This window comes from Ovis aries, chromosome 6 (assembly GCF_016772045.2).
Source record: "Ovis aries strain OAR_USU_Benz2616 breed Rambouillet chromosome 6, ARS-UI_Ramb_v3.0, whole genome shotgun sequence".
In the NCBI taxonomy this organism is placed as follows: domain Eukaryota; kingdom Metazoa; phylum Chordata; class Mammalia; order Artiodactyla; family Bovidae; genus Ovis; species Ovis aries.
This window is the reverse complement of record NC_056059.1, coordinates 20,073,734-20,209,197: the sequence shown is the minus strand read 5'-3', so window position 1 is coordinate 20,209,197 and position 135,464 is coordinate 20,073,734. Positions and strand designations below refer to the sequence as shown.

The 135,464-nt window shown below is 39.1% G+C and overlaps 1 protein-coding gene, 1 long non-coding RNA gene, 1 other non-coding gene and 1 pseudogene across 14 annotated transcripts in view; 1 reads left to right on the top strand and 3 right to left on the bottom strand.

The window, feature by feature from the left end:
* The window catches only part of LOC132660000 (uncharacterized), a 25,506-nt gene extending 9,869 nt beyond the window's left edge, over positions 1-15,637 (bottom strand). The window contains exons 1-2 of the long non-coding RNA XR_009601136.1: positions 2,425-15,637; positions 1-1,935 (exon numbers count right to left, since the gene is read on the bottom strand). The exon at positions 1-1,935 is cut by the window's left edge and continues 9,869 nt beyond it. This is a non-coding gene — a long non-coding RNA (uncharacterized LOC132660000). The remainder of the gene's footprint in view (positions 1,936-2,424) is intronic.
* A 4,593-nt stretch (positions 15,638-20,230) lies between these two features.
* PPA2 (inorganic pyrophosphatase 2) lies at positions 20,231-116,953 on the bottom strand. Of its 12 annotated transcripts, none has more exons than XM_004009654.6 (12): positions 116,761-116,953; positions 100,149-100,213; positions 96,224-96,268; positions 90,887-90,940; positions 89,381-89,500; positions 80,528-80,614; positions 70,855-70,981; positions 50,534-50,661; positions 48,120-48,205; positions 37,500-37,569; positions 21,707-21,743; positions 20,231-20,440 (listed from the first exon to the last, which is right to left on the bottom strand). In XM_004009654.6, exons 1-12 carry the CDS (start codon positions 116,939-116,941, stop codon positions 20,412-20,414), a joined length of 1,029 nt encoding a protein of 342 aa, XP_004009703.2. In that variant the 5' UTR covers positions 116,942-116,953; the 3' UTR covers positions 20,231-20,411. The 12 variants fall into 12 exon arrangements, with proteins under 12 accessions (XP_004009703.2, XP_012034964.2, XP_060273534.1 ...); XM_042251171.2 differs by lacking the exons at positions 20,231-20,440; positions 21,707-21,743 and adding exons at positions 25,874-26,034; positions 112,049-112,136; XM_012179574.5 differs by lacking the exon at positions 21,707-21,743.
* LOC121819794 (small ubiquitin-related modifier 2-like) lies at positions 51,580-58,601 on the top strand (annotated as a pseudogene).
* Positions 116,954-135,079: 18,126 nt separating the features above from the next.
* On the bottom strand, positions 135,080-135,186 carry LOC114115477 (U6 spliceosomal RNA). The gene has a single exon (XR_003589814.1). It is a non-coding gene; the product is annotated as a U6 spliceosomal RNA (small nuclear RNA).
* Positions 135,187-135,464: the final 278 nt, after the last annotated feature.

Here is a 135,464-nt window from a genome sequence, read left to right as displayed (position 1 = left end):
AAACTTCCAGTGCTTCCAGTTACTTCTTTAAACAATTCTCAATCTGGTAACTACTTAGCTTTTTAGGTGACAAGCTCATGGTCACATCCTGAGCACGAGTGCTGACAAGCATAGGCCATATGCAATCAAAAACCCAAATGATAACAGGAGGGCCAATGCCAGGACAGTATCAGCTTTTCATCTGCCTGGAAGTGGGTAAATACACACCCATTACTTCTTTGGCGGAAGATTTTGGGAGTTTTCTTTATACCTAATCTAGGGACCCAAAGCAAGAGATAAAGAAGCTGGGGACCAAGGCAACGAGGTCTTTTATCCTGAGTGATGCCAGTCAGGAGGAGACATGCAGTTCCTACAGTAACTCGTATTTTTCATGAGCACTTAAACGCTGTGTGCCTCTGTCTTCTGTGCAAATAGGTCCCAGATGTGTGACAGGGAAATCCAAGATTGCATTTTCTCTCTTCTGACCAGGGCTAAGACTCAAAGGCACCTGAGATACCTCTGGAACTATTAGTGGAGATCTTTGAATTTTTTTTTTTTTTCCTCTAGACCATCACTCAGTGATTCTAGAAGGCTTGTGTGTGCCTTTTTTTGGCTAGTGGAAAAGGCAGTGATTGAGGCCTGTAGGAATGTAAATGTGGGCAAGCAAAAACCTACTAATGATCCTAATACACACACTTCAAAACACATCAATTAATTTCCTTGTCAAACACAAAGACGTGGAACCACACAGTAACACAAAAAGCAAAAGGAGTTAAAAGAGAGATATTGTATGTTTCTCAGTGTGCTTATGCAGATCATCGCTCAGCCTTCCCTTTATAAGGGGATTCACTCTTCTTTCTAAGTCAAGTTTCAATGTTTAAAAGGTAGACTCTCTTGCTGCTATGTTTCTCAGGTGCCAAAAGCTCCGATATACTCAATGGGCCTATTCTGGGTCTTTCTTGATTCCCAGAGAAGCCTGTCTCTGATCACCATCATTCTTCCAGATCACAAGGACTTCTGATCAGGAGCTGCTCTGTTTTGTGAGGGTCTCTATTCTATTCCTCCTGAAACAGCCTGAAATACCCTGTCTTCCCCTGCCTGTTATAGTGGTCACAATGATGTCACTCTCAGTAAGACTAAGACTAAGTAACTCAGCCATAATCAGTCACCTTGCCATTAAAGATCAGATCATTTTAAACCATAACCAACCTAGATATAATGCAGTCAACCCATTTTCCCAACAATTCTAAATTAAATATGTACATATTCAACACGTGTGCTAGGGAAACTTTTAAAGAAGGAAATACTTATGCTGAGCCTCAAAATAGGTTTTAACCTAGAGGTTTCATTACAGGTAATCTGTTGAGAGGGCTTCCCTGGGGGCTCAGTGGTGAAGAACCTGCTGCCAATGCAGGAGACTCAGGTTCAATCCCTGGGTTGGGAACATCCCCTGGAGAAGGAATGGCAACCCACTCCAGTATTCTTGCCTGGGAAATCCCATGGACAGAGGGGCCTGGCGGGCCACAGTCCACGGGGTCACAAAAGAGTCAGACGTGTCCATGGGGTCACAAAAGAGTCAGACGTGACTTGGAGACAAAACAACAACAATAATCTGTCGAGCATGACAGACAGCTTTAAAGTTACCCACTCGTGGTAACTTGAAAAACTTGAATTTTAATTAAAAACCTTAGTTAAAATGAAAAACTAAGGTGAACGGACTTTCCTCCTCTCTTATTCGCCTCGACCGCCCTGGCGTTTGGCGTTTTTGTCCACCTGCCCCTCCAGCCCTGCCCTGGCTCCGGGCACCCACAACTACGTTAGCTTTGCTCTTGCCGCTGCGCCTTTACCGCTCTCTTCGTGGTTTCTTCCTGTTTCTTCAGGGGGTTCATTCACTCCAAATGCCTGCGATTATCATCTGCATGTGGCTTCTTAGGAGTATCATCTGCACGTGGCTTTCTGCAAGTAACAGAAACCAAAACTGAATCAGTATAAAAGTGTAAAAGATACTGAAGGATCCCGGGCAAGAATGAAGCTGTGCCTTAGGAAGCCCTGAGAATAGGGACTCAAAAGATGTGAGCTTTTCTTCTTTTGCCTATTTTGTTTTCTTTTTGTGTCCATTTCATTTTCCTTTGTGCAGACTGAATTTACATCTCTTTCATCACAGAGACCACGGAGACAAGGCTCTAGCATCTGGGTTTCAATTCCAAGTTTCTAAGAAAGGAGCTTGATTGGCTCAGCTTAGCCTTGGGTCTTGAATGAACCAATTTTGACTGTGGGTCCAGTCAAGGGAAAGAGTAAGCTGCTCACCTAGGACTGACCAACTATGACTAAGTGGTCATTAGAACACAGTAGCTCTGGTCACCTCCAGACTTAATCTTTTACCTGGGAACAGAAAAATGAGTTCAATATTGTCACATGCTGCCACCTCAAATTCAACAAACTTACCCCTGACAGAGCTTCCCTGATGGCTCAGTTGGTAAAGAATCTGCCTGCAATGCAGGAGACCGCGGTTTAATTCCTGGGTCATGAAGATCCGCTGAAAATGGGATAGGCTAATCCCAGGGACGTGGAGCCTGGTAGGCTGCTGTCTATGGGGTCGCACAGAGTCGGACACGACTGAAGTGACTTAGCAGCAGCAGCAGCACCCACTCCAGTATTCTTGAGCTTCCCTTGCGGCTCAGCTGGTAAAGAATCCACCTGCAACGTGGGAGACCTGGGTTTGATCCCTGGGTTGGGAAGATCCCCTGGAGAAGAGAACAGCTACCCACTCCAGTATTCCGGCCTGGAGAATTTCACGCCTGAGAAACCCAAACCATCGGCACTTCCAGGATTATGTTCCTCGACAGTTGCAGGTTAAAATCTTTACGGTTCTCCAAAGTTGGTATTTTTTAGGCAGTTAAGTATATTAGTTTATTTTCCCTTTAAATCATGCATTCCTTTGTATCTCCTATGTTTTTCATAGGACTCCAATATAAACTAAAAATTGAAAAAGTCAAATACTAGAACTGAAAAAATTAATAAATAAATTTCAAAATGTAAAAACATAACATATTAGTTCATAAGATTAATGAGAATAGTAGGGGAAAGCCTCTTTATGATCTGAAATTAACTAATTAATCCCAAGTGAAATGCAAAGCAGGTTGCCAGATGGTCTATTAATTATCAATTGTAATAAAGTAATTACATCTTCTTATGATGCTGTCACAACTTTGGTGTTAATGACCATACTCTCGGTGACAGTAAAAAGCCAAAGTGACACCCCAAAATGCATCTGATGATAACCTTATTTCTTTGTATGTGAAGTTGTTGTACTCCTATTTTCACAAATTACAGAAAGAGAATTGTTTTTGTGAACTATCTTCTTGGGAACATAATTTTTAGACTGATCCTGTCATCACAGATTTATGTCCTATGTAAAGTATTTGCCATATTTCAGTTTGTGAAGAAAATAAACAAAGACTCATTGTTTCACCCATTTTTCAAGAGGCATCACCTTAACCATACTCACAGGTGCATAGTTAAGTGTAATCATGTTTGCCAGTTAGATCACCCCTCCTAGGGGAGAAACAAAGGTAGAAAGCCAAATGCCATCCGAGTATAAAATGTACCTCCTTTTCCAAAGAAATAAGCACTAATCTAACTCAAAATTACATTATAAAGTGGATAACTTTTCATGTACATGTACCTATCAGCAAATAATCCTTTCTCACAGTCCTCCCAAAGTGTCCAACCATGAGGTCAACTCTCAACACTCATCATACATCATGTTCCTTGTAATCAGTTCCAAAAAGCTTTCATGGGACAGACAGTTGCTTCGAGAGAGTGAATCTGTGCCACAGAGGATCTGGCCAACATCAAGTCCAGCTCTCACGCCACCTGTTTTCTTTGGAATTCCATCTCTGTTTTAAATCTTTCATTCAATGCACTTTGGAAAAAAGCACTAAGGAGTGGCAACCCTAATTTGTTGCACTTTTTGTTTCATACCATGGGAAACCATCTATGCAAACAGATGCGAGCCAAAAGATGTATTTTTAACAGCATGGTTGGTTTGTGTTCCTCCCACTTGTTCAACATAGTAACACATCATTAAAAACTTAAGAGGGATCCACACTTTCACTGTCTAATGGGAGCATTAAGGGGAGAACAGCCACAGATTTTCATTCATCTTTCTCCTGTTCCCAGCACAGGATGTTGGGAGTCACAGGAGAAAAACACATCAAAGATGAACAAAAAGCATATTGTCAGATGTGCATACAAAAATTAGACATAATTTTGCCCCCCACCCATGCAAAGTTGCTATAAGTCAATCAGAAGTACTATTTTTCAATTTAAAATGTTAAGCCACGTTACAAGAAATATTATCAGACTGGGCAGTGGAAAAAAAAATCAAACTATGGTTTGAGAGCCTACCCCAAAGTTCAATTACAAAAAAGAAATCTCCATATAAAGAATACTGTTTTGTATTATAAGCATAAACATTTTAAAGAGCTATTAATTGGGAAAAAATTGACACTAAAGAAGTGCAAATTGATGTATATTGCCGATTACAAATTGCACTTGCCATCGACCTCTATAAGGATTAAATCGTGAGCCGCTGCAGCTGCTGACCTTCAACACCCCATGAAAGGAGTTCAGGATGGAGGTCAAGAATGAGGCGTTTGGAAACAAGGCCATTTGCCACAACATGGATGGACCTAGAGTGTCATACTGAGTGAAGCAAGGCAGACAAAGAAGGAGAAATATCATATGCCATCCCTTACATGTGGAATCTAAAAAGAAATGATACAAATGAATGTACGTACAAAACAGAGACTCACAGACTTAGAAAACAAACTCATGTTTGCTGGAGTGAAGGGATAGTTCAGGACTTTGGGAAGGTCATGTACACACTGCTATATTTAAAATGGATGACCAACAAGGACCTATTGTACAGCACATGGAACTCTGCTCAATGTTCTGTGCCAGCCTGGATGGGAGAGGGGTTTGGGGGAGAATGGAAACATGTATATATATGGCTGAGTTCCTTCACTGTTCACCTGAAACTATCATTGTTAAATGGCTATACCCCAATACAAAATGATTTTGATATTAAAAATAATAAAAATAAATTTAAAAAAAAAAAGAATGAGAACTTCTGTGCTCTGGGGGAAAAAAATGACAGAATAGGTCTTCAGATAGCTATTTTCAGGAGATGATTTCTTTTTTCTTTTAGCTTTCAACTCACACAGCAATCAGCTTTTATTTTTCATATTTTTTGAACTTTTTATTTTGTGTTGGTGTATAGCCAATTAACAATGTCGGGATAGTTTCAGGTGAATAGCGAAGGGACTCAGCCAGACACATACACGTATCCATTCTCTCCCCAACCCCCCTCCCATCCAGGCTGGCACATAACACTGAGCAGAGTTCCGTGTGCTGTACAATAGGTCTCTGTTGGTTATCCGTTTTAAATCTAGCAGTAGGTACATGTTCACCCCAAACTTCCTAATTCCCCCTTCTCACCCTGCCTCCTCCCCCAACTCTGGCAACCATAAGTTCATTTACAAGTTCTAACTGTAAGTTCTAACTCTGTTGAGTCCAGGAGATTTCTTGAGCTGAACCCGTGTATCCCCTCATACCAGAAAAACACTGAAAGCATCAGTTGTGACATTTGCTCCTTGTGATTACCAGCAAGGCTCTACTGTGTGCCTGACTGCACGTACCCTCCTTCACTAAGATCATATATAATGCTGACCTTGCCCGTTCCTCTCTGGAGGAGTTTCTCAGAGCTATTTGAGATGCTGTCTCCTGGGATACAGTCCTCATTTTGCCTCCAGTAAAACTTTACTCACAACTCTCGCATTGTGCTTTTCTTTTTCAGTTGACAATATTTCCATTTCCATAGTCACACATTATTTTTCAGTGCATACCACAGGAAAAGGTCAAAGATTACGTTTCAACTCTAAAGTCTGCAAAGTACACAGAAAAGCATGACAAAAACCAGAAGCGAAACCACAACAGGCGCGGCTTCAGAAGATCTAGGTTCAGGCCTGTCTTCCACTCTCCATGGCTGGGTGGCTTTAGCAAGTAACCTCTCTGGGTCCACCTTGTCTCAACTCACAGGCAAGACTTGTTTCAGTTCAAAATATTCTGTATTCCAAATCCTTCATCAGATTTATAAAAGCAACCTAGTCTATACCTATTGTGCTTTTGGCACATTTCTGAATTACAGAAAATCTGTTCATAAGCAGTTAGGTATATTCTACAGATAATATTAACACTACTGTAAATTGCATTTATAAGACTTGTTTTGAGGGGAAGAAGAATTAAGGCTGGGATGGATGTTGGTAAAAAATCAAATTATGGTTTGAAAGCCTACCAAGAACTTCTGAAGTATTCATGAATAAATTGAATTTTAAATTGTTTTCAAAAATGAAAGAAAAGGAGAAATCAGAGGAGGGAAATCTGATATTATGGGAAGAGTAGGAACAGCTAACTTTTCTGTGAGAAAATATTCCCTGAAATACAGTAGTTTAGAGTTAAGTGGAGTTTTATGTTTGTTTTATTTTTTTTTAATAAGAAGTTATCCACTGAAATATTTATATTAGATTCACTGAACTATTTATATTAGATCCGCATTCCTTTTTCTCATTTCTCACTGCATATTAATCTTATTTGTTTTACCACTCTTTTGAGATTATTCAGGTTTTCCATCACGGTGCTTCTTACGGTATTCTTACAGTATTCCTAATCTGAAAATAAAAATATATTACGTCTGCTTTTAAGCTCGGAAAGTCAAGTTTCCAATATGAAAATTATTATCAATAAGTAAACCAAAACTCATGTAAGAAGCCACTCTGGGACAAGAATTTTGGCCTTTGAGCCCTGAGCCTATTTTTATTTTGATGTATTCCATGTTTATTTTTGCCTCATACTCCACTAAAAAAAAAAAGCAGCAGTAAACATGTGATGATCAGCCTTTGTATTTTCACAATTAAGGTACTGTTTTTATGTTAAGTTGAACTTTTTTCCCTGGGGCATTAGAGAAATCTCATGTAAGAACTCTCAAGATGCTTCAAATACTAATAATAGATAAGATCCTGCCCAGAAAATCTTACTTTCTCAATATCATTTAGATTCACTTGGGAACATGAAGATGAATAATGCTAATTATTGTTTCAGAAAGCACAAAATATTCTAGGCTGTGGTAAAAAGTATATGGAATGCATAAAAAGTGAAATTTTTTTTTTAAACACTGAGAAATGTTTACTGTTTTCACTTGAGGGCTCTATAGCAAGCAAACAAAAAACTCCCAATAAAATAGAAAGATTTTTGAGAAAAATATCACTGATGAAAAAATTTTAGGAAGCAAGAATTATTCTGCTTGAAGAAAAAAAAAATTTAATACTTAAGTTTATGCCTTAAGATTTATGAGGAGTTTTCTGAATACAGTTGATCAGGTTCATACACATTAAAAATAAAGTTAAATTAAAAGCACTGGTATGTAGAGGGGGCGAGCAGGAGGGATTAAACTGGGAGACTGGGATTGACATATATACGTTACTATATATAAAATAGATAATTAATAAGGACCTACTGTATACCACAAGCAACTTGACTTAAGACTCTGTAATGGTTTATGTGGGAAAATCTAAAAACAAGTGGATATATGGATAGTGGATTCATTACATTGTACCAAAGAAACTAACACAACATTGTAAATCAACTATATTCCAATATAAAGTAACAACAACAACAAAAGCACTGGTATGTAGGCTGCTGCTGCTGCTGCTGCTGCTAAGTCACTGCAGTCGTGTCCGACTCTGTGCGACCCCATAAACGGCAGCCCACCAGGCTCCCCCGTCCCTGGGATTCTCCAGGCAAGAACACTGGAGTGGGTTGCCATTTCCTTCTCCAGTGCATGAAGTGAAAAGTGAAAGTGAAGTCACTCAGTCATGTCCGACTCCTAGGAACCCCATGGACTGCAGCCTACCAGGCTCCTCTGCCCATGGGGTTTTCCAGGCAAGAGTACTGGAGTGGGTTGCCATTTCCTTCTCCAGGTATGTAGGCTAGATATGTTAAATCTCCTCTTTCAGAGATACCTAAAAGGAACAGATTCTTATATTTCAAAAATCTGGCTTTGGAATAGAGCAGAGAGACACCCTCAAAATGCTTTCTATGCAATAATAGGACACTAAGTTCAGATGATTTCCACGAACCTCTAAACTTCAGTTAATGTAATAAGCAAAAGAGAAAAAAAAGAGAGAGAGAGAGAGAAAGAGTATCTGTCTTCCTCACAGGATGCTTATCAGTTTAATACAACCGACATGAATTGTTAATGTATGAAAAAAAATGCTAAAATTGTCACGACACAGTCTCCACTCTTGGTGAGTATAATCCAGCAATAGAGGCAGTACGCACGACTCTAATATTAATGTAAGCCAGACTGACTGAAATCCTGTAATGGAGGAATAAATCAATAGTGCTATACTCTTCTTCCTGAGGAGAAAATGATCAGTCGCAACGGCAAGGGTAGGAAAGGTTTCACAGGAAAAGCAACATCTGAGCTAAACTTGGAGGATAAGAAAGAGCTCAGAAGAAAAGAGATACAGGGGAAAGGGCATCAGTCTTGGAGTTAACATCCGGGTTCTGCTCCACATTTGCCCGCACCATTCACCCGCCTAGAGGCATTTCCGGCACAGGAAGGGCCCTGAACACGGGGCTTTGTCCGCCTTGCTGTTGGCTTAGACAGGGAAGAACAGCAAAGCCTACTTACAGTTTTATGTGGGCTGAGTTGCTTTTGCCTACTTGTGCACAGCAATGAGACCAACCCATGAGATTCTGGCCTGAATCCTGGTCTTCATGTTCTACTCCCCAAGTGGGGAGAACCCATGCTTTAGGATAGTAAGCCCCGATCTTGCCAACTGCCACATTCTTTTAGTTGAGGGCCACAGATAGATACCTGCCATCCAATTTTAGCTGCTTTAATTGGATAAACTCATTGTTTGTCATTCTTCCCACATATCTTTTAAAACTGTACTGGTTGTACTATTCTATCCGTTTTTCATTTAAGGTATTAACTTTAAAAAATTTAACTTTCCATTTTTACTCTCCATTCCTCCCCTCATTTTTTACTTTTAACAGAGAACAAAAAGCAGCAATAAGGGAGCATAATAAGGATAGTCCTACAGCTAGTCCTGCCTCAATCCAGGAAAATTAGTACAGCTAACCCATGCATTCCACATTAGCTCAGCATAAATATTTTCAGGGCTCAGGTTTAGATTTCTGAATGGGAGCAAACCTATTTACACACGAATCCAGCCTTCAGGATCCAAATTTTGCATCTGAAAATATGGATATTATACAAATTGTTAAAAACATTAAGATCCAGTAAATAAACAGGCAAAGTAAAAAAAGAACATTCACAAAAGACACTATAGTAAAAATGTAGGGAAAAAATGATTAACTACTACATATATATATATATGACTATGCCAAAGGCTTTGACTGTGTGGATCACGATAAACTGTGGAAAATTTTGAAAGAGATGGGAATACCAGACCATCTGACCTGCCTCTTGAGAAACCTATATGCAGGCCAGGAAGCAACAGAACTAGACATGGAACAACAGACTGGTTCCAAATAGGAAAAGGAGTACGTCAAGGCTGTATATTGTCACCCTGCTTATTTAACTTCTATGCAGAGTACATCATGAGAAACTCTGGACTGGAAGAAGCACAAGCTAGAATCAAGATTGCCGGGAGAAATATCAATAACCTCAGATATGCAGATGATGCCACCCTTATGGTAGAAAGTGAAGAGGAACTAAAGAGCCTCTTGATGAAAGTGAAAGAGGAGAGTGAAAAAGTTGGCTTAAAGCTCAACATTCAGAAAACGAAGATCATGGCATCTGGTCCCATCACTTCATGGGAAATAGATGGGGAAACAGTGGAAACAGTGTCAGACTTTATTTTGGGGGGCTCCAAAATCACTGCAGATGGTGACTGCAGCCATGAAATTAAAAGACGCTTACTCCTTGGAAGAAAAGTTATGACCAACCTAGATAGCATATTCAAAAGCAGAGACATTACTTTGCCAACAAAGGTCCGTCTAGTCAAGGCCATGGTTTTTCCAGTGGCCACGTTTGGATGTGAGAGTTGGACTGTGAAGAAAGCTGAGCACCGAAGAATTGCTGCTTTTGAACTGTGGTGTTGGAGAAGACTCTTGAGAGTCCCTTGGACTGCAAGGAGATCCAGCCAGCCCATCCTAAAGGAGATCAGCCCTGGGTGTTTTTTGGAAAGAATGATGCTAAAGCTGTAACTCTAATACTTTGGTCACCTCGTGTGAAGAGTTAACTCATTGGAAAAGACTCTGATGCTGGGAGGGATTGGGGGCAGGAGGAGAAGGGGACGACAGAGGATGAGATGGCTGGATGGCATCACTGACTCGATGGACGTGAGACTGAGTGAACTCCGGGAGTTGCTGATGGACAAGGAGGCCTGGCGTGCTGTGATTCATGGGGTTGCAAAGAGTTGGATACGACTGAGCTACTGAACTGAACTGAAAGACATCTCAAGTGAACTATTTCACTTGGGCTAATCACTTAAACTCATCTGTAAAACAGGTATGCTCTGGGTTTTGCCCATATCACAAGGTGGCTGGAGGTGGAAAGCGCTTATTCTATGATGCCATCTAATAGAATTTATACCAAGAAAATGAGCTCAAAGAAGGAAAAGCTGCCAACTGACTGGACTACTGTAGAAATCTCATAAGGGGTCTTCCTGTTTCCATCCTTGTGCAACGTGAACCCCCGACCCTCTCCACCACCCAGCACAATCTATTTTCAACTTAGCAGTGGCAGCGACCCAGTCCTCCGCTCAGGACTCTCCCGTGGGTCCTCATTCATAACCAGAGGCCAAGTCTTATGCTGGCCGACAAGGTCATGCAAGGCCCTCCCTGCCGCCTCTTCTGTTACTCTGCTCTGTCTCCCCTCCAGCCACACAGCCTGCTTGCTGTCCCTCCCAGCTGGCCACACTCCTACCTTAGGGCCTTTGTTGAGCGTTTCCTTTGCCTCAGTTCTGTTCCCCCTGAGACTCACAATGGCCGGTTTTGCTTCTCAACCTTTTCCCTGGCTGTCCTCTTCCTAAGATGCCTGTCTTTGACCTCCTCAGTTCAGAACTCTAATTCACATTACTAGCCCTGAATTAAAGCTGGATTTCTGATTCTCCCTTCCGTCATTCTCTTCTATATAGTATAGAATTACTTACAATGTTTATGCTTTTTCTTCCCCACACAAAATACAAGGTCCACAAGGGCAGGGGTTTTTGTCAGTTTTGCACTGATATATCCTAAAAACTTGGACTAGTACATGGCCCTTACACATAGACAGTCAATAAATAACTGTTGAATGAGTGAAGTTTAAAATAGCAAAAAGGAGGAAGCATGTCTGGAAACAGAGAGTTGGCTAATCAAAATCACAGTGATGGGATACACTCTGGACTGATGCCATTAAACCCCTGAATCTTTCTGCATTGATTGGACCCATTCAAACCAGGTACTTTAAAAAGAGGAAAGAGCCCTTTCTGTGTCAGGGATTCTGAACAGAGAAGAGGAAGCACTGGAGGCTTCCCTCGCAGGGTATGAGGACACCTGCAGAGTCTCGGCGCTCGGGAAGAGGACTGCCAGCTGCGCTGTTGGACCTGACAAGAGAGCTCAATAAATATTGTTTGACTGAAGGGAAGAACCGCTTATGCCTTCTGTCGTGGCTGCACTGGGCTCCTGGCTCCTTCTAAGGCGGGGAATAATCTGAGAAGTGGAGTTTGTTTCCAATAAATAGGGCAAATGTCAGCTCGGCCACAGAAACCCTGCCCCCGACTGACAAGGGCTCTCGTGTTTCGCGGAGCTCTCCCGCCTCCAGCTGCCTCCGCAGTCTTCCCTCCTCCCATCACAGTAGACCCACCTCTTTGCTGACTCCTCCAGGCTGTAGCATCAGAAGCAGCCGCTTCATTTTCTCTGCGTTTTAGGAAGCCAGAAGCCAGGTGTGGGGCTGTGGACCGATTATTATGGACTCTAGTAACTTTGGTAACTTACAATTCAGAACTGATTCTCATCAGGTATACAGTTTTCTGATTTGAAATGGACAATATTTTCATATATTTAATACTACTAATAAAAATTACCATTTTTAGTATTTAATACTAAACTTCATATAACATTTATTCCCTTTCATTTTTTTCCTAACAGGAGGTTGTGATAATATTATACATGAGTCCACTATGAAGGCAGACAGCCTAGTTTTCTTTCTGCTCTTTTTTAGGGTAAAGATAACCTCAAACAGAACATGAAGAAATTCCCAGTATGATCTATCCCTGTATCATCTAAACCAATGAGCTTAAAATTTTAGAAGACTGATGGGGGTGGGGTAAAACAAGGTTATGGCCTCACCCCCAGAAATTCTGATTTAACAGATTTTAGGAAAAGTCAGAAATCTGTACTTTAAGAAGTATTCTAAGTGATTCCAGAGCAAATGTTTCACAGACCCCAGGGGCAAACACCAATACACACCTTGGACAGAATATAGTAAAGAGGCTGAAAAGAACACACGTGACCCAAGAACTTAAAGATGTGATCCACTGTATCACAAGACGGCAACAATAAGTAATAAAAATAAATCAGCAGTCACAAAAGACATCTTTACCTATGACAAGGCAGTGATTTATTCCCAGAAGCAAGTCATCAAATGCTGCTATTGGTGAGCAAACAAACTGCTAAAAATGCACGTAGTCCTTGATGGAGTTGGATTTTATGAAATTCAGTGTGTTTCTTGTGTAGAATAATGGAGCAATACTAAATGTGTCATATATAAAATGATTCAGTCTGTAAGTGAAAAAAAGCTCATAAAAAATTTCAGGTATTTGCAATAATAGGTAGTTTGAGAAAAATAAATCTTGGATAGTTCATCCATTGATTTTTTTCATATCCATGGAACTGGCTGTGGATGTTACCTAAAATCCCATCCATGGGTCAGTTTTGGTTTCCTAATTTGTTTTAGGCACTTTTAAAAATGAATCATTCTTTTTCCACCCCTCCATATCCCCGCAAGAGTTTTCCTTTGTAAGTATATAGTGTAAAATCTATTCAGGTTAAAGTTAGTTCCTTGAGAATGGGCTGGGAAAAGCCAGATATGTCTGGAAGACACTCTGAAACAACATGAAATACATGTTCACTGAAATGTATCTGCCACCGTAATAACAATGACTATGTGGCAATGTAGATTCTTATAAGATAAAATTCAAAATGATGTCTTTAAGATTATAACTACGTAAAATCCTATACTATGAGGACAATTGTGATTAACTGTACTGTGGTGAGCAAGACTCATGGACCAGGTGGCATCTAAGGACTACTGACCACTAGGAGAAGGGGAGCTGAACACGACGGGCGACTCACTCTACAAGGGGCCCACCAGACACGGCTTCTTCTGCAACTCTCAGGAGATTAGTATGGCACATGTTACAAGCCAATAATCCATCCTCTGATAATTTAGCTTATTCTTTGGCACAGACCCTCTTCACAATTGAAAGTCTGTATTTAACTTACAGCTCGCTCTCTGTATATGTGGTTCCTCCATATCTGCAGTTCACACCCATGGATTAAACCAAGTATCAGAGCAGATCATGTAGTACTGTAGTATTTGCTACTTAAAAAGGGTGCATAAGACTGGATCTGCACAATTCAAACTCATGCTGTTCAAGGGACTGTATCAGTGGTTGTTCCCTGTATCTCTCTGTATGTATTATTATTTCCTTAACTTAAATCAAGTTGTTATACAAAATTAAAACCAATAGATCCTCGCTTTACATTCTTTGATGTCCATCAGAGGTTTAGACATTTCCAAAGACATCTCCTTGGAAGAAAAGTTATGACCAACCTAGATAGCATATTCAAAAGCAGAGACATTACTTTGCCAACTAAGGTCTGTCTAGTCAAGGCTATGGCTTTTCCAGTAGTCATTATGGATGTGAGAGTTGGACTGTGAAGTCTGAGCGCCAAAAAATTGATGCTTTTGAACTGTGGTATTGGAGAAGACTCTTGAGAGTCCCTTGGACTGCAAGGAGATCCAACCAGTCCATTTTGAAGGAGATCAGTCCTGGGATTTCTTTGGAAGGAATGATGCTAAAGCTGAAACTGCAGTGCTTTGGCCACCTCATGTGAAGAGTTGATTCATTGGAAAAGACTCTGATGCTGGGAGGGATTGGGGGCAAGAAGAGAAGGGGACGACAGAGGACGAGATGACTAGATGGCATCACGGACTCGATGGACATGAATCTGAGTGAACTCCAGGAGTTGGTGATGGACAGGGAGGCCTGGCGTGCTGCAATTCAAGGGGTTGCAAAGGGTCGGACACGACTGAGCGACTGAACTGAACTGAACTGAAAGACATCTCAAGTGAACTATTTCACTTGGGCTAATCACTTAAACTCATCTGTAAAACAGGCATGCTCTGGGTTTTGCCCATGTCACAAGGTGGCTGGAGATGGAGAGCAGCATGCACAGCAGGATGGAAAAGCCGCAGCATTCCGAGCCATGCAGCCGTGAATTCTACTTCTGGCTCTGAAACTTACTAGCTGTGCAACCTCGGTCAAGTCATTAAACTTCTCGGAGCCACAATGTGAAGTGGGCAATCTCTACCTTAGAGGGTATATGCACGTACAACATACGACAGATGCTCAAGAAAAGCTAGCTATTATCATGGTGGTGCCATGTAAACCATAAAACATATTATGTAAATGCAATGTGTTCATCATGATAATAGAAAGAGGAGAAAAATACAAAAACAGAACTGGCAATAGAAGCACAGTACAGGGAGTGTGCAAAGTACAAGATGTGCTTGGAGAGGAGTAACAGGACATAGCTGAAAGATAGCACTCCTGATTTTTATCCTCAAGAATGTGAAAGGCCACTAAAGGCATTTTGAGAAAAGTCTAACAAGGCAGTATCTATGCTTTAGGAAAATACTTTCTGGGAATGTGGAAGATGATATGGAGGAAGAAAAGCCAGGGGCAGGGAAACAACGTGGTTAGGAGACAAGAGGGCATGAAATTGGGCTGGAACAAGGGGAATGAGGTCAGGGGCGGTGGCCAAGAGGAGCTACCCCATGTCCGAGGCCAGGGGCGGCGGCCGAGAGGTGCTATCCCACGTCTGAGGTCAGTGGTGGCCGGGAGGAGACACCCCGTCCGAGGTCAGGGGCGGCCGGGAGAAGCCACCTCGCGCCCAAGGCCAGGGGCGGCACTCGAGAGGAGCAACCCAAGGAGCGGTGGCTGCGCAGGCACAGGAGGGCCTAGAGGAGCTATCCCACATTGAAGGTCAGGAAGGGTGCCAGTGAGGAGATACCCCTTGTCCAAGGTAAGGAGAGCGGCTGTGCTTTGCTAGAGCAGCCGTGAAGAGATACCCCACACCCAAGGTAAGAGAAACCCAAGTAAGATGGTAGGTGTTGCAAGAGGGCATCAAAGGGCAGACACACTGAAAACATACTCACAGAAAACTAGTCAATCTAATCACACTAGGACCACAGCCTTGTCTAACTCAGTGAAACCAAGCCATGCCTGTGGGGCCACCCAAAACAGGCGGGTCATGGTGGAGAGGTCTGACAGAATGTGGTCCACTGGAGAAGGGAATGGCAAACCATTTCAGTATTCTTGCCTTGAGAACCCCATGAACAGTATGAAAAGGCAAAATGATAGGATACTGAACGAGGAACTCCCCAGGTCAGTAGGTGCCCAATATGCTACTGGACATCAGTGGAGAAATAACTCTAGAAAGAATGAAGGGATGGGGCCAAAGCAAAAACAATACCCAGCTGTGGATGTGACTGGTGATAGAAGCAAGGTCCGATGCTGTAAAGAGCAATATTGCATAGGAACCTGGAATGTCAGGTCCACGAATCAAGGCAAATTGGAAGTGGTCAAACAAGAGATGGCAAGAGTGAATGTCGACATTCTAGGAATCAGCGAACTAAAATGGACTGGAATGGGTGAATTTAACTCAGATGACCATTATATCTACTACTGCGGGCAGGAATCCCTCAGAAGAAATGGAGTAGCCATCACGGTCAACAAAAGAGTCCGAAATGCAGTACCTGAATGCAATCTCAAAAATGACAGAATGATCTCTGTTCGTCTCCAAGGCAAACCATTCAATATCACAGTTATCCAAGTCTATGCCCCAACCAGTAATGCTGAAGAAGCTGAAGTTGAACGGTTTTATGAAGATCTACAAGACCTTTTAGAACTAAAACCCAAAAAGATGTCCTTTTCATTACAGGGGACTGGAATGCAAAAGTAGGAAGTCAAGAAACACCTGGAGTAACTGGCAAATTTGGCCTTGGAATGTGGAATGAAGCAGGGCAAAGACTAATAGAGTTTTGTCAAGAAAATGCACTGGTCATAGCAAATACCCTCTTCCAACAACACAAGAGAAGACTCTACACATGGACATCACCAGATCGTCAACACTGAAATCAGATTGATTGTATTCTTTGTAGCCAAAGATGGAGAAGCTCTATACAGTCAACAAAAACAAGACCGGGAGCTGACTGTGGCTCAGATCATGAACTCCTTATTGCCAAATTCAGACTCAAATTGAAGAAAGTAGGAAAACCGCTAGACCATTCAGGTATGACCTAAATCAAATCCCTTATGATTATACAGTGGAAGTGAGAAATAGATTTAAGGGCCTAGATCTCATACATAGAGTGCCTGATGAACTATGGATGGAGGTTCGTGACATTGCACAGGACACAGGGATCAAGACCATTCCCATGGAAAAGAAATGCAAAAAAGCAAAATGGCTGTCTGGGGAGGCCTTACAAATAGCTGTGAAAAGAAGAGAGGTGAAAAGCAAAGGAGAAAAGGAAAGATATAAGCATCTGAATGAAGAGTTCCAGAGAAAGGCAAGAAGAGATAAGAAAGCCTTCTTCAGCGATCAGTGCAAAGAAATACAGGAAAAGAACAGAATGGGAAAGACTAGAGATCTCCTCAAGAAAATTAGAGATACCAAGGGAACATTTCATGCAAAGATGGGCTCGATAAAGGACAGAAATGGTATGGACCTAACAGAAGCAGAAGATATTAAGAAGAGGTGGCAAGAATACACAGAAGAACTGTACAAAAAAGATCTTCACGACCCAGATAATCAAGATGGTGTGATCACTCATCTAGAGCCAGACATCCTGGAATGTGAAGTCAAGTGGGCCTTGGAAAGCACTGCAATGAACAAAGCTAGTGGAGGTGATGGAATTCCAGTTGAGCTGTTTCAAATCCTGAAAGATGATGCTGTGAAAGTGCTGTACTCAAGATGCCAGCAAATTTGGAAAACTCAGCAGTGGCCACAGGACTGGAAAAGGTCAGTTTTCATTCCAATTCCAAATAAAGGCAAAGCCAAAGAATGCTCAAACTACTGCACAATTGCACTCATCTCACACGCTAATAAACTAATGCTCAAAATTCTCCAAGCCAGGCTTCAGCAATACGTGAGCCGTGAACTTCCAGATGTTCAAGCTGGTTTTAGAAAAGGCAGAGGAACAAGAGATCAAATTGCCAACATCTGCTAGATCATCAAAAAAGCAAGAGAGTTCCAGAAAAACATCTATTTCTGCTTTATTGACTATGCCAAAGCCTTTGACTGTGTGGATCACAATAAACTGTGGAAAATTCTGAGAGAGATGGGAATACCAGACCACCTAACCTGCCTCTTGAGAAATCTGTATGCAGGTCAGGAAGCAGCAGTTAGAACTGGACATGGAACAACAGGGTTCCAAATAGGAAAAGGAGTGCATCAAGGCTGTATATTGTCACCCTGCTTATTTAACTTCTATGCAGAGTGCATCATGAGAAACGCTGGACTGGAAGAAACACAAGCTGGAATCAAGATTGCCGGGAGAAATATCAATAACGTCAGATATGCATTTGACACCACCCTTATGGCAGAAAGTGAAGAGGAACTAAAAGCCTCTTGATGAAAGTGAAAATGGATAGTGAAAAGTTGGCTTAAAGCTCAACATTCAGAAAATGAAGATCATGGCATCTGGTCCCATCACTTCATGGGAAATAGATGGGGGAACAATGTCAGACTTTATTTTGGGGGGCTCCAAAATCACTGCAGATGGTGATTGCAGCCATGAAATTAAAAGACACTTACTCCTTGGAAGAAAAGTTATGACCAACCTAGATCACAATATTCAAAAGCAGAGACATTACTTTGCCGACTAAGGTCTGTCTAGTCAAGGCTATGGTTTTTCCTGTGGTCATGTATGGATGTGAGAGTTGGACTGTGAAGAAGTCTGAGCGCCGAAGAATTGATGCTTTTGAGCTGTGGTATTGGAGAAGACTCTTGAGAGTCCCTTGGACTGCAAGGAGATCCAACCAGTCCATTCTGAAGGAGATCAGCCCTGGGATTTCTTTGGAAGGAATGATGCTAAAGCTGAAACTCCAGTACTTTGGCCAAACATGCAAAGAGTTGACTCATTGGAAAAGACTCTGATGCTGGGAGGCATTGGGGGCAGGAGGAGAAGGGGACGACAGAGGACGAGATGGCTGGATGGCATCACTGACTCGATGGACGTGAGTCTGAGTGAACTCTGGGTGTTGGTGATGGACAGGGAGGCCTGGCGTGCTGCGATTCATGGACTCGCAAAGAATCGGACATGACTGAGCGACTGAACTGAACTGAACTGAAGGGGAATGAGGCAGAGCACTGGGTCAGGAGGTGAAGAGCTAGATGGCTGTTATAACAGTCCAAGTGAAATAAAGGGGTAATGGGTATGTTAAGGGTGTAAAGTAATAGAGGATAAAGAAACATTTAGATGGCCTTCTTGAGTAAAGAAAGGAGAAAAGTGAAAATGTGAAGGTGTTAGCTGCTCAGTTGTGTCTGACTCTCTGTGACCCCACGCGCTATAGCCCATTGGACTTCTCTGTCCATGGAATTCTCCAGGCAAGAATACTGAAGTGGCTTGCCATTTCCTTTTCCAGGGCATGTTCCCAAACCAGGGATCAAACTCAGGTCTCCTGTATTGCAGGCAGATTCTTTAGACTCTTCACCATCTGAGCCACCAGGGAAGCCCAAGAAAAGAGAACGGAGATTCAATATGGTTTCAAGGGCCTGCGTGGGTGACTAGGAGAATGTTAATTCAGGAACAAGGGAGTATGAGTTTAGTTTTGTACAAGAGGAATCAAAGGCATTTAAAGAGATGTCCAATAGACCCCAGGAGAAAGACCTGAGTTTCTTATGTAGACTTGTGATTCATCACCGTAGAGATGAGAAGTAAATCTGATAGGACTCAATGAGAATCTGAGTTTAGAAGCTACAAAATAATTATAGGAAAGAGTCTTAATAAATGTAAACACATTTACACAGGACTAAGAGGACAGAGCTTGGCTAAATACGTCTCTACCAGCAGTGGACTCAAAAAGACATAACACTGTACAAAAATGAGAACCATTGTATCTATAAAAATCTTATTAGTTTACTACACTTATCCTTTTTACTTTAACCCTTAGAAATAAAAGCTAATAAAACCACTGGGTTCCTTCATGCATATAAATTAGGATTGGCCAAAACTCAGTGCTTCTCTGTTTATAATAGCCAGGACATGGAAGCAACATATATGTCTATCAGCAGATGAATGGATAAGGACATTGTGGTACATATATACACAATGGAATATTACTCAGCTATAAAAAAGAAGGCATTGAGTCAGTTCTAATGAGGTGGATGAAACTACAGCCTATTATGTACAGAGTGAAGTAAATCAGAAAGAAAAACACCAATACAGACTTTAGAAAGACGGTAATGATGACTCTATATGCAAGACAGCAAAAGAGACACAGATGTAAAGAACAGACGTTTGGACGATGTGGGAGAAGACAAAGGCAGGATGATATAAGAGAACAGCACTGAAACATGTATATTACCATATGTGAAACAGATGACCAGCGCAAGTCTCATGAATGAAGCAGAGCACTCAAGGCTGGTGCACTGGGACAACCCAGAGGGATGGGGTGGGGAGGGAGGGGGGAGAGGGGTTCAGGAAGAGGGGACACCTGTACACCCAAGGCTGATTCTCGTCGATGTATGGCAAAACCACCACAACATTGTAAAGTAATTAGCCTCCAATTAAAATAAATAAACTAATTTAAAAAAAACTCAGTGCCTCTAAACTTCTGCTATGAAATTCAACAAAATCTTTTCATATCAATAAATATTCAAAGGCAGCTAATTCAAAAATGTCAGCGTTTATTTACACATTGCATATTGCAAAAAGCTTGAAGAAAAAAAAAAGAAGTTTCAACAGGAAGTTAATTAGCAAATTCTGCCTGTTTCTAGCACTTGGGGGAGGTTGAATCTCAGCGTTCTTAGAGACTGGAATCCTGATGGCAGGCCTTCAGATGTTCTGATCACTTGCCAAGGAAGTGCCATACTTGATCTGCATTAAAATGGGGAAGCAGGGTGTTAGGGGAGGGGTAAAGAGGGAGGGAGGAGGGAAGAGAGGAGAAGACAAATTAAATTCAGACTTTCCAGAAGTGCTCAGACAGATATAAACAATCAGAACTTAGGGTGACACACTTCTATACTTAAAGTCACTCACCTTTAAACTCTGGTTCTAAGTTCTCTCATTTGGCTCAGGTCTGATATTCTAAAGGATCACACTTTATTTCATACATCTTGCTCAGTTCTTTAGTCTTTACTGATTAATACTGAAGTTAAGTATCCTAGCTGCGGCATGAAAGGTCTAGGCAAACCCTGCACTATAAAATGTGACTGCCTGTCAAATAGCCCAGATGGGATAGAATTGCAAAGAAACAATCTTACTTCCCCCTATAAGGAATAGAGCTTGCCTCCCCATGAAATCATTATCTATAGATTTGCTCCTTTCTAAACATCTTAGAACTTGGACTCACAGTAAACAGTTCTCATTTTTTCCTCCAAACTTGCAAGTTGAGTATTCTAATATTTTATATTGAAACAAAAAGACAAAAAGCCTTGCAATATTTTAAAAGATGATACATACGTATTCTGAAATTTTTACTATAGAACATTTTTATTTCTTTCTCACAATAGCTTTAAATAATGGTAATTTTAAAATTCTATTTTTAATTCTACTTTAAATTTTGATTTTAACATCTTCTGTTAAAATGAGTGGGGATTTCCCTGGTGGTTCAGTGGTTAAGTATTTGCCTTCCAGTGCCAGGGACACAGGTTCTATCCCTGGTTGGGACCAGGGGAACTAAGATCCCACATGCCGCAGGGCAACCAAACCCACACGCTGCAATCAGACAGAAGCCCAAGCACCACAACAAAAATCCCGCGTGCCGCAACTGAGACCCGACGCAGCCAAATAAATAAACACTAAGAGTATAAAATGAGTCATTCATTGAAATAATGATAGATAATCAATAAAATTTCACCAATACAGACATTGAAAGTCTTAAAAATTTATCCGAACTAGCTGGAAACTTAGCACTTTACCAACAAAGTCACTGCACAAACTACTTTCCAGACTAAAAGTAATAAACGTGTTCCTTATTGTCTGAAATTAGAAATAACTGATTCCATCTGAAAGTTTTAATGACTATGTTAAAATGTGCTTTACTTTCTATCATTTTTAACCTACTGTATTTTTTGGGGTCTCCACTACTATAAACAAATAAATTTACATATCTAGCTCCTTAAGAACCAACATAAACCATACCTTCTTCATTACTTCCTTTATTCAGTGAAAACGACACCTGAAAGGCAAGATCAGAGTCTCTGTTACAACAAATACTTAGATGTGGAAATGATACTCAGGATGCTTTTTTTAAAAAAAACATAAAATTATGGAACAAAGTTAACACACAATGGTTCTCTAACCTAAAAAAAGTAAATCCTCTTTACCTTTTTATTATTATTGCCTATTCTTTTAAATAAACAAACCATAGGCTTAAGAGTCAAATAAGATAAAAAGCATTCTTAGAAATATTTTCTCTCATTAACCCATGGGAACTACTGAGAATATGAAGAGACTTTTTTTTGCAGTTGCTTCCTTGGCTGGGTCTTTAGAATAAAAATTCAACACACATGTTCACAGACGTGCATGCACATGTGTAAAGAAGCACACACACTCTTTAGCTGTCTCCTAGAGTATTTAATTTTTCTACTTTGATGACTGTGCCAAGATTCTTACAGTAGATATAATCTATGGTAGACAAGATTGAAAGAAAAGTTTTTCTGAGATATAAGATTTTTTCCTAATTATGAACACATTTTAAAGTTGTTTTTTTTTTTCGTCAAACTATATTGAGAGATCTATTACTCACAGAAAAGAATGCAGAAAGCTCCAAAATATTAGAATAAAATCTATGTAACCATCACCCAAGTCAAGAAATGGAACATGCCAGGTACTTCCCCAATCATAAGCTCTTCTCCCTGAGGAATAACCACCACCCTGATTTTATAACACATTTTTCAGATTTCAAATTTAATCATCAAGTTCTAATTCTCTCAATCTGCTCAGCCCCGGTAGGAAAGAGGCTGATATTTGAGGTCAGTGGCAAATGTACCAATGGAACCATGTACCACACACCTGAGTATTCAACCTAAAAAGCATTACAGAAAAGAAACGAACAAACTATTCGAACTAAAACATTTATCATTACATTTAAAAAATAATTCTAACAACTTTTTATTTATTTACTCTTAAAATAAATTTCTTGGTTGGTAGAATATATTCAGAATGTATAAAGTCCTGTTTTGTCAAAGAAAACAAACCATAACACTCAAGAGACAATAACTATGAAAGTCTGGGAATGAAGTTTTTTCACATTTTTCTATAATAATATTAATATATGCCAAAAGAGAGACCAACATTAAATTGATTCTTAAACATAACACTTACAGAAAATGTAACAACAACAAAAAAAATGCACAGAGCTACATTGTAAAGTGACCTAATCCGAACCCTCAGTCCCAGGAGTCACCATCACTACATTTTCCTTGTAAGAAATAAAGGGAGGATTTTCAGTTACTTCCTTCTCCTAATTTCTCTATAGGGGATGAATGTGGGCACCCTCTACTCATCGAAGATAAATTCTCCAGGAAAATGAATTACTTTATGAGTGAGTAAGTGAAAGCTACTTCAGTTCAGTTCAGTTCAGTCGCTCAGTCATGTCCGACTCTTTGCGACCCCATGAATCGCAGCACGCCAGGCCTCCCTGTCCATCAGCAACTCCCGGAGTTCACTCAAACTCATGTCCATTGAGTCGGTGATGCCATCCAGCCATCTCATCCTGGGTCGTCCCCTTCTCCTTCTGCCCCCAATCCCTCCCAGCATCAAAGTCTTTTTCAATGACTCAACTCTTTGCATGAGGTGGCCAAAGTACTAGAGTTTCAGCTTCAGCATCATTCCTTCCAAAGAACACCCAGGGCTGATCTCCTTTAGGATGGACTGGTTGGATCTCCTTGCAGTCAAAGGGACTCTCAAGAGTCTTCTCCAACACCACAGTTCAAAAGCATCAATTCTTTGGCGCTCAACTTTCTTCACACTCCAACTCTCACATCCATACATGACTACTGGAAAAACCATAGCCTTGACTAGATGGACCATTGTTATCAAAGTAATGTCTCTGCTTTTGAATATGCTGTCTAGGTTGGTCATAACTTTCCTTCCAAGGAATAAGTGTCTTTTAATTTCATGGCTGCAGTCACCATCTGCAGGGGTTTTGGAGCCCCGCAAAATAAAGTCTGACACTGTTTCCACTGTTTCCCCATCTATTTCCCATGAAGTGATGGGACCAGATGGCATGATCTTTATTTTCTGACCTAACAGAAGCAGAAGATATTAAGAAGAGATAGCAAGAATACACAGAAGAACTGTACAAAAAAGATCTTCACGACCAAGATAATCACGATGGTATGATCATTCACCTAGAGCCAGACATCCTGGAATGTGAAGTCAAGTGGGCCTTAGAAAGCATCACCACGAACAAAGCTAGTGGAGGTTATAAAATTCCAGTTGAGCTATTTCAAATCCTGAAAGATGATGCTGTGAAAGTGCTGCACTCAATATGCCAGCAAATTTGGAAAACTCAGCAGTGGCCACAGGACTGGAAAAGGTCAGTTTTCATTCCAATCCCAAAGAAAGGCAATGCCAAAGAATGCTCAAACTACTGCACAATTGCACTCATCTCACACGCTAATAAACTAATGCTCAAAATTCTCCAAGCCAGGCTTCAGCAATACGTGAACCGTGAACTTCCAGATGTTCAAGCTGGTTTTAGAAAAGGCAGAGGAACCAGAGATCAAATTGGCAACATCCACTGGATCATGGAAAAAGCAAGAGAGTTCCAGAAAAACATCTGTTTCTGCTTTATTGACTATGCCAAAGCCTTTGACTGTGTGGATCACAATAAACTGTGGAAAATTCTGAAAGAGAGGGGAATACCAGACTACCTGACCTGCCTCTTGAGAAACCTATATGCAGGTCAGCAAGCAACAGTTAGAACTAGACATGGAACAACAGACTGGTTCCAAATAGGAAAAGGAGTACATCAAGGCTGTATATTGTCACCCTGCTTATTTAACTTCTATGCAGAGTACATCATGAGAAACGCTGGGCTGGAAGAAGCACAAGCTGGAATCAAGATTGCCGGGAGAAATATCAATAACGTCAGATATGCATTTGACACCACCCTTATGGCAGAAAGTGAAGAGGAACTAAAAAGCCTGTTGATGAAAGTGAAAGAGGAGTGACAGCTGCTTAGTCGTATCCAACTCTTTGCGACCCCATGGACTATACAGTCCATGGAATTCTCCAGGCCAGAACACTGGATTGGGTAGCTTTTCCCTTCTCCAGGGGACCTTCCCAACCCAGGGATTGAACCCAGGTTTCCCGCATTGCAGGCAGATTCTTTACCAACTGAGCCACAATATACACCCATTGTAAACATGCAATCTCCTCTCCTTTCCCGCTCCAAAAATATTTCTCATGAATAATCATTTCTTTCAAACAAATCTAGTGCTTTCATTATCGAAATATTACACTTTTAATCAACCAAAGAAGGCTTACTCTGGCCTCTGTCCCTATTCATGTGTAAACTTTATGTTAAATTAATATAACTTTAATACAACTGCTTTTCACTCCTTCAGATAATCCCACTGGATCCCTGTGAAAGCATTTTCACCTGTAGGTTACATTTGTTCAAATTAATAAATAAACACGATACACTCAGCCAACATAAAATCTTGCTTTACCACATGATATGAGAATTGATATTCTTTTACTTTATTATAAGGATTTAAAATTAAAGAGAAAAAAGTTTCTGATTTTTCATTCAAGTGCAGTAGGGTTTCAGTTGAATTACATTACCTTGGGTATTCCATCCAGGCATTATGTTTCCATGGTTCATAAAGCAATTACTCTATATTCATGTTTTTCTTACAGTTTTATTGAGATATAACTGACATACAGCACTGTATAAGTTTAAGGTGTACAGCATAATGATTTAATTTACATCATGAAATGATTGCCACAATATGTTTAGTGAACATCCATCATTATCATATAGATACAAAATTAAATAATTTTTTCTCAGGATTTACTTTTTTTAAAGATTTTTTTATACAGACCATTTTTACAGTCTTTATTGAGTTTACTACAATATTGCTTCTATTTTATGGTTTTGTTCCCTTTGGCCATGAGGCATGTGGGATCTTAGCCCCCCAACCAGGGATCAAACCCATTCGCCTTGCAATGGAAGGAGAAGTCTTAACCACTCAACCAGAGGAGCTCTAGGATCTACTCTCTTAACAACTTTCACATATAACATATAGCAGTATCAACTATATTTATCATGCTTTACGTTACATCTCTAGTACTTACTTATAACGGGAGGTCTCTACCTTTTGCTGCCTTCATTTAATTCTTCTTCCTCTCACTTTCCACCTCTGGAAACCACAAATCCGATCTCTTTTTCTATGAGTGTATGAATGACCTACCACACTATGTTGGTTCCTGGCACACAATACAGTGATTTGGTATTTCTATACATGACAAAAGAGTCGCCACGATTAATCTAGTTACCATCTGTCACCACACAAAGATATTACAAAGATATTGACCATATTCCCCTTGTTGTACACTTCATCCCATGATTCACCTATTTGGTAACTGGAAGTATGTTCACTTTATTTTCACAATTTCTTTTCTGATTTATGAGTCAAAAAAACATGACCAGCTCTTAGTTATCCATAAACAAAATGTAAGAGTATTTTGTCTAAGTTTAATAAACATTCTCTTCCTTTCATGAACATATTCAATTGGCTAAAATTCTATTTTACTTTCACCTTCTCTGTTCATGTTTGAGTGGCAATGCAGTGAAGCTTTTAAGCAAAAGCTTTTTAAGCTTTTAAGGAAAAAGGGAAACCGAAGAAGGAGATATAAGGTGACTAGAATCGGATCTGGATTTATCAAGAAAATACCTTATTTAAAGTTTTTTTAATAGTGAACTGCCACAAAGATGTTTATTTTCAGAATCACAAATAAGAGAGATCTGTATAGCATGAATATTGTAGTGTGACCTTGTTAGAAAAATCACACCCACAGAAAGTCTCCCCTCTAAAGGAAAACACAGTCCTTTTTGATAGAAATGTAAAGTGAGTGCCCACAGAGGGAAGGTCTCTTGCGGAAGCAGTCCAAGCAGTCCAGATAAGAGAACCTCCCAGTCAGACTGACTTAAGAACTTAGTTCTGAGTTGGCTTGATTTCAACAACCAGACACCAAGGATGGTCATCTTGTTCTGAGATGTGCAAGGAAACTGTGGCCGCTGTTCTCAGTAGCTCTAAGCAGAGATGAAGTGCATGCCCAAAGGAAATCATCTGAGAAGCATGCAGCTAAAAGCCCTATCCAACAACTCTAATGGACTGCAACATTATTCTGCTGGTTATTACTTCTCATATTTGAAACTATTTAACAATATTCACTCATTGGTAATTTCCTATTAGGGCACAGAACCCCAAAATACACACTTCTAAACTACCTGGTCTATTGATTATCTTTGTTGTGGACCTCTAGAAAAACGTAAATATGGCTTTGGTGTGAATTTTTTTAAAGAAGACTCAGACTCACATGAGACACTGTTGATGATGGATTTATAATCCTTCATCTGGATTCATCTTTGATTTAGTATGTAAATACAAACATGCATTTATAAGACTGCTGGTGGCTTTAGTGGTGAGAGATGACTAGCGTATATACTGATGGCATTAACTGCCACTGGAACTCCTTCTAAGGCCCTGGTCTCCTGAATGCACTGCTCTTTACAATTCAGCTAAGAAGTCTTGACATCAAATAAAAAATGACCATCCAAAATGTTACACAGCACTGTGGACATACTGATTTACTGAATAAATAAGATCTACTCAATGTAGTCAGAATAATACTTTTAATTAAACTTGAAATTTCCCCTCACTTTTTTCCTTCAAAGCACTCCTCTCCATGCCTCCATGCACCATCAGCATTGTCATCTCCTAGCTTGCTGTGCTCCAGATTTGCACTCTGGAGACTGCTTGCAGTGAAGTCTGGTCAGGCGAAGGCGGAAACAAGTCAGACTGAGACAGCCAAGACTTCCCTGGGAGGTGTTCTATCCTCCCAGTTTGAGACATCTTTCCCCTTTTGGGAAGTTTTCCATCACTGCTGTGATCTAAAGGTGCACAGAATCACAGGACTGGGTCCCTGCAACTAAGCAGGAGCGTGGTTACTTATTCTCCTTGGCCCGAATTGCAGGTTCTAACAGCTTCACATCTCTGCAGCTACCGGGCTGTGTAGGGTCTGAGGCTAGGCTAGGACTCCATTGCAATGGCTCTGGTTCTCTCTCAGTCCTATGCGCACTGAGATTGTGTGCAGAATCTCACAAAGTTCAAACTTTGTTGTTTTTTTTTTTTCTCTTCCAGTAAAATAACTATAATCAGCGCATACTAAGCTTTTACCAAATAACCTAATTCAAACTTCTCCCAACTTTGCATGCTGCCCAGAGGGTGTCCATTTCCAGAGAGAGCAGAATACAAGGAAAATACCTGAACAGAAAGAAATGTGTGGGAGAATTATAGGGCAAAAAATTCCCAGACAGGATATATGGTTAAGTTCTACATTGAGTTATTATGTTGTGGACACTGACTCACTCTTTCTCCTAATCCTTTCTGCTTAAGTCTCTGAGAAAGAACTACTTTTCATAGAATAATGTGAACTAGGTTGACTTTTCCACTGCTCATGCATTAATGGAACGGGATACTCATGAAGAAGTGCTCTCTTCATCACTGGAAGTAGTCAAGAGGCTGGAATACTCAAAAAATAATCAAGAAGGGGCTTCTCTCTGTGGCCAAATTAGTTCGACAATACTATTGATACAATAGGGGCAATAAACCCCAATATTTAATTAATACTTTCTAGCTGCTCTCTATTTTACCTGGACTACCTAATTCAGTTCTCTACAACAGCCCTCAGTACAAGGAAGATACTATTATTAGCTTCTTATTTTATAAATAAGGAAACCAAGGCATAAATAAGTTAAGCAATTTGCTTCCAACTGTGAATAAGAGTTGGGATTTGGGTGCAGTCTGATTCCAGAAAAAAAAAATTTTTTTTTCCTTGAAGTTTTGCTGAACCAAAACTGACATGGGATAAACTGCACACATTTATAGTGTACGGTTTGATAAGTTTTGACATATATACACACACACACACACATACTCATGAAACCATTAACACTATCAAGATAATAATCATAGTCACTATCAATCCCAAGTTCCTTCCATCCCTGTAAGTGATTGTAATCCCTCCAACCAATCACCTGTTCTGTGTTAGTACACATAAGTGTCCGCATATTCTAAAATTATAAATGGTATAATACATGTATCTGCCTTTTTCTATTCCATATAATTTTTTAAAATTCAGCCATGTCATGCTGCTGCTACTGCTGCTGCTGCTAAGTCACTTCAGTTGTGTCCGACTCTGTGCGATCCCATAGACGGCAGCCCACCAGGCTCTGCCGTCCCTGGGATTCTCCAGGCAAGAACACTGGAGTGGGTTGCCATTTCCTTTTCCATTGCATGAAAATGAAAAGTGAAAGTGAAGTCACTGAATTGTGTCCAACTCTCAGCGACCCCATGGACTGCAGCCTACCAGGCTCCTCCGTCCATGGGATTTTCCAGGCAAGAGTACTGGAGTGGGGTGCCATTGCCTTTTCTGTCAGCCACATCATAGCATGTATCAATAATTCATTTCTTTTTATGGGTATTTCCTCATACGAATATACCACAATTTATTTCTATTGATAGAAATATGGTTTGTTTCCAATTTTTGTCTATTACAAATAAAGCCACCATAGGTAAGTCTCTGTACGAACAAAGACTTCCATTTCTATTGGGAAAATAAAGAGTGACATGGCTAGATCATACGGTAGGTATATGTTTAACTTTCTAAGAAAATGCCAAACTGTTTCCCAAAGTAGTTTTACCATTCTGCATTCCAATAAGCACGTGGGGAAGCCCCAGTTTGGTTTTCAATTTGCAGATACACATCCTCCTGATGACTGGTAAAGTTGAGCATCATCTCCTGTTTTCAGAATACCTTCTTTGGCAAAGCAACCATTCATATGTTTTGCAGTTTTTGTGGTGGGAGGCTGATGTTCTGTTTTCTTATTATTCAATTATGAGAATTCTTTAAGTTCTGGATACAAGTCCCTTTATCAGGCATACAATTTTCAAATGTTTTCTTGCAGCACGTAGCTTATTTTCATTCTCCTAAGAGTGTCATTTACAGAACAAAAATTAATTTTGATGAAGTTCAACTTAACATTTAAACAAAACAGATTGCACTTGGACTGCAAGGAGCTCCAACCAGTCCATCCTAAAGGAAATCAACCCTGAATACTCATTGGAAGGACTGATGCTGAAGCTGAAACTTCAACACTGTGGAACTCATGCAAAGAACTGACTCATTTGAAAAGACCCTGATGCTGGAAAAGATTGACGGCAAGGCAGGAGGGGAAGGGTACGACAGAGGGTGAGATGGTTGGATGGCATCACCGACTCAATGGACATGGGTTTGGGTGGACTCCAGGAGTTGGTGATGGACAGGGAGGCCCGGTGTGCTGCAGTTCATGGGGTGGCAAAGAGTTGGACACGACTGAGCGACTCAACTGAACTGAACTTAGTGTTATATCTAAGAAATCTTGCCTAACTAACCCAAGGTCAAAACTGGTTTAGTTTTCTGTTTTAAATTTTGTCTTACAAAATTTACACTTTACAGAATTATAATACATAGTGCAAGGTATGGATTAAAGTGTGTTTTTTTCCTCACATAGGGAATAATCAACTGTTCACAAACTATTTGTTGAAAAGATTATTACTTCAAAAATCAGTTGTCTACATATATGTAGGTCTATCTGTGGATTTGTTTTCACTGATCTCTTCTCTAGTTTTATACCACTACTACACTCTTTTCATTACTGTAGTTGTGTAAAATGACTGTAAGTCAGGTAGAATTAGTATTCTAACCTTGTTCTCCACAAAGCCGTTGAGTCTAATTCTAGGTCCTTAGTATTTACATACATGGGTTTGCTGATTTCTACAAAAAAAGTGTTCTGAAATCTGATTGATACTGCATTAAACCTGCAGATCAATTAGAGAATTGACATCATAACAATATTGAGTCTTCCAAATCATAAACATGAAATATTTTCCCATTTATTTAGTTCTGTATCTATGGGCTATATGTGATAGTTTTCAGGGTTCAGGATCTTCACATTTTTTTTTTCCAGATTTACTGTGAAGTGTTTCACATTTTTGAAGTCATTATAAATAATGCATTTATTTTTAGTTTCTAATTTTTGTTCCTAATACACAAAAACACAACTGTTTACTGTATACTGAGCCTGTATCCTGCAACCCTGCTAAAGTCACGTATTATAATAGCTTTCAGGTTCATTTTATTGAAAATTCAATATAGACACTCATGTGTCCCCCTTTGCAACCTGGACGCCGCTCCTTCTCTTTAGCGCCTTACTGTGCTGGGTAGAACCTTTGGTAAATGCCGAATAAAAGTAGCAGGAGTCAAGGCCCAGAGCTGTGTTTACAGAGAGATATTTTAAGTGCAGATTTAATTTGTTTATACCTGTTTCTTCTTCAGTGAGCTTTGGTATTTTACGTATTTCAAGAAATCTGTCCAGTTTCACCCAAATTCTGAAATTAACTTATGCAAAGTTTTTCACAATACTGCTCTATTATTCTCCTATTATCTCCCAAATCAGTAGTGATGTCACTTGCCTCATTCATGACATTAAAGATTTGTGTTCTCTTTTCTTTCCTGATCATTTTGGCTAAAGGTTTATCAATTTTGCTGGTCTTCACAAAGAATAAAGTTTTGGTTTCATTAATTTTTTTCCTGGACATTCAAATTCTGTTAATTATGAAATACTACAAAAGCACAGAAAATGTAAAGACCATTATAACAAATATCTATTCTCTGGATTTTTTTCAGAGTTAACATTTTGTTATTTCAGAAACTTTATAACTGAAGTCTCTTTTTCTCCCTATCCATCGAAAATAAAAACCTTATTTATTTTTATTCCTTCTCAGAAGTAACTTCTCCTAACCACCAGGAGAAACGCTGGCTGAAACCAGTGTTTATTGTTCTTATTTATGTTTCAAAAATGTGAAAAACATGTCTGTTTATATTCACTAAAAATCTATGGTGCTACTTGGAGTGTTTTAAACTTTATTTCAACAATACACGCAATGTTGCAAACATTTTTTCACCCAACACTGCACTTTCAGATTTTATCCATGTAGAGTTATATAGTTTTAATTCACAGATTTTACCTATGGTATAGCATTCCACTGTATAAGTATACTACAGTTTATTTACCCAGTTTTCTATTGACAGGCATTTGTTCAGTTTCCAACTTGCCCATGTCTGATTATAAAAAGACAGGTATTAGTGTTTCTATAGAATGTATATCTAGAAAGTAACTTCAGAGTAGTAGGTTATAAGCACCTTCAACCATACTAGAAATTACTTGACTGCTTTTCAAGGTGGTTACACTAATTTATACTCCCACAAGCGTATCGACTAGTACGAGAGGTCTCCTTTCCACATGTTTAAAAACACTTAATAAATGCTGGCCAATCTGATAGCCATGAACTTGCACTGTGTCTTAAGTTTGATTTCACCGATCACTGCAGAAATACAGCAAATTTTCACATGTTTTCTAGTAATGTCAATACCCTCTCTCATGAGTTGCCCATTCATACTGCTTGCCCATTTCCCCCCCCTACTGGGTTATTTTCTTCCTGTTGATTTGAATAAACTGTTAATCCTTTTGTCACTTCATGCAAAGATCTTCCAATCAGTGGCATATCTTTTAACTTATTCTGTGGTATCTTTTGTTTACAGATTAAAAAAACTTTGTTTATATTTATCAGTCTTCTTTAGGTTATCCCTGGCCCTTTAATATTCCATATAAACTTTAGGATTATCTTACCAAGTTCAATGAAAATCCTATTGGAATTCTTATAAAAACAGATTGACTTCTTTAATTAACATGGGAGATACTGTCATTTTCATAACTAAGTGTTCTCTTGAACTATTGATACATCTATTTGGGTTGTCTGTCTGTTCTTGATTTAACATTATTGTTTATATTTTAAACAAGACTGGCCATTCATCTATGTTTAGAAAGGTATTGCCAAAAGCAACTTAGACTATCCCTTTCTGATCACCTATAAACCTGTGTCTGTAGTGTCTTCATTTTAATTTTGGATTTGTTATTTATGTCTTCTCTCTTTCACGGTCCTTCGTTTAATGGTGGTTTGGTCGCTAAGTTGTGTTTGACTCTTCCCCAGTGGACTGTAGCCCCCCTGGCTCCTCTGTCCATGAGATTCTCCAGGTAAGAATACTGGAGTTGCCATTTCCTTCTCCGGGGGATCTTCCCAACCCAGGGATTTAACTTGAGTCTCCTGCACGCAGGCCGACTCCTGACCCACTGAGCTACCAGGGAATTAAGTTTGTCCATATTGTCAGCTCTGTATGAAGAAAACCCAGCTGCTGTTTTAACAGATCTTTTCCATATCTCCTTGTTTTCTAGTTCATTAAATATTTGCTCTACCCTATATAATTTTCTTTCCTATAATGTGAAAAGACAGGAAAAAAACAGAAATTGTTGAGTTGAACATTTAGCCTCTCAACATTCTTTTTTCATTTCTGCTGTATATCTAATTTCTCTCAAAACCTGTTTTTGCAGCATCATGCAAGTTCTGACACAGAGTGATCTAGTTATTCATTTTAAATATTTTATAATTTGTTACAATTCATTTTTTTGGCATGACATATAGAAGTGACTTAGCAGCATAGTAGTGTTTTTAGTTTCCAAACAGCAAGGATTTGGGATTTTTTCTTTTAATACTTTTTAACTGATTGGTAACTTGGTTACACTACTGACAGAGAACGTGGTTTGCATTACCTCAACTCCTTAGCACCTTTTTCCAACTCTTTGTGGCCTAACGTATACTTAATTTCTGGAAGTGTCCAGGTGTACTAAAAAAACAATGTATTCTCTAATTCTATACGTCTATTAGACAAAGCTTATAAATACTGTTCCTATCTTCTCAACATACGTATTTTCCAAATACTTTAAATATAGTAAAGGACCCTAAAAGTAGCATCTTAGATCCCAGGCATCAAATCAACTGTCGTTCGATATTAATATTAGATCTGAAAGGACAACTACATGTGTGTGCACAAATGCACACTCACGTGTGCACACGCATTCACAAAGATGCATTCTTTCTTCCCTATAAAGGCTCTGAACCTTGTTCCCTGAAATAAAGCTCCAGTTTCTAGTCACATGGTATTTAAACAATGGGAAAGAGTTCTACACTTTAGGCTATTAAAAAAAAAAAAGACACTATCCCCCAAAAATATAATTGGATGGTTCAGTTGGTAGCCAGTGGTCACACACAGTAACCTGGACACACAGAGTAACAATCTGTCTCTGTGGATCCTGAGTGTGTTCAGGTTTAGGTAACAAACCTTGTTTTGGACACAGCCATGCCTTGCATGACTGTATATAATTCAAGCATCTATATTTATAAACAAAATTCACTAACCTTCCTGACTACTTCAGCTCTCCTTATCATCCTTAGATAAATGACATATTACTTATTTTCTGTTCTGTTTCTAAGATTTTTCCAAATTAGAGTCATCAGGTTGTCGGCTTTTGTTTTTCTTGGTTATGGCAACACTGTTTTTCCTAATTGATCTGTACATATTTTGGGGTGACTACTTAATGATTTTAGGGGGGTCTCAATGCCACTACACTTAACTGTGTTCTGATCGATACCTGTTCAAAAGTATATGCTTTCTGTAACGATTCTATTAATCACTCAAAAGCTGAGTCCATTTCTTTTCTTTTGGTGCTTTAAGAGTATCTAATCATCAAAGCAATTACTTTATCCTAAAATCTCACCTAATCAATAGACATGACCGAGCACAAACTCAGATACATCTAGAAAGTGAAAACTTACTGCTACCTGGCTTCATTTTAACCATTACTTCATACTCATTTAACATCTTCACATCTATCTTAAGATAATATTACCTAAGTTGATTAACTTTTAAGAATGAGTTCGCTTATTCTAAGCCCACTGATAAACCTCGGGGTTATAGTTTGTTTCCATATAGGCCCAGGATTGATGTGGTGTGAATATGATCAAATTTGATGGATGACTGTGATGCCTTAAGTTATTCTGAGCAAGCAAAGAACAAACAAAAGTCGACAGTACTTTGAAGTCAGTATATAGCAATAGAGAGATATGGGAATCTATACCTAAGCAATGTTGATTCAAACATCTCAGTGTGGTTTTGAAGATATAAAGTGACAGTCGCTCAGTCATGTCTGATTCTTTACGACCCCATGGACTATACAGTCCATGGAATTCTCCAGGCCAGAATACTGGAGTGGGTAGCCGTTCCCTTCTCCACAGGATCTTCCCAACCCAGGGATCGAACCCAGGTCTCCTGCATGGAAGGTGGATTCTTTACCAGCTGAGCTGGATTCTTTACCAGCTGAGCCACCACGGAAGCCCAAGAATACTGGAGTGGGTACCCTATACCTTTTTCAGTGGATCTTTCTGACTCAGGAATCAAACTGGGGTCTCCTGCATTGCAGGTGGATTCTTTACCAGCTGAGCTACCAGGGAAGAGAGAAAATGCCAAGCCAAAATGCTCTGACTACAAAAAATTTCATTATTACAAGCTGATAAAATCCTCTTGACTAAGTGTTACCTAATCTGAGCTCCAAAATCACTAATGAGGCTGCTAAAAGAGCAATTCTTTGACTTATAAATTTTTAGTGGTGAAATCCCATATACAGTAATTTCTACTAGAGCTGATGAAGGACTGCCTTCTCTGCATTTTTATCTTCTATTACAGCCTTCTCAGTGAAAAATCAGCATAGCACCTTCTTCATCATTACGAAACAGAGCAAAGCTACCAAACCATATAATTAAATCTGGATGTTAATGTTTCTGAATTCTAATCTTGTCCCCCATATCTAACTACCTAGATTATATCCAAGTTCTCCAATTATTTTAAGAGGACTTTTCCTACTTAAATGTTAGGAAATTTTTTTTTTTTAAAGATGTAAGACAGAAACTTTCATCTTGGAGCTAACTTTAAAACAAAACTCTGTTATACCTATCATTTATAAATTCGAAACTACAAAGGAATAGTCTTCTTTTTTTTTTTGGCTGCATGTGGGATCTAGTTTCCTGACCAGGGATCGAATTCGGGTCTCCTGCATCTGGAGTGTGGAGTCTTAGCCACTGGACCACCAGTGAAGTCCCATAAAGTAGAATGGTCTTAATCTGAGATTAATGGGAGACTACATGAATAAAGATAAAAAGTTATTAACTTGTTTTCCTCTATTTTTTTCTTAAAGAATAATAAATGAGAACTAAGTTCAGAATGTAATCGACACAGATACAAAACTGAAAACTTGGAGAAAACAAACTGACATCGTAGGGTGCATGATTATCAGGGCTCCCCTGCACCTTCCTTGCCTCCCTGGAGCCCATTCTTGCCAACACAGCCGAAGTGATCTTGTTAAAATCTAAGTCAGATCATATCATTACATCATACTTTTGCTCAAAACCTTTCAATGGTTCCATCTTACTCAGAATAAGAAATGAAATTCTTAAAATAATCTTTACAGGGTGTTTTTCAGAAGGTCTTTCGTAATAACTTGCCTCCATTTTTACCGCAGATCCAAACATTTTTGATCTCAGCTCCTCCTTTCTCCCCTAGACTCCCCTATCCTACCAGTCATGGTGGTTTCCTGGGCATTTCGTCAACAGATCAAGCACCCACTTGCCTATGGCCTTTGGTCTGCGGTGTGGGACGCTCTTTATTCAGACAGTCACATGGCCTAGTCCCGTACCGTCTACAAATCCAGATTCGGGTCAGTTCCCGGCTCACGCGGCTGTCCCTCACGCTTCCCAGTCGCTACAGCGCCCGCCCCCGACTCCAGGCACTGGATCCCCTCTTCCTGGCTCATTTCTTATCCCTGCATTTATCACATTGAGAAACACTTTATACTTTACTTGAGTGTTTATTATCCATCACTGCAACTACAATGTTAGCTATACGAGGACAGCTTTTTGTATCTTCTCTGTAATACTGCATCTCCAGTACCTAGCATCTAACCACACATAGCAGGCAATAATTAAACAGCTGATTAATTAGTGAAAAACAATTCAAAGCAGCCATTGTGAGTAAACACTTTTGTTGGTCCTGAAGTAAAGAGCTAAACTCACTAGTTTTCTGATAATTAGTTTAAAGAGAAAAAACCCAGAAACCTTAAATTTATAGATGGGATTTCTAGCCTAAGATCACTCCTGAATATGCTTTACACAGCAATATTACTTGATTATCTGAATTTTCTTATTTAGTGGGCTCCAAGTATTACTTTACTAATAAATTCAGTTGCCTCAAGGCAGCATTATCACTAAGACCTATAAAAATCTAAAGATATTCTCCTTAGAGAAGGAACGTTTGTGAGGTAACCAAACTAAATGGAAAAAAAAGGAAAAGAAACTTAAGACAAAATGCACTTGTGCCAGCAGCCAGTCACAATTTTTATTCAGTCCACAGACAGAGTGGATAACTTGTGAGGATAGGTCAGTGCAGAGGAGAGCTAATGGATTTAAACAATAATAAACTGGTGAAAATAGTATCATAGGAAATTAGTTACATGGTTAACTTCAGAAAACAGAACAACAGTAACAAGTTTGAAATCTAAATTCCTTGGATAAAAAATAATTTTAATGCTAGTTTTTAATTTTATGCTTCCCAAAGACATGATAGATTTCACTGATAGATTTTTCAGAACTTCTGTTAGACTTCCCCATGGGATTTATTAGAATAAAGGATAATTTGGACATCTGTTGCTTACCGATTCAACTAATGATCTTGCTTCCTCTTCAGAGCAATGGAAAGGGCTATCACATACCTGGACATTTGTGCTGGAGAGGAAAAGAGAATATAACTGTTGAACAGGATAAAAAAGGAGCAATTACCAAAAATAAAACCAACTCTCAAACACTTTACATTTGAGTGCATGATCTCAGCCAATAGTTACAGAGTCTCCAGATCTCACTTGATAACACACACTCTCCCTCTCTCCCTCCTAATCCCACCTCACAAGGGGTCTTCTAATGTAGAATGCTACAGCACTGTAGGAATGTGATTAAGATACCCTAAAAAAGAACCTGCATGAATATAAATTAGGAAAATGAGAGTCTTGTACATTCCTTCAGGCAAAGTTAGAGAGTGCTCCACAGCACTGCGCTCCAGAACTTGAAAAAAAAAAAAGGTCAAATGATAGTAAACAAATTTAAATACTCTTCTGGTATATGTAAAAGGCTATTCCATTACCCTTCATCCTTACTGAAGAAAAGAAAAACCAAATTTGACCCACAGATTGAGGATCATAAGGAAGAATTTTCCTCTAAGTGAGGTGATAAACACTGTAGAGTCTCAGACAGGTATGAAAGACTAAGCTCCGAGCGGTGAGAGGAAACCACATGAACACCAAGACTGAGTTTCTGTGCAAGTATGAAAGTTTAGCAAGGCACAGACAGCAGCTCCTCCCACCATCAGTAAAGATTCTGTAAGGCCAGAGCCTTCAAACACAATGGGGACCAGCCTACTCTCTAAGTACGCCACCCACCACGTCTTTCTTACTTCCCAGATGAAAGCTTAAGCATTATTCCCCTCAAACTTTTTAAGTCTGATTTTTTAAAAAAATTCATCAAAGAAATCAGATTAAAGTGGATGCATAAAAAGGTAGAGAAGGGAGTTAAAACCAAATTAATTTTTTCAAAATTGAAGAAATAAATGATTAGCAGATCCCTAAGAGAGATAATTAATAGATGGAACACATGCACACACATACTCACATGCACACGCTCCCCAAGTGGATCTTAGGCATACACATTATCAAATTTATTTTGGCAATGGCTTTGTGAAATATTCTGGGACATGTATGATAAAAAGATCTGTCTAGTTATTTATCTTTTAAACTACATCTGTCTATAATCAGATACTGGGTACACAGTGATTATGAAAGTGGTCATTTTGCTTTCTACTCAGACTCAATGTAGAATTTGTTTTCATTCCTTGCATGAATGTTGATGTTTGATGAAAGCTGGCATTATCATCTTTAAGACTAAACTACTCTCTTCTCCACAGCCCTTGTTTAAGTAAGCTAAAAACTGAAAAAGGTAAGGTCTTATACATGAGAGGTTTCTCTAAAGAAAATCTAAATTTAAAAGGAACAAGGCAAAAAACCAGACACTGCAAAGTCTTAAGTGCTACTCCTCTGAAGAAAGCATGGTGTATAATAAATATGCTATATATAAGGTCTTACGTATATACACATGGCATCCAGTCCTATGCACTTCATGGCAAACAGATGGGTAAAATGTGGAAACAGCATCAGATTTCATATTCTTGGGCTTCAAAATCAATGCAGACAGTGACTGCAGCCACAGAATTAAAAGATGTTTACTCCTTGGAAGAATAGCTATGACAAACCTAGACAGTATATTAGAAAGCAGAGATAACACTTTGCTGACAAAGGTCTGTCTAGTCAAAGCTATGGTTTTTCCAGTAGTCATGTGCAGGTGTGAGAGTTGGACCATCAAGAAGGCCGATCACCAAAGAATTGATGTTTTTGACTGCTGTACTGGGGAAGACTCTTGAGAGTTCCTTAGACAGCAAGGAGATCAAATCAGTCAATTCTAAAGGAAATCAATAATGAATATTCATTGGAAAAACTGATGCTGAAGCTCCAATACTTTGGCCACCTGATGCGAAGAGCTGATTCATTGGAAAAGACCCTGATGCTGGGAAAGACTGAGGGAAAGAGAAGGAGGTGACAAAGCATGAAACGGTTGGATGGCGTCACTGACTCAATGGACATGAGTCTGAGCAAATTCAGGGAGATAGTGAAGGACAGAGAAGCCTGGCGTGCTGCAGTTCATGGGGTCACAAAGAGTCGGGCACGACTTAGCAACCGAACAACAACAACACAAGGTTTTTAACACTATAACTACACCAAAGGGAAACATTCAGTGGGGATTCTGGGAAAATGATGATGAGAGAAAAGGGAGTCTTCTGTAAAAATGGTTGTCAGATAAAATACAGAAAATCCAGTTAAGTCTGAAATTCAGATAAATAGCAACTTATTTTCTTGTATAAATATGTCCCAACTATTGCATGAGACATTTAGATTAAAGTCTGAAATTTAGATTTGAGTGGGTCTCCTGTATTTTTATGTTAAATCTGATAACCTATTTCTAAAGTAAACTTCTACTCCCACAACAAAGCAAAGCCATCAACAGAAATGTTAGGCAAGAAAAAATATTCAAGCCAGTACCGTCAATTTTAAAAACCGAGTAAGTTAAAAAATATCCCCAATAAAATATCTTGACAAGTAACCAGCAAAACCTAGGAAAGTCAATAGGCTTTACTATTTTTCACCCTGGACAAGTTATTAGCATGGCTGTCTTAGGAATGAAATGGAAGGTATATTCAAATGGACTTAGGAGATTCTTGCATGATATGTAACATACAAAAGAGGAGAGATAAGAAGTAACAAAGCCCCTTGTTACTACTGTAAACAACAATAACAGCACTTTATTGCGACAAATAGTGCCACCTTCCTCACTAACATCCTTCTAGTTAATGAAGAATATAACCTGGGTTGCAATATGCTTTCCTCAGGATCTACTCTGGATGTTTGAAGGTATGATAAAAGGCAAGTTATCAAGAAATATTTTTATTTCTTCTGAACTGGCCCTTATATAAAAATTTATACTGATTCATATTTATTGATTGATTCAAAAAAGTATTCTTATACCAACATATTTAGGACATTTTTAAATGCTGGGGACACAATACTGAACCATGGAACCTCCCTGGACATTAAAATGTTCAGGGTTCTTTCTAGCTATGTCTATGCCCTACAGGAGGAAAAGTAGTATAATCCCTTCAAGGAAAGATGACTAAACTGATGGTGCTTACTATAAATGAGATTAAAAATAAAGACTCAGGGGAACTTCCTTGGCAGTCCAGTGGGTCAGACGACACGCTTCTTATGCAAGGGCCACAGGTCTGATAGCTGGCTGAGAAACTAAGATCCCACATGCTATGCAGTGCAGCCAAAAATCGTCATCATCACAAGGAAGAGTGCGCTGCTTCCCTTTTAATAGCAAGACATTCAATATTTTGCTCTAAATTTATAATCATCGCATAGCCTTTGCTGACTACATCATTTGCTGACCAAAACAAGCAGACATACTAGCGCAAAAGATCAACAACCTCAAAATTTCTATGCCCAACAAACCAAATTTCACTTACAAATAATTTTAAAAATATACTAACAGATATATAATAAGGAAAATTAGTGATTAAATACAAAGAAACAGAAAGTTACCTGCAAATAATAAAAAAAAATCTAAAAGATGAAATTTATAGGACCAGCAATATGAAATTTTAGTAAAGAGAAAATTATCTTCTTCAAGACAATCAAATCAGACAAAGGCCCACACTCATGCGAATCCCCAAGGACAGGGTCCAAGATTCAGAATGGTCAAGGTTTTTCTTTCTAAAGCAAAACAGTCAAGGACAAAGGAGAAAGAAAATTTAAAGAGATACAAATGACGACGATTTGGGACCATAACCTCCAGAGTTCATTGAAGAAAGCTAGCATTGATGTAAATCTACATAAAGCTTAAAGAACTGGAGTTATATAAGGACTAAATATATCTTTCTCTGGAAAGGTAGAAACAGCTTCAAGACATAAATAATTTGGAACAATATACATATATATGAAAAAACATATATACATATGTTGAAGATGTCATATAAATATTTATATAATTTTTTTCATTCAGTAAGCATGTTCAAACTACCTACTGTGTGCCGAGTCCTATCACTAGGGCTAAAATACAAACTCAATTTAGATCATAAAAAAACTAATAAAACACTCCAAGTTCTTCCTAGAGGTGCGGAAAGCAGTGATATGAGAACACAGGTGAGGCTACAGTTAATTATGCACATAACAAATGAAATGAAGAGTACAGTCCTGATTTCTTAAGAATAAGATAGATATATAAATCATGACTAAAGAGAATCTGAGAAGAGTTGAAGAATAATAAAACCAAATGACAAAAAAACTGTATTTTTCCTCCAGAGAATTTCAAGTTGCTTTCAGTAAAGCAGAAATAACTTAACTATCCCTGCTAAAAGAAATATGCAGCTTCTAGAGTGAACAGTAAGCAGCGGGGAAAAAGAATAAAACTAACAATAAAACTTATTGGGAAAAACAGAATTAAGCAATTTAGTAAATGCAGGGCTCCTAAAAGAGAAGAGTTACTACTGGACTTAACACCTAACATATGTTTTTTTACTTTAAAATATTATCCAACAATCACTCCAACATGTATTTACTAAGTGGCTATTACATGTCAGGCATGTAGGATATAAATATGAATATTTATGAAGAATATAAAGATGAATACAAATATGAATCTTTAGATATTCATCTATGTTTGAAGAAATACTCAGGAGGAGACAAATTCATAAAATAAGCAGTTAATGAATAAATGCAGTGATAAGACTATACAGAGGGCAAGGAATAGCACTTTTAGCTAGGTATAATGGCACCTTAGAGAGCACAAGGCTAGGATGAGGGAAAGTTTCCTAGAGAAAGCGAAGTCAAAACAAAGTTTTAACAGATGAGTAAGCCAGCCAGTGAGAAGTGAGAAGAAAATCATGGCAAAGGAGACAAATGAGAAATGCCTCAGAGATCAATAAAAGCATGGTGTTTGTGAGGAGTGACACGTGGTTCTAAGTTACTGGAACATGAAATAAAAGGCAAGAAGTGATGGGAAATGAGGCTGTGTGGCAAGAGGGGCCAATTGTTTCCTCTTCGAAAAATTTAGATTTTATAGTTGTTAAGCAGAACAGCTCACCAGAAGCCAGGGAGCTTCTAAAACATACTGGTACTTAGATCCTTCTCCTCAAAGATCCTAACTCATCAGATTTAAAGAAGAGGACAACAAGTGAGCTTTCTAGTGCTTTCCCTAGGTAACTGTGCTGTACTATACACACTGTTTGAGAGAACTACTGCGATAAACACAGCCTTCAGTTCAGACTTAAACCTATTTATATGGAGAGAACAGGTGAAAAAGGAAGGTGGGAAGGTTCGGTAACCAATAACACAGTACACTGAAGGAACTGAGTTCACTTCAGTTCAGTCGCTCAGTCGTGTCTGACTCTTTGCGACCCCATGAACCGCAGCACGCCAAGCCTCCCCATCCAGCACCAACTCCCGGAGTCCACCCAAATCCATGTCCATCGAGTTAATGATGCCATCCAACCATCTCATCCTCTGTCATCCCCTTCTCCTCCTGCCCCCGAATTCCTCCCAGCATCAGGGTCTTTTCCAATGAGTCAGCTGTTTGCATCAGGTGGCCAAAGTATTGGAGTTTCAGTTTCAACATCAGTCCTTCCAGTGAACACCCAGGACTGGTCTCCTTTAGGATGGATTGGATCTCCTTGCAGTCCAAGGGTCTCTCAAGAGTCTTCTCCGACACCACAATTCAAAAGCATCAATTCTTCAGTGCTCAGCTTTCTTCACAGTCCAACTCTCATATCCATACATGACCACTGGAAAAACCACAGCACTGACTAGACGAACCTTTGTTGGCAACGTAAGGTCTCTGCTTTTTAATATGCTGTCTAGGTTGGTCATAACTGTCCTTCCAAGGAGTAAGCATCTTTTAATTTCATGGCTGCAATCATCATCTGCAGTGATTTTGGAGCCCAGAAAAAAAAAGTCAGCCACTGTTTCCCCATCTATTTCCCATGAAGTGATGGGACCAGATGCCATGATCTTCTTTTTCTGAATGTTGAGCTTTAAGCCAACTTTTTCACTCTCCTCTTTCACTTTCATCAAGAGGCTTTTTAGTTCCTCTTCACTTTCTGCCATAAGGGTGGTGTCAAATGCATATCTGACATTATTGATATTTCTCCTGGCAATCTTGATTCCAGCTTGTGTTTCTTCCAGCCCAGCATTTCTCATGATGTACTCTGCATAGAAGTTAAATAAGCAGGGTGACAATATAAAGCCTTGACGTACTCCTTTTCCTGTTTGGAACCAGTCTGTTGTTCTATGTCTAGTTCTAACTGTTGCTTCCTGACCTGCATATAGGTTTCTCAAGAGGCAGGTCAGGTAGTCTAGTATTCCCCTCTCTTTCAGAATTTTCCACAGTTTATTGTGATCCACACAGTCAAAGGCTTTGGCATAGTCAATAAAGCAGAAACAGATGTTTTTCTGGAACTCTCTTGCTTTTTTGATGATCCAGCAGATGTTGGCAATTTGATCTCTGGTTCCTCTGCCTTTTCTAAAACCAGCTTGAACATCAGGAAGTTTACGGTTCATGTATTGCTGAAGCCTGACTTGGAGAATTTTGAGCATCACTTTACTAGCGTGTGAGATGACTACAATTGTGTGGTAGTTTGAGCTTTCTTTGCATTGCTTTTCTTTGGGATTGGAATGAAAACTGACCTTTCCAGTCCTGCGGCTACTGCTGAGTTTTCCAAATTTGCTGGCATACTGAGTGCAGCACTTTCACAGCGTCATCTTTCAGGATTTGAAATAGCTCAACTGGAATTCCATCACCTCCACTAGCTTTGTTCGTAATGATGCTTTCTAAGGCCCACTTGACTTCACATTCCAGGATGTCTGGCTCTAGGTGTCTGTGTATTCTTGCCACCTCTTCTTAATATCTTCTGCTTCTGTCAGATCCATGCCATTTCTGTCCTTTATCGAGCCCATCTTTGCATGAAATGTTTCCTTGGTATCTCTAATCTTCTTGAAGAGATCTCTAGTCTTTCCCATTCTATTATTTTCCTCTATTTCTTTGCATTGATTGCTGAGGAAGGCTTTATTTCTCCTTGCTATTGTTTAGAACTCTACATTCAAATGGATATATCTTTCCTTTTCTCCTTTGCTTTTCACTTCCTTTCTAGAGAGAAGCAATTCATAGGTAAAGACAAATTAAAGAAAAACTTAAGTATAAATATATTTTACAAATCAGGTAGTAACAAAAAATTTTAAAAAATGTGGACAAAAATGAGTTAAAATTCTGAAGATTTTGACTTTAAATTATCTAGATGCATAAAATTTACATCCAGGACTTATACCATTTTTTAGCTAAATAAATTAATTTTGCTGTATTCTTTGAAAACAGAAAGAATATAGCTATTAAGAGGATATGCTTAAAGTCTGGATTAAATCCAACACTTAGACACTATCAACAGATCATAATCTCTACTTGACCTCAATTTCCTCATATGTAAAATGGGTACAAAAATTATGTGTGTCTTACAGAGTTCTGGTGAATATTAATTAGATGATACATATGGAGCTCACATAACCTAAAAAATAGCATACAGTTCAATAAATGTCAATTCTTAATGTAATCTATATCATTCCTAGGAGGCTACAAGTAAAATGACTTCAGAGCATATAAATAAATTTACTCTCAGAGTAAAGACAATTAGAATCAGCATAGAAGGAACGATATCAAACTATAGAAAAACTAATCAGAGATGCTCTCTAAATGTGCAGCTCAAAAATCCTGGAACCATATAAGCCCCATCAAAGACTGCAAAAGGTTTTCAGAAAGTACCATTAGGAAGGAAATGAAAGCAAACAGCAAGCAAATACCTCTTTGAACAATCAGAAACCCGTCTTTTTAGAGGGGTGTGTGTGTGTGTGTGTGTGTGTGTGTGTGTGTGTGTGTGTGTCTGTGTGTGTGTGTGTCTGTGTGTGTGTGTGTGTGTCTGCATGTGCTTATTCGTATTCGACTCTTTGCAAACCCACAGACTGTAGGCCACCAGGCTCCTCTGTCCATGGGATTCTCCAGACAAGAATACTGGAGTGGATTGCCATTTCCTCCCTCAGGGGATCTTCCCAACCCAGGGATTAAACTCATGTCTCCTGTGTCCCCAGCATTGGCAGGCAGATTCTTTACCACAAGGGCCACCTGGGAGCCATCGGATTAATAAATCACTTAGGATATCTGGCCAGAAAGAAGAATTCAGCCTACTAGTTACTAGGATGGCAACGGCTAGATGACATTTAATTTATACCCAGTTTTCTTGTTAATAAACTGCAATATTTATGTTAGAAATAATTAACTTTTAAAAAGGTGCTGAAAAAAGAGTGTTCTACAAAAGAAAAATAGAAGATGAAGTCCACAGAGTCATAGCCTGCAAGAGAAACTGAATTCTGATGACACAGAAGCAACCTAAATACCCACTGCCAGAGGAATGGGTAAAGATATGGTACATATATACAATGGAATATTGCTCAGTCACAGAAAAAGTGAAATAATGCCATGTGTCATATTATGAATGGACAAGTAGAGACTATCATACTGAGTGGAGTGTCAGACAAGAAAAAACATCATATGACATTCCTTAAATATGGAATTTTTAAAATGACAGAATTAAACTTATTTACAAAACAGAAACAGTCACAGATGTAGAAAACAAACTTCTGGTTACCACCAGGGAAAGCAGGAGTTGAGGGGAAGGAGGGATAAACTGGGAGACTGGTATTGACCTAGACACACTACTATATATAAAACAGATAACTAATTAAGGACCTACTGTAAAACATACGGAACTCTTCTCAATACTCTGTAATGAGCTATAAGGGAAAAGAATCTAAAAAAGGAAGGATACATACATCAACTGATATATTCTGATGTACAGCAGAAACTAATGTAATATTGTAAATTATCTATAACTAAAATTTTTTAAAAAGAGAGCAATAGAATCTGAAGCTATAATGCCCAAGCATTTACAAGGTAAGCCTCTGAACTTGGATAAAACATTCCCTGAGACTAATTCTTTATCCCCTATTACTTTGGTCTAATGATTTCTTTTCTTTCTTTTTTTTTTTTTTTTTTTAATGATTTCCCTCTTGATTCCCAGACCTTGGGCTCGATGAGCACAAGGACTATATTCACTGTACCTGGCAGGAGACTCTCAATCAGTACTTACTGAAAGAATAAACGGCTTCCCATTTTCTGATTCAAAGAGGACAGTGAACTTAGGTAGGATTCTGCGTGCCAGAAAGACTGTATTTTTGCTTGTTAGTTAGGCTTACCAAGAGTCAGTTGTTCTCACGTTCAAATCTTTTATGTCAGTTGCCTCTGTTATTATAACTTCATAATTTAAGCTATATGTATACTCACTGATAAAGGGAATGTGGAAACAGAATTACTTCTATGGACATCAAGTGGCTCTAAAACTACTGAGGCTGTAAACACTGTCGAGGCTCTGCTGTTGGCGTTTAGTCACTAAGTCATGCCCAACTCTTTATGACCCTGTGGACTGTAGCCCACCAGGCTCCTCCGTCCATGGGATTTTCCAGGCAAGAGTGCTGGAGTGGGGTGCCATTTCCTTCTCCAGGAGATCTTCCTGACACAGAGACTGAACTTGCATCTTGTGCATTGCCAGGCGGTTCTTTACCACTGAGCCACTATAAAAACTTGGGTGTTAAATTAGGTGTGGGTAAGACAACCCGGTTATAAGGGCTTCCCTCATAGCTCAGTCAGTAAACAATCTGCATGAAATGTAGGAGACCTGGATTCGATTCCTGGGTTGGGAAGATCCCCTGGAGGAGGAAATGGCAATCCACTCCAGTATTCTTATCTGGAAAATCCCATGGATAGAGGAGCCTGGTGGGCTACAGTCCATGGGGTCACAAGAGTCGGACACAACTTAGCAACTAAACCATCACCAAGACAAGTGTAAAAGGTTAGATAAAAACAATCCTAAAAACTAACAAAGGTTTTTAAGTATATGGAGTATAAAGATTGCAGGATTTGATCTTTAATCTCCATTATATAGTCTATTATATTATTCTGTTATACAGTCTAGATGGAATCTCTACAGAAAAAGTCTTAGCCTTATATCCACAGATTGATAAATAAACATACATTTAAATGTTTTAAAGTAAAATAAAATGTTTGTTATACATCTTACACTTGTTTGATTCCCCTTAATTAATTAGCTGGTGACCCAGATCATGTTGGATAAGTGGGCCTCTTTTTACTCTTACCAAGAAATGACGTAGTACATACAAATAAATTAAATAATCATATGTCTGCATGTTGAAAAATCACTGTCTTTTGCTCCACCTTTGCATATATCACAATTCATTGTGAGTAAATGCTTGTTTACTTGACAATATTCCCTACTAAACTATAAATCCCTTGAGAAAAGTGATCATGTCAATTTCTAATTTCATAGTGCCCAGTATTTGGCAATGCTTTCCAAATAGGTGTTCTTTAAACACTTTTTAAATGAGAAAAAAAAAAAATGCAATTCTGTTTAAAAGAAACAAAAGATCTGAGTAGTATCATATGGCTCTTTAGTACCAATTAATAATAAAAATTAACACTACATAGAAAAGACAAATTCTTACCAATTTATAGCCCCACCATCACACTTGTCCATAAGCAAGGCTTTCCAACATTCGTGAGTAGATTTAATGACTTCAAGAGCAAAAGCCTGGTTAAAAACCAAAATCAGACATAGCAATCACATCATTATACTATTAATAATAACTTGGAACTAGTCATAGAATGACAGTTAATTATTAAGAACATGAGCTCTGAAGTCAGGCGAACCTAAGTATAAGTTCTCACATTCTTATTTACCAGCTGTGTGATTTTGCGCAGATTATTCAATCTCATTGTTTTAATTTCTTCTTCTTTAAGATGGAATGTAATGAAAATCAGGAGCTGGCACACTTGGGCCTTTGGGTCAAATCCAGCCTGCCACATGATTTTGTAAATAAAGTTTTACTGAGCACAGCCATGTCCATGCATGCATTTGTGCATGGCCCCTGACTGCATTAGTGCTACAAAGGAAGAGCTGAATAGCTGTGACAGAGAACACACGGCCTGCAGGTCTAAAATATTTCCTATCTGCTCTTACAGAAAACGAAAAAGTTGCCAACCCCTGATTTAAATCATAGCGTTGCTGAAAGAACAAATAAGATTGTTTCACGTAAACCAATTAGCTTACTATCTAGATTGTACATAGGCACAAACTTAATAATTTCATCATCAACAATGCTGCAAGTAGTTTAATTGAATAATCATTTTAGGCTATCCACTGTCTGAAGGTAATAAACCTCAACATTTAAAAAATCTTTTTCTTAGCGTGAATTCATACAGTGTCTAAAAATGAAAACTCACCAATAGACACATATCTAGTAAGACCACTTAAGGAAAACTTGCTTTATTTTTTCAAAGAAGAACATTTTTATTTTTTCCCCCCAAATGCTGCTGAATCTCTTCACGCAGAGCCCTTATGTATTAACTAAGTCCTACTAGCGCCTCTCTTTTTCAGTGACAACTAAACACATTATGATGTGAAGAAAATGATGGCAAATGTACTTCTGAGAAGAAAACTTTCCCTCAGGTCTGCTGTTGCCCGAGATGAAGGAGACGGCTTAATGCTTGGTGAGGTGGTGTAGGGGAGAATCCTAAAGTATGTGACAAAAAGTCAATTTATTATTTGGAAAATACATGGAAAGATTTTTAACTATATTATTCAGATAATTTTGATTATTAAAACAGATTCCAGTACCTGCTTTAAGCAGTCAGCATGAAAAAAAAAAAATCTAGATTACAGCCTAGAGCCATCTTTTCAACCATGTTGAAGATACATGATTCAATTTTCCTACATTAGGCTCAATATATTAAACAGCAGTGATAAAAAGCAATGCATATAGTGATTATTTTCTAAAGGGATGCATAAATGACCCAGTCTTCATTCAGAAAAAAATTAATGTTTGTCAAAATCAAACCCCCAAAATCCTCAAACTACCTCATTCTTTTATAAATTCATGGAATGACTTGGCAGTCCAACCCCAAGGCAATAAGGGGCCACAAAGGTACACATAGGTTTGAAATGCGTATTGTTTCAAACATAAAATACAACACATATATTAGAGGAAAAAGAAAAAATAATTTATTTTAGAAATTTTTAGTATTTTATTTTTATGTGAGAGATCACAGCCTAGTAGTTTTATATCCATATTTAATAAATCCTAGACAAAGCCCTCAAGATCTTAAGGGTTAATAAACCTTTTTAAAAATACTGGGTTCAGCAATAAGCTCTTATATAACAAAATACTTACTGTAATTTTGAAGTTTTGATGACCATGGCTTACTTTACTTACAAAACACACTGTATTTATTAGTACCCACTTAAAGGCTGTTTATAATGTGAAACTTGCATAGTGGCAATACGTTTAAAAGTGGTAAAAATAAATAAAAGAAGTAGTCTAATAGTTTTAGACTTTAATTCTGGTCCATTTTCTCCATTTGTGTCGTATTGGAGCCGCTTATTGGTAACTTTGTGGTTTTCTAATATAAAAACCCTCTGACAGTAAGACAATTCAAATACTTTGTTAACTGTTAAGTAGTTGAATTCAGTCATGATAGAATGAACACTTAGGAGGGAAGCCCCTTTGGATTTGCATTAATGGTAAGTAACTCCCTCCTCTCCAGAAGAGTAAAACGAAAGATTTTTCTTCATTTACAATTTACAGAGTTAGACTGATCATAGAAATCTTTTATTTCCTCAGATGAAGGAGATATTGATAGATAAATGGATGGATACAGGTATTTATCAGTCTTACTGATTTACTTATAGCTCCTAAAACTTTTTTAAAAATAAAAATTATGTTCTTAAACACGAAAGTCAGTAAACAGTACTTTTATTATCATACTATCCACAAATATTCACATAAGAAATCCCCCAAAGTGAAAGAAATGTGGTACGAATATCACAGGTACATTTTAAAATAAAGATTATCAACTTCACCTTGTTCTTGAATTCTCCATTAAAAGCAAACTGGTTTTCCGGTTTTCCCTCTGGTATCTTATAAAATCTAAACCAATTAAGCGTAGCTTCTAAGTAGCCAGGTTTGTATTTCTTAACATCCTCAATATCTGCAAGTGAAGAAACAAAAATACTTTTCATTGAAAATAGAAATCCACTCCTTTAAGTGGTAGAGCATTGGATTGAGGGAGTTAGTCCCATTCTGCTGCTCACTAGCAGCATAATCACCAACAAGTATCATATCACCTCTGAACTTCCATTTTTTTCATATGTAAACTACTATACTTTTATTGTACAAACATTTGTTGAGCACCTTCAGATACCATGTTAGGTATAGGGGATAAGTTGGTGAAGGCAACAAAGATCTTTTCCTCAAGGAGATCAAAGTTTTAATTAAAAACAAAAATGAACAGGCAGATAAACAGCAAATTGCGTTAAAGTGAGATATACTTAGGACAGCTGTCATTCTGAAGACAATGCAGGGTTTAGAGTAGGAAGAGTTACATCAGGATCTGTATTCCAAACGTACTAAGCTAGAGGACACTGAAGGTAGGCTGGGGAGGGCATACCCATAATAGAAGACACGGCAGCTGCATGAGAGGGCTGCGTGGACCCCCGCACCCAGTACTTAGTAAGCTTCTCATTCTATATCAGACACTGTTGTAAACCACGAAACAGAACAGTAATCAGAAACAAGTCCCTGCCCACAAGATTACACAGAAGTAAGAGATAGACAACAAATAAAGAAACAAATACAAAAATTAAGGGGTGAAAAGTCTGATGAAGAAAAATAAATCAGAGTGAGAAAGAGAATGTGGTCAGGGCAATTTTAAATAGAATGATACACGAATGGTTCAGAGTTTTTCATTTCAAATTAATAATGGTTTATAGGGTTTATCTTCAAGTGCTATTACCATGTAAACACCTTAAGCATTCCATTTTGAGGACATTCATTAAAATATTAATATAATTGGAAACATTACTGCATTAGTAATAGACCCTCCTCCAGCAAAAGAGGCCCCCAAGAAATGTGTCATTCCCAAAGGTATCAGTTCAAAAAGCCTGAGAGGCACAAGCCCTCTCCCTCCTCCAGCGCTGCCGCCTCCTTCTGCAGTTCCTCGTGCTGCCTGTGTGCTTGTTCCGTGCGGACCTGGTACCTCTCCTGTGAGGCGGGGCTGAGGATGCTCCCGGTGCTTGCCATCGCGGACGAAAAACCCCAAGCATGAGTCAAGACTGAGAACAATGATCATATTAATTTGAAATTGGTGGGGCAGGTTGGTTCTGTGGTGCAGTTTAAAATTAAGAGGCATACACCACTTAGTAAACTAATGAAAGCCTATTGTGAACAGGGTTTGTCAAAGAGACAGATCAGATCCCAGTTTGATGGGCATCAGATCAAGGAGACAGACATACCTGCACAGTTGGAAGATGCAGATACCATTAATGTATTTCAGCAGCAGACAGGAGGTGTCAGCTAAAAAGGGAACTTTATACTTTACTCCTGGTAGCGGGGCACCCCACTCCAGTACTCTTGCCTGGAAAATCCCATGGACAGAGGAGCCTGGTAGGCTGCAGTCCATGGGGTCGCTACGAGTCGGACACAACTGAGTGACTTCCCTTTCACTTTTCACTTTCACGCATTGGAGAAGGAAATGGCAACCCACTCCAGTGTTCTTGCCTGGAGAATCCCAGGGACGGGGGAGCCTGGTGGGCTGCCGTCCATGGGGTCGCACAGAGTCGGACACGACTGAAGCGGCAGCAGCAGCTCAGCTGGTAAAGAATCTGCCTGCAATGCAGGAGACCTGGGTTCGATCCCTGGGTTGGGAATATCTCCTGGAGAAGGGAAAGGCTACCCACTCCAGTATTCTGGCCTGGAGAATTCCATGGACTGTATAGTCCATCGGTTCACAGAGTCAGACAGGACTGAGCAAGTGACTTTCACTTTCACACTTTACTTCAGAATTCTGTTCCCCCAGATCAAGAAGACATTTTCAACTAGAAAACTATAATTTGGTTCCAACACATTCTGACTACTATAATATAGTTTCTCTATTCTTTCATTTCCCCCTTCCCCATTCCTTTATTGTACATGAAGCAACTGGTGTATGTAGGTGATGTGCACAAGCATACTGCATTTTTAAAAAAACTGAATGGCCAATGGTATGTTTTGATTGACATCCAATGTAGATGGGATGGGGAAAAAACCCAACTCTGTGAAAAGACCCCTTTTTCTCCATTAGCGGCATGCTCATCAGCTCTTATCTTTATATTCCACTAATTTATTTTGCTTTGTTCAACAAAAAAAGAACAGCATAAAAATTCTTGCATGCCTTGGGAAAAAAAGTATGAGAAATATCTAGATAAAACTGGAAGCCTTTACCTCCATTAGACTGTGGCTCAACAGAAATTCAGCATAGTCCTTTATTCACAATATGTTATGGCAAATGACACACTAATAGCACTTGAAAAATTAGAAAGCTATAACTAAAACTAGAAGATGACACCATGCATAGGGATAATTTAACAATCACTCAGTTTCAGATCTGCTCATCCAAGCCTTGTGGGAATCCCCACTCACTCGGCATGATGGGAAAAGGTATGGGTTGAACAGACAGAAATTATCCTTTTCCTTTTTATGCTTGCCTTGTGCCTTTATGTAAAAATTGAGCAAGAGTGACATGTCTCTAAAGGCCAGATGTTTCACGTAAGTGAAATAAGTGTAGTAAGGCAGAAACCACAGGAATGGCAGAGACTATGGCAAATGACTGAGTATTGTGCACTCAAATTTAAAATTTTAAAATATGTCAATGGGCCACATTATCAAAAATAATTCTGAAGCAAACTGAAGAAATGATACAACTAAGAGGAAAAAGAATTCCTTGAAACTGAACACAGACTACACCAGCTCTATTAATCAGAATGAGTACATATTAATTGACAGAAGATGTTTAAAACAATGAATTCCAAAGATTAAGATCACATTGTTTTAGTATTGTACACTGTATACTAGGTCACAGAGTTCTTTGTTATGCCCCCAATAGAACATTCAATAGGTTTCACCTAATTAAATTCTGATTTTTTTCCCTTTTCCTTACAAAAAAGTTCCGGCCAAAGTGAGTTTGTATTGACCATTTTCCTACATTCTATCTCTATTTTTGCAAAAAAAAACCAGAAAAATCTCTATAAATTAACTGAGCTCCTCCAAATCACTGTTTTCTTACTAACAGGAAAAAAATATCTTTTAGTCTATGGAAGGTGAGCAACCAGAAATGCACTTTAATCAATGTCCAAAATGAATAATTTTCTATTACTTATTCTTGCCTGGAGAATCCCATGGACAAAGGAGCCTGGTGGGCTACAGCCCATGGGGTTGCAAAGAGTCGGACGTGACTGAGCGACTAACACACACACATACACACAAATCTGACTCACGGTATCATTATGCCTTGCCCAATCTGCCATTTTTTGTCCCACTGCATAAACCTTTTTTTTTATAACTGCTTTTTAAGCTAAGCTGTTCAGTATCTACCTCAGTTTGCAAGGCTTTCCCTTCAGAAGTTATAAAGGGGATCTGTTAAGAAGTGACATCAATAACAAAAAACCTGAACATTTAATAATGCCAATAAGAAGTATAACTCTCCAAATATAAGTCAAACTTTTCCATCAATTAATTATACCCTGGAGCAAAAACAGCTGCATTTTTAAAAAAAACCCAAAACATTTAAAATAAGTAATTTAAACATTTTAAAACCTCAATAGCAAATGCCTCCAGCCAAGACTTTACATACAATACTAAGTCAGTTCAATGAATTACTCTTTCAAAAATATGAAAAATTCCACCTAAGTCTATAAACTGATTTACAGTTCCTTAAAGATTTTTATATAAATAACCTCATTTATTCCTCATAAAACTCCTGAGAGTTATGAAGAGTAAGTAAATTTGCATTAAAGTAAGAAAACTATAGCTAAGAAAATGTAAAATCTGGGTAAAATGCTTTCAACTCATTCATGGTGCTAGTATTATACAAGTCTTCTAATTCCATGAATCCTAGCTTTTCTTCTATATTGCACATTAATAATATGTCACAGGTTTATTTATATTATCTTTAAGTATAGATGTATTTTTATTTTGGTTTTATTATGGTAAAATGTCCACAACATAAAATCTACCATTTTTGAGTGTTTGTTTCCGTGGCATTAAGTACATCCCCGGTGTTGCACAACCATCACTATTTGCGACCTTCAGAAATTTAAAAAATATATGTGCATGGTAAGAAAAGCAGCAATTCTCTAGTGGTCATCTACCTCCACTCTTGGAATTACTTTTATATGAAAGTTTCTACTATAAATAATTATATAATTTATTTTCAAGATGAACTAATCCAAAAATAAAAGAATACTCTAGAAGTGCTACTTTATATAATCAAGCTAAGCTTATTTCGGTTCTCTTTTTAACTACAAATCAACCTCTTTTAACTGAGATCTACTCAATCAATTCCCTGGACGATTAACAAAGACTCTCTACTTCTGAAGCACATTCTGCCTGATGTTGACAGTAGTCTGTCTGCTGAGTCTAGCAGACAGCCCTAGAATGAAGCCTGCACTTTGCTCCCACGAGTTAAAGTTTAGCTTTGCCAAGCATCAGGTGTATTCATTTCCAAATATTTATGCCAATGATGTCTAGTGTTACAATTATGAAATTTAATAAAATGTTATATAAGGCAGTGACTTTATCAGTACAAAAATGAGATTTTGTTTCTATAAAATTACTGTGAATATTTTTGAAGGAAATCAATAAAAGAGACTGTTAAAAACATCTGCTGTCAAAGTAGGCCTGGGTAAGTTAAAGATGAGACAAAGATGTAAAAATCTACAATTATGTATGTCAGTCACTCTACAAATGAGGTGGGGAGAGGATTTTAGATATGAGAGGTCAAGGACAGCTTCTAACAAAAAGTATTTTAGTACATTCTTAGATGAAGTGTGGGAGTAACTCATTCAAACATGCAGAAAAGGAGTCCTGGGAGGAAGACTAGGTACCAATACTCTGAGGTATGAGTGTGCACTGAATGCTTAAGACAGTAAGAAAGCCCTGTATTGGGAGCAGAGTTTAGAGTGTTAGGAGGTGAGATGAGAGAAGCAGTAGCGTAGGACTCCAGGAGTCACGCTGCAGACCTGACTTTGGGATGAGACACCATACAGGATTCTGGGCAGAGGAGTATGTGTTTTCAGGAAGAATTCTAATTGTCTTTTAGGGAAAAGATTGTGGAGAGGAAGAAGGGGAAGCAGGAGACCCAACATGAGGCTACTGAGTGTGCATCCAGGAGAAATATGATGAGGGAGGGCTTTGATAATTGTAACTGTAGGAAGGTGGTGACAAATCATCAGTTTTGGATTAATTTTAGAAAGCAGAACTAAGAAAAAACAAAAAATAACAAAACCCAGTAAAAATCAGACTTACATAGTATTTAAAGAATCAAAGAGCTAAAATGGACTAGTCTGTAACATTAAATAGCAATTCAAATTATAATACAGCTAAAAGCAGTCACCTAAATAGGTACCACCCTGTTTTTAAAAATTTTCATAATAGGTGTCTTAAGTTCTGACTAATAGTGTATAGCCATGATTTACACTATAAACGAGCTGTTTCCAAATTTGAAAGTTTAATTAACAAAGATTATATGGAATCTCCCTAATGGAATTTTTATATTAAAACTAAAAATATATGATTACACCACCCTTACGGCAGAAAGTGAAGAAGAACTAGAGAGCCTCTTGATGAAAGCGAAAGAGGAGAGTGAAAAAGTTGGCTTACAACTCAACATTCAGAAAACTAAGATCACAGCATCCAGTCCAATCACTTCATGGCAAATAGATGGGCAAACAATGGAAACAGTGAGAGACTTTATTTTGGGGGGCTCCAAAATCACTGCAGATGGTGACTTCAGCCATGAAATTAAAAGACACTTGCTCCTTGAAAGAAAAGCTATGACCAACCTAGACAGCATATTAAAAAGCAGAGACATTACTTCACCAGCAAAGATCTGTCTAGTCAAAGCTATGGTTTTTCCAGTAGTCTTGTATGGATGTGAAACCTGACTATAAAGAAATCTGAGAGCCAAAGGATTGATGCTTTTGAACTGTGGTGTTGGAGAAGACTCTTAGAGAGCCCCCTGAACTGCAAGGAAAGCGAACCAGTCAATCCTAAAGGAAATCAGTACTAAATATTCATAGGAAGGACTGATGCTGAAGGTGAAACTCCAATATTTTGGCCACCTGATGTGAAGAACCGACTCACTGGAAAAGACCCTGATGGAGGAGAAGGGGACAACAGAGAATGAGATGGTTGGATGGCATCACTGACGCGATGGACATGAGTTTGAGTAGGCTCCAGGAGTTGGTGATGGACAGAGAAGCCTGGCATGCTGCAGTCCATGGGGTCACAAAAAGTTAGACATGACTGAGTGACTGAACTGAACTGAACTGACAGTTCTATATAAATTGATTGGAAATTTTATAAATTTATCAAATGCTAGGCAAAGAGATTGCTGGATGGCATCACCAACTTGTTGGACGTGAGTTTGAGTGAACTCCGGGAGTTGGTGATGGACACGGAGGCCTGGCGTGCTGCGATTCATGGGGTCGCAAAGAGTCAGACACGACTGAGTGACTGAACTGAACTGAAAAAGCAAAATAGAAATAATGATGCAATCTAACAAAACTTTAAGTTAATTTTTTTTTAATCCAGAGTTTTTCAATTTAATTTGGTTTGTCTTAACTAATTCTGAATTAGAAATTTATAAAAGCAAAGAAATTAAGCCAAAATATCTTAGTTAAAACCTACCACTTTATTTCTATAGACACGAGAGGATCATGATACTTCTCACTTTTTAAAAGTAATCTTTATGACTTTATCTTATCCCTTCATTGGGGATATTGTATACCTTTCAATATGTTATCAAGTTTCTTTTCAGTATAAACCAATTGATTTGTTTCTAAAATGTAACTGAATATCACAAACTGTGCTCTCAGGAAAAAAAAAAGGCTTGATAATTGACTCTCTTTCTAATCTTTATTATAAAAAAAAAAACCTTCTCTTATAACAGGAGTAGCTTCTAAATACATATGTTTGTCAAGATTTCCATTTTACCCAGATTTCAGACTTAAACATACTTTAATGCTCTATTTTTGCCAAATAAGCAAATAGTGATGACATAAATGAAGTAAAAAATTGTGATAAGGTTCGTTTTATACCTACAGCTCATGAACCATGAGAGAGAGAGACAGTGTGAGTGGAGTATCTAACCCATGAGGACACAATGAACTTTAAAAGTAATTATTTAACAAAAACAAAAAAAATAAGAAACTTTAATCATGAGAAAACCACAACACATCCATTTATTATTAAACAACATTTTAATTAATATTATATATTTAAAATTAATTTAAGGAGAAGGGAGCGAGAGAGGATGCGATGGTTGGATGGCATTACCAATTAATGGACATGAGTTTGAGCAAACTCCAGGAGATAGTGAAGGACAGGGAAGCTTGGCATGCTGCAGTCCCTGGGGTTGCAAAAACTGAACATGACTTAGTGACTGAACAACAACTACAATAACAATTTTAAAATAATTTAAGTAACTTTCTTGACTACCAAAATAGAGTAACACCCAGTCTCCCCAATTTTTAATATAAATAATGAATATCAAAAACAAACACTTACTTATTAATAAATAACTTTGGTACAAAAGAAAACCAAACTCTCACTTAGAATATTCAGAAAATAATGACAGTAAGAATATTCAAAAAGTTTACAAGAAGAAATAAGGTAAACCAGGAAAAACATTCTGTTTGGAATCAGAGAGTACTAAGTTCAAATTTTAGTTCTAGCACTCATATCTTGTGTTATTTCGGAAAAATACATTACTTCATCTTTTCAAAAACAAAGTGGAGAAAAAGACATAAAGCTTGTGATGATTTTTAATAAATAATACATTAAAAATATGGAATAATTCTTAACAAATATTAATTATTACCCCTGCAATCCCTTAAAACCTTGACCATGGGATGCAGCCAAAGATACTCAGAGGGAAACCTATAACTTCACATGCTTTTATCTCTGAAAACTAAATATGAATTAATGATTTTACAAGTTACTTAACTTTTTTGCTAATATAGTTATTTTACTTTTAATGTAAGTAAGTTTATTGAAAAATCAACGTACTTAGACATTGTTGTTGTTGTTCAGTTGTTCAGTTTTGTTCGACTCTTTGCGACCTCATGGACAGCAGCATGCCATGCTTCCCTGTCCTTCACTATCTTTCAGAGTTTGTTCAGACTCATGTCCATTGACTCGGTGATGTCATCCAACCATCTCATCCTCTGTAGTCCCCTTCTCATCCTGCCTTCAATCTTTTCCAGCATCAGTGTCTTTTAAAATGAGTCAACTCGTTACATCACATAGTCAAAGTACTGGAGCTTCAGCGTCACCATCAGTCCTTCCAAAGAGTATTCAGGGTTGATTTACTTAAGGATTGAGTGGTCTGATTTCCTTGCAGTCCAAAGGACCCTCAAGAGTCTTCTCCAACAAGACAGTTCAAAAGCATCAATTTTTCAGCACTCACACTTCTTTACGGTCCAACTTTCACATCTGTACATGACTACTGGAAAAACTGTGGCTTTGACTATACGGACCTTTGTCAGCAAAGTGATGTCTCTGCTTTTTAACAGGCTGTCTAGACTTGTCATAGCCTTTCTTCCAAGAGCAAGCATCTTTTAATTTCATGGCTACAGTCACCATCCACAGTGATTTTGGAGCCAAGAAAATAAAGCCTGTCACTGTTTCCATTTCTTCCCCACCTACACGCCATGAAGTGATGGGACTGGATGCCATGATCTTAGTTTTCTGAATGTTGAGTTTTAAGGCAGCGTTTTCACTCTCCTCTTTCACCTTCATCAAGAGGCTCTTCAGTTCCTCTTTGCTTTCTGCCATAAGGGTGGTGTCATCTGGATATGTGAAGTTATTGATATTTCTCCTGGCTTCCCTGGTGGCTCAGAGGTTAAAGCGTCTGCCTCCAATGCGGGAGACCTGGGTTCGATCCCTAGGTCGGGAAGATCCCCTGGAGAAGGAAGTGGCAATCCACTCCAGTATTCTTGCCTGGAGAATCCCATGGACGGAGAAGCCTAGTAGGTTACAGTCCACGGGGTTGCAAAGAGTCGGACATGACTGAGCGACTTCACCTTCACCTTAATCTTGATTCCAGCTTGAGCTTCATCCAGCCCTGCATTTCACATGATATAGTTTCCATATAAGTTAAATAAGCAGAGTGACAATATACAACTTTGATGTACTCTCAACCAATTTGGAATCAGTCTGTTGTTCCATGTCCAGTTCTAACTGTTGCTTCTTTACCTGCATACAAGTTTCTCAGGAGGCAGGTAAAGTGGCCTAGTATTCCCATCACTTTAAGAATTTTCCAGTTTGTTGTGATCCACACAGCCAAAGGCTTTAGCATAGTCAAGAAAACAGAAGTAGATGTTTTTTTGGAATTCCCTAGCTGTTTCTATAATCCCACAAATATTGGCAATTTGATCTCTCGTTCTTCTGTCTTCTCTAAATCCAGCTTGTACATCTGGAAGTTCTCAGTTCATGTACTCTTGAAGCCTATTTGAAAGATTTTGAGTATTACCTTGCTAGCATGTGAAATGAATGCAACTGCGTGGTAGTTTGAACATTCTTTGGGATTGTCCTTCTTTGGGATTGGAATGAAAACTGACCTTTTCCAGTCCTGTGGCCACTGCTGAGTTTTCCAAATTTGCTGTCATCCTGAGTGCAGCACTTTCACAGCATCATCTTCCAGGATTTGAAATAGCTCAGCTGGTACTCCATCACCTCCACTAGCTTTGTTCGTGGTGATGCTTCCTACGGCCCACTTGACTTCACACTCCAGGATGTCTGGCTCTAAGTGAGTGATCACACCATCGTGATTATCTGGGTCATTAAGATCTTTTTTGTACAGTTTTTCTGTATATTCTTGACAGCTCTTCTTAATATCTTCTGCTTCTTGTTAGGTCCATACAGTTTCTGTCCTTTATTGTGCCCATCTCTGCATGACAGGTTCCCTTGATATCTCTAATTTTCTTGAAGAGATCTCTAGTCTTTCCCATTCTACTGTTTTCCCCTCTTTCTTTGCATTGTTCACTAAAGAAGGCTTTCTTCTCTCTTCTTGTTATCCTTTGTAACTCTGCATTCATGTGGGCATCTCTCTCCTCTTCTCCTTTGCGTTTCACTTCTTTTCTCAGCTACTTATAATGCCTCCTCAGATAATCACTTTCCCCCCTGGGTATGATTTGTGTCACTGCCTCCTGTGCGATGTTACGAGCCTCCACCCACAGTTCTTCTGGCACTCTATCATATCTAATCCTTTGAATCTGTCACTTCCACTGTATAATCATAAGGGATTTGAGTCATACCTGAATGGCCCAGTGGTTTTCTCTACTTTCTTCAGTTTAAGTCTTAATTTTGCAATAAGGAGTTCATGATCTGGCCCACAGTCAGCTCCCAGTCTTGTTTTTGCTGACTGTATAGAGGGTCTCCATATTTGCTTGCAAAGAATATAATCAATCTGATTTTGGTATTGACCACCTGGTGATGTCCATGTGCACCGTCATCTCTTGCGTTGTTGGAAGAGGGTGTCTGCTATGACCATTGTGTTCTCTTGGCAAAACTCTGTTATCCTCTGCCTGACTTCATTTTGTACTCCAAGGCCAAACTTGCCTTTTTCTCCATTCCAGTCCCCTATGATGAAAAGGACATCTTTTTTTGGTATTAATTCTAGAAGGTCTTGTAGGTCTTCACAGAGCTGTTCAGCTTCTTCAGCATTAGTGGTTGGAGCACAGCCTTGGATTACTATGATACTGAATGATTTGTCTTGGAAACAAACCGAGGTCACTCTGTCATTTTTGAGATAGCACCCATGCACGGTATCAGACTCTTTGCTTATGAGGGCTATTCCATTCCTTCTAAGGGATTCTTGCCCACAGTAATAGATATAATGGTCATCTGAATTAAATTAGCCCATTTAAGTTCACTGATCCTAAAACGTCAATGTTCACTCTTGCTATCTCCTGTTTGACCACCTCCAATTTACCTTGATTCATGGACCTAAGACTCCAGATTCCTATACAAATTGTTCTTTACAGCATCAGACTTTACTTTCACCAATAGATACATACACACCTGGGTATCATTTCCGCTTTGGCTCAGGCTCTTCATTCTTTCTGGAGTGATTTCTCTGCTCTTCTCCAGTAGCGTATTGGATACCTACCGACCTGGGGGTTCATCTTTCAGTGTCCTATCTTTTCGCCTTTTCATACTGTTCACGGGGTTCTCAAGGCAAGAAGCTGAAGTAGTTTGCCATTCCCCTCTCCACTTAGGGGCTTCCCTTATGGCTCAGCTGGTAAAGAAGCCACCTGCAATATGGGAGACCTGGGTTCGATCCCTGGGTTGGGAAGATCCCCTTCAGAAGGGAAAGACTACCCATTCCAGTATTCTGGCCTGGAGAATTCCATGGACTGTATAGTCCGTGGGGTCACAAAGAGTCAGACACAACTGAGCAACTTTCACTTTTTCCACTTAGGCATAGACATGAATAATATAAATAAGCACTAAAAATAACATATTCATAAAATTTTTCTATAAACATACTATTTTTCCTTATGGTAAAGAACAGTCCTCAAATGAATTTGTAACTAACTTCTTACTTAATTCGGAGAAGGCAAATGGCACCCCACTCCAGTACTCTTGCCTGGAAAATCCCATGGACGGAGGAGCCTGGTAGGCTGCAGTCCATGGGGTCGCTAAGAGTTGGACACGACTGAGCGACTTCACTTTCACTCTTCACTTTCCTGCATTGGAGAAGGAAATGGCAACCCACTCCAGTGTTCTTGCCTGGAGAATCCCAGGGACAGGGGAGGAATATATGAAAGTTCACAATGCATGAACATGTGGAAATCTCAGATGAGGAATAAAAACTATGAAACTTTCAAAAAAAGAGGACAAATGATGGATAGTCGGAAATGAAAAATGATGAATTTCATAGCAGAACTTGGATATGTCAGAAAAATCAGGCAAGTAGAAGACAGAACAACGGAATTTATGAAGTCTGGAGAACAGTAAGCAAGAAAGACCAAAAACACATGAAGAGTTTCAGCGACCTGTGAAACAAAGAGTGGTCTAAATATAATAGATACAAAAATTAACTCAAAATCGATTAAAGATCTGAAACCATAAACTTCTTAGAAGAACACAAAGGCTGCAACCTCACTGATGTCAGCCTTAATAATGTTTTTGTGGATCTGACTCCAAAGGCAAGGAAAACAAAAGCAGAAATAAACATATAGGACTACATCTACCTAAACAGCTGTTTTGAGCAGCAAAGGAAACCATCATTAAAATGAAAAGGTAACCTGCCTTTGAATGGGAGAAGATATTGCTAGTTGTATATCTGGTGATGGACTAACATTCAAAATATATCAAGAGCTCGTTACAATAACAATACAACAACAACAAAAAACCCCAATTCAAAAACGGGCAGAGGATCTGAACAAAGACATACAGATGGTCAACAGGCACATGAAAAGATGTTCAGCATCACTATCAGGGAAGTGCAGATCAAAGCTACAATGAGATCCCACCTCACACCTGCTAAAATGGCTATTCTCAAAACGACAAGGAATAACAAATGTTGGGGAGAGTGCAGAGAAAAGGGAGCCACTGTAAACTGCTGGGAGGACTGTAATCAGTGCAGTCACTATGGAAAACTGTACGGAGACTTCTGAAAAATACGGAGGCCAGGGACATGTGTGCGGAGACGAATATCATCAAATTTGGTTAGGTGATTTCATCTCCTAACTGAACATATATCAAGACCGTCATCAATTATTCTAGTTCCAAGACTGGATTACCTAGCCAGCAATGAAGAATAGATTAACAGAACAGTTTTCAACTAGAAAGAATCCATAAAATCACTCAGGGAGATTTATCAAACTGTATATCATGTACACCTCTAACTTCCCACCCACTTCCCCATATGGAGAACTAACTGTACCTCCATGAAAAAGAGAAGAGAAAAGAAAAGGAAAATGCTGTTGCTCTAGTATTATTTTCACAAACGACAACATGAAGTGAGGAAAGCATTATAATCAGATGAGGATTTTTGTTTCTATTTTTAGACAAAAACCAGTAACTTAAATGTAATGCCATATCTCCTTACATTACTTTTTAAAAAAAGAAGATACTAGATAATGTGCTTATGTTTGAAGTTCTGCCCAGAGAGTAAGAAGGAAAAGGAGTCTCCGATTCTAGGAGATGCCACCAAAGGAAGCGACAGAAGCACACAGAGCTCTTGCTCCAGTATGCCGACGCTGCTTTCACAGGCCTGAACATGTGCCTGACCGGCCTCTAAACAAAGTCCACAGGAAGCAGAACATACGTTTCTAATGACATTTCATAAGCATTCGTAAGAAATAATAATTGCATCCTGTAATACTCACTGTATTTTCCACATCAAAAACAGAGGTTCCAGCTCAGAGAACAGTTTTAATTGTTACACTTACTCAGGATCTCTCAAAGGTTCTCATGTTTTCCACACTGGTCTATGTATCTTATCAATGTCTGTACTAAAAATATATACTAACATCATGAAAAAATGGGAATTAATACACTTCAAAATAAGTTAAAACCAATCATAGCATTTCTACATAGAAGACCATCTGTACTGTATCAAGAAACTCTCTTAGAAAAGACTTGGTAGATTTCTTTCCCAAAACATAAATATTCATTGTCATTTCATGAGAAATTTTACATGACCAACAAAATTAAAACCATCCGAGTGCCTTGTATGTAGTAATCCAAATGGTTTTCTAACCTAATTTTAACTGGAAGCACATAATCCAGTGGCTAAAAGCTTAGACTTTGGGTCAGCCAGCCCTTCACTGAAGTTTCATCTCCACCACTTAAAGCTTCCCTAAAGTACCTAAAAACATGCCAATGTCCCCAAGAAATCTATCTCATGATCCCGTAAGTGTTTCATTAAGCACTAACTCTGAAGATAATTTAGGTCTTACGATTGGCTAAAAATAATGGATTGAAATATTCCTAAAACAACCAAAATTTAGAGAAGAAAAACTCTAGGGACCATTTACTGATTAGAGGATCAACCCCACAACGTTAGAGATGAAGAAAACATCAGGAAGTTATGTGACCTTTCTAAGGTCAGATAACTAATACATACAAGGGAGGGTTTTAGAATTAAGGTCTCCTCTACTCCTCACATCACAGGAATATAACTGAAGCCTGAAAAAACACTGGGAGAGGTCAAGGTTCAAAAAGAGGCTAAAGATTCCCAGTAATTTAATTCTATTCTTAATTATAGTACATTTTACTCAATTTGTTCCTATTCCTCAAGCACTTCCTCCCACACTCCATCCCTACCCACCCAGGCCCTATTAAGCCATACCTATTAATGAAATCAAAAGAATGAAGATCAAAAGAGCCATCTTTTTTTACTAAGACTTCTAATCATAATTATCCCACTGATGCTTCAATTATTTAAGAGCAAGTGGTCAGCACTCCCAGAAAACCAAGGCCACAGATACTTTTCTGAAGGGCGATGTGATGCAGTGGTGAAGAGCATGGGCTCTGGAGCGCAACTGGATTCCAGTGGCTCCCATAAGCCTTTAGAGAAGTCGCCAACTGACCCCTGCCCCCAACAACCAATGTCTCAGTTTCCTAATTTGAAAAAAAAAAAGAGAGAGAGAGAACACTAGCACATCTTGACTGAACTTAGGCAAACATTAAGCAGATACTGAAAAGAAGCATGCAGCACAGTTACTAGACATACAGTAACTGTTCCAGAAATGTTAGAGCTTTGAGGATGACAATGGTGACATGCCAGCCCCTGTCTGCACCAAGTACATGTGCAGGAAAGCAAACAGAACTCCATCCTTTCAGGTCACAGAGGTTAACATGAATAGTTTCCCCTAAGATCGCTATGATATGCCCTATTTTTCCCTAAATGACAAGATTAACTTGTTTTCCAGGAATTAAGCAAATCAAATATCAGTTAATTTGGCTTATTTTTAAAATAATAATTGAAGGGGCACTAGAAGTATTTAGTTAGCACATGAAAAGTTAAGTCAAATAGATTTGGCCTTGAAAGAAAATGAGCTTCCCTGGTGGCTCAGAAGGTAAAGAATCTGCCTGCAATGCAGGAGACCCATTCAGTCCCTCTGCTGGGAAGATCCTGGAGAAGGAGGTGGCAACCCACTCCAGTGTTCTCGCCTGCAGAAGTCCATGGGCAGAGGAGCCTGGTGGGTTACAGTCCATGGGATCGCAAAGAGCTGGACACAACTGAGTGACTAACACTTTTTTTTTTTGAAAGAAAATAAAAGAAACTACATAGTTTGACTTTCAAATTTCTTTAAATGTAAGGTGAAATTATATAAATATGAAATAAAGATAAACTCTGATAATTTCAGGAGAAGTGTAATGTTGGCCTTTGAAAAAGTCCCAACTGCCTCTTTTAAATAATTCCCTTCTTACTCATATGATTTATTCATCCCAGAATGTATCTACATCAATATAATTGTTCTGTTTATCAATTTTTGAAAACTTTCACATCACTGCACAGGCAGTATTTATTACAGGACAATAGATAGCAGTTTTCATTTAATACCAAAGAAAATAAATTTTTATTACTCTCCAAGTTGACACAGCATCCAGGCTTAAAATATCTCCTCATGGCATTACTTTACCTGACATGAGGTCCTTCGGCATCGTTGGCAGTTCTGAAGAGGGTCAAGCATCTGTTTGGTGAGTATCTGAAGCTTGACATTATAGGAACTGCTTGCTTTAAGGAAAGAAATGATATATGCCCTAGGATTACAATTTCAATCTTCTTAAAAAGCTCTGAACTTGGTTATTTCATAACCAAGAACTATTATCTCTAACAGCCAAGGCGTTCTCTACTAACAACCTAGCTGCCCTACATAAGGAGTCTTTAACTCTTACAAATTAAGGTACCATTAGGAGCATTAGGGGCTGGAACCTAATTACAGGGCATTAAACAGTCTTGGTGCTCTTCAAGTGTTAATGAGCCAAAGTGCCCAATTTTCTCCCAAACAGTATAAGGAATTTGTTTTCAAATGTTATTTAGACTTTTTTTAGATTTTCAAAGTGGCTACTCCAATTTCAGGAGGCAAAACTTGAAGATTTAAATAAAAAGTTAAAATGACAAATATAGCTAGCAACCAGTTTCTAATTGAAATGTGCTCTCTTATGCACAATACTTTTAGTTCAGTCAAGTCAAAGTTTAGAAACCTATACACATTAAAACAGAATATTACAGTCCACTGAAGTCTGTACATGTTCATTAGGATCAAAGAAGTTATTACCTAACAAATAACACCAGAACTTCCTTGCAAAAACATAAATGTGTTTTGATTAATACGGAAAAAAAGAGAGAGAGATAAAGTGTACTGTCTTTGTTTTCAAAAAAGAAAAAAATAGGTACCGACCATGTTAAAAACAGCTTCTTTTCCTAAGGTAGTAGAAATGAATAGCAGGGACTTATTTTTTAAGTGTCTAAGTAACAATCAAAATATATAGGAAATATTTTTAAAATTTCTCTATACATTTATACTTTGCACACATCTTCAGAAAACTGATTTTTGAAAAAATTTCCAGATAGTTACCCTTCCTTACATAGTTTTAACCCTTCTTAATATTGAATAAAAATGCCAAGTATAGATGACAATGTTTACAACTGTTAAAAAATCACTCCTTTGTGATAGAAATTTCAACTCACATACAGTAACTTATACTTAAGGTTACTGCATTAGGTATTTTAAGATTATTTAAGTATAAGTTGACCAACAAAACAAAATAAACTATTTCTGACATGTACAGACTCTGACACGTATGAGCTCAATTTTCCCAGGCATCTTCGGTAAAAATTTTTGGAAAGGTACACCAGTCAAAAACGAAAATAAAGAAGAGAATATGAAAGAATCTAAGAAAGCATAGGACCAATAACCCAGAAAGGCAAAGAAAAGAAACCCCATGATGACAGCTATGCAGCAGGCTTAAGAATACAGCCTGTCCAAAATCAGCCATTCAATAAACAGCATGAAAAATGAAGTGAATGACACTCATATAATACTGTAAATGCCATTCAGTAGTCTTCAACTATCAGATTAAACATGATAAACAGCTATGGTGAAAGAACAGAACCTACACATTATAAATGCTGACTGACACTACAGAACTCATAGTATAGCTGAGGGAAGCTGGGAGGTAAGGGGCACAGAAGGAGAAGGGTAGAAACCTCAACGTTCTGGTTTTACACTGGGCAGCCACGAGTTACTGTTCAAAATTAATGAAGCAATAAATATATTTTGAAGTGTAATACCTAGAGCTATTAAGTAACAAAAGAAAAAATGCGGTAACAAAATTGAGAAATGTATCAGATGTTGAATTTCTAGTCTTTCAAAGCAGCAACTTGAAAGAAAAGAAACAGAGGTATGAGGCACACTGATTACAGAAGAGAAGCCACCAATCGAGAACCAAAAACATAAGGGGAAGAAGATACCAGAAGTAAGACTCGGGGTGGGGGTAGGAAAGAGAACATTACTTTTCATTTTATGTATTTTTTTTATACTTCTGAGATTTTATTTCTAAATATATGACTATTCTTATAATTTAAAAAAAAAGTCATCCAAAATCATGTGTTTGTGATTTTAGAAGGAAAGGGACATATAATGTTTAAAAGTTACCTGGTTTAACATTAAATATTGTTGATTTATTTTCAAAGATTTGTAGTAGATAGAGAATAGGATCAAACTTTTAATATCTATTTGCTAGTATTTATTCAATCATATGAATCCAAACATACATTCTTATGTTGCTACATTAAAACCATGAGTTGCCACAAGAGACATTTCCCCTAATCTCAAAATCATGAAGTTGGTTCCTTTATTTCTGAGGTCCCCTCACCCTTGCCAAGGTTCTATTATTAACCTGTAACATTATATAAATAAGCCATGTAGTTACAATACTTGAACTTCTCCTGAATTATAAGTTATGTATCTTTAGAAGATGAGTTATTGTGATATAAGATAGAGCTATTTAATATTGTGATCAAGTCATATAATCTGATTTTGTAAAAATTTCTTCACGAATTTAGGAAGCTTTCAACTCCTGGGTTAGCGAGCATCTCTCAGTTCTCATCCCCTCCAATTCTCCTCTTTAGAGGTGCTAATGAAAACACAGACAACACATCAGGCTAAGTAGTGAAGGCAAAACTAAGGCTAGGAATGATCTCTGTCCATTACTCTTTGCACTCTGACCTTTAGGGAACTCAAGGAGTAACATGCTTATCCTGTGTAATTTGGTTTCAAAACTGCTAGTCACAAATACTGTGAAAATCACACAAGCATGAGCTGCTCAGTATAGCAGGTAGATGGGCAGCAGACTTTACAATCAGACCAAAATGAGCTCAAACCATGCTTCTACTGCTCAGTAAAAGCACAAACCTGGGCAAATCATTTAAATCCTTTTGAGAGTCTTCTAAATTAAGAATAATAACCAGTGTTTGCATATGTTAGGGAATTTAAGATGTTAAATCACATCTCCAGCAGTACTGGGTAAAGACTAGTTTCCTTAGACTCTCAGCCTCTCCAGTTTACGGGGACATTCATCAGTACATTTTGTGACTTTAGTGTGCCATATCACAAGTGAATTAGCTGAATGATTGTTTTTGCTGGCTGTTTCATCATTATATTATCAGGTCTCATTAGAGGAGAAGCTAATGTATTAAAAAAACTCTTAAGCTGGATATTTACTCTTGTTGCATATACATACACACATATATATGCATATATATATATATATATATATATACACGAGAAATATGATAATAAACTCAGGGTAAAATAATTAGATAAGAAATATATATGGTTTAATATGGGCTCAGTCTCATATTTTAATTGCAGTTTCCATGTTTTAGTTTTGGCCCTGAGGTCATATGTACTTCCCCCTATCAGACCCCTTCCTTTCTCAATTGCAAGCAAGAATGGCATAAAATTTCTCTTGCTCCATGTTCAAGAAAAGATTTTAAGTGCACATAAATTAAGAGAAAAAATGTGTTAATGAGTTTCAGTCAATTCAGAAACGGTATACTTTCCAGTTTAGACAAGAATTGAGGTCTAGAAAAAAAGAGGATCCTGAATAAGGATGAAACCAAAAGGAGAAAGGTTAGAAAAACAGGAGGTTGGGAATTGGTGAAAGAATAACAATAGTGGCTATATATTCAACACTTGATGTGACAACCAGACGCTCTAAGGAAACCATCTCTTATACTATGAACAACCTCACAAGCAGGTATAATTACCTCCACTGATAGATGAGCAAACTGAAATCCAGAAAGGTTAAATGATCTATCCAAAGTCACTTGGGCAGGAAGCAGCACAGCCAGAATGCAAACTGAAGTCTGTCTGACTCCAAGGAAAGTCAACTCTTCATCACACAAACTATGTTGGGAATTTAAATTTCCAGGACATCAAAATTTTGCTAGCGGGCAGTTATCTTTCCCTTCAGTTGTACAAGAGAAAACAAAAACTATGTATACGAACAGTTTATGTCCTTGATGGCTTCCCTAGTCACTTCCCTGGTGACTGAGATGGTAAAGAATCTGCCTGCACTATAGTAGAGCAGGGTTCCATCCCTGCGTCGGGAAGATCCCGAGAAGGAAATGGCAACCTATTCCATGGTTCTTGCTTGGAGAATTCCATGGACAGAGGAGTCTGCTGAGCCATAGTTCATGGGGTAACAGACATGACTGAGTGACTAACACAACCAACAACATGTCCGTGATGAACAGCCCCCCACCCCACTTTATTTTCTCCTGTTATTCAAATGAATAAAACAGAGATTTAAGAAAGGAGTAAGGGTGAGAGGGACAGCGGTGAGGGGGAAGGAAAGCCATAGAATGTACTTTCTTAGTGTGAACTACCATCTGTTTGTCTGCATTCTTTTCTTTCTCCTGTTCCTCCCAGCAGTATGACTCAACTCGGACATAATCATACTGAACTGCCCTTCATAGTCCATGGAGAGAGAATTAGGAAAAAACATATAAATTTAACTCCCAAATACATACATTGTGCTTTACACGAGCCCCTTTTAAATTCTAAGAATTCCAATGACACACTGATCTACTTCTGTTTCTGGAGAGTTACAGACTTACCATGAAATTTTGAGGCTTCAGGATCATTCACATTGATAGCAATTAATTTCCAGTCTGTTTCACCCTGATCGATAAGAGCCAAAACTCCAAGGATCTTCACATGAACAACTTCTCCACGAGAAAGAACCTTTAAAGAGAAAAGAAATTCAGAATCTGCAAGGCTTTGGAGAAGTTTACTCATATTTTCTAAAAATCCATATGAAAAATTAAAAGCACTACAGATTGAAACTTAATAAAGCTTTAATAATTAAACTTATTATAAACTCCATCATAAAGACTTTTATGATATACTTTTCAGAACAGATATCTTAATCCCTTTTTAGAAACTGAAATTATGTATAGACCTTAAAATTTAATGTAGCAGGCCCAGAAACTCATACTAAGCAGGAAATAAAGCCACATACATCATGTTATAGTATAAATCCGGCTTCTGCCACTTAGGGGTAAAAAGAGACATGAGAATTCTTTGAAACTGCTTAACAGTACCTTTTTTGCAAGCTATATTTATCAGTTACTAATGGAAAGTAAAATTTTACCATATCTGAATGCAGCCTTAAGATAATGAATGACAATCAAAGAATTATGAATATGTTAGAGATACAGACAAAGCAGATTTCACAAAATGTGTTAAAAAAGATTTTAAGAGAAATCAAGAAATAGCATGATGTTGAAGCAGATGTTCCTTGCGCTAAAGAAAGTTATTTCAGTGGTTCCTTTAAGTTGCCAACACCAAGTTTATATGCATGCATTCCTTCTATAGCCTTTTATTTTTAAAGGTTTATTCGGCTATAGAATTTCACTGTAAGCTGAAATCTGAACACATGCTTCAGGATAATTCCTTCAAGATTTAAAATGCAGCTTTACAACTGGAAATCAAGGTATGCAAATTAAAGCCACTGTTGTGTCTTGAAATTATTTGAGAGAAAAAAGCAGATCTTAAACCATAAAGTCATATACATCTTTTCCCGAACATTGGAAAATGAATCTAAAATCTTAATATAACCTGCATGAAGCTGAAATCAGTTTATCCAACAGATTAATGTGACTATATAAATTAAACTGAAATACCACTTTTAGGAGAACATACACAACTATATTGTCCAGATTCTCGCATGTTTAGGCTATATTAAGTTAACTAAGCACCGTATTAGACACTGTGTATACAAAAAGAAAGCACCTCCTTTCTTAAAGGTTTGCAATCGTGTTGGAGAGACTTACACATCTCGTGCCAGGAGGTCCTTTATAAAACAAAAATGTTCAAAGTTATCCCATAACCATCAAGGAAAGGTTACTACACTGGCTAACTCAGTGATAAACTAGATCACTGGTTCTCAACTAGAGGCAATTTTGCTCTCTAGAAGACATTTGGCAATGTCTGGGATACTTTTGGTTGTCACAGCTTGGTGGGTATTATTAGCATCTAGTGACAAGAGGCCAGGGATGCTGCCCAGGATAGTCTCCTATAACGGAAACATCCACCCAAACTGTCAACAGTGCCACAGCTGAGGAGCCTGCAGTAGACTCTGGGGGGCAGGGGTGTCTATCAGAATTACTGGAAACCAGAAAATTCTGAAAGAGATAGGCATACCAGACCACCTGACCTGCCTCTTGAGAAACCTGTATGCAGGTCAGGAAGCAACAGTTAGAACTGGACATGGAACAATAGACTGGTTCCAAATAGGAAAAGGAGTACATCAAGGCTGTATATTGTCATCCTGCTTATTTAACTTCTATGCAGAGTACATCATGAGAAACGCTGGGCTGGAAGAAGCACAAGCTGGAATCAAGATTGCCAGGAGAAATATCAATAACCTCAGATATGCAGATAACACCACACTTATGGCAGAAAGTGAAGAGGAACTAAAGAGCCTCTTGATGAAAGTGAAAGAGGAGAGCGAAAAGTTGGCTTAAAGCTCAACATTCAGAAAACGAAGATCATGGATTCCGGTCCCATCACTTCATGGCAGATAGATGGGGAAACAGTGGAAATGGTGGCTGACTTTATTTTTCTGGGCTCCAAAATCACTGCAGATGGTGACTGCAGCAATGAACTTAAAAGACATTTACTCCTTGGAAGGAAAGTTATGACCAACCTAGACAGCATATTAAAAAGCAGATACTACTTTATCAACAAAGGTCCATCTAGTCAAGGCTATGGTTTTTCCAGTGGTCATGTACAGATGTGAGAGTTGGACTATAAAGAAAGCTGAGCACTGAAGAATTGATGCTTTTGAATTGTGGTGTTAGAGAAAGTCTTGAGAGTCCCTTGGACTGCAAGGAGATCCAACCAGTCCATCCTAGAGGAGACCAGTCCTGGATGTTCATTGGAAGGACTGATGTTGAAGCTGAAACTCCAATACTTTGGCCACCTGATGTGAAGAGCTGATTCAGTGGAAAAGACCCTGATGCTGGGAAAGATTGAGGGCAGGAAGAGAAGGGGATGACAGAGGATGAGATGGTTGGATGGCATCATCAACTCGATGGACATGGATTTGGGTGGACTCCAGGAGTTGGTGATGGACAGGGAGGCCTGGAGTGCTGATGTTCATGGGTTCGCAAAGAGTCAGACACGACTGAGCAACCAAAGTGAACTGATATAGTTTTTAAAGGCACATTCTAAATTGTTTTATATTTATTCATAAAAAACAATTTAGTTTGATATTTCATATAATATAACTTTGAGACTTTTATGGTCACAAGGACAAGCAGGAAGCATGTCTGGGCATTATCAAGTTTCATCAGAATGATAAATGCCCTTTGGTCTCACAAGCAACAGAAGGGGAGTAGACAAAACACAGTCTTGCTATATATAACTCATTTAAAATCTGAAAAGAAAATTCTCTCAATCAAAACAAAAACTCAGGATAAGACGCTTAGTGACAAATTGTAGAAGTCTAATGAAGATCCCACAATTCAATTCAACAAATTTTGCAGAACACGCAACATTAGACATCAAATGAATAATACTTCTCAAAGAACTTATCCTTAAAAATGTCTTTATCTGTGATTTTAAGTCTATTATCAACTTCCAGGACTCTGCTCCTTTTTCTTTGCACATTTACAAACGGTGTTAAAAGAGGCTTTCTTTCTATGATGTTCCTCACAGGTGCTTTAAGGACTAGCCCAGGCACAGCCAGGTGCAAGAAAAAGGTGCACAGCCTCAACACCAGGTCCTGCCTGATGGCTCAGAGGGTAAAGCATCTGCCTGCAGTGTAGGAGACCTGGGTTCGATTCCTGAATCAGGAAGATCTCCTGGAGAAGGGAATGGCAAACCACTCCAGTATTCTTGCCTGGAGAATCCCATGGACAGAGAAGCCTGGTGGGCTACAGTCCATGAGGTTGCAAAGACTTGGACATGACTGAAGCCACTTAGCACACACGCAGTCTCAACCAAGGTCCACTGTTTAGGTGGTAATCAAGCAATTCATGTGGGCTTCCCTGGTGGCTCAGAGGATAAAGCATCTGCCTGCAATGCAGGAGACCTGGGTTCGATCCCTGGGTTGGGAAGATCCTCTGGAGAAGGAAATGGCAACCCACTCCAGTATTCTTGCCTGGAGAATCCCATGGACAGAGGAGCCTGGCAGGGGTCCACGGGGTCGCAAAGAGTCGGACATGACTGAGCGACTTCACTTTCTTTTCTTTCAAATATTATTTCAGGTCTCATTAACTAAAGAAATAAATTGCTTTGGATATAAGATGAGACCTATTTTCTCAGTTCCATTATAAAACTCTCCATCTACTCTGCAAGGAAATTAATGCACACAGCAGATACTGTTACTAATTCCTTGGGAATCATACAGTTGACCTTGTTTCAAAAATGAGTTTACATTCTGCAACAAGAATACAGGTATGCCTCAAAATTTTACACAGAACTAGACTAGGGTTATCATAGACTGTTCTAGCCATTATACAAAAACATTTCAAAAGATAGGATTTTTAAGTCACAAGTATGCGGGAGTGAATTCTGGCTCCACCATTCTTAGAGGTGATTGAAGTTAATTACTTCACACAAGCCACACAGTACTTCAGGACTCGGTTTCTCAACAGTAAAGTGGAGATCATATCGCATGTTCTTTGATGTAAAGAAAAAGAGCAAAGGAAACAAAAGACACATGAACTATAACATAAGAGGTCTTCTACAGATGTTAATTTTCTCTCTGGGCTCTACACATATCTCCTCACACCTGTCAACTGCTAACTCCTGGGAATCTGGAATCAGCAGAATATGACAGTGACCCACAGTGAAACGTCTATGTGGATTTATATGAAGAATGAGGTAAAACTTCAACTGGACCCAATCAATATGAAAAACCATGGAGAGTAAAACTGCTTAAAACCTGTTATCCTATGTATTAGGTACATACTGCAGTGTAACAAATTATTATAAACCTAAAGCCTTAAATAGTATAAATTCATTATCTCACAGTTTCCATATATCATGAGTCCAGGTACAACGTTGCTATATTCTCTGGTTATATGCATATGTATATGCATAGATACATATAGCATAATAATATATACACTGGACTGCAAGGAGATCAAGCCAGTCAATTCTAAAGGAAACCAACCCTGAATATTCACTGGAAGGACTGATGCTGAAGCTGAAGCTCCAGTACTTTGGCCACTGGATACAAAGAGCTGACTCACTGATGTTGGAAAAGATGGAAGGCAAAAGGAGAAGGGGGCCACAGAGGATGACAAGGTTAGATAGCATCACCAACTCAATAGACATGAATTTGGCAAACTCCAGGAGATACTGAAGGACAGGGAAGCCTGGAATGCAGTCATCTAACGGGGTTGCAAAGAGGCAGACACAACTTAGTGACTGAACAACAACAGCCCACATATTTTCCAGTAGTAAGGAACTAAACACCTACTATGTACCAAGTATTCTATGTAAAATACAAAGGCATGCTTTCAAGATGAACTATGTACACTTTTAAAAAATAACTTGCATTTAAGACCTGTAATTTTATTTTAGATATTTAATGATTTTGACAAGGTTTAAAAGCCTGTACATCAAGTTTTTTTAGATCCCTTTGTTTAGTCAATAACTAATTAGTGATAATCAATTTATCAGTTATATAGATTTTCATGATTTTCAGTTACAATCTCATTAATTATAGGCTCACTGACAAATTTTTACATCAGCGAAAATAAGATATTTTCATTTAATCTTTTCAAACACTAAATATCTGCATAGGAATTTAAATTAACAACCTGCATCTTATACGAGCCAAGTGGCTCCAAGGATTATACCTTCAGAGTAACAGTTTTCTAGGAAACCCCCTACACTGCTGGTGGGAATGTAAATCGGTATAGCCACTATGGAGGTTTTGCAAAAAACTGAAAATAGAATTTCCATATAATCCAGCAATCCCAATCCTGGGCATATATCCAGACAAAGCTATAATTCAAAAAAAATACCTGCACCCCTATATTCATAGCAGCATTATTCACAACAGCCAGACATAGAAAACCTAAATGTCCACTGATGGATGACTGGATAAAGAAGATATGGTACATATATACAATGGAATATTACTCAGCCATAAAAAGAATGAAATAATGCCATCTGCAATAACATGGATGGACATAGAGATGATCATACTAAATAAAGTTAAGTCAGAAAGAGAAAGACAAATACCATACAATTTCTCCTATGTGTGCATGCATGCTAAGTCACTTCAGTTATGTCAAGCTCTTTGCAATCCCACTGACTATAGCCCACCAGGCTTCTCTGTCCACAGGATTCTCCAGGAGAGAATTCTACAGTAGGCTGTCATGCCCTCCTCCAGGGGATCTTCCCTACCCAGGGATCAAACCCTAGTCTCCTGCAGAGGAATTCTGGGATCAACAGATGCAATTTATTATATATTCTATACAATGAATAAACAACAAGATGTCACTATATAGCACAAGAAACTATATTCAATATCGTGTGACGAACCATAAAGGAAAAAATATGAAAAAGAATGTGTGTGTGTGTGTGTGTGTGTGTGTGTGTATACACACATATATAAAACTGAATCACTGTGCTCCAAGAGGAAATTAACACAATACTGTAAATCAACTACATCTCAATAAAATAAATTTTCAACAAAAGAAGAAGAGTTTTCTACTATATAACCTTTCTATCAATGTAATGTTACTTAATTTAGCGACTCTTCTTATCACAAAAGAAGACACAGGAAAATGACCAAAGTAATATAACAGACCATCAATTATAAGATAGAAGAGAGGAGGTACTCATTAAAATAGTTATATTCTTCCTTCTAATCTATGCATTTTACATATCCTTTACTATCCCACTGGAGAGAAAATGTCCAAAAAATTTTCTCAACTATAGCTTAGTCTGAACTAAAGCAAACAATCTGGCTATTTTTCTGCTGGAGAGACAGAAGACTTATAGAGTGACACACACAAATGAACTCTAGCCCCTGTCTGTCCTTATCTGGGTATAAAACTAGAAATGAAGATTGGATGCAGATCTCTTCTGCAGGAAAGGAGAAGGGGACAGGGGGGAGAAAGAGAAAAGGGAGGGAGAGGGCAGACAGAGAGTATAAGGAAGAAAAAAAGAAGTGGAAAAACAAGAAGAAAAAGTGAAAGAAGGCACAGAAAATCTAAGAAGCGGATGAAGAGGAGGAAATGGAGTAAGAAAGGAGAAAAAGGAAGAAGAGGAGAAAGAGGAAAGAAGAGAGTAACAAAGCATCACAGCACATAAACAAGCAACAAAGAATCAGAGGAAACTATTTACTAAAACAACAGTCTGGATGCCTAAAGGTGCTAATATGAACTTCCAGAGATAACTGACTTGATCTTGGCTGCTGCTGCTGCTGCTAAGTCACTTCAGTCGTGTCCAACTCTGTGCGACCCCATAGACGGCAGCCCACCAGGCTCCACCGTCCCTGGGATTCTCCAGGCAAGAACACTGGAGTGGGTTGCCATTTCCTTCTCCAATGCATGAAAGTGAAAAGTGAAAGTGAAGTTGCTCAGTCGTGTCCGAATCTTCACGATCCCATGGACTGCAGCCCACCAGGCTCCTCTGTCCATGGGATTTTCCAGGCAAGAGTAGTGGAGTGGGGTACAATTCAAGCAGTGACCACGCTCAGTATATCTTTCATTAGGCACATGCTCTGTGCCAGACCCTGAATTAAACACCGCAATGGTGGGTCTTCTCTTCCGAGAGCTCACAGCCATCTGAGAAGAGACAATGAGGCTAACAACACAGACAGTTAGTATTAAGGAAGCACAGACCAAAGAGCTGGTATGTTAGTCTACGGCGGGTAAAGGGAGCCTTCCAGGAAGAAGTGATGCTAGAGCTGAGATCAAAGGATGAGCAGGGGGATGTGCAGTGAAAAGAAGCGGGAAGTAAGACAGAGTGAAGGAACAAGAGTGTTCCATTCTGCAGAGGGAACGATTTGTGTGAAGGCCTGTATTGAGTGAGGATAGACACGTTACGGGAATTAAAGTGCAGTACAGCTACAAGGCAGTGTGCAAAGAAGGAGCGGCGGGAGAGAAAGTCAGGAAGCAGGGGACAAGGCCTCAACAAGGACACAGCAGGAGAACAGTCTGCTATGAATAATGGTAGGGAAAATAAGACTCAGCAAGGAAACTGGGCCATGGCAGGAATAATTCAAGTGCCATATAATTGAGGCCTAGACAAAGCGAGCTCCAGTGACAATGCAAAAGGAAGAGATTTAAAGGCTGTTTAGGTCACAGAGTCAGTACTTCAAGACTAATGGGATGAAGAGAAGCAAAGGGTGAGCTGTAAGATTTCTCAGTTTCTGTCTCAAGAGTCTGGAGGCGAGGAGGGAAGGAAGACAGATGTCCTTCACTGAGAGGAGTAACATGGAGAGGAGGAAACGAGGAATTCCGTTTTGGACTCAAGTGTGAGATGCCCGGGAGAGAGTCAAGTGTAAATGCAGATAGCTGAGGATGTGGGTCTGAGTTGGAGACAGTAATGTGAGAGCAAAACCATAAATGGCTGGGACTGGATCACCAAGGGAGTCCTCACCTGAGAAAAAGAGCTGAACAATGGCTCGACTCTCAGGCTAAGCAACGCTTAAGGGGCAGGCAGAAGAAAGGCAGCCTACAAAGGAGACCAAGGAGGAATCAGAGGAGATTCCAGTCACTCTGATACAACTGAAGCCAAGCAAAGAGACTGATAGAAGAAGGAAGATGAGGTTAAGGCATAAAATTCCAAGGTAAAATTCAAGTTATACAAAACATATGAAATGGGCAGGTTGGATCTGGTTAAAAGAAAGCTACCAATGACCTTTGTGAGAGCAGTTTCATTGAAATAATGGGGGGATGAAAACAATTTTAAACTGACTGAAGATTAAGTGGGAAGGAGGAGATAGAGATGAGTGCTCTTTTTACAAGTCTTCTTATGAAAGGGAATATGGAAGAAGTCAATAAAGAAAAGTGAAAGTGAAAGTCACTTAGTTGTGTCCGACTCTTTGCGACCCCATGGACTGTATATGCCCTGAATTCTCCAGGCCAGAATACTGGAGTGGGTAGCCTTTCCCTTCTCCAGGGGATCTTCCCAACCCAGGGATTGAACCCAGGTCTCCCACATTGCAGGCGGATTCTTTACCACCTGAGCTATCAGGGAAGCCCCTAATAATGCAAGGGCAGTTGTAAATACAGGACAGAGAAGAGTCAAGAAAACAGTGTCATTCAAATGGCAGGAAGGGACAGGATTGAGAACCCAGGGGAAGTCCTGGTCTCAGTAACAGAAGGAAGGGAAGGAGGAATATTTGCAGGCACATCTGTTAGAGAGCCTAAAGGGGAGAGTAAAGGGATGCTTATCTGTGGGTTTCTAGGAGCTCTGTAAAATTAAAGACAACATGCTCTGCTGAGAGTGAGAACCAAGTACAAGGAGTTTAACAGAGCACAATAAATACTGGCGATAAAGGCAGCAGAAAACAGGAGAAAGAATGTGAGTGAAGACACACAGAATCCTGCGGGTAGTAATAACCTATGAGAGTGGAAGTTTTGCTTGTCCCCAGTAACCTGGAAGCAGGCACAGAAAAAAAGCACCAGCTAGTTCTCATCAGTGTTGAACATCCTGCCCAGATAATGGGCAAGGACCACGAAGCAGGACTCAGCAAAGTCATTCTGTAAGAGGACAGACAGCAAATACTTGAGACTTCGCGGACTGTAGCGTCTCTTCCAACCTCCTCAACTGCAGTGGTGGTGCGAAAGCACGCAGACAATATGTAAATGAAAGGCCGGAGCTGTGTTCTTTATAAAAACTGGTGGCAAGCTGGATTTGACTAGCCATGGGCTAGGGTTTACCAACCCATAGTTTAAGAGAAGGAAATAAAGATACAAAAAAGGACTGGTGGCTCAGACGGTAAAGCGTCTGCCTGCAATGCGGGAGACCCGGGTTCAATCCCCGGGTGGGGAAGATCCCCTGGAGAAGGAAATGGCAATCCACTCCAGTACTCTTGCCTGGAAAATTCCATGGACTGAGGAGCCTGGTAGGCTACCGTCCATGGGGTTGCAAAGAGTTGGTCACGACTGAGCGACTTCACTTCACTTATGAGAGGGATAAACAGGCAAGAACTTTGAAGAGTTGAAGAATTGGTGCCTTCTGAAAAGAACTGAAATTTTACGGCATGACTAAAGTAGAACATATGTTAGAACAACACTCTGTGAAACAAACCTTTGAGCCTATTTCACAAACATCGATAGGATCATTATCTCCACAGCAGTCTGTGCTCTTATCTTTTCGATGGGGATCTTCCCAAGTCTAAAAAACAGAAGTAGGGGTGGAATACAGGTTAATACTCTCTACAATCTCTCCACATTATCATGAAGTTTTACAAACAGTCATAATCCAAGGGAAAAATTCTCAGAAATTAAATAGGCTCAGTGCCAACATGGCAGTACATTCTTAAGCATCATAATAATTGAAACAGATTTATACTATTTCCTCCCATCTGTCTCTCATTTGTCTGTATAATCACATCTGAAAGCGGGTGGTATTTCCAAACACACGCTTCTTCCAAGCTCAGCCCTGTCTAAATTCGCGCTCACTCTTCTTTGGAGCTCCAGTTCAGATGTTCCTGTTGCCGCTGCCCTTGTTTCTACAGAATGTCTGAATGGCTGTTTCCGTTTTTGCTTTCTTTGACATGGTAACAGCACTGGGTCTTGCTTTCCAGGTTTGAAAATAAACCTCCTATACTTTGAATGACTTCTAATAGAACAAACCCAGTTTTCCCTTCATAAACTAAAGAACAAGAGCGTATCTACCAAAGGAAAAAAACATTCATTTTTGTCTCACTTCATTCCATTTAAAAGATCCTCCACCTTCTCATCAAATCTCAAGAATTTGACAAAAGCATGAAAAGATGTCAACTCTTTAGTTTTCTGAAGAAATTATACCTTGTTGCCTACAAACTATATACATGGGCATTTTTATAAATGAACAGCATAACAGAAATTTATTATCAAGTTTAAAGATCCCTTATGCACCATCCTTCCTCAAAACCCTCATAATTAGCTGATTCTGAATAGAACTGTAGGAGTTCCCTTAAATTAATCCTCTCAGATTTATAAGCTATGCAGAGAACATCATCTCAAGAATCTTATCTGGAATTTCAGATTATCTAAGCCTGGTTCCTCTAATTTTACACAGATAATTTAAAAGGAATGCTACTTAGAGCTAAACCCTATCAGTTCAGTTCAGTTCAGTTCAGTTCAGTTCAGTCTTTCAGTTGTGTCCAACTCTTTGTGACCCCATGAATGGCAGCACGCCGGGCCTCCCTGTCCATCACCAACCCCCGGAGTCTACTCAAACTCATGTCCATTGAGTCGATAATGCCATCCAGCCATCTCATCCTCTGTAGTCCCCTTCTCCTCCCACCCTATAGATAAACTCTAACGTTTTCTTTCTGATTCTAATTATAGCATATTCAGGAATAAGCTAACTTACTATACCAAAAAAAAAAAAAAAACCCACAGTAAATCTAACTACATTAAGTCTAATTACATTCACAGTAAGTCTAACTACATTTCATTACCCTCAAATACTAACATAATTAATATAAGAATAGTAAACACAATCGTTAACCTTACATATTGGTTACAGGTGAGAGCTAACCTAAGTGATACATACACACACAGACATACATGTATACCAGGAAGAGTGTGCCAACTCTTAACCCCATTGTACAGATAAGTGAACTGAAGCACAGAGTTTAAACTTGTCCACACTCAGATTCTAAATGGAGGCAACAGGATGAGAACACTTGCTATGAATCATTAGGTTACAAAGCCTAAATTTTAGTATGGTAACTGAATTGCAATTACTTTCAGATATAACTTTATTCATGATTCTCTTCCTTTAAACTCCTTCTCTTACTCTCAGAATCTCTTAAGTGTATTTTCCTACTGTTGCCCTTACTGCTTCTCATATTCTATTACCAGGCATCCACTCACTGAGTTAATATTTATTGATAATCTACTCTGGGCCACAAGTTAGGAACAGAAATGAAGAAGACATACTCAATACCCTAAAGAACACATGTTAAAAGCAGTGTAGCACCTGTCACAAATGCTATAAATTTAATCTTACGGCGCTGGAGAAACCATGAAGGAAGTGAAGTGAGAGTGGAGTTAGAAAACCCAGAGGCAGAATCAGAAAATATCTGGGAGGTTCTTCCTTTCTAAGGCAGGAATCCTTTCCTGAACCTTCCTTAACCTCATTCTCATTCTCAGAAGGGAGCAAATGTAATAAGCTAGAAGTCACTCTAGCCTGAAGGGCAATACCTAGATTCTAGTCCTATTTTAGTCACAAACTACCTAGGCCAAAATATTCAGACCTCGGTATCCTCACCTATAAAAAGAAGGTCTTCAATAAGACAACTGCTAGATACATCTCTGAACTCTATGATTGTTAGTGGTCATTCATAATCTGCATAAATACTACCAGTAACCAGGAAGCTCATAAATTAATGAAATAACCCACTGTGGTCAGAGTTAATTTTTCTACAAAAGTCTTTCTTCGTATTGACACAAAAACTGTCTTCATTCTTTTCAGAAACTCCGATTGCACTTTTTAGCTATCAATTTAGTTCTTCCTATTGAGGAAATAAATGCATACAGGCAAAATTCTTAACCTATAACAATGCTGTCAATTTTAGGGCCAGTTCTTCATGATCTTCCTCATCAGAAAAAATACCATACTGGTTCTCTCTCTTTCTAGTTCCGCACTTAGTGCTCCATATCTTCAGAGCTTGGTTTTTTACTACAAAAAGAGAGTCATACTAAATGATTTCTAACTTACCTTGAAAATACAGTAGAATTTCAAACAATCATCAGAAGAAATCTTGACAAATTTAAAACTTTAATTACACCCTCTAGTGGAGTTTTAAGTGTCTAGGCTTAAAAATTAGGCAGGGAAACTACTTGAAAAGCAGTCAAGCTAGCAAAGAAATATCCAGAAGATGAAATCCCTAATCTTAATATTTGTTTCACAAAACTGACAAAGGCTAGCATCCAGACTTTAGAAATAACTTCTACAACTAAGTAAGAAAAAGCAACACAATACAAAATGGGTCAAAGTCAGGAACAGGTGATTCTAAGAGGAAACATGAATGACTTATAAATATATGAAAAGATAACCAATCTGATCAGAGAAATACAAATTAAAACCAAAATGAGTCGCTATTTCAAAAACTTTAAAAATCTGATAACATTAAATACTCATAATTATGTAGAAGCCTGAAAGGCTATTACTGGTAGGAGTGCATATTGTTACAACTTCTTTAGTAAACAATTTGGGAATACCTAGTAAAATAAACAGGTATGTAACTCAGAACTTAGCAATCTGACTCATAGGCATATACCTAGTAGTACATATATGTACATATTACGTACACAGAAAAATTTTAGCACACGTTCATGAAAAGCTTAAAAAAAAGTTTAAAAATCTCTCAAGAGGAATACAAATAATGTTAAACTAATACAAAGCATAGCTATAAAGCTATGAAAAAAACTCTATATACACAGATTACTGATCTAACCTAAAACAAATCCTCATGCAGGTATCTGAGATTGTTACCTTACAATCTTATAAATATTAACCAACACATCAGTAATCACCATGCTCTGGTGCTCCAGTCTCTCCAAAATATCACTGAATAGTACAGACCTGAGTATACAGACTTCTTGAGTACTACTTCCTGATCACTCAGAACGCCTATCTCCAAGTCAAGTAAGATCTGCTCAACCTCTACCTGTACTTCACCAGCTTCAATTTGGAGCAAAAGCTATTTCACTAGTAGCAGCTAATATCAGTGGCAACAGTGTCATCATTGAGATAATACCACCAAACACTCACTGACGGGTTAACCTTGTTTTTGGTCATCTCATGGAATTCCACAATAACCTTGTGGGGTAGATAGCAGGACAACACAGATGAACAAATAGGCCTGGTTACATTTAGTCACTGGTTCCAGGTTATAAAGCTAAGAAGTAGTACTAACTGAAACTTGAGGTCAATGAATCAAATTATAATCAAGTTCAAAATAATAACACAATGTTACTGTGAAGAAAGCTGAGCGCTGAAGAATTGATGCTCTTGAACTGTGGTGTTGGAGAAGGCTCTTGAGAGTCCCTTGGACTGCAAGGAGATCCAACCAGTCCATTCTGAAGGAGATCAGCCCTGGGATTTCTTTGCAAGGAATGATGCTGAAGCTGAAACTCCAGTACTTTGGCCACCCCATGCAAAGAGTTGACTCACTGGAAAAGACTCTGATGCTGGGAGGGATTGGGGGCAGGAGGAGAAGGGGATGACAGAGGATGAGATGGCTGGATGGCATCACTGACTCGAAGGACTTGAGTTTGAGTGAACTCCGGGAGTTGGTGATGGACAGGGAGGCCTGGCGTGCTGCAATTCATGGGGCCGCAAAGAGTTGGACACGACTGAGTGACTGAACTGAACTGATACCAGTAAGACTGAAGAAATTTTGAAGTTAGTGATTCTAGTCCTTTAACATTATTCAGATGAGTCTTCTAAATACTTACACAGAAAGTTATAATACTTGAATAATATATGGGAAATATGAACAATTAGGGGAAGACAAACAAAGATGATTTTTGCCCAGTCCAAACTCAAACTTTGAGAAAGTCATCACTGCCAGTGTAGGAGAAGTTATTAGTAGGGTTACACAGTCTAGGCAGAGAAGTTCTAAAATCATGACAGCACACTGACGACTAAATGGAGAGGCTTCTACTGAAGCAGTATTCTGCTGCTTAAATGTTCTTCCAAGCATGCTTGGCTTGCTAACTGCTCTGAACAAATTTCCCACTGTTACAAGATATATCACAAGAGAAGAGCAAAATCCTATTACCCACACATGCCTATGAACCATATGCAGTACACACCATGCATTTATGGATTCCCTTATCCCCCAAATATTTCCTGATCACCTACCTCGGTGCCAGACACTAAACAGGGCAGGTGAAAGACAACAGCAAACAAAACAAACAGAATCCCTGCCCTCACGAGACTACATTCTAACTAGAACACATTTACAATAAACTTAACAACTAAGTTATATATTGGAGAAGGAAATGGCAACCCACTCCAGTATTCTTGCCTGGAGAATCCCATGGACAGAGGAGCCTGGCAGGCTACATACAGTCCGTGAGGTCTCAAGAGTCAGACAAGACTTAGCAACTAAACCACCACAAATTATATAGCATGTCAGAAGTTGACAGGTGTAACGGAAAAGGAAAAAAAGTAAGGAAGAACGATGGGAGTACATGGGGCTAAACAGTAAAGGATGTTAGAGGCAGACGTCAGCAGGGAGGCAACTGATGAGCACAATGAAGGAAGGAGGGCGTGTGTACACTGGGAAAACATATCCCGAGCGGGGGCACAGGGAGTGTGAAAGCCTCAGGCAACAGTATGCCTAGAGCCTCAGAGGAATCATGAGGAGGTCAGTGTTGGGGTTAGGGAGCAGGAGGAGGAGCAGAAGGAGAAGCTGGACATGAGATCAAAAACAGAAATGGGCCCAGGGGCTGGCTTTCAATTTAACAGGCTCACTCTGTCTTAACGTTGACAAGGAAGCAAAAAAAATACTGGGTACATTTGTTGTTATTTAGTCACTAAGCTGTGTATGACTCGTTTGTGACAGCCTACCAGGCTCCTCTGTCCATGAAATTTCCATGAAATTTCAGAAAGAATACTACAGTGGGTTTCCATTTCCTTCTCCAGGGGCCCTTTGCCACCCAGGGATCAAACCCGCATCTCCTGCATCGGCAGGTGAGTTCTTCACTGGTACATTACCTTGTCCATAAACAACTGGCTTAATTTCAACTTTATATAAACATGAATCAGTGTCGTTATTTTTGCTTGGTGTTTAACTTCTGTGCAATCTATGGTACATTTTTCTGCTGAGGACTCTCACACACACATACCCACACACACCCACACACACCCACACACTCACCCACCTACCCCCCACACACACACACATACCCACACACAAATAGCACCACCACCAACAACAATAACAACAATATCAGTTTAGGTTTAAAAAGAGAGTAAGATCTCTGGTTAAAAATGGCAGAGAGAATACAGGTCTATTTCCTCTTCCTCACTTCCATCCTATCCACAGTGGCCTCCCTTCTGCTACTCAGACACACAAGCCCTCCTTCCACCTCTAGACTTTTATACCTCATGTTTCTTGATGAGTTCCTCTAAATGGCCTGGGATGGCATGCACTTCCTAAGATGCCACCCTCTCACTTTCTCCTGGTCTCCTCTTAGAAAATAGCTCCTCACTGAGGTCTTCCTCCCAACTGCAACAATTCCAACACATCCTAGACCCATTTCCTGTTTGATTATTCCCCAACACACTTACCACCATCTGACATCCCATACGTTCTTACTTTTTTGTGCGTGTCTGTCTGTCTCTTAGAATAAAAGTTCCATAAGAATTTTTGTCACTGTTATCACTGCTCTACCTCCAGTACTTAGAACATGGTCTGGCAAACATCAGGTACTCAAAAAATGGGTCCTGAAGAAATGAGCAGCTCTGTGAAGGAAGAGCTGGTGTGAAAATGACAAGGGCAACTGGAGACGCTGAAGACGCTGCTGTGGTGGGAGGGAAATGAGGAGGGCAAAGGCCGCAGAACAAGGCTGGGAAGCAGGGCCAGACCATGAAGGGTTGAGGAGCTATGTTGGGAATGTTTCATTCTATCCTTTCAGCAATAGGAAGCCATTAAAAGGATCTCCTATGGACAAAAATGGTATTTTTGGATACTAGGTGGAGTATGAAATTTCATTAGGCAGTGGTGAATGCAGGGGACATTAAGAACCAAGATTAACAGTCTAATTTCTGCTCTAGCCGAAGAACTATTGCACCTTACAGACTAATATAATAGCATGTAAGAGCACCTTAAACGTTCAGATACATCCAGAGGAATTCAAAATACGTCAAGACTTTAAATAGATGAATTACAAAAGATGAGTTAATTAGAATCTATTATGCTCCACTGTAGCCACTAATTTAGCTGTTGATCATCCCAACTCCAGGAGACTATAAATGCTTTATTAAAAAAAAGACCATAGAATAGTAAAAGTATCAGCGGTAACAACGTGATCACTATCCATTAGGCATTATTCTAACATGAACACGCAATAACTCATTTAACCTCAACAGGACCATGTACAGTATCTTATCATCCCTCTATTACAGGTGAAGAAAGTGAGGTCTAGAAAAACAAAAGAACTTGGCCGAAGTCACATTACTAGTAGGCGGCAAGCTGGCTCTAAAATCAACATTCTTAGTCACTTATGCTGTGAAGTGAAAGTGAAGTCACTCAGTCGTGTCCGACTCTCTGTGACCCCATGGACTGCAGCCTACCAGGCTCCTCTGTCCATGGGATTTTCCAGGCAATAGTATTGGAGTGGATTGCCATTTCCTTCCCCAGGGGATCTTCCCGACCCAGGGATCGAACCCGGGTCTCCCGCATTGTAGACAGACGGTTTACCGTCTGAGCCACCAGGGAAGTCCTCACTTATGCTGTACTGATCTTATATTTATATCTCATTTTTCTTTGTCTACCCAACACCTAAATCCAGTCTAGCACATAAACCCTTAATAATGTTAGATGAGCTTTAGTCTATCCTCTGCTCACTCTACTTTTCCCTGAAGAAGGAGATGGTAACCCACGCCAGTATTCTTTCCTGGGGAATCCCACGGACAGAGGAGTCTGGAGGGCTACAGTCTGTGGGGTCACAAAGAGTTAGACATGACTGATCAATTAAATAACAACTACTCTACTTTCCAAAGGTCTATTTTTGTCTTCCTTTAATTCAGTGGCTTGTTACGCCCTCTCCTCATCTCTCCATCTTCTGCAGACAGTATCCCCTAAGCTTAACAAAAAGGTTCTCACCCTTTCACTGCCAGGTCAAACAGAATGTCTACTCAGGCACCTGGGAAGCCAGAAATCCTGTGGTCTTAGTTTCAACAAACATCCTCATTCTTAGCACACCATTTTAGAAGTGCCTGTTTTAACCAAGAATGTATCCATGTGGGTGGTCTAAGTGCAATCAAAGGCAGTCTGACTCTTTAGAAAATAATTTTCTTTTTTCTTTTCCTGTAACTGTTTATTCTACATGGGCAGCTGGTTTTTTTTTTTTTTTTTTTTTTTTTGAGTTAGATAAAACAAGAACTCCTTTTCTCAGATATTTCCCAAACAGCATCTTGGAATTTCACACAAAATATTAAAATTAATAAACAAAATTAAAATAGAAAAACATCCAGATAGACAGATGCTCTAAAGGTTTTTATAAACATAAAGGCAGATGCTTCTCTACGTCTCCAAACCTAGACTTCTGATTCTGCATATTCTGAATTTTACTCACTAAATTATCTGGAAGGAGTTACCATTTCCTAGGAATGAGGAAACATGAGAAAAAAACAAAAAAGGAGAAAAAAAAGAAGAAAAGCAAATAGTAAGTGTTACTCTCTAATAGGAATGCTGCTTTACCATCACTTAGCCATTGTTTTCATTGCTTCCTACTGAAAAATCATAAATTCTTAATAGTATATAATTAAGTTGCCTTATTCAATTCACAATGAGTACTGAAAGAGGTAACAATTTAATAGGTTCATCTGTTAAAGTTTAAAAAATAAAATTCATGCTTCATGTATGAATGTATATAAGAGTATAACTTGTCATATCCAAAAAAATGACTACAGATGAAGAAGATAAAATATTTTCCACTGACTCTTAATAGCCAAGCCCAGAAAAAGAAATGTATTCAAAATGCCAAATATGGGTATTCTAAATATCTAACTCTGAGAATCTGAGTACAGACATACATACAGTTTGAAAAAAAATTTATTGATATGATAAAATTCCACATTAAAAAAATTTAAAATTTACAAATCTCTCACACTGACATGTCCTCAATTTAAATTCAAGTAGTTCACAGGATTTACAAGGCAATTTTTTCAAAAGACAGAGAAGTTTTACCATTATAACAAAAATGTTACCTGAGGGAGGGCACCATAATTCCATATATAACCTTTGTGAGGAAAGATATTTGCCACATAGCGAAGCTTGCCATCCTTTACATCTTGTTTAATGGGATTCAATGGTTCCTTCGTGGCAATCTAAGCAGATTGTGGAAGAAAAGGGGTGTGGGACGTAAGAAATGGTTAATCCTATATTCAAACAGGATTTTTAAATCTGCCATTATCAGACTAAATATTCGTATTCCAACTTATTGATCAAAGATAACTTTAAAAATAAGTTAAGCTGGTTCTTATTTCTAATTTACTGTTTTGTATTAAACTGGAAAGGAAACGTCAGATAATATATTTTGGCACTCTATTACTTATGAACTCATTATTTTTAACACAAATAATAAATATTATTGAAATGGCAAGAAGATAAGGATTAATCAACTTGCTTTTTTGTTACTACTTGGGTTTTCTACCATCAATCTTATAATAAATATTTTTCACTAAGTGATTTCATTTCAAAGTTCCCTTTCAATCAAACATATTCAAATTGCCATGCCAAAAAAACCCAAAAACTATCCTACAAAAGTAAACAAAAAATAATTGAAGCCATGTTTGAATGAATAAACACTGCTTAAATTAGGCAAGATCTCATAGGTTCTTGATCCTACACCCAAGTGAGGTAGAGAGTAGCCAAGAACAATAAAACATTGTACCAAAAGCAAGAAGAGCAAAAGAAGAATCTAACTACTTTTTCCTATTAAAATATTAACTAAAAAACCTACTATTTTATATTTAGAGAAATAATTCTCCAAATATAGAATCTGCAAACCATATACTGATAAAACTATCTTAACTTAAACATTTAAAATAATACCTACCTTCACATCCAAAGTTACAGAAGACTTAGATAACTAAACAAAGTACCATAAATTAAATTTCACTCAGAAATAGGGACCTTACTTAACTGAAGATGAAACAATAAAATTCTGAAAAGCAAAAGGGAAGTTCTTGATAGGTTCACACCTATCAAGAAAAATCAAGAAAAAATTATTAATTTAAAAAACTAACCAGGGGAGTAGCAGATGCTCTCAGAAAGTACTCAGAAATCAAGAGTTGGCCAGAAAAACACTTTTAACTCCTCGTAGAGTAAAATTTAATCTAAAAGAGAATTAAGTCCTTAGGAACCAAAATTGTCAGCCCCAAATACGCTGCAATTTTGTTTATGAACAAAATACATCTCAGAACCTATTTAAGAAAACCTAAAAGTATTTGCTATTTTCAAAGACACAAGAGTCAAGGAGAATTAAATAAATATGTGTATAACAAAAGAGAGAGGCAAAAAAGAATATATTCTCTTTAAAGTGTAAATTCAGCTTGGAATAATATTTTCTTTTTTACAAGAATATTTTCCATTGTCCATTATAAAGAAACTTGTCAACCATCCCAAATTCAAAATATTATGACAAACAACTTGAAACAAAATTTTATATCATTATTAATTATTCCCTTTGATGCTAATAGGATATTTCATACCTCCATTTTAGCATTTGTCCACCGAGGTACTTCCACAACCATGTTAAACACATTCTGCAATTTAAAAAAACAACAAAGAAAACATTTTTTTTTAATGTTGCCATCTTTTATTTTTTCACTTATCTCCTGCATGAGAATGTTTTATTTTTTTCCTATAAAAAATGTAAAAAGTCTGCATCATTTGTCTACCTATGCCTTAAATTCCTACTGAAAAATTAGAGAAGAAGTTGGTTAAAATATAACAGAATTTAAGCCTGATTATGTTACTTGACCACTACTGCATGGTGTTAGAAGTTGCTACATTTCTGGAAATACCTTTTCGAGGTAGGGACAGAATCAGAATGGAGCCGTGAATCAGAAACGTGTTTCAATTACTTTCCAACTAAAACAAAAGTGAGCGCTGAATGTCTCACTTTTCCAGTCTGCAAAGTAAGTCTGATAATCTCTGTCCTCATCTCACACAAGGTTGTGAAGATCAATTACATGCTTTAAATGAAAATACACAGACAAGAAGTAAATATTTTTAAAATCATAAAAAAATATTTAAATCCAAGCTTTTTCCATCATAATGTAAAATTGAGGCCATCAGTTATGAGTAAGTTATAAAGCTTACAAAGAGTTACAAAGCTTAGCTTACTAAAATCTAGTGATCTTGGATTCCCTAAAGTTACAAAAGAACCACTGCTTCTTTTTACCATTTCTGAACTTGTAGAGTACTTAACAAAGGAAACTCTAGATCACTGGTGACTAAAAATAATTTTCTACAGTAATGGCCTTCCAAAGAAAAAGCCTTAGGGATTCCCTGGTGGTTCAGTGGTAAAGAATTTGCCTGCCAATGCAAGAGACATGGATTTGATCCCTAGGCTGGGAAGATCTCATATACCGAGGAGCAAATAAGCCCATGCACCGCCACGACTGAGCCCGGGTGCCACCACTACTGAGCCTGTGCTCTGGAGCCCAGGAACTGCAGCTACTGAAGCCCATGCTCCCTAAAGCCTGTGCCCCACAGCAAAAGGAGCCCCCGAGATGAGAAGCCTGAGCACCTCAACTAGAGAGGAGGCCCTGCTCGCGGCAGCTAGAGAGAGCCCGAGCCAACAGCAGAAGGCCTAGCGCAGCCAAAAAACAAACAAAGTTATTTCATAAAAAGAGAGGGAGAAAGTCTATGCTTAAAGTTGGCTTGCTTCCCATTCTGCTGTCAGTAACTAACAACTTACCAAAGCAACTGTTTAAAACAGTCTTCATCCAAGTGTGCTCATGGACCAGGGCTAAGCTACAAGGTGACTGTTACCGGCTCCTTTAGAAACATTTATAACAATTTGACCAAGTAATGTTTATGACTGTCAAACCTATTAATAAGTATTTGGAATTTGAATTAAGTTTTTCTAATAGTTCATTTTGATTGTAATTTTTTCAAGTATCAATATCAGTTCACAAAAGATTAGAAATAAACCAAAAAACTGTCTTTTACCATAGATCATTTGAGAAGCAGTGATAAAACATAGTTATTCTCAACTATGCCACACAGTAAAATCACCTGGAGAGCTGGAATTGATTTTTTTTTTTTTTAAAGAGATTTCTAGAGCCCCCATCTCCTACATATTTGAATTCAGTGGTTCTATGGTGAAGCCAGGGCATTGCTTATTTTTAAAAGCTCTCTAAGCAATTTTAATATGCAGCCAGAGTTGAGAACCTCTGGTTTAAAGCACTGCTAAACAATATCTGGGGTTTTCTTAGTGAAACAGGAATGCTGTTAACTCAAAGAATGCCATTTACACAATTAAATATAAATCAAGCCACAGAAATAATGATGGTTTTTAAGCTCTTCTAGATGAGACGGAAGTTTACCACGACAAAACTGCATACTCATAATGAGATAAAGAACAAAGTTGAGAATGCACTCTCAACAACTGCTCCTGAGAAATATGCCTCATATCTATCTCAGCAGCCTTATATACAGGCCTGCTGTTATGTTTCATTTTCTATGCTCTTTCATGAGGTACCCCAGCACCTGTTTAACTATGTCTGAAGTAGCTGTTAAAAAGAAAAACCTAAGTAAACGGCAGATGCTCAAATAATTTATTCATCCCTGAAAGTCTGGCTATAAGAGAAGAAATGCATGCAGATGAATACTCAGAGGTGACAGAGAAGACAAAGCTAGTGCCAATCCTTTTACAGAACGACACCTACCAAAGCCCCTCACAGAGACTTGAATTACGCCAAGAGAACAATAGATCAGGTTTGCATTTTAAGCCTGCAAACTACAGTCTTCCTTATCATTCGCTCCTGATCACTAGGAGTGTACTTCCAGTCTGCTTTTCTTCTCTCGGGCTAAAGTGCACATGACCTGTAATTTTTTAAAGCCAATGTTAGTCTGTTTATTCTAAGATCAATGTTAATTACAAACCAAAAGTGGCCTGCTGAAATTTATTAGAAAATCACAAAGACACAAGGGGACATGTTTCAAATTCGGAATGTTGGGTTAGGGATATTTACCTCTTCCTTCAGTTCTTTTTTCTATTTTTTTCCCTTCTATTTTTATTGCAGTAAAAAAAAAAAATAAGGATGAAAAAGCAGTCAGTAGATTTTATATGTGTGTGCTCAGTGCTGTGTGACTCTGCAACACCATGGACTGTAGCCTGCCAGGCTCTTCTGTCCATGGGAATTCCCAGGCAAGAATACTGGAGTGGGTTGCCATTTCCTTCTCCAGGGGATCTTCTCAACCCCAGGAATGGAACCCTTGTCTCTTGCGTCTCCTGCATTGGCAGGCAGATTCTCTAACACTGCATTATCTATATTCTTGGGATGTAAAAAGAAAGGAAATAACCCTTCTATCCTCGTTCTAACTCTTAAAATATCAAATAAACTTGGATTTGACATTAAAGCAAAGGCAACAAATGCAAAAATAAACAAGAGGGAACATACTCAAGTAAAAGCTCTGCACAGCAAAGATAACAATTAACAAAATGAAAAGGCAACCTATGGAAAGGAAGAAAACAGTTGCAAGTCATATATGTGTTAAAGGGTTAATAAGCAAAATACATAAAGAAATCAGGTAACTTAATAGTGAAAAACCAATCCATCAAAAAAAAAAAAAAAAAGGGCATAGGTCTTAAATACTTTTCCAAAGAAGACATACAGATGGCCAACATTACTAATCATCAAGGAAAAGAAAGCAAATCAAAGTCACAATAAGATTACCAGGCCATGTCCATTAGAATGATTATCATGAAAAAAATAACAGTACTGGCGAGGATGTAGAGAAAAGGAACCCTTGTGCACTGTTGGTAGAAATGTAAACTGGTGCAGCCACAATGGAAGATAGTATGGAGGTTCCTCAAAAAGTTGAAAATAGAACTACCACATAACCCAGCAATCCCACTTTTGTATATATATCCCCCAAAAAAAGGAAAACAAGATACTGAGGAGATACTTATACTCCTACGCCCATTATAGCATTACTCACAATAGCCAAGACCCGGAAACAACCTCAGTGCCTGTCAACAAATGAATGAATACATTTTTTATATATACAAGGGAATAGTATCCAAGCATGAGAAAGGACATCTTGCCCTTGGTGACAGGATGGGTGAACCTGGAAGGCATTATGCTCCGTAAAAGAAGTCAGACATAAAAAGACAAATACCGCATGGCACCACTTACAGGTAGAATCTGAAAACTTTTAAAAAGCCAAATTCATAGAGAGTAGGAAAGTAGTTACTACAGCCTGAGGGGTGGGGAAAATAGAAAAGAATAAAAAAAAAAAAAATCTCAAATCAAAAATCAGGTAGTCACCAACACACAAACTATGTTCTAAAAATTAAATTTTAAGTTGGTTTCCCTGGTGGCTCAGATAGTAAAGAATCTGCCTGCAATGCGGGAGACCTGGGTCCGATACCTGGGCTGGGAAGATCCCTTGGAGGAGGGATGGTAACCCACTCCAGCATTCTTGCCTGGAGAATCCCATGGACAGAGGAGCCTCGCCGGCTACAGTCCACGGGGTCAGATAGATTCCGACACAACTGACTGACTAGGCACTACTACTATATATACTCAGTAAACATTTTTCCCACTGAAACAACTGTTTTCAGGTTAACACTCAAAGTCTCTAGGAACCTATAAAGACTTGAGCCCCTGAATGTCTATTTGTCCATTACGTAGAGCAATGATTCTTAAACTTCAGAGTGTATAGGATGCCCTGGAACACTTGTTTTGGGCTTTCCAGGTGGCACAGTGGTAAAGAATCCACTAGCCAATGCAGGAGATGCAAGAGACAGAAGTTCGATTTCTAAGTCTGAAAGAGTGCCTGGAGAAAGAAATGGAAACCCACTCCAGTATTTTTGCCTCAGAAATCCCATGGACAGAGGAGCCTAGAGGGCTATAGTCCAGGGGTCACAGAGAGTCAGACACAACTGAGCGACTGAGCAGAGAACACCTATTAGATGTGAAGACTACCCAGCCTGCATGAACTTAATAGATATGGGATGGACCAGGAATCTGAAATATTAACAAGTGCCCTAAGCAGTTCCAGTGCAGATGGTTTAGGACCATTGGGACAAACATGAGTTTAGTAAAATACAAGATGGAGGGGCAGGAAAAGCTGATAGGAATTAAACAGCCCCACAGCAATGCTTGGAGGTATTCAAAGCCTGGGGTCAAAAGTTTCAGCCAGACGAGACTAGAGGGCAATAAGGTTAGGAAGGGAAGAGAAGGCTAAGGAAGAGGCAGGGAATGTTTCCTGGAATCAGCAAGATAAAAAGGCATCAACAGAAAGAAACGGGAAGACAGACATCAGTCAAATGTTCTGGTCCTAAGTCAAAAACAATTAAGTTTGACAGTCATATATTTGAAAGATGGATTTAGAATGCATTTATTTTAGCAAATAGGTGGAATATAGCATATATTCCTGGATCCTAGAATAGTCAGAATCATAAATAGAAAGTAGCACAGGGGTTACCAAGGGCTACGTGGAGTGGAGAGCTATTGCTTACTGGGTCCAGAGCTTCAGTTTGAAAAAATGAAAAAGTTCTGGAGATGGATAGTGGTAATGGCTGTATAACATGGTAAAGAATTAAATGTCGCCGAACTGTACACTTAAAAAGTGTACAATAAGTAATACGGTAAATCTCATGTTATATATATTTTACCATAAGGGAATAAAGTAAAATGGTAATATCGTCCCTAGCTGCCTTAAAGAGAGACTAGAAGAAAAACATCGGGATGCTTTCATAAGTTCTGCAAGGGAAAATAATTCAGCATCACTTTACAAATGCAGACTACCATCAAGGTCTTTTAAAGACAATATAAGTGATACACACAAATAAAAACCTTTAGATATACCTCATATTCATCATTTCGTGCTCTTTTTGTAGGAATGCCATTTTCCTATAAAAGAAAAGATGGTTATTAGAGAAATGCAATACAAAAACACAGTGAGGTACCATCTCACACTGGTCAGAATGGCCATCATAAGAAAGCCTATAAATAATAAATGCTGGAGAGGGTGTGGAGAAAAGGGGTCCCTCTGACAGTACTGGTGGGAATGGGAACTGGTGCAGCTGTTCTGAACAACATGGAGATCCCTTAAAAGAGCTACCAGTGATCCAGGAATCCCATTCCTGGGCATATATTCCGGAAAGACACAAACTCTAATTTGAAAAGATACTTGGACCCCAGTGCTCACAGCAGCACTATTTATAATAGCCAAGACATAGAAGCAATCAACGTTCACTGACGGATGAATGGATAAAGAAGATTTTTTATATACATATAATAGAATATTAGTTACTAAAAAGAATGAAATAATGCCATTTGCAGCAACATGGATAGAAATAGAGATTAACATGCTAAGTGAAGTATGAGAGACAAAGACAAATATTATAAACAATCATTTATATGTGAAATCTAAAAAAATAATACAGAAGAACTTATTTATAAAAACAGAAATATTAATAGACTCACATAGAAAACAAACATGACTAACAAAGGGGAAGGCAGGGGGGATGAATTGGGAATTTGGGATTAATAGATACACACTACTGGATATAAAACAGATAAACAGCAAGGACCTACTTGCTGTATAGCACAGGGAACTATATTCAATATCTTATAATAACCTATAATGGTAAAGAACCTGAAAGGAATATGTATACATATATATATACAAAACTGAATCACTTTGCTATATACCTGAATCACATAAATGAACTACACTTCAATTTTTAAAAGATGCTATTTTTAAATCTAATATTTCATGAACAAATACAGCTGTATTGACCGTACAGCAATAAAAATATGCCTATCATATAAACATTGCACCAGAGGTTTCCAGAAACCTGATTCAACAGAGAATCCACCAAATGCCCAGTGCAGTTTTCTCTCAGCATTTATACCCCCAGTGCATGAGCATCAAAGTGCTCCACAAAACAAATTATTAGAAAAGCTAAATCTCCTTCAAGTATATTTTCCCAGTTTTTACAAAATAAGCAAAGGCTCGGTTCAGTCTTTAAGGAAAGACTGGCAGTTTCCAGTAATCATGCTTAAAACAGTCATTTCATTGTTGAAATGAAACTCCAGGGAGTGTGCCTAACAAGCCATGAAAGTACTCAGCTGCGCCTCCTGCCTGTGATTTCCACCAAGGTGTGATTACCAAGTCTCCATCAAGCACTTTTAAATTAAAAGAGCATTGTGCGGCGGGTTGGGGAGAAAAATTACACCATTCACAAATGCTCACACGTTATATGTAACTTTTACACACCAAAACAGCTAATGAAGGAAACAAACAGAAAAACAATTATTCCAAGTCAGCCCTGATACGTAATTTCTTTTCCTAAAATACCACCACCGAAAGTATAAGGTGCAAGAGTTCTCTAATCATTCTGTCTGGGAACAAGGGAAGCCTGTTTACACAGCCACTGCGTGTACCAATCTCCACAGGCCCAGAATTCATTCGCACAACCTGTTACACTTTGTTCTGCCGTTATCAATTTTTCATAAGCCCAAAGCTCATGTTCCCCCAAATCCATCCTCCTAAGGCAGAGTATTATTACTCAGCGGGATGTAGAAAGCCCATTCTTTGTTCCTCTTACACCCCGACCTACTACACAGTTCCTCCATATAATACTGTTATCACTGCTACTGCTATGAGGCACAGAGACTCTGTCACAGTACACCACTCCCCGCTAAGCAGCACCTACTAGTCACTCTTCGCTACTCTCTGCTAGTTTTCTAGCACCTTACAGTATTTGATTGTCTTGTTTATTTTCAGGTTGTTAGTCTCCTCTGGCTGAGAAGGAACTATATTCACCTTATTCACCACTGCAACTCTAGTGCTCAGAATACTGTCTGACTCATAGTAACCATGCAATAACTGTTTACCGAATGAATAAATTAATTAACAAATAATGAAGGAACACACCCTCTGTAAGCCAAAATCAAAGAGAGTGGTTGGGAGATGTGAGATACCTAGGTTGGACGGCTCACTGGCCAAAACAAGACATGGACACACACACACACACACACACACACACACACACACACTCAGAGACACACACAGTACTGTAGAGTTCTTTATGTTCTCTCACCGGTTCCTTTCTCTCTCCAGATTACATGACTCCTTGTCCTGTAGCTGAATATTACTCAGAAGTAGTGAGATAGAAGGATTACACAAGAGCAGCTAAGATACAGACTTTGTAGAGGATGCTGCTGAACGTCCTCTTCCTTGGATGTCTCTGGGATAATTATTTATGGAAAATTTTATAGACATTATAGGAAATGACTATCGTTTTAAATGTGTTTGTAAATAATTGTTTAGAATAAAATACCTTTCCTTTTGCTTACTGGATCAAGTCACCATTGCCTATTGTCTTCTTGACTTTACACCTGCTATTATTTAAAATAAAACCTGAAGAAACGCTAAAAAAAAAAAAAAAAAAATTACAGTCTGTGGAGTTACAGCATCTATGTTCAAATCTCATCTCCACAACAGACTAGGTTTGTGACCATGGGCAAGGCACTTCACCTCATCAGCAAAATAAAAACGGTAGCAGTAGCCCTGGACATACTGAAATAATGCAAGTCAAGCTCTGAGCTCAGTGCCTGGCTAAGCACGAGGGGCACTCGGTAACTCTCAGCTCTCACTGCCCTCCATTATCATTGTTACGGACAGTCCAAGCCTGTGAAGACCTGGGAGGTAGCACTCATCCTATTCCCATGTGCCATAGCCTTACTGTGACACCTGAGAGTCGGCCCCTGAGGTAACCCTGGAAAGGTCAAACCAGACTTGCAGCTGCAGCAGCTTCCCACTTTTTCCCTGGCCTCTACGCCACACTGATCCCACCACGGTTCTGGAAAACCCAACCGCACTAACCAGCCCCACGGAATCTCATCCTGGAATGTAGTTCTGGTCACTGAAAAACGTGACAGTGAAATAAGCCAGTTAACTACTCGGATCTTACTGAAAGAACTGCCAAGGTTGTGGTGACTACTAACGTCCACTACCAATGATGCCATCTCGCCAATTAGTCAGGAGAGCCCTAGGAATGCTCCAAATTCTGAGCTCCTCTTAGCTCCATCTTCAGCAGATTTCCCTCCAACGTGACTTACATCCCTTCTATTCTCCCACCTCTCAAGTAATTCTAGGTTCTAAAAGAATAGCTATTCAAAGACTGCCATTTTTCCAACTGTATCTTTCTAGCATTGATCTCGTAGAGTGGTTAAAGAGCATGAACTCTGTGGTCAGAAATGCTAAATCAAATCCTTGTTCTGCCACTCACCAGCTATGCGACCTTAGACAAAGTGTCCAAGTCAAGGACGCTTCAGCTCCAGTGTCCTTGGAGATGATAATAGCAATTTATAAGGATTAAATAAAATGGCATATGTTGACATGGTGGCTAGCAAACAGAAGATAATCTGCAAATATTACTATCTTATTATTACTAATACCACTACTATTCTTATTAAAAATAAGCCTCTTGTTAACCTTCCAAATTCTTAACCTTAAATTTTTATTTGCTACCAAATTCTAAGCCTCATAGACTACTAACACTTCTTTCTTCCCAAGTCCTCCTGGAAGAAACCCTTTCTTATCCAAATTCTAATTAATGAAGAGGGCTTATAGTCCTGTTACAAAGATAATTGATGCTAATTGTCCTCTGCCCTTCTCTGCCACCAACCAAAACATTTCTTTTTGAAATGCTTCCAAAAAGCATCTTTTGGTGATACTAGAAGTATATATTTTCATGCCCCAAACAAGTTAAAACAATACCTCTTCAGAGTCCACCTTCAGAGGAATATCATGAAAGGGGGAAATGTAGTGACCAGCTACATTCTCTGCAAAGGAAAGCAAACAAAAACACAGAATTAAAGCAATGAACTAGCTTATTCTTTAGAGCAATTATACTCTTACCCACTTTTAAATTTTGAACAAGCTGTTAACGTTTTTTCAAAATTAACTTTAACTCCCAATTTAAGGTTTAATTCAACTTTTAAAACTTGCTCGTCTGATGACCAAAGAGAAAAATGATAGCCCTCCCTTATCTTTGGGGGATGCCTTCCAAGACCCCAGTGGATGCCTGAAAATGTTGATAGTAGCAAACCTCACATAGGTTTTGTTTTGTTTTGTTTTTCTATACACATCTACATATGATAGAGTTTAATTTACAAGTTAGGCACAGGAGAAGAATATTCAAATTGCCAGCATCATTATGCTTTGGAACCATTACTAAGTAAAATAAGGGTGACCTGAACACAAGCTCTGTCTGGGCAGTTGGTCTGACAACCAAGACATCTACCTACTAAGGATGAACAAAGGAATGACTCATGCCCAGGAGAGGGACAAAGCAGGACAGCAGCAGACTTCATCGTGCTGCTCAGAGCACAGTGCACGTAACTCAACACTCAATCCTGAAAAGCAAAACCACAAATAAGGGGGACTGCTGTACACACCAAGTCAACTATATCTGGGCTGTTGAAACCATTCACTTACCCCTGTGGCTTAAATTTCCAAAGTAAAAAGTCTAAATTAGACTACAACTCCAAATATGAAAAAAATCTTACTTTCAAAAAGAGGCTCATGAATAGGTGAACTGGGTTAAAACTGATGTCAATTTTCCCAAGAGAAACCTAACAACATAATTCCTCATTTCTACCGACAACCCACGTGAAACAAAGGATTAAAAGTCCTACCAAAATAAAAGAAACAAGTCATTTGTTTCACTCAGTGGTAAGGATGCTAATATTAAGGTAAGCTTAAAACAAAAACAAACTTGAATAGCCGAAACTATTTCATCCTCATTGTGTACTGAAATATATATGTAAAATATCTTTAAAAGTACATGTTATTTAAATAAAATATGAATGTATACTTTTATTGGAATGTGCGTTTCCAAAAGCTGGGCTTTATATAGCCATAGGAAATTTTCACTTTGTAATTTCCAAAGTCAAGGTATGCACTACTTCTGGCCTGCTACTTCTTTGGTATAATTTTCAAATTTAGACTTTAAAAATATTTTAATAAATAAAGTGAGGACTGGCTAACACTCCAGTAGCAATGAGTATACAGAACACCCAAATCTTGGTTTCTAAATACCATTCTCCAGTGAAAAGAACTAGGGTTTCTTAGGGCTTATTCTACGCCTGGGGCAAAGAAAATACAAGATGAGCTTGGAATATCCTGGAGTACCAGAAAGTGACCAAGTGCTCAAAAAAAAAAATTATGGGTATGTCGATGGAGAAGGAAATGGCAACCCGCTCCAGTATTCTTGTCTAGAGAATTCCATGGGCAAAGGAGCCTGGCAGGCTATAGTCCATGGGGTTGCAAAGAGTCAGACACGACTGAGCGACGATCACTCACTCACAGGCACGTCAAAGGGGAAAGGAGCCGACCTGAAAGAGCTCCCAAAGGCCAAAGCTGGAGCAAGTTGAGCAACAAGGTAAATAATGGTTACGGGCACACCTTGGAGACACTCCAGGCTTGGTTCCAGACCACTGTTTGTAAGGCGAATATCGCAGTGAGGAAAGTCACACAAATTTTTGGTTTCCTAATGTAGATAAAAGTTATGTTTACACTATATTTAGTCTATTAAGTGTGCAATAGCATTATATCTAAAAACGCAATTTATACATTTTAAAAAATACTTTATTGCTAAAAAAAAGAAAACAGCTAACCATCACCTGAGCCTCCAATGGATCGTACTGGTAATGCCAAAGATCATAATCACATATCACCACAGCAAATGTTACCATGACGGAAGTTTTAGATATTTCGAGAACTAGCAAAATGTGACACAGAGACACCAAGTGAGTAAAAGCTTCTGTGAAACTGGCACTAACAGCCTTGCACGACACAGTCTGCCACGAAACTATTTGTAAAACGTTCAGTATCTTCAAAGTACAACCAAGTGAGGTATGCCTGTAATGCATTATAATCCAAAGGATACAATAAATATACATGATCCACAGTAATACAAATAAATGATTGTATAAATAAATAAAAATGACAGAAGAAACTAATCTTCCTTCAGAAAAATCCTAAACAATATATGTAGATGTTTTCCCCCCACGAAAAATAAAGCTTACCCTATTCCCCAAGTGTGGACTAGACTTAGAGACTTGCTTCCAAAGAACAGAGTGTGGAAGGGGAAAAACATTTCCGTGGAGAAACCGGACAATCAGTATCCTTAACCAAGCGATCAAGGTTAATACCACCAGCGGACAAGTCGTGTTCATAGCATGGATCCCCTGCCTGATATGCCGAGATAAAGGTACTTCACTTCTGCCATGTTCTTCCCCCAAACCCATAATTCCAGTCTCATCACGAAAAAGATATTGGACACACCCAAACTGAGGGACTTTCTACAAAATACCTAACCAATACTCTTCAGAAGTCTCAAGGTCATCAAGAAAGAAACTTACGAAAGGAATGACTGAGAAGTCGTCAGATCAGAGGAAACTAAGGAAATACAGTGTCTGAGAGGAATGTGGTGCCCTGAATTGGATCTTGGGACAGAAAAATGACATTAGTGGAAAAACCAGTGACACCCAAATAAAATGTGCAAATAGTTAATAATATGTATCAATGTCAGTTTCTTAGCTTTGACAAATGCACAGTGGTAATGAAAGATGTTAATGTTAGGGAACATGGTAAGATACACTGAAATTCTGTACAATTGCTGCAACCTTGTCCAATCTAAAATTATTCCAAAATAAAGTTTATTTAAACAAATGAACAAATATAAACAATGGCTTCAGCCCAATAAAATTAGAAATATATAACTTAACAATGGCCTACACTCCACCGAAATTTTATTTCCGCTTCTCATGCTCTGTGGGTTTTCCTTACCACTTATCACATCACTAAAGTTTCTGAAGAAAGAAGACCTTTTGTTGTTGTGTTTCTGTTTGTTCTATTAGGCTCTCTACTGGATCCTCAGAACCCAGAAAAGTTCCCAGCACTTAGTAGGCATTCAGTTAATACATGCTGAGCAAATATCTCTATTACTACTTCATTTTTCTGTACAAGCTACTAATATAATTTACCCTTTCCCACCCCAGCAACAAAGTGACTTACGTATGACCCGAAGCACAAACTATGATAAAGAAAAAGCACACAAGTGGCAAAGGATATGAAACTCTCCCTGAACTGAACTGAAGATCTATAAAGCTCTTTTCCATCAGTTAAAAAGGATGCACCTTAAACAAAAACTTCTCTTTCACATACCACTTCAAATCTCAAATTCTCTGCCTGATTTTAAAGACATCTATGAGCAACACAAAGAACAGAAAACAATACCTATGGCTGATGCATATTGAGGTTTGACAGAAAACAACAAAATTCTATAAAACAATTATCCTTCAATAAAATTTTTTTTAAAAAAGAACAGAAAACAAGATTATCAGTTTGCTGCAAGATTATTTACTTTTCTATAAATAACAAAGTTACTTAAGCGGGTCACATTTACATATTTTCTATTAAAATGAAATGTAGTGGTGGGGAATTGAACACAGTACAGCAACTTTGGAAAATAGTTTGACAGCTTCTTATAAACGTATGATCCAGAAATTCTACTATTAAGTACTTAACTAGGAAAAATGAAAACTTATGCTCAAACAAAAACTTCTCAGTGTATGTTTATACTGGCTTTACTCAATAATCACAAAAACTGGAGACAACTCAAATATCCAACTGGTAAACGGATAAACAAACTACTAAACCCACACAATGGCATTTTACTCAATAGTCCAGCAGCAGCAGCAGCCATTAGTCCATAATAAAAAATGAACTATTGATACACAAAAGAAAATGAAAAAAATCTATAATGCAATTATGCTAAGTGAAAGAAGCTAGATTCAAACAACTCCACTAAGATAACATTCTGGAAAAGGCAAAACTATAGGGATAAAAACCAGACCAGAGGTTGCCAGAGGTTGAGGGGAGAGGGTGGAGTTGACTTAAAAGAGGAGCCGGGAGAAAATCTAGGGGAGTGATAGACTATTCTGCACCGTCACTGTGATGGTGTTTAAAAGAGTCTGTATCTCTACTAAAGCTCAGAACTGTTCACACAAAAAAGAAGGCAGTTTAGAAAACTCTAGTACTTTTAAGGTATAAATAGGAGCACTTACTGCAAACAACAATCACCCATCTGCGGTTCTTTTTTCTACTAAGTCATAAAGATAAGGTAGAATTCTGAACAAAAGAAAGATTAGCATATTACTAGGTTGCTATTGCAACCTATCACTGATGGAAATTAACAATCACCACAGCTCTAAGAATTCAGGAAGTTCTACAAACCAGGAAAGTTTGTTATTAAACTTAATGAAGTATAGGAAACTCGACAGAATAGCTGGGCTACCTGGAATTAAGACTAAACGATACCTCTAGCACACTGACTTGGTGTGAAGTTTCCCTAAAGCTCTTGTTAACTGGGGACAAGTCTCAACAAATATTAAGATGTAAGAGAAGCATGTGCTACTCAAGTATGAGGGAAAATAGGACTAGACTGTGATCATTAAAAGCTAAAGATCTGTGAGAAGTGTTCTTTGACATCTGTCACTTCAAACTGGGGTCTAAATATATTCAAACACTAAGGCAGTGCCAATACACACATTAAAATAATTTTCTAATTGCCATTCTGGAAGGCAAAAAGAATATAAAAGTAAATGAATGGTTTGACTCAGATAACCAAACCTACTAGAAGCCATTTGGGTCATGAAATAGTTTAAATAAAAACATAATAATAAAGAAAAAAAGAAAGAAAAACGTCTGGGAAAATAAAATAGGGTCTTAGATCTCTGATAATTATAATGCTTTGATGGGCATAATACTAATAAATTTGTACAGGAGCAATGAATACAGAGGGCAAGAGTCTGCCTTGTAGTTGCTGAGTTTGATAAAGTCACTCGATTTCTCTGACACTTAATTTTCTCAATTTCCTTTAATTAAGTAATATACAATTTAGTATGCAAAAGGCAATGTACTAGATGTCATAATACAAAAGTGCCAAAATGTGATCAATGCCTACAGCTAAGTTAGTGCGCACTACACGCTATCAGGATCAGCATCATCCTATAAACTCAAAGACAAAGAAGTCCTCTTGGCACAATCAGAGAGCTAATCACTGACCTAACATACAAAGAAAGGATAAGAATCCATCGAAGTGTTCTAGAGTCAGTACTCTAAGTATGATACTAGGCTTCACTTAATCGCATTCAGTTCAGTTCAGTCACTCAGTCGTGTCCAACTCTTGTGACGCCATGGACTGCAGAACACCAGGCTTCCCTGTCAATCACCAACTCCCGGAGTCTACTCAAACTCATGTCCATTGAGTCAGTGATGCCATCCTATCATTTCATCCTCTGTTGTCCCCTTCTTCTCCCGCCTTCAATCTCTCAATCATCAAGGTCTATTCAAACGAGTCAGTTCTTCACATCAGGTGGCCAAAGTACTGGAGTTTCAGCTTCAGCATCAGCCCTTCCAATGAACATTGAGGACTGATTTCCTTTAGGATAGACTGGTTGGATCTCCTTGCAGTCCAAGGGACTCTTCAAGAGTCTTCTCCAACACCAAATTCAACAGCATCAATTCTTCTGCACTCAGCTTTCTTTAAAGTCCAACTCTCACATCCATACATGACTACTGGAAAAACCAGTAGCTTTGACTAGATGGACCTTTGTTGGCAAACTAATGCCTCTGCTTTTTAATATGCTGTCTAGGTTGGTCATTGCTTTTCTTCCAAGGAGCAAGCATCTTAATTTCATGGCTGCAGTCACCATCTGCAGTGACTCTGGAGCCCAAGAAAATAAAGTCTCACTGTTTCCATTTTCCCCCATCTCTTTGCCATGAAGTGATGCAACTGGAGGCCATGATCTTAGATTTCTGAATGTTGAGTTCTAAGCAACATTAAATGCATTAAGATTCTTAAACGCATTAAGATTCTCTAAAGGTGGGTTTAAAGATAGGTTCTGGTATCCCCTGTTTTTCAAAAGTTTGGTTTAAGCCACTTCACTTTTATAAAAGACCTATATTAGTGCCTGTTTTTGCTAACAACAACAACAAAAATCCAAAGAGGATTTTAACTTTTACGAAAAAAAAAAGAAATGAAAGCAGCATTCAGTGTGTTTTCAGCAGCTGTTAATGGAGGCATCAAGCAGCCCTGAGCAGTGAGAGTGTGGCCAGGCAAGCTCCTTTCCTGGGAACTACACTCAGCATCCCAGCAGCAAGTTGCCAGAGCTCTCAACTACGTCCGTGAGCCCCTGTGCTTTCTCTCCATTTATCTTGTGCATTCGTTAGCAAGAGGTCTCCTAAGGTATTGCTTCTTTAAAACATTTCAGCTGATGGATAATTTCATAGGACCACTCCACTTCTAGACAGAGAAACCTGTGCTATCTATCCTGCTGCTGCTGCTAAGTCACTTCACTTGTGTCCAACTCTGTGCGACCCCATAGATGGCAGCCCACCAGGCTCCCCCGTCCCTGGGATTCTCCAGGCAAGAATACTGGAGTGGGTTGCCATTTCCTCCTCCAATGAATGCATGCATGCTAAGTCACTTCAGTCATGTCCGACTCCTAGCGACCCCATGGACTGCAGCCTACCAGACTCCTCCATCCATGGGATTTTCCAGGCAAGAGTACTGGAGTGGGGTGCCATTGCCTTCTCTCTGATCCTGTCTAAAATGAATGGGGTAATCCATACTATACCTATGAGCCATGGACAGACTTGGTACAGGCAGCAAACACTGTGGCAGCGTACGCCACCTTTTAAAGACAGAACTGAAGCACACATCAGAAACAGCCCTTTCTTAGAGCCTGAGAATAAAGCAGTGATAATCTTGGGGGCACGAGAAGGGGACGACAGAGGATGAGATGGCTGGATGGCATCACTGACTCAATGGACGTGAGTCTGAGTGAGCTCCGGGAGTTGGTGATGGACGGGGAGGCCTGGCGTGCTGCAATTCATGGGGTCACAAAAAGTTGGACAGGACTGAGTGACTGAACTGAACTGAATCTTAGGTTAGAACTTCATTATCTACAGCTCAGACTGGTTGTTTCTTTAGAATTATAACCAAGTTGTTGCCAATTTACTTTTTCAGATACTGTAATATATTCATATAGTTTTTAATTTATAATATTAGAATATTATCTACAGATTTCAGCTCTAAAAGGTAAGATTAGTCCATCTGACTGCAATCTAATCCCTTTAAATTCTCTATTGGCCAATACTTTACAGCTTTACTCCTTGCTTCATCAAGACATAAACAGTATTTCTCGACTCAACTAACAGGCTTTTTCCCTTTCTGCATTCTTTTTCCTAATTTTTTATCTTCTGCACTTACATTTTTTTACTTCAAAGCTGATAAAATGTTCTATAATCCTATTGAGTTTTCCATGCTTTTCCTGTTAGTGTATTTCCTAAAGATCAGAAAAGCCTCGATTGCTTGTTAAGCAGATCTCATACCTAGTTAATCAGAATCATAAGGAGAGAAATCTGGGTATTTAAATTATTAGTAAGCATACGAGTCAGGCAAGTTTAAGAAGCATTGCTAGATGTTAATTTTTGGCCAAGTAGAATCTTAACAGATAATTTCCTTTTCTGTTCAACTTCTATTTTGAGTTGTGTTTCTAATTTTCTTCCTTCCTTAGCCAGTCATAATCATACCTATCAATTATTCAAATGTCTCACAGCTTCCACAGAAACGATGGAATTCTCTAACCAAATAGCTCCCTTTGGAAATCATACTTTCTGCTGCAATCTGGATTGGATGCTTTCTTGGCACCTTGAGACTCTGCTTTGTTGGTTTCCAGCTTAGATCTGTTTTCTGGATTCCATGCCTTCAGCTTTGTTTGTTTTACCTGTTTTTGCAAGAGCATATTCCTAACTTGTGTAGTGTAAGAGAGGAGGCATGGGAGGTAAGTCTCCAAAGTCCTTAAATGCCTGAAATGTCTTGATTCAGCCTACACCCTGGATTAATGGTTGCCAGGCTAAATTCTAGAAGGAAAATGATCTCAGAATTTTGGAAGCGTTACTGCAGTCTGGGTTTAAGGGCTGCTCCTGGTCAGGTACTAGTTTGTTCTCGGTGCTCTGCAGGTGGCCTGTTCTCCCCACTTCCCCTCCTCCCAACCCCAGGGACTCTCAGGGTCTTTATAAAAGCCTCTGTTTTCTGAGTTTTCACAGTAAAGAGTCAGGGACTCAGAGCACTTGGGTACTTAAATTCTTAGATCTCTTTCACTATTCCTTTGAAAATTCTTCACTTTGTCTGTTGTTTCCTTCTGGAACTCATAGTATCCAAATCTTAAGACTTCCTAGAGTAAATCTCTATGTCTCTTCTACCTTTTTTTTTTTTTTTTCTTCCTGCTGTCTCTTTGACATTTGTTCTACTTTCTGGTAGATTTCTTTACCTTATGTTCTAACTTCTCTGTATCAGCTTTCTAGGACTGCTGTAACAAATTATCACACACTTGATGGCTTAAAATAACAGAACACCAATTTACCCACTACCCCTTCTATGGACTTTTGTGTCTTAATCAGATTTTAATCTCCAAAAGCTCTTATTCTTTGACTGCCTTTTCTTCATAGCCTCCTCTTCCTTCTGAATGGGTGCAATCGCTTCTGAAATCTCGGTGGATATCTGTGTGACTCTGAAAAATTCTGGTTCTCTTTTCTTTTTCCCATTTAGTTTACAAGGTTTTCTTAAAATCATTCATTCAGTAAATACTTACTGAACACATACAGTATACTAAGCACTGTTTTAGGTACTAGATATTCAAATTCCTTGCTTTTGTGGAGTTTATGTTGTGGTCAGGGGTTGGCGCATAGAAGCAATGAATATACTTTAACTTGATCAGGTACAGGGCAAGAAAAGAATAGCGGAAGGAGATAATATTTTATATGGAAATGCCAGGGCAGCGGAATGAAGCGAGGAAGAGGTTCAAGCAGACGTCTAAGGAGAAACGCTGCATATGCGGAGCAAGCGCAGAGGTGCGGAAGCGAGAAAACGCAGGGCAGCTGGAGAGACCAGGAGGCCAAGATGGCTGGAGCATGATGACCAGAAGGAAGAGAGGCAAGCAAAGCCTTCAGTGACGAAGCCCAGGATCCGGTCACACAGGACCTTGCAACAGTAAGAGCAGAACCTGGCATGATCAGACTTACATCCCATGACTTCTGGTGGAAAGCAGGCTTCAGAGGACAGTGGTGGAGCAGGGTGAAGAACCAGGAGGCCCCTGCTATCGGTCAAGTGAAAGATGTTGGTGACGTGGATACAGGAGCACGGGTGGGAGCGGAGACAGGTAACTGTCTTCTGGATACATTTCAAAAGCTGGAATGAAGGGACAGACTAGTAACTAGATATAGGGTAAGAGTGGCCAAAACAATGTTTCCCAGGTGTGAAGGCAGAAATAGTTGGGTAGGGGTGGGGGACACATTAACTTCAGGTTAACTTCTCGGACATTTCAGCAGAAATACACAGTACATTTACCGCATGCGTAAATCTTGAGCTCAGGAAGAGACTAGGGCTAACATTACAAATCTGGGAGGCAGGGATCACCTACAGCAAAAGCAGCAACAGAAACTCTGGCCCACAGGCCAAATCCAGCACAAGGGCTGTCCTTACTTTTATAAACAGCCTTTTGCTGGAACATAGTCATACCCATACCTTTACTCGCTGGTTGCTTTTGCCCCACAACACAGAGTTAAGTAGTTTGTGAGGGACCACCAGTCTTGCAAAACCCAAACTATTTACTATTTGGCCCTTTTCAGAAAGGGCTTGCCAACCCGTGCTCTAGAGAGAGAAAAGATAGATACATGTGCAAAGTACTGAGTCCTGGGCCATGTCAAAGGTCAGAGTTCAGATCAGAGAATCCAGCAAAGGGAACTGCTGATGGAGAAGCTATCAAAAGAAGATAAAAGAAAGTGTTGTCCCAGGAGGGGAAAAAAAAAAAATTTTCAAGGCAGAAAGAGGGTTAGACTGTGAAAATACTGTTGAGAATTCACCTGGGAGGAGAATTTTCAGTTGATTATTAAATTTGCCACATGAAGGTCACCTTTTGACAAAGCAGTTTGGTAGATAACAGTAGCAGTGAGGAAAACCTGTCTGAAGGTGACCCCTGACAAGCTGGTCTATAGTTAAGAATAAAAGACTAGGAAAGGCTGGGGTGTGTGGGAGAGGCTGGGCAAAGGGCCAGCTTCCTGCGAAGACGTGTGCTTAAGAAGCCAGCTGTGATAATGGCACATCCCTGAGTCAGAGGGACAGCAACACCATCAGGCTGTCCTGCCGATCTCCAAACACGTCCTTCAGCTTCTGGGGAAGGAACCAGTCCATGGCCTAAGCCCCGGGCCTGCACAGGAAACACCCATGTGCCTGCCACTCCATAATACAACTTAAACGGCTCCTCCTGTGTCAAGCTTCACGTCTCTCTCTCTCACCCTCTCTCCCATATATCAACATGTCCTCAGACCCTGAGGTTCTGCAAAGCAGCTCAGCTTCCTCTGAAACTACAGACCCTCAGCACACAGACTTAAGTTGGGACTTCCTCTGTGCCTCTTCACCAATAACCACACCTCCATGTGCTTTTCTTCCTTTATAAATATTCTGAAATCACCAGCTCTAATGGCTCCTTCTTATCTGTCGTTTCAGGGTTATCTTTTTTTATGTGCCTACTATCATTTTTGGATATTTATGAGGAGAGAGGAAAAAAAATGGGAGTCACCCCCACCACCTTACTGTGGTATTTCACTTTGTCAAAAATCAGACTACATACCTACTAGGCATTAGCTAACAAATTCTATCAGGCCCATCAACATATGTTCAGTTCAGTTCAGTAGCGCAGTCGTGTCTGACTCTTTGTGACCCCATGAATTGTAGCACGCCAGGCCTTCTTGTCCGTCACCAACTCCTGGAGGTCACTCAAACACATGTCCATCGAGTCAGTGATGCCGACCATCTCAAGCTCTGTCATCCCCTTCTCCTCCTGCCCCCAATCCTTCCCAGCATCAGGGTATTTTCCAATGAGTCAACTCTTTCCATCAGGTGGCCAAAGTATTGGAGTTTCAGCTTCAACATCAGTCCTTCCAATGAACACTCAGAACTGATCTCCTTTAGGATGGGCTGGCTGGATCTCCTTGCAGTCCCAGGGACTCTCGAGAGTCTTCTCCAACACCACAGTACAAAAGCATCAATTCTTCGGCGCTCAGCTTTCTTCACAGTCCGACTCTCACATCCATACATGACTACTGGAAATATATTAGATGTTGCCAAACAATGTCAAAATTTTACCTTCAGCTGGACTGAAATGAGATTTCATTCTATCATTTTGTAAGTTATCTACATGTTTTTCTCTTAGAATAGCAAGTTGTTTCAGAATGAAAGTTCACTTAAATCACCAAGTGAGAAAACCAAATGGACTGCAAAACCTGTATCTGATTATATGCATGATATACATCAAATAGCTACATGTAGGCCAAGTACCAACATACTATCACATATGATTACTAAAACCATCTATAGACATTCTTACTGGAAGCTGTAGCCGTGACAAAAACCAAGTAAATACAGTTAATGTTTCTCTATCCACAAAACAACCATTATGTTCTATTATGTCAATTCAAGTTCTATGATAGGCAAAATTAAAAAAAAAAGGTCATAAGAACTCGTATATTTAAGGCTCAAAACACACCTTTTGTGTAGTGCTCACTGTAACTTTTATTCAGTCCAGATGTGTGGTACATTCAATGGCAGATTGCTCCTACTATTCCAATGATGTACTTAAAGAAAACATACAATAATTTCAACATAAACATATGCTTACTATAAATGATAAAACAAATTTATTGTTTACAAATTGCATGATTCATTCTCATGCTAAATAAAAGCAACTGGAATTATCTATGGCATTATTTCTCTAAGTGAACCAGTCACCTACCCCACAGTAACAAAAATCCAAATTATGAAAAGCATAGTTTCTTCTCATCCTTTCAGAAAACTTAAAAAATTTTAAATAATGAATTATATGTTATGAATGAAAGAAACACATGCAGACTACCAAATGAATACTGGCATACAATGTTATGTCTCTAGTCCTATATGAACGAGTGTTACTTCATTATGATTTCACAACTAATTCAAAAGATTGCAGGTCATCAGTACCCATTAAAACTTCTGAGACTTGGACTTAATAAATTGGGACACAGTCAAAGTATCCAATTCTATCCATATCCCACCATTCTCATCCTTTATAAAATCTAACAAGAATTTTGGTCTAGTGTCTTAAAGTCAAAAGGGAAAAAGAAATAATACATATTAAACATTAACCATGTACCACGCATGAGACACTAATAATCTTTACAAATATGGTATCGTTTAGCTGCCACAGCAATTCTATAAAATCATCAGTGCTATTCCCATTTTACAGACGGAGAAACTGAGCTAAAGGAAATCAAGTGCTGCCCAAGGTAGTCAAGCCAAGCCTACAACCTATTTTTCTTTTCCATCTTAAAAAAATTTTAATTAGAGGATAATTATTTTATAATATTGTGATGGTTTCTGCCATAAATCAACATGAACTGGCCATAGGTATACATACTTCCCCTCCCCCTTGAACCTCCCTCCTGTCTCCCTCCCCATCCCACCCCTCTATAACCCAAGTCTTTTGACTATTAATCTAGAACTCAGTGCTTCCCAAATAGAATTCTATGAAACTCCACAGTTACTAAAATGTCAACAAATGTTCTGAGAAACAGGGGCTTTGGGATTCAAAAGTTTGGGACAAGTTACGTTACATAAAAATTTCCAAGAACTTTAATATGCACACGGTCACTCCCCAACATAATAAAATGGGAAGCGGTTTGCTAATTTAATAAACCATGAAGCTCTTCCTTTAAAGAAAATCTAGTAACACACCATGGGATGCTTGTGCTCAACTAAGCAGTTTGGAAAATGACTGATTCCGATCTCCTCTTTCCATGGTTCAATAAAATGAAGTAGTGAGAGATTCAATTAATCACACAAGACCCCACAAAAAGTAAATTACAGGGCCAAGAGGCCTCATGATTACCACCAGGATGCTCTTCCCCATCACCTTGTCTCACTTCAATACTATTCCTACAAGGCTTAACACCAATTAAAAGGGAAAAACCAAGTACTGCATCTATCATTTATTCTAATTCTTCCGAATGGTGGTAAAGAGAACCATTTACAGAAATGAAATTCAAAAAAGCCAACCTCCCAACTTCACTAGTATTACAGAGGCTTGGGAAATATTTGGAAATGTGGGAAATGATTTCACTGCTAAACAATACTAAACAACATTTTTCAAAAAAAGTGGTATACTGATACTCTTCTTTGAAGGGAGAGAACTGCACCATATTACTGCTCATGGATACTGCCAGAGTACAAATATCCAATTTATTTATCTTTATAAAGAGTAAATTGCTCAGTTTCCCGCATACCCCCTAACACCGAAGGGGCTTCATTTCACTTTGTCCTACCCCTTCCAGCAAACTGTAAACTGTCCTGGGTCAACGACGCCATCTGGCGTTTAATTGAGGAATTGTTCAACCCAACAATCCTCGATGGCTATCTCACCACCTGGCCTCTCTTCCAAAGTACTTTACTTCCTTCTAATATTTGCCCATCAACCTCAGTAAAATCGTTTTTCTTCTTTTCTGTCAGTTATTTCAACTGAATGAGACATAAATATAATATTTTATATTTACATAAAATATATTTTATTTGTGGCATTCCAGCTATAGAAAAGTCATGAGTCTGAAACACAAAGCACTTAAAAAAAAACCACACCACAGCAAGAGATCAATATAGCCTCAGAAATGCCTAACAAATAATGTTAGGAGTATCTCTTAGTCATCCCCTCCAGGGAATACCGGCACTAAGGAGGGCCTTGAAGAGCACTGGGAGGTCAACTGCTTTCTTTCACAGCTACAGACACTGGTCATGTAGGAGATGACGCCACCACCTGCCAACAGCACATGGCGAGTTATTGTAGAGCCAGAATCAGGGCTTAGGGCTCTCCATTCCAAAGTCCATGCTCAGCAGGCTACACCGCATGCTCCAGGATCCTCAAGGCTGTTTTTTTCTCAGCCAACATTCAAATAAAATATTTTTTAGTGTTTTCATATTTTCCTTAACTAATTATATTGACATTATGAATCTCTTGGGCCCATAACTAAAATTTTCTCAGTGCCACATCTAACAGGTCCAGCACACACTCCATAATTTATTACTGTATTTATAACAAATCTAAAATACTTTCACCATTTTAGGAGTTAGACAGCTTCTATCTACTTGGAAATCTGCCAATCTGTAACACTGTTACTATGGAAAGCTATTCCTCAAACCATCATGTTGTAACGTTCTGCAACAATCCATCAGAAATTTGGGTTTTCCTGTTAATGGTTCCTCTCTACTTCATTGCTGCTACTGCTAAGTCGCTTCAGTCCTGTCCAACTTTGTGCGACCACATAGATGGCAGCCCACCAGGCTCCTCTGTACACAGGATTCTCCAGGCAAGAACACTGGAGTGGGTTGCCATTTCCTTCTCCAGTGCATGAAAGTGAAAAGTGAAAGTGAAGTTGCTCAGTCATGTCCGACTCTGTGCGACCCCATGGACTGTAGCCTACCAGGCTCCTCCGCCCATGGGATTTTCCAGGTGAGAGTACTGGAGTGGGGTGCCATTGCCTTCTCCGCTCTACTTCATTAGCCTTGACCAAATAAGGATGGAAAAGAATATGGAGAAAAGTTTAAAGAAAACGGGAATTTTAGTATCAGCTGCCTTATGACCACATGCCTGTGTGCTCAGGTGCTCAGTTGCTCAGTCGTGTCCGACTCCTTGTGATTCCATAGACTGTAGTTCACCAGGCTCCTCTGTCCATGGGATTCTCCAGGTAAGAACACTGGAGTGGGTTGCCATTTCCTGCTCCAGGGCATCCTCCAACCCAAAGACAGTAACCACAAAACTATGCAAATTGAGTCTTCTCTCCTATAAAATACACCTCCACCCTAGGCTCAAGTAGGAAACGTGTAAACATTTTGTAAATTACAGGTATCAAAAATGATCACAAGTATTAACAACATAACTTATATTCTAGATGCTGTGACTAATACACTATGCCATGTAATTCTTACAGCCCTACTTTACATATGATAAAAACCAAGGCTCAGCAAGTTTGGAAACTCGTCCAGGATCACATAGTTAAGAGCTAAAGAATCCAGATTCGAACTGAGACCCAAAGTCTCTAGAGTTGGCATTCCTAATTGGTGGACGGTAAGGCAAGGCCGTGGAGAAGGCAATGGCACCCCACTCCAGTACTCTTGCCTGGAAAATCCCATGGACGGAGGAGCCTGGTAGGCTACAGTCCATGGGGTCGCTAGGAGTTGGACATGACTGAGCGACTTCACTTTCACTTTTCACTTTCATGCACTGGAGAAGGAAATGGCAACCCACTCCAGTGTTCTTGCCTGGAGAATCCCAGAGACAGAGGAGCCTGATGGGCTGCCGTCTCTGGGGTCGCACAGAGTCGTACACGACTGAAGCGACTTAGCAGCAGCAGCAGCAGCAGCAGCAGCAGCAGCAGCAGCAAGGCAAGGACAACTTCACAAAAAAAAAAAAAAAAGGTACTATTCCCCTTGGGGCTCTCAGATCAGTGAGGGATGACAGCAACTCAACCAACCTCGCTGCTTCACATCATAGCTAACCTCCACAGTGAAACATACAGGTGCCAAAAAAAAAAAAAAGTGAGACTAAGGGAGACCTGGGTCTTTCCCATCTTAGCTGGCCACGTCAAGGTCCTAAGTCGCTTCGCCCTCTGGATTTGCTCAATTTGGGGAGAAGAAGGGGTTACTTTGGAACAAACGAGGTCCTTGATCGTGGATCACATTCAAGGTGCAAACTCGCGAGTATAAATTCAGGCTGCTGAGAGAGCCTTCATCAGAGCCCCGCCCCATAAAAGAACAGCTGGACCAAGCATCGCCGAGTCCCGCCTGCCTCTCCAATCGCCAGCGGCCCTAGCCGGAAAAGCCTTGTTACGCCCACCCGGAGGGCGGGCTGACCCGGGAACTCGGTTCACCACAGTTGAATCCGGAACGCCGGCGGGGGCCGGGCTAACGGCTGCGGGCCCAGGCAGGTGACGGCGGCCCCCGCTCAGGGTGACCCGGCGCGGCCCCGCCTGCCGCCCTGCGTCCCTGCGCTCCGTGACTGCGGACTTGGCTCCCTTCGCAGGCGGCTCCCGCGGCTCGGCGCGGGGCCCCGCGTGCGGGAACGTGGCCTGGACCGCGCGGCGACCGCGCTGTGCCCGCCGGACGCAGGGATGGAGGCCACGCTCCCATCCCCAACCTCCGGTGCGACGCGCGGCGGGCCTCCCGCGAGCTACTTACTGAAAAAGAGGCGGTAATCGGGAGAGTGGGGCTGGCCGCGCTCCTCCGTGCGGTACAGGGCCATGGTCCGACGCGGCCCGGGCCCTGCGCTCGCTCCCCGCGGCAGGCGGGCGGCGGCAGCGGCGGCGGCGCCCACGGGCCAGGCCCAGCTGGTGCGCAGCAGCGGCAGCAGCGCGCGCATGGCGTAGACACTGGTCCGGCTTCGCGCGGGTGGTGCCGGGGGACTCGCCCGGCCGCGCGCCGGCGCCCCCTACCGCCCGGAGTGGGCACTCCCAGGCGGAGGTTTGGAACCCCGCCCCCGCCACGCTGGCGGTGGAGACTGCTCCTTGAAATTAGAGCGCCTGGCAAACTGGCAGGATTGCACAAGGGTACCCGCAGCGAGATCGAGGTTCAAGGCCCACCACCCTTGAGGAGCTCACTGCCACTTATTAATGTATACATGCATTCACTCTTTTACTCACTCATCCAGACAGCATTTACTGTATTTATCATGCATGTGCGCCAAGTCACTTCAGTTCAGTTCAGTCACTTCAATCCTGTCCAACTTTTTGCGACCCCATGGACTGTAGCCCATCAGGCTACTCTGTCCATGGGATTTTCCAGGCAAGAGTATTGGAGTGGGTTCCCGTTTCCTTCTCCAGGGGATCTTCCCGACAAGGATCGAACCTATGTCTCTTATATCTCCTATATTGGTAGGCAGGTTCTTTACCACTAGTGACCACCCAGCCATAGTGACTTAATATTGACTAATTGCTCTGTCCCAAGCACCCTCTATATCCTGTCCAATGTTGGAGACAGGCATGCACGCACATGAAAACATCACTGTGAGACATAATCAGGCCTCCTTATGAAGACTTGACATAACTTCAGTTCAGTTGCTCAGTCTCGTCTGACTCTTTGCAACCCCATGAATCACAGCACGCCAGGCCTCCATGTCCATCACCAACTCCCGGAGTTCACTCAGATTCACATCCATCGAGTCCGTGATGCCATCCAGCCATCTCATCCTCTGTCGTCCCCTTCTCCTCCTGCCCTCAATCCCTCCCAGCATCAGAGTCTTTTCCAATGAGTCAACTCTTCGCATGAGGTGGCAAAAGTACTGGAGTTTCAGCTTTAGCATCAGTCCTTCCAAAGAAATCCCAGGGCTGATCTCTTTTAGAATGGACTGGTTGGATCTCCTTGCAGTCCAAGGGACTCTCAAGAGTCTTCTCCAACACCACAGTTCAAAAGCATCAATTCTTCGGTGCTCAGCTTTCTTCACAGTCCAACTCTCACATCCATACATGACCACTGGAAAAACCATATCCTTGACTAGGACCTTTGTTGGCAAAGTAATGTATCTGCTTTTGACTATAACTTAATTTCATGGCTGCAGTCACCATCTGCAGTGATTTTGGAGCCCCCCAAAATCAAGTCTGACACTGTTTCCACTGTTTCCCCATCTATTTCCCATGAAGTGATGGGACCAGATGCCATGATCTTCATTTTCTGAATGTTGAGCTTTAAGCCAACTGTTTCACTCTCCACTTTCACTTTCATCAAGAGGCTTTTTAATTCCTCTTCACTTTCTGCCATAAGGGTGGTGTCATCTGCATATCTGAGGTTATTGATATTTCTCCCAGCAATGTGCTTCTTCCAGCCCAGTGTTTCTCATGATGTACACTGCATAGAAGTTAAATAAGCAGGGTGACAATATACAGCCTTGACGTACTCCTTTTCCTATTTGGAACCAGTCTGTTGTTCCATGTCTAGTTCTAACGGGAGTAGCCATGAAGAGATATCCCACGTCCAAGGTAAGAGAAACCCAAGTAAGACTGTAGGTGTTGCAAGAGGGCATTAGAGGGCAGACACACTGAAACCATAATCACAGAAAACTAGTCAATCTAATCACACTAGGACCACAGCCTTGTCTAACTCAATGAAACTAAGCCATGCCCATGAGGCCACCCAAGACAGGCGGGTCATGGTGGAGAGGGCTGACAGAATGTGGTCCACTGGAGAAGGGAATGGCAAACCACTTCAGTATTCTTGCCTTGAGAACCCCATGAACAGTATGACATAACTTACAGAGCCCCAAACAGTAACTTCCTCAGATGCCTTCTCCATGAAGCCCTGCCTACTTAATTCAAGCAGAGGTGATTTATCATTCCTTTTTCTTACATTTTCTTTCCTACAGTGGCACCTGGTACTGTTTCTCCCTATGTTTGTAAATTTACCATTTTCCCCATTTCATCTGATCTGCACACTGGATTGACTACATGCCAAGCACTTAAGATTTGAGATTTAGTACTTTTGAAGAAGGGAGCATCCAACATACCTTACATAGATAATGGCTCCTTTGTTGTTGAGTTAAATTGTTCCTGGAACTCCTTCTCTACCAAACCTCTGCCATGAGCATATGAAATTCTAAGCTTAAGAGCGTATGAAATTATCGGCTTTCCAGAAAATTTTATGGGAATAGCATCTACAGGTATCATCTCTTCTTTTTCATATTCTTCCTTCATCCCAGTCCAAATGGGTTCCTTCCTCCACCCTCACCAGGTTATCAGTAACTCATTGAATATAAAGGTCAATTCCCATAATAAATCAGAATGAGAGAATCCAGAAGAGAACATTAAATAAGATACGTTTCCATTAGAAATTAAAACTTTTAAAGAAAATTAGATACTTCAGTTATTTAGTCTATAAAAGTGAAACAAGAAGACTAGTAATTTTATGTTCAACATAAACATAATATTGAAACAATATTGTATATCAGCTACACCTTGTTAAAAACAAAAAGAGAAAACAATTTTACAAGAGGCCAAAAAATTCACTTACAAGTTTGCAAAAACTAAGTGAAATTGTTTTAATTAAAAGAGAAGCCATTTAGAAATAATAATCTCTTAAATTACTATATAAAAATTAGCTAATAAATGGAATGTTAAGTACAATTAATACATAAATTCATGGAAAATATAATTCTAACTTAAAATCCTGGCTCTCCTCAAGATAAGACAAACATTTTTATGTAGATCATGTTAATTAATTTCTAGTAATTAACTCACAAGTACAGATCTGATTCAGTTCTAACTAGTTAACCACTCTCTGTTCTGCGGCTACAAACTACATCTTCTGGCTCTTAATGTTAACAAGATAAAATAAGATGTTTAAAAACTGATACAAACAAGCTTTTACTCACAAAAATCTGAATGCAGAAATCCTTCTAAGGTGACTCTATAGTCAGCATGTAGCTTAAATAGAGTAGATAGTATTTACATCTGTCCAGGCAGTAGTCGGAGAAGGCAATGGCACCCCACTCCAGCACTCTTGCCTGGAAAACCCCATGGACGCAGGAGCCTGGTAGACTGCAGTCCATGGGGTCGCTAAGAGTCGGATATGACTGAGCGACTTCACTTTCACTTTTCACTTTCCTGCATTGGAGAAGGAAATGGCAACCCACTCCAGTGTTCTTGCCTGGAGAATCCCAGGGACGGGGGAGTCTGGTGGGCTGCTGTCTCTGGGGTCGCACAGAGTTGGACACGACTGAAGCGACTTAGCAGCCGCAGCAGCAGGCAATAGTCAGGATTTTGATCAGCATCAGTATCTGGAGGTAAGTGGTACAGGGCTCTCCTATATGAGGGAGCCGCATTATTTCTGTCCTGTTACACTGATGTGTGCCATCTCCAGTCCTCAGGTAACCCTTGTAGTTCAAAATGACTGCTGCAGCTCTAAGCATCATATCTTCATTCTACCTAGCAAGAAAGAAGAAGAAAAAAAAAGTAGGATGTGCTCTTTCCTTAACAACACATCCCAGATACTGCATATACCACACATATTTGCATCCCATTGTGCAGCACCTAGTTGACTGCCCATAACAGACTATAAATTAGCAGTCCTTTTTCTGGATAATCAAAAGCCCAGATAAAAATTAGGAACCATACTACTATGGAAAACAGGGAAATTGGAGAACAACCAGCAGTCTGCCACAAATGTCATTTTCTTTTCCTATAGTTCAATTTTCCTTAGGTCTATGAGAAGTTTTACATATTTCTACTCCAGCTGTGAACAAGGTTCACATTCTTGGGTACCTGAGTTCTTTTAGCATCTCCGATTACTATTTCATGACAGCTAAAATTAGGAGACTGATCTACCCAAGTTCCCCAAAAGATCTCTAGGAGATACTGTCAACAGACAGACTCCCTACTTAGGTCGTAGCTCCTAAAGTGTTTCTGTCAACAGTAGTTGCTTTGTAATGTGTCATCTTGATTAGGTGAAAAACTATATGGTGAACTCTCCCATTAAAAAAGAGGGAAATTTCTTTTATGTCAGAGTGGCAGTATAATTTTATTGTTTCCTTATATAAAAAAAAAGTGTAATTGTTCCACCAACCTTTGAAGTTCAGATGTTTCAACGAGACAAAATCCTGTTAAAATAAAGTTTTGAGCTATTTTCCAATGAGCTAGATACTCTTAGAAAAAAATCAAACATTCCAGGTGTGTCATTCTTAGACATTATTGTTCTGTGGCATTCAAAACAATGGCCTTTTTTTTTTTAAATTGAGGTATAGTTGACGTACAGTGCTATATAACATTCAGGTACAACACAACAATTCACAGTTTTTGAAGGTTATGCTCCATTTGTAGTCATTATAAATTATTGGCTGGATACACTGTGTTGTGCAATATATCCTCATTCTTATTTATTTTACACATTGTAGTTTGTACCTCTAGATCCCCTACCCCCTTCCTGCCATTCCTTCCTTCTCCCTCCCCGTTGGTAACCACGTATTTGTCCTCTGTATCTGTGGGTCTGTTTCTTTCATGCTACTTTCTCTAGTTTGTTGTATTCTTTTAGGTTCTAAATATCATACAGTATTTGTCTTTGTCTGATTCATTTCACTTAGCATAATACCCTCAGGTCTACTCATGATGTTACAAATGACAAAATTTCATTCTTTTTTTTATGACTGAATAGAATTAAACAATGGCTTTCTTTTGAAGATGGCAAAAAGAATTTTCCCCAGAGAATTCTTCCTTAAATTAACACCATAACGTTTCCTAATACCCAAAACACCAAAAAGTCTCCTAGAAGCCCTACCCTAGAAAGTATTATCCTACGTCCTTCATTGCTCTCAAATTTCCCTTCAGACGTTCATTTAGTTACCAAATCTGTTTTTCCCCCCAAATTATCTCAATTTAAAAACTAATGTCATTTTGTATATGACACAAAGTATTTTTGCATTTTTAATATGCTCGTGATATTTGAGTCTCTAATTCTGTATCAGTCTGTACCTACAGCTCAATTCATTGTGATTCTCTGCATGGGTGCCAACATACAACTACTTCATAGATCATACTTTGTCCTACTAGTGCCTGAGTATTTGAATATTGAAATATATATGATTTTATTATAAACTATTTTCCTTTTACATCTTTTTTATATGAAAGTTAGGCATTATATTGACTTTTTTAAAAAAAATTATCAGCATAGTAGGTTTTATTATCTATCAATTCCATTTCAAGAAAGCAAAGGTGTTGCTGCAAAAGATTTCTTATTAAAAAGGAAGTTTAGTTTATCTGTTTGCCCATTAATAGTCATTTGGATTATTTCCATCTTTTGGCTGTTATATTACTGCTATAAATATTCATATGTAAGTTTTTGTGTAGACATGTTTTCATTTCTCCTGGGTCACAAGGCAATTCTATGTTTAACTTTGAGAAACCACCAAACTGTTTTCCAAAGCAACTATACCATTTTACATTCCCACAGCAATGTACAATTTTTCTACAACCTTGTCATAATTATTTCTTTTTTAAAAAATTATTATAGCCATCCTATTGGGTGTGTAGTGGTATCTCATTCTGGTTTTTATTTGTATTTCTTTAATGACCAATGAACATCTTTTCATGTGTGGTTCTTTTTTGGGCTATGTGTGTATCTTCTTTGGAAAAATGTCTGTTCAAGTTCATTATCCATTGTTTAATTAGATCATTTGTCTTTTTGTTGTTGAGTTGGATAAACAAGTTGAGGTATACCCATACAATGGATATTATTTAGCCATGAAAAGAAATGAAGTTCTGAAGCATTCTACAACTTTAATAGGCATCAAAATCATCAAGGTTAAGTGAAAGACATCAGATACAACAGGTCATGTGTTGTATGATTCCTTCCATATGATATATCCAGAATAGGCAAATCCTTAGAGATATTTTGAAAAAAAGATTAGCAGGTGTTCTTCTGGGGCATTAAAAACATTTGAAGCTAGAGAGATGGTTGGTTGCACAGTATTTTGAGTGCAGGAGATACCACTGAATTGTATGCTCTAAAAAGGTTTACTATATAGTATGTGAATTTCACCTGAATTTTTTCTTTCACCTGAGTTTTTAAAAAGGGAAAAAGTTAGCTCTAGGAAGTTTGAAAATAACTGTTTTATAGATGCCTAATCATTATTGTTCTATAGACCCCATTAGCTGCCTGTAAGGCCTGTAAAACTCCTCAAAACAGTGTTTGTAAACGTATAAAATAAAACACATGGCTAAAAAGCAGACCAGTTACACTGAAATGTATTTACAAAAATACTGAAAAAACATTGTGAACAAACAATAGACATGCTTCTTCACTGAAGCATTAAGTAAAATGGAACTAATAACTATCATAATTTTGAAGTAATGATGGGTATAAATGATCTTCAGAGACATCTTCAATATCAGGAAAATAATTTAACAATTATGTACCATTTCTATTGGAAAAAAAATCATAGATAGTACTAACACTACTATAGGGCTTGTTGCCTATGTTCATAAAGGCTAAATTTTAAAGTAAGAGAAAATGAAGGCATAATCCTTATTTTTAATCCAAGCTCACTTACCCCCAACATTCTACCTCAGAATCCCCAAAGGCAAACATCTAGTTAGGGGAAGGGGCATCCATTATTTCCCCTTTGCTCTTAGGAGTAATTTGATAGAAGTGATTAAGAGGACAAAGGAAAAAAGTATGTTGGTGAATTGGATTCCTCTTTAAGATCGCTATTACTGAAGAGCAGATAAGACATCTGTGTGTCCTCTATTTTTTTTCTATCCTATTTTATAAAAGATATTGATCCAAGATTTGATGAAACAAATGGCCCAAGAAGCAAACTCACCCAGCAAGTAGAGATGTAATTGGTTAAAAATGAGACATTAGTTTTATTCCCCATTGTCTGAGAAAAAAAAAAAAAGATATTGTTAGCATGTGGAAATCCTTTCCTGAATGATTGTATATATGTGAAAATAAGTCTGTGTCCTGAGGCCCATATACCTCTTAAAAATAGAAGATAATCAAGTTGTTTTTAACTAAGTCCCAGTGATATGCAGAATATATTTGGTATTAAGCTTTTGGTTTTTCTGGCTATCTACTAAATTGGATGTAATAAAATTTATCCATCATACAAGAATCATATGTGATTTAACTACACATTGTTAAATGGCATGAAAAAAATAGAAAGTTTTGCCTGATTAAGTATTGTTATTGCTTCTAGGCTAAAATAACCATGAGAAATTTCAGCCTCAAATGACACATTATAAATCCCTCATAACATTATAAATCTAGTAATCATAGTAATACTCTAATCCAATTCAGGGGTGAGCTGCTAAATTGGTAATAATAGGTCCTGAACAAAATCTAATGAGACAACCCATTTTCTCTGTCCCTTTTCTAGCTTTTCCCTTTAGGCCTTGAGCTGTGGGAATTAATTCTGTTTTTAAATGGCTTAACTATAGAACTTGCTTTTTCCCCTCTTTTATACTGTTCTAATTATATGGAATAAAGATTTTCCAATTGGATTCAGAAGAACCCTGGGTTCTAAAGGCAGTTCTTTGAAATAAATTTAAAATAACCCATTGCAAAAAAAAAAAATATGGAAAGGATTAGTTTGTATCAAACCTAATGCTCATACCACAAAAGAATCTCAGGGTCCAATAAAAGAATATAGAATGGTTTCACAATTTCAGCTGGTGAAGCTTATATTAGAAACTCAGTACCTGGAAAGTTTTCCATATTTGAGAAAGTTTTTAGAAAGAGAACTCATTCTTTCCCTACCTCCTTTTTTCATCCCTTCTTTCATTTAACTAATATGTATTAAAGATGTTTCATGTGTCAGAAACTATGATAGTGACTGAGTATAGAATGATGAAAATAGGAAAATTATTATCCACATGGTGTTTAGAATCTGATGAAAAATATGGGCATAAACAAATAATCACATAAACTTGTTGATAGGATTAAAAGCTGAGGTAAGTGCTATGAAGGAAAACATAGGAAGCTATGACAGAAAATAATAGGGATGAATAATAACCTGAATGAGGTTGAAGAACAGGGAAGACCTCAGTAAGGATATGACATTTCAGTTGATACCTAAAGAAGAGGTAGAAGATCGTCAGGGTAAAGTGATATAGGAAGAGAATATGCAAAGGTCCTAAGGCAATATGTGCCGGAGAAATATTTTCTGAGGAAAAATTTGCCACAACATATGAAATATGTATATTTTTGGCAGGCCAGATTCTCCAGGAAGCAGAACCTGAGACAGAATATTTGTTAGGAAGTACTTTTGGATTAATCCCTGTGAATGCAGGGGAAGGATTTAGGGTTTGGCCAAGGGAGACGTTCACTGCAACACAGAGCCAAGGAACAACTCTGGTTGACCACACAGGGAGTTCTAGAGGTAGAATGGCCTGTCGGGATCGTATCCTATTGGGCCAGAATGGCTGGATTTTTAAACCTTTCTTTCATCATGTAAGTCTTTGGCTATCAGTCACTGTGGTGAGGATGTGACTTTGGGCTACGTGGCTTTTCACTTCTGACACCATCCCAGAAGGACCTGAGAGCTGAGGGCTCTCTGCTAATAGTACTCCCTGCAGCTGAAACAAGGTCTTCCTTGAGAGGGGGGTCTGGGCGACACATGTCCATATCCATCCCAATATTCAATAATATGATGAGCTTTTACAAATCAATACAAGACAAATAACCCAATAACCAACAGAGTAGAAGACAAAAGTAGGCAATTCACAGAAAAGTCACGTTATCAACAAGTGTATAAGAACAAGCTCAACCCCATTGTTAGCAACAACAAAAATGCAAAATAGAATAAGAAGCCTTTGTGTTTTGTTGTGCATTGCATTGGAAAGAGTTTAACGATGATGAAACCAATAATAGATGAAGGTCTAGTTAGTTACACTGCTGCTTATCCTGGGATTTCTAAATAAAGGTCTCTCTCAATGTGATACAGTTTCCTCCATGAAGGAGCAAGCAACTCTGTTAGATGGTATAATGGAGTTTTCAGGGATGAAGCTGAATTTCCACACTGGGATGGAAATTAAACTGGGGTGGAAATTAGGGGGTGGGCAGAAATTAAACTGTTAAATGGACTGATACATGTAACTGTCGCCACAGTCCACAGGAAAAGCAAGCAGAAAATTTTATAGGGGTTCATCATAAAAGCATCTCTATTTCTAGCCTTCTATTCTGAGGTTCAGCTATTTTGGAGTGAGATGTTCTAATTTGTGTTTGCCTAAAAAAGAACTTATCTGTGTTTTTGTTGTTGTTCAGTTGCTCAGTTGTGTCCAACTCTTTGACAACTCATTGACTGCAGCATACCTGGCTTCCCTGTGTTTCACCATCTGTCTGTGTTTCAGTTCAGTTCAGTTCAGTCGCTCAGTCGTGTCTGACTCTGCGATACCATGAACTGCAGCACCCCAGGCCTCCCTGTCCATCACCAACTCCCGGAGTTCACCCAAACTCATGTCCATCGAGTCGGTGATGCCATCCAGCCATCTCATACTCTATCGTCCCCTTCTCCTCCTGCCCCCAATCCTTGCCAGCATCAGGGTATTTTCCAATGAGTCAGCTCTTAGCATGAGGTGGCCAAAGTAGTGGAGTTTCAGCTTTAGCATCAGTCCTTCCAAAGAACACCCAGGACTGATCTCCTTTAGGACAGATTGGTTGGATCTCCTTGCAGTCCAAGGGACTCTCAAGAGTCTTCTCCAACAGCACAGTTCAAAAGCATCAATTCTTCGGTGCTCAGCTTTCTTCACAGTCCAACTCTCATATCCAAGGGGTCTGATTAAGAGGCTACTGGAAGACTCCAAGAAAGATACAATGGGAGCAGCGGGGGTGGCAAAAAAATGGCGGGAAACGCGAGGCTTTCCTGTGGTCACGGAGTTGATAGGAAAGGTAGAGAAGCTGATACAGGAAAAAATTTCCAGGGTGGCGGAGAAAGAATAAATTCAGCACACAGAAAGAACAGTCTGAGAGGAAGAAGAAGGACAAAGATGACTGCATGTGGAGGGGGGAAAAGGAACTAAGAACTATGGCACTGAGGAAGAATGAGTTAAGGGTAAAATGGAAAAAAAAAGTTAGGAAAGTGAGTGGAGCTATAATTTGGAGGGCAAAAGATAGGAGTAGTGGTGGTTTAGTTGCCAAGTCGTGTCTGACTCCTGTGACCCCTTGTAGCCTGCCAGGCTCCTCTGTCTGTGGGATTCTCCAGGCAAGAGTACTGGAGTGGATTGTCATTTCCTTCTCCAGGGAATCTTCCCAACCCAGGAATCTAACCCAGGTCTCCTGCATTGCAGGCAGATTCTTTACTGACTGAGCTACAAGTAGTGACCTGTATCTTTGAGGATCAGTTAAGAAAAGATAAAATGACTGTGCACTTTTTTAAAAACTTAATGTTATATCTTAAAAAAAAATTTATTAGGAAAACCAATATCTGCTATTATGTCTAAGCAGGTTTCAGCTTTTTCCTGTTATTGAAAAGTGTCTCTTCTGTTACAAAATATAGAAATTATGTTAACATCTGCTCATGGGTACCTGGTGTAATACAGCACATTTGAACAGACATTGAGTTGAGGAAGATACTTCTGAAGCTAATTTATTGTATATTTCTTACCTTCTAAGCTAAATTCTAAAATATATTTTCTTCTCATAAAGACACTTAATATTGTATTCAAGATAAAGAACTTTCCCACTGCAATCAAGATAAACAGTAATACCTCTAATGCAAAGTAGAATTGCTTAATTTTGTGGAATAAGTTACTCTCAGCCGTATCTGGGTCTCAGGTTAGAAGCCCCTCAAGGAGAGATGGTCCTTGAGTTTAGGATCTGAACTCTCTAAGGACGTGGAGCAAGGCAGCAACAATTATACATCCTATTCATGCTATGGAAACCAGCATCGTTTATCAGAGCCATTCATGAATTGTACATTCCCCAGGCCTTTTCATGTAAGACCAATCAGGGCTCATAACTTCCTGTCAGGCTAATGTCAAAAATATCCTCCTTGGCTAGACCAGCCAGTGGTTCAATCAGCAATGGCCCATGGGCTGTCTGAACTGTCTAGGACTGAGTTTGGTCTTATCTGAAGGAGGGCAGAGGGAAGTAGGGTTGTGAAGTTAAGTGCAGGCCTTTCCCATAAAGTCAAGCAGACCATAAGCCACCAAAAAAAATCTCTGATTGCTACTCACTACTTTCATGTTTGAGAAGAAATGAGTAGGCAGTGGTCTTCGGAGAACTTAGAGGAGAGTATGCTATTAGCTAGACTGTTAGTCTGGTGCATGATTCTAGTATATATACCTTGTAAAAGCTCTCACCCAATTTTAGCATGTATACTTATAAAACACATCCATCCTATTTTAACATGTATAAAAATTACATGGAATAAAATTTAACTCTACAAAATTTTATTTTATAATCTTTTTCTTTAAAAAAAACTTTATATGTGAAAAAAATATCAAAATTACCTAAGTAGTCTCATCGGACTCTTCTTGGCTGAATTTGGTATCACAGTGCCATCCACTTTATCACAGATACATGAGGTTTCCCTAGAGAAAACTAACTATTACCGTATGTCTTTAAGAAAGAAAATGCCAGTAACTGATTAGCCCCATTTGCTGAAATCATTTTCCTTTTTATTCAATTTTACTTCAGTTGATTAAGAAATAATTTATTTTTTGTAAGTAGAAAAGAAAAACCCATGTAAGTAGTACTTAAAAACAAATTTCCATTCACCATCTTTAAGATTACAAAAAGGGAATAAACATATATAAATAAAAAGTGACAAGGTAATTTAACCTTAAAATGATGAATATGGAGGTGACTAAACTAAGATGCCTTTTGAATAACTTTTGGAAATCTACAGCTGGTTCTTACCTGTAAATTCAGTTTAGTTCAGTTCAGTCGCTCAGTTGTGTCCGACTCTTTGTGACCCCATGAATCGCAGCATGCCAGGTCTCCCTGTCCATCACCAACTCCCGGAGTTCACTCAAACTCATGCCCATCGAGTCCGTGATGCCATCCAGCCATCTCATCCTCAGTCGTCCCCTTCTCCTCCTACCCCCAATCCCTCCCAGCATCAGAGTCTTTTCCAATGAGTCAACTCTTCGCATGAGGTGGCCAAAGTACTGGAGCTTCAGCTTTAGCATCATTCCTTCCAAAGAAATCCCAGGGCTGATCTCCTTCAGAATGGACTGGTTGGATCTCCTTGCAGTCCAAGGGACTCTCAAGAGTCTTTTCCAACACCACAGTTCAAAAGCATCAATTCTTCGGTGCTCAGCCTTCTTCACAGTCCAACTCTCACATCCATACATGACCACAGGAAAAACCATAGCCTTGACTAGATGGACCTTAGTCAGCAAAGTAATGTCTCTGCTTTTGAATATGTTATCTAGGTTGATCATAGCTTTTCTTCCAAGGAGTAAGCGTCTTTTAATTTCATGACTGCAGTCACCATCTGTAGTGATTTTGGAGCCCCCCAAAATAAAGTCTGACACTGTTTCCACTGTTTCCCATCTATTTCCCATGAAGTGATGGGACCGGATGCCATGATCTTTGTTTTCTGAATGTTGAGCCTAAAGCCAACTTTTTCACTCTCCTCTTTCACTTTCATCAAGAGGCTTTTTAGTTCCTCTTCACTTTCTGTTAATTATGTAAATTCAGTTATCTTACTTAATTTCTATTGGCTTTCATTTTCAACTCATCATCAATAAAAGACAAATTTCTCCATCTTAAAAATGATGCTTGAGTCTTTCTCCAGATACTAGACAAGAGAGATGATGAGGAAGCATTTAATCCTATTTTTAAGCAAATATTCAAATGAACATTTTCCCTTATTTGCAGCCATCATAGTTATTTCAATTTCCATACCTTTGCTTGAAATATTCACTGTAATCTCTTCTTAGAAATATCATTCAGAACAGGTTACCAGCCAATTTAAAAATATTAGTCTTATTATATTATAGTGATATCTTATTTTAGACCCCAAAATGTTATTACTCAGTGAAATCATAATTCCTTTCCCTGCTTCAAATAACTCTCAGCTCTTACAAAAGTCAAATTATTTAGGACAAAATAATTGTCTTTATTGAGAATATTCCAAAGAGAATGTTTTAGGCACTGATGAAAAAGGACAAGAATACCCATAGATAATTGACCTTTCAAATTTTCAAAATATCCTCAAGTCTTTCGTCTCATTTATTCTTTATGACTTTCTTTAGGCATTATTAATCCCATGTAGAAGAAGAAAATGAATTCTGAAGAATCCATTCAGTCACTCATTTGATAAATATTACGTGATGTCTATTACTGACCAACAATGGTAGATAAGAGAATATATCTAAAGTTACACATTCATTGCTGTGGTTGTTGTTCAGCTGCCCAGTCATGTCCAACTCTTTGTGATCCCATGGGCTGCAGCATGCCAGGTCTCCCTGTCCCTCACCATCTCCCAGAGTTTTCCCACGCTCATATCCATTCAATCGGTGATGCCCTCCAGCCATCTCCTCTGACGCCCTCTTCTCTTTCTGCCCTCAATCTTTCCCAGTATCAGGGACTTTTCCAATGAGTCAGCTGTTGCATCAGATGACCAAAATACTGGAACTTCAGCTTCAGCATTAGTCCTTCCAGTGAATATTCAGGTTTGATTTCCCTTAAGATTGACTGGTTTGATCTCCTTGCTATTCAAGGGACTCTCAGGAGTCTTCTCCAGCATCACAATTTGAAGGCATCAATTCTTTGGTATTCTGCCTTCTCTGTGGTGCAGCTCTCACAACCATATGTGACCACTGGGAAGACCATAGCCTTGGCTACACAGACCTTTGCCGGCAGGGTAATGTCTCTGCTTTTCAACACTCTGTCTAGGTTTGTCATTGCTTTCCTGCCAAGAAGCCATTGTCTTCTGACTTCATGGCTACAGTCACCATCCACAGTGATTTTGGAGCCCAGGAAGAGGAAATCTGTTTCTACTTCCACCTTTTCCCCTTCTATTTGCCATGGAGTAATGGGGCCGGATGCCATGATCTTGGTTTTTTTGTTAGTCTTCAGGTGGCTCTTTCACTCTTCCCCTTCACCGTTATCAAGAGGCTCTCTAGTTCCTCTTTGCTTTCTGCCATTAGAGTGGTGGTATCCGCACATCTGAGGTTGTTGTTTCTCCCGCCTATCTTGATTCCAGCTTGTAACTCATCCAGCCCAGCCTTTCTCATGATGTGCTCAGCCTACAGGTTAAACAAACATGGTCAACAGACAGGCCTGTCGTACTCCTTTCTCGATCTTGAACCAATCATTTGTTCCATACAAGGTTCTAACTGTTGCTTCTTGACCCACATACAGGTTTCTCATGAAACAGGTAAGATGGTCAGGTTTTCCCATCTCTCTAAGAGCTTTCCACAGTTTGTCATGATCCACACAGTCAAAGGCTTTAGAGTGAAACAGAGATAGATGCTTTTCTGAAATTCCCTTGCTTTCTCTATAATCCAGCAAATGTTGGCAATTTGATCTCTAGTTTCTCTTTCTTTGGGCTTTCCTTGTGGCTCAGCTGGTAAAGAGTCCACCTGCAATGCAGGAGACCTGGGTTTGATCCCTGAGTTGGGAAGATCCCCTGGAGAAGGCAAACACTACCCACTCCAGTATCCTGGCCTAGAGAATTCCATGGACTGTATAGTCCATGGGGTCACAAAGAGTCAGACACAGATGAGTGACTTTCACTTCACTTCACTTCCTCTTCCTTTTCTAAACCCAGCTTGGACATCTGGAAGTTCTTAGTTCCCATAATGCTGAAGCCTAGCCTGCAAGATTTTAAGCATGACCTCACTAGCATGGGAGATGAGTGCAGGTGTCCAATGGTTAACACATTCTTCGTTACTACCCTTCTTGGGAACTGGGATGAGGATTGACCTTTTCCAGTTTTGGGGCCACTGCTGGGTCTTCCAGATTTGTTGACATAATGATGCAAAACCTTGATGGCATCTTCCTTTAGGGATTCAAATAGTTCTGCTGGAATTTCATTGTATTCACTAACTTTATTAACAGCAGTGCTTCGTAAGGTCCACTTGACTTCCCACTCCAGAATGTCTGGCTCTAGGTGACTAACCACACCATTGTAGTAATCTGGTTCATTAAGATCTTTTTTTATACAGTTCTTCTGTGTTTTCTTTCCATCTCATCTTGATCCCTTCAGCGTCTAATAGATCTCTACCATTTTTATCCTATATTGTGCCCATCTTTGGGTGGAATGCTCCTTTGATGTTGTTAAGAGCAAATATTCTAGCTCATGAAGTTAGACTTGGAAGGCAGTGTAACTTCACTTTTGCCATTGTATTTTATTAGTTACAATTGCATCACAGCTGATCCATATTCAAAAGAAGGATAATTCTCTATTTCAACTTCACTTCTTGACAGGGAAGTAGGAAGCTTCTAGAGCATGTGGGGTAAGAGATGTTGGTGATTTTTATATTTTGGAATATGTCATCTGCCACAGGCAATATGACAAAGCAGAAAATTGGACTTCTGTTGTAGTTCTTGTTTGGCACTTACTATGAACGTGTGCGTATCCACTTCTGCAATGGATACATGTTCGTAGTAATGTGTATCATAGCTTGCTACCCGCCTGTCAAGAAGTGAAGTTGAAATAGAGGATTATCCTTCCTTTGACTATGGACCAGCTGTGATGTACTTGTAACTATTAGAATACAGCGGCAAAAGTGAAGTTACTTTGCCTTTCAATGATAACTTCATGAGCTAGAATATTTGTTCTTCAAGGCTTTTATTTAAAGTAAGCAGTCCAGGAGGCCTGAGACTATGCTATAAGGAACCCAAACTAACTCTTGTAGAAAGACTCCATGGTCAGGCCATGAAGGCAAGATATCCAGCTAGCTGCCATCAGCTTCATCACTCCCTCTGTCCAACCCTAGTCATCATATGACTGCAACTGCACAGGACGCCTTGAGCCAGAATCATTCAGGTGAGCCTTTTCTGAGTTTCTGATCCAGAGTAATAGTTAACCAGAATACTATCGCTTGAAAATCCAAAATAGTTGTGTTAACTGTCTGCATGTAGATTGCATGAAATCTTCCAAATTCTTTACCCTACCCTGTGTCCATGCCATCTCCCATGTGTCTTTGCAGTTTTCTCGAGGCAGACTATATTTGACCACTCCTTGATGACGCGTTCAGCTACATCAGCATCTCCAGCCTTTCTGGCACCAGGGACCAGTTTCATGGAAGACAATTTTTCCATGAACTGGTTGGGGAGGGGGTGGTTTCAGGATTATTGAAGCGCATCACATTTATTGTGCATTTTTATTTCTATTTTTATTACTTCAGCTCCACCTCAGATCATCAGGCATTAGATCTTGAAGGTCAGAAATCCCTGAGTTACATGACTTCTTCTGGTTGAAAGGATATTAACAGCTGTAACACAAATAGAGGCATACAATGAGATTTTGTGTCTTGGTTTGTTTATTGTTTCTCTTTCGTGTCCATGAGAAGACTATCCCTTGTTTACAGCCAGTCCACTGGTCCAAGGGAAATGAGTGAATGTGGATCAGCTGGCCCTCTGCTTACCTGGAGAAGTATGAAAAATAAGGTACTGTTGTTTTAAGTCATGGAGTCATGGGGTGATTTGTTTTGCAGTGATGGATAACTGATACACCAACCTTCCTTGGAAAATGTATATCCCTTTCAGACAAGCAAAAAAGAAAAATACATATTAATATGTGCATATTCTAATTTGTTCTTTGAAAAAACCAACCTTCTGAGACCCACTTCTAAAACAGTCCTGTGTTTTAGGAGAAGATAATCATGGGCTCATGGCTCAAGCAGGCCAAGCAGAGCCCTTTCCTGAGACTGTTAAAACGGGAGCAGTAAGTAATAAATACGTGAGTACACAGCCATGTCCCTTCATACGGCACAGTATGAAGAAACACATCCGCAACAGTGAATAGCAGAAACATCAAGAGGCAGAGAATCAGTCTTCATGGCATTTGAATCCTTCATTCTAGTTATTGAAATTCTTAGAGCTGGTCTAATCCCTGCCTTTCTAAAAGGTTCAATCTTGTATTGGGTCTGGGAGTTTCACTGGTACCTTGCCATTACACCCTCTTTATTACTCTAGTTTCAGTTACATTTCTGACACTTGCAATAAGTAGCTGTCATTGATTCAAACAAGCAGTGTGAGGGTTCAGAGTGTTCACATGCCCAAACTTTGTCCCCTGTCACACTTCTATTAACCTCGGTGAAATCAGGAATCATGCCCACATATCTAACCACCTGCACTGTCTAATCTAACATGAATCCTAAGGCCCCTTGTCTACAATCAGCTTCTCTCAGAAACGGGGAATGATCTGCCTTCTGAGTTGCTTTTCCCCTGATAGTGCTGAGCTCATTCTTCATTTCAACCCTTTCACCACGTCGTTGTTTCGGGACTTTAATTTTTTGAAAGAGTTCTCAAGATGATGTGTAGTCTTCCAAAAGCTTATGTTCACTGTGGTCCAAATTTTTGTCTCCGCTAAATTCGTATGTTGAAAACCTAATGCCTGGTATCATCATATTAGGAAGTGGGGCCTTTGGGAGGTGATTAGGTCATGCGTGTGAAGCCCTCATGAATGGGATTAATGCCCTAATAAAACGACTCTGGAGAGCTCCTGTCCCCTCCTGCCACGTGAAGACACAGTGAGAAGGTGCTGTGAACCAGGAAGAGGACCCTCACTGCTGTGCCTTGATCTTGGACTTTCCCCCTCCAGAACTATGAGAGACAAATGTCTGCTGTTTATCATCCACCCAGGCTGCGGTATTTTGCTACACAACCCAAACAGACTAAGACACGAAAGTGAAAGTGAAGTCGCTCAGTCGTGTCCGACTCTTTGGGACCCCATCGACTGTAGCCTACTAATCTCCTCTGTCCATGGAATTTTCCAGGCAATAGTACTGGAGTGGATTGCCATTTCCTTCTCCAGCGGATCTTCCCAACCCAGGGATTGAACCCAGGTCTCCCACAGTGTAGACAGACGCTTTACCATCTGAGCCACCAGGGAAGTCCAAAAAATATGGAACGCTTCATGAATTTGCATGTCATCCTTGCGCAGGGGCCATGCTAATCTTCTCTGTATCGTTCCAATTTTAGTATATGTGCTGCCGAAGGGAGCACAAGACACGAATCATCACCAAAAACACAACTGATAGATAAGCATTTATCTCCTCAAAGATCTGAGCAATTGTTTGATTTTTGTTTCTCAGCCAGGAGTGCCTTGGGAAGAAAATAAATGTTTATATTCTCTTTCCAGAGCCCCAAGCTGTCTGAGGAACCCACTGACCAAGGATAAAGGAAATTATCTGTCCTCAGTCTCTGCAACTCTGCTTGTAGGGCATTTGACTTATTTTGTAGAAAGGGGTGGAGGATGAAGGAGGTAGAGATAGAGAATTACA

Coding starts and splice junctions, on each gene's coding strand:
- PPA2 (XM_042251168.2), bottom strand. CDS start 116,941: ATGCGCGCGCTGCTGCCGCTGCTGCGCACCAGCTGGGCCTGGCCCGTG. Junction 80,615..89,380: donor ATTATGGTGCCCTCCCTCAG/GTAACATTTTTG, acceptor TCTGTTTTTTAG/ACTTGGGAAGATCCCCATCG. Junction 26,035..37,499: donor CAAGATCATTAGTTGAATCG/GTAAGCAACAGA, acceptor TGTCATGTATAG/AAATACCAAATCACTGTATT.